General features: G+C 37.3%; 4 protein-coding genes and 5 non-coding genes across 12 annotated transcripts; 4 read left to right on the top strand and 5 right to left on the bottom strand.

Annotated features, from left to right (window-relative positions):
- Positions 1 to 46,935: 46,935 nt before the first annotated feature.
- Positions 46,936 to 47,008, bottom strand: Trnaa-agc (transfer RNA alanine (anticodon AGC)). Its single transcript has one exon. It is a non-coding gene; the product is annotated as a tRNA-Ala (tRNA).
- A 3,037-nt stretch (positions 47,009 to 50,045) lies between these two features.
- Trnaa-agc (transfer RNA alanine (anticodon AGC)) lies at positions 50,046 to 50,118 on the bottom strand. The gene has a single exon. It is a non-coding gene; the product is annotated as a tRNA-Ala (tRNA).
- Positions 50,119 to 51,822: 1,704 nt separating this feature from the next.
- Trnaa-agc (transfer RNA alanine (anticodon AGC)) lies at positions 51,823 to 51,895 on the top strand. Its single transcript has one exon. It is a non-coding gene; the product is annotated as a tRNA-Ala (tRNA).
- A 13,602-nt stretch (positions 51,896 to 65,497) lies between these two features.
- On the bottom strand, positions 65,498 to 65,570 carry Trnaa-agc (transfer RNA alanine (anticodon AGC)). The gene has a single exon. It is a non-coding gene; the product is annotated as a tRNA-Ala (tRNA).
- Positions 65,571 to 74,210: 8,640 nt separating this feature from the next.
- On the bottom strand, positions 74,211 to 75,210 carry LOC126767766 (uncharacterized). The gene is made up of 3 exons (XM_050485387.1): positions 74,880 to 75,210; positions 74,714 to 74,818; positions 74,211 to 74,647 (listed from the first exon to the last, which is right to left on the bottom strand). Exons 1-3 carry the CDS (start codon positions 75,166 to 75,168, stop codon positions 74,256 to 74,258), a joined length of 786 nt encoding a protein of 261 aa, XP_050341344.1. The 5' UTR covers positions 75,169 to 75,210; the 3' UTR covers positions 74,211 to 74,255.
- A 3,483-nt stretch (positions 75,211 to 78,693) lies between these two features.
- Positions 78,694 to 78,766, top strand: Trnaa-agc (transfer RNA alanine (anticodon AGC)). The gene has a single exon. It is a non-coding gene; the product is annotated as a tRNA-Ala (tRNA).
- Positions 78,767 to 82,267: 3,501 nt separating this feature from the next.
- LOC126767763 (la-related protein 1) lies at positions 82,268 to 130,789 on the bottom strand. 3 transcript variants are annotated; one of them, XM_050485380.1, is made up of 7 exons: positions 130,336 to 130,789; positions 128,309 to 129,342; positions 92,732 to 93,032; positions 91,576 to 91,640; positions 90,453 to 91,477; positions 87,985 to 90,353; positions 82,268 to 87,759 (listed from the first exon to the last, which is right to left on the bottom strand). In XM_050485380.1, exons 2-7 carry the CDS (start codon positions 129,179 to 129,181, stop codon positions 86,915 to 86,917), a joined length of 5,478 nt encoding a protein of 1,825 aa, XP_050341337.1. In that variant the 5' UTR covers positions 129,182 to 129,342; positions 130,336 to 130,789; the 3' UTR covers positions 82,268 to 86,914. The 3 variants fall into 3 exon arrangements, with proteins under 3 accessions (XP_050341337.1, XP_050341338.1, XP_050341339.1); XM_050485381.1 differs by lacking the exon at positions 130,336 to 130,789 and adding an exon at positions 129,408 to 129,638; XM_050485382.1 differs by lacking the exons at positions 128,309 to 129,342; positions 130,336 to 130,789 and adding an exon at positions 125,641 to 125,667.
- A 452-nt stretch (positions 130,790 to 131,241) lies between these two features.
- Positions 131,242 to 134,034, top strand: LOC126767765 (glutamine--fructose-6-phosphate aminotransferase [isomerizing] 2-like). The gene is made up of 2 exons (XM_050485386.1): positions 131,242 to 131,358; positions 131,416 to 134,034. Exon 2 carries the CDS (start codon positions 131,652 to 131,654, stop codon positions 133,704 to 133,706), a length of 2,055 nt encoding a protein of 684 aa, XP_050341343.1. The 5' UTR covers positions 131,242 to 131,358; positions 131,416 to 131,651; the 3' UTR covers positions 133,707 to 134,034.
- Positions 134,035 to 134,464: 430 nt separating this feature from the next.
- LOC126767764 (peptidyl-prolyl cis-trans isomerase G) lies at positions 134,465 to 139,253 on the top strand. 2 transcript variants are annotated; one of them, XM_050485383.1, is made up of 8 exons: positions 134,465 to 134,963; positions 135,504 to 135,591; positions 136,208 to 136,237; positions 136,304 to 136,443; positions 136,502 to 136,643; positions 136,703 to 136,814; positions 136,912 to 137,085; positions 137,157 to 139,253. In XM_050485383.1, exons 1-8 carry the CDS (start codon positions 134,639 to 134,641, stop codon positions 138,975 to 138,977), a joined length of 2,832 nt encoding a protein of 943 aa, XP_050341340.1. In that variant the 5' UTR covers positions 134,465 to 134,638; the 3' UTR covers positions 138,978 to 139,253. The 2 variants fall into 2 exon arrangements, with proteins under 2 accessions (XP_050341340.1, XP_050341341.1); XM_050485384.1 differs by lacking the exon at positions 134,465 to 134,963 and having other exon boundaries at positions 135,505 to 135,591; positions 135,765 to 136,237.
- Positions 139,254 to 144,179: the final 4,926 nt, after the last annotated feature.

The raw sequence follows: 144,179 nt of genomic DNA, 5'->3' as shown, positions 1-144,179 counted from the left end.
GTCCTTTTGGAACTAATATTGTCCAAGTCCATATCATTTAGTTTGAGCCAAAAATATTCTTTTATCATTGAGCGGTAGCGATTCCCATTCACAGTAACGCGCCGGTCTTGTTAATCACGGAAGTAACGACGCCGACGGGCCATAAACAGCACCAAACCGTAATTTTTTCGGGATGCAGTGGTGACTCATGGAGTACGTGAGGATGGCTGTCTAACCAATAACGCATATTTTGCCCATTAACAAAGCCATTCAGCCAGAATTGAGACTCATGACTGAAGATGATTTTTCAATGAAAATCCGGATAATAATCAAGTTGTTGCTCAGCCCAATTCACGAATATACGACGATGCTGGTGGTCAAGCGACTTCAGTCCTTTTGTTCCTTATGAAAAAGCTCTGTATTAATAATAACAAAGAAAAACCTTAATATCCTTTCTTATAAGAAGAATTCATCTTCAAAGTAGATGCGAGCCACTTCAGCAGTAAGCCGAATAAAAATTTAAATCAAACTTAGCGGTATATCAAACCGATTCTCGTTACCAACCCGATGAAAGGTAATTGGCAACGCTGTCTCTCACTCTAGTAAAGTAAGGGAAGATTTCTGCAGCTTTCAATTTAATTCAATTTGTGCGGTGAGCACAAGCAAATCATTTTGGAGGCCATTCCTTATTCCAAGAATAATAATGCAGTTCCGCTAAATGCATTCAAATGTGTACGAACACCACATATCACTTACAAAGCACACACACACACTCCAATACACCTTCCGTTACTGCAACAATAAGGCAACATTTGTGCATCAAATGATTTCGCTTCGTTGAACCAAACGAGTTGCAAGTTTCCAGCTTCACACGGCAACTTCCTTACACACTTGCCATTTTGCCTCTCAGCCAGTTAATGGCAACAACGAAACGACGACAGCAACAACAACCAATAAATGCAAAGCAAACTAAAAGCGTTGCATGCCACACTATGTTGCACGCGCATATCAATGCAAATGAATACAATGAAACTGTACACATTCATAAATCGCAAGTTATGGAAGTCATTCAGCGGAGTTCTACGTACGCTCGTGCAACATTCGTAATAAATGTTAAAATCTCATTGCTATGCAGGTGTGTGTGTGTGCCCAAGAAAAAGTTGCGTTTAAGATGCAGCGCTAGTTAAGCTTCAATGTGGAGGGTATGAGCGTTGCTTACAAGGATATCAGCTACGCGGTTCGCAATGCTTGAGTGAATGTGCGCTGCCAAGAATAATGAATAACTGCAGTATTATTACAATTACTTGCCAACATAATGAACATGAAATTGCACGTGGAAAAACAAACTGGAGTGCACGAAGATGCCTTTGTATTTAAGTAAATATTTGTGTTGCAAATAAAGCTGACTTTCAGCGCTTTTACTTGAGATATAAATATGTGGAGAATGTGTGTTGCCTAGATATAAGTACTTTTCGAAGTTGTTTTGATTTGTTAATTGTGAAATTGATTTCATAAAAAGTAACTTAAATAGGTATTTTAAAATAATCCTTGTAAATAAAATTATATATAGTATGTAGTCGGCCAGAAGTGTCTTGGGAAGCAGGGCAGCAATGGAAAGTGTTACCAGAAGCAAGCAAATTCACTTCTCCAGGGTGCCAGGCCACAAAGGCAAAGAGGGCAATGAAATAGTGGACGAAATTGCCAGGGATGATATACGGCTAACATCCAAAAAGTGAGCAATATTGGAAAACCATGCATAGTCTATACGACGATGTCTAGGGCAGAACAACAGGGTAAAAATGGACCATCTCTTGTGCACATTTCCCGCATTGGCAAGACTACGCTGTAAGCATCTGGGATTCCCACGATATGTCACACTGGAGGAGGAATCGATAGTGAGGGCGCATAGTCTATTAAATTCGCGTAAAGCGCAGGCAAACTAAAGGATAACTACTTCTCTTGGTCATTGCAAATTGTCTCCACCTGGTATCGCAAAGGACTAAATCTGGTCTATGCGTGGCTTATTGGCCTACCAGATCAACCTAACTCAACCTAACCTTAATTTATTTAACAGAATTGCTACTAAATATTTTTTGCTTATAATATTTGTTTTAGCATTTACAGTATCGGAAAATCAAAACCGTTCCATTTGCAAATAATTGATTGAAAAATGTTACGTATACGTCATGGATCAGCGAATACTTACCATCTTGCCTATTCAAACGATGTAGTTGTTATGGTCAAATACAAGTTCCTGAGTACCGTGCACGAGTTGATGCAAGGGTATCTCAGCGGCAGTCGAAAGTGGTCTCGCCATCAATATAAATAAAATCAAAATGGCTTTATTTATTAGAAGATGCAAGACCCACAAATGGGAGACAACCGTCTGCAACCGGCAAATACAGTGAAATATCTAGAGCTCATTCTGGATAGGAAGCCTTCATCGAAAGATATCCGGATATCGAAGAGAGAGCAAAAACGGCATAAATTGCCTTATACTGCTGTAGATAAGTCATTGGCAAAAGGTGGTGTCGCTCATCGTAAGTGATTCTCTGTAGCCTTTAAGTGGTGGAGGGCTTTAGAAGAGAGCACCCTTGCGTTCAACGAGTGGCGCTCATCAGCATGTCTTGTGCAATAAGGTTCACTCCAACCATGGCACTTAACTACTTAACGCCAACTTGCACATGGTGCCCATAGACATCGTTCGAAGGTGTATGGCTACGAAAGTTGCTATCAGACTCAGAAAATGTGGATTCTTAAAAGAACACGTGTCTGAACACTGGGAAATTCTCATACAATTTGACTTACTACTGACCGGACTCGTTATCAGCCCATATACGGATGAGGGAGTTGTGGATGGAAAAATAGCCGTTGGAGGAGAGGGGTAATGAGCTTATTTACGGGATGGGTCAAAGCTTGGGGGAAAGGTTGGTGGAGGGGTTTACTGTCAGAAGCTCTCTATCAACTTCAGCTTCAGACTTTCAGACTATTTGCAGAGATTTTCAAGCCACGGTTGCAGCCATTAAGGTACCTGACTTAAAATCAGTCGGCAATTTATACAAAACAAAAATAAAGAGTTAGCGGCACGAGTTTGGATATTTCAAACTGGCACTTCGAGTATCGAATATAACCTCAAATTAGAAAGACTAGTTCTAATAATGTTGTCATATGAAACAATAAATCGTTCAACTTTATTACGAAAATTCATATTAAATAATCTGTTCCACTATTCGCAACACCATCACCCAACAACAGGTTGGTTTCGGCGTCGTTTCCAGCCACTCGTACTGAAAACCTATCCGACGGAGCCAAAACGATGATGGCGCATTTTGGCTCAATGTGTATTTAAACGAAAAATTGTCGTATTTGGTTCGAAGAGCAACCTGAGGAAATTCAAGAGCTGCCACTTCTTTAAGAAAAAACAACGGTTTTCTGTGGTTTGTGGGTCGGTGTAATCATCGATTCAAATTTCTTCAAAAATGATGCCGGTGAGAATGTAGCCGTCAATGGCGACCGTTATCGTGCTTTGATAACCGACTATTCGACTACTGAAATGGAAGCTCATGAACTCGGCGTTATTTGGTTGTAACAAGACGGCGACACTTCCCACACATCCCATCAACCAATGTATTTATTGTGAGAACACTTCGGTGAGCAAATAATTTCACGTTTTTGGCCGGTCGATTGGCACCAAGAACGAGTGTAATCACACCGTTAAGCTTCTTCCTGTGGGAATATGTAAAGTCAAAAGACTTTGCGTACAATACTGCTTCGATTCAGGCCTTGGAGCAAAACATCACGTGTGCCATACGCCAGTTACCAGTCGAAATACGCGAGCGAGTCATAGAAAATTGGACTCAACGAATAGACCAACTGAGACGTAGTCGCGGTCAGCATATGAAAAATATAATCTTCAAAAAATAAGTTCGAAAGAATGTTCATTCGAATGATTTTGAACATCCCCCTTTAAATTTGAAGTTTCGGTGTATTTTTTTCTTTAAAAAAGTAGGGAACCTCAAATGGTTCATCCTTTATATTTGATATCACTTTATAAATTAAAAAAAAAATCTCAAAATCTCAAATGTTATTAGCATTTTTAAAAATCAATTTAAGGTTATTTTAAAAACATTCTCACTCCTGTCGGCTTAGTTCAATATTGGCAAGAAACTGATGTATTTTCGTATGTATACGCTACCGCTAAGTAACTGCACTTTGTAAGTGCACTTTTTTTGGCGAAAGAGGGGACCAAATCAAACGAATTAGACACTAAAGCGCAGTGACAACGCCGAGTTAATTCGAAATTCAGTTTTCTTTTTGCTCTGCGTTGAGAGCGTGGCGACGCAGCGGCATTTCAATTGCTGCCAAACAGCCACCACTTACACATTTCTAACTATTTGACGCCACTTGCACGTTTGCATTAGCATAAGCAAAGCAGATGATCAGGTAAACGCAGCGGTGTAACCCCAAAAAAAGACACACTTCAAAGCTTTCAGATGAGGGCAGAGTACTAGCAATCCAATATTAAGCGTTAGCGTACAATGTTCTTATCTGCTTCTTCTCATTTTTGTGTCTCGTACATTTGCATTGCCGTGAAGAGATAACGACGCTTTTGACAAGATTCCTCTTTCTTTTCAATCTGCGAGCTTTCAGTCGCTGCGAAAGTAGTGGAGAGCTTATACAAATGTGTTGAGTGCATAAGTATGAATGTGTGTGTGTGTGTACATATGAGTATGTGTGCGTGTGGCTCTTAATGCAGTGCTATATATGTCAGTTGCAACAATTCCAAATTCAGTTTGTGACTTCGTGTCTCTCTCACTGCATTACCACGCCACCAAGTGAAAGGTGCAACGCCAGTAACCTGAGTGTGTGAAGCTGGGCTGCAAGTGCGGCAGTTGTCAAAATATGCAACTTCATAAGAATTCATTTGCGCTCATTGCAAATGCACTTAGTTAAGAGTGTTCATATGAGCGAGGGTGGTCCGATAAGTACATATCCTGAAGATAAGAGTTAAATTCGCTCCGGAACTACTCTCTTCTCGTAAACGAAATTGGTAAAATGCAGCCACGTGTGGAAGGAAGAAAAGTATTCGTCTAACAAAACGTCAACGATTATTTCGAACTTTAAGGACGATTCCGATTCCGATTCTTCATCTTGTGCCGTGATGTCTTAGACGAGTTCCATAGAAGGCAGGGTGACGATACTAGCCTTGAACTCTTTAGTAGTTGCGTTCAGGGTTGGTCAAAGAGTGCCCAACCTCGTTATCAATAGCATCGAGTCTCTTTATGATAAGAGTACCAGGTCGGAAGCAATTATGCAGGGGATGAGCCAGCAAGGAAGCACCCTAGAACTGCTATCAGTAGAGTGGGAGCGGATCGGTGCTCCCGTATCCTTTTGTGTTCTACTACTAAATAGCTGGGCTTCGCGGGAGCGCTGGGCCAGCACCGGTAGTTGTGAGGGTTTTAACGGGCCAATGCCTTATTGACGTCCATTCTGTAAGGCTGGGTATCTTACCAAACGCCATCTGAAGAAATATGGAAGAAACGGGGTGGACACACTTCCGTCTCGACTGTTTTGGGAGGTCAAGGTTTAAACACTTGGCCGCTAAGCGTTTTGCTAACTATTAGTTCGAACATAGGAGTTCTTCTTTTCGATGGCTTCACAAAGGACTACTTATAGCAGTCCACGTGCGATCTCTCTAGATCAGCCATCTAACGTAACCTCACCTAACCTATCTAGATAAGGCTGAACAGAAGCATAAGAGGTGATCCTCTCCCATGGCTAATTCCCTGCCCTTTTTGCATGTATTGTCGCTACTTATGCCCATCCGGCTTGCATGTGATGTCAGTCCTGCAGTCCTTTCAAGACTGTATAAGTAAAACGCATGCATATTTTTCTTCGGAGCTCTTGCACATGATCTTGACAAACATTTTCCTCTCAGCCTGATCCGCCTGTCTGCCCTTTCAGAAATTGCATTGTGTGTCATTTATAGTGACTTAAGTATTTCCTGTACTAGTTCAGTAGCCAGTATTTTTGGCTCCTCTCCTCAGTTGTTTCGTATTCGGATTTCCTTTGTGACCTGGAACCCATGTTGTTTCCTGCGTTGTTAGCTATATCAGCCACTGTCGTGACAGCAAAGGCTCTAGAATATACTGCAGTTTTCCGGAAGCCTTAAGGGTCGCCTGAGATCCAGGCCTGGACAATCTATTTCGGCTCCCACTCCTTTAGACATTATTGTATAGATGAGTTGCAGGTTCCGCTGATGATTTGCATTCTCTTTTAGTGTAACTTGAAACTTTTTTTCTCAAATAAGTCGCACGGTTATGTGATCTATTTTATGAACCAACCCCTTGCTCATTGAGCTGTGCCCGAAGGTGCTTGTAGAGAGTTCACCTAACGCCGTCAATCCAGCAGCTGATTATTCGCTATATTCGCTCTAACGGTTTTTTGTATGAGATCCGGGGAGAACGGCACAAAATTTCATTATCTCGTATTGGCAGAAAGGCAATTTTAAATTCGCGTGAGATGTCGGCGAGAAAAGTCGAAACAATGGACCTACACAAGGAGCACGCAAAAGATTGTCCTATCGGCCAAGAATCACTTTTCTTTGCTTAGGCACAGCTTTTAATATGAAAAAGTCACTAGTCGGCCACTAATTTTAGCTAAATGAAGGACTAATTGCCCGCTTTTGTAGACCTATATAGATATAGCAACGTTGGATCCAGCGTATCGAGTTAAAAGTAGGCTATGATAAGACATAAATCGCCGGACCGCCCTCGTACGTACATACATATATACCTACCATATACGTGCAACTGGCGAATGTGAGCTGTCCATATGTATGTGAATAAACCAGGTGCTAAAGTGCAAAGGAAATTCCGGGGAGCGAAGCGTAGCGCGCACAAATTTAATGTCAGCGTCACTAAAGCAAAATTCGTTTCCTTCCGTTATGGCCTTCGTGTACGCTGCTGCGACAGTTGGTTAGCGTCCGGATGGTCGTTTGGTTGGCCGCTCGTTGTCTAACGGAAATGAGCTTGAGCGCGTGCTGTTAACCAAATTTCACAGTTGCCCTTTTTGCGGGGCGATTTTTTGTTGGCTTTTTTCTGTGTTGCGCTTTCTACTGCATTGCGTGCTTTCGGAAGGCGCTTTTTTCTCGTCACACTTGTTATTGCCGAGGCCACTGCTGTAAGTAACAGGTGTGAAAGACGGAATATTTTTTCGGCAACAAATGAAATTAACGCCACACTGCACTCGCACAGCGCGGCAAATGGTGAAAAATAGGGGGCACCAAACGAAAAATATATCGCAATTGCAAGGGGAAACGCAGCTCGTCAGCTCAACCATGGAAAATTGTAGAAATATCGCGCGTTCGCGTGGCGCTAAGTTAGCTAGCTATTTTATTTGCCGTCGTCTTCTGCCATTTACGCCATTTTTTTCTAGTCGTTTTCTTATCTTTACCCCATTTTATTTGCATAGAAACGTCATAAGCAGCGGAATGGCAAGATTCGGCGTTGCCATTATTATGCAACTGTAATTAATTCTTAATTAATTATGCGCCGTTTCCTTTCGACATTCGCCAAAAGTGGCGGTGTGGATTTGCAGCAATACTCAAATATAAATTTTTTTTCTACTTGCTCACCCACACACGCGCACACTTTGCGTAAAGTTGCCACTTTGAATTAGTCGCGTTTGTATGTATTTTCATTAAAAAATTTCCTTTTAGCCACTTCTCCTTCAAAGAAAGTTGCAAGAATGGGGTCTTAATAAGATTGCCGCCAGCGCGCAAAGATAATCGAATATGTTTGTATACAAGTAAAGGGTGATCTGTAGGCATTTTTCTTATTTATGTGTAAATTATTTGGATTTATTCTCTGAAACAGATTGAATTGTGGTGACAATGTTGGAAGTTAATTTCCTTTCAGCTATAATTACACGAAGCACCCAGAAACATGCCCATAAAGAGTGCATCAATTTACTATACAGGTCCGATTGACAGTTCCGATCTCTATCTTCGAATATACGAACATGCCTCGGGTACGTGTACAGCAAAATCCGATTCACTGGGTATCGAACTCAATGGTTTTTAATCCGGAGAAACAGACTATGTACATATTGTACAAAAAAGTTCCCGGAAATTGCAAAATATATAATTATTCATTAAAATATATTTTGTCAAAGTGGTATTCATTGAGTTTTTTCCAGTTTAAATACGGTCAGCATTTTTTTGGGATGGCCTTCGCTCCTTGCGAATTTGATGGTGCATTATCACCTTTGAAACCCATGAGATGTTTTTCATGATTCCGGCCGTTTTCGATGCATGCTCTCAGGAACATGCCTCAATAGAACTCCCTATTGACCGTCTACTCCTCTGCAACTAACTCATGATGCACCAAATCACGAATATGGAAAATAACAATGAGCATCACCTTGATTTTTAAGCGGCTTTGGCGTGGTTTTCGGTTTCGATCCTTTTTTTCCCTCCTATCGGATGATTGTTGACTTCTTTGTATAGTATATCAAACTCATAAACGTATGTCTCTTCGGCATTTATAATGCTCTCCATGAATGTGGGATCGGAATTCGCATGATCAAGCATGTCCAAAGAGACCTATTTACGGTCTTGGTGGTCAAAAATGAATCACAGTCCGTTATGAAGTGAACTATATCCCATTGAAAGTGTTCTGCATCGACCGGAACAAATGGTAGTTAGTAGGGCCAAAAACTGTCATGTCTAGTCGCCTATTCGGCCATCGCACGCTTCAATTAGTTGGTTTTAAAAAACCGATTATACAACACGCCGTCATGATCCCACCAAATTCGGAGCATTATCTTGACGCATTGATATATATTTAGCTAAGTGGCCAGATTTCACAAATGATTTTCTGCATTTAGGGTTGCCGTAATGGATCATTTTTTCAACATTATCATAACAAACAAATTTCCTTGCTTTTGAATATATACATACATATATCCGGCTGCTTTCAAACGTTTTGAAGAAACCATGTGAGTGACTCTCAAAGATTCTGCAACAATCTGCAGTAATCTCCATCTAGTAATGCTTCGAGTTGAGCCCCAAAGATATTCTTAGTCTTCCAAACCAAAATCAGCCAGCTTAAATCGTGTAAACTTTCACTCAGCTGGAACATACCCGCTATAAGCTACAACCAAAATGCGATTTGTTCTTCTTATTAAAGTTATGAAACTCCCTACAAAAACAATTCGAGATCAAATTTATTACATATAAATATATAAAGCAAGAACATCTGCGTAGATTTCTGATATACAAGAATTGTAAAAATGTATCTCAAAAAGTTCATCAGTCCGGTTAGGGTTAGGTTAGGTAAGAGGTTGATAACAGGAATCACAATTGGACAGCTCAGAACGCCAGTCCAGTGTGGTACCTACAACTCCTATATAATTGACCATAAGACCCTCACAAATCGACAAAGCGCTTTGAGCTTATCAAAAATATATTGAGATGGCCAATGTCTTCTAGTTCGCCTAAGATAATACTGCTGACATGTCTAGCGTTTTCGACCAGCACCTGCTAAGCGTAAAAGAGGTCTGGTGCCAGATGACAAGATGCCAATGGAGATCCAACTTATTCCAATTGAGATGAAGGGCTGCCATCGTATGCCAACTGCTTTTTAGCAATGAATTTCTAAACTTAGGAAACAATAATGTACTGCTGCAGGTTTGGTAAACGTTGCTTAATTCGACACAGCGTGCTCTTTAAATTGCTGAAAATTCATTCATATAGTATACGTACATATGTCAAAATGTTCTTCACCGCAAAATCAGATCAAAAAAGAGGGGAAATATATTTGGTTTTCTATCAGACTTTTAATTTATTAAAATTTGTAAAAGAATTAGGTCTCGTCATTCTTGTTGTAAAACAAAACCTTTTAAACGATATGAAGAGCGCTATCCACCTGCTAACCGTCAATCATCTAAGTCTATCTGTCAACTCCGATTATTGGATATATTTCTCCGCACTAGAAGTAGAGGGCTCTCCATGTTCTCGAGGGCCTATTATTATTTATTTAAAAATTCTATCTTACGGACTTACGGTGATTCAGTTTTATCAAAAACACAAGCATAAGAGTGGTAAAAACCCTTCAAAAACGATCGAGATATCGTTGAAGACATGCCTCTGTTGCTCATTGTTTTTTTCGATATTCGTAATACCATCGATCAACCACCGTATTCACCAGATTGGGCTCCGTGTGATTTTTTCTTGTTTCCCAAACTGAAAATGCAGCTCCATGGAATCCGTTTGCAGTCGAACGAAGAGATAAAGCAAAATTCGCTGAAGGAACTGAAGGTCACCCCAAAAAGTGCTTATGAAAAGTGTTTCAAAAACTGGTAAAATAGTTGGCGTAAGTGTATTATATCTGGTGGGCATTACTTTCAAGGTGACAAAATAAATACAAGTATTGGTGAAGAATTAAACATTTTACGTTTTCCGAATACTTTTTGTCACAATTTATTTCGAAATCCAAAGTTCTACAAATTCGAAAACAATTCTTGCATTCGGATCATGCATTACATTTGCATCTCACTCACTCATTCGCTCTGCCTCGTTGCGTTTGCTCACACATACGATCATCTTAAGGACAAAATGTCAAACTTCATTTTAGCAAGGTTTCAAGTTGTCTTTACTGCGTCTTTACAATTATTATTATTTGTCTTCTTTCATTTTGTTTTTTTTTTCAACACGCTTACAAAGCAAACGTCAGCGAGCTTTTTAGTTTCCATACGTAAGTGAGTAAGTGAGTTTTCTTCATTAGCTCTAGCTCGAGATTAAGTGTTTTACATGTGTGTGTGTGTGCGCGTGAGTGCATGTGTGTGTGAGGAAAAATTATGCATGCCACTGCAATGCACTTAAGTGCACATATTATTATAGCTCCTTGTTTTCAAACGTCCTAAATGCACATGTGTGTGCCTGCTCTTACCGTTAACGGTACATATGCAACGCATTTCCCAGCACCACAATTGAATTTCTGCTGCAAATTTATGCAAATACATTGCTCATCCAATGCCAAGAGCCCTGTGTTCGCTTCCTTTACGTAAACCACATATCGCACTCGCTTTTTACGAAAACGTAACCCCTCCATGCCCCGCTTAACACCGTCATACGCGCATCAGCGTGCCGTCACAGGCAGGTTAATGCGTTGCGAGTGCGTGGAAATGTAATTATTTTCGTAATGGGCAGACAGATAAGTTTGCTACTCAATTACTGAATTACGCCGCGTGTGTGGATGTAGAGGGGCACTTACAAGTGCATAAAGTGGATATGTTATTTGCTGTAATGAAAATTTTATTGTAAAATATTTGCAAAATGCAACTGAGGAGCTTTTTATTCTTGTTGGTGTGGTTTTAATAAGCATTTCAGTGAAAACTTGATGCGGCGAAGAGTAATAAGAAGAAGAGGGAGTACTCTAACTTACTATGTATATTAGGTATGTGCATAAATACAGAGGAGTAACACTTACTACGTTTGAAAAAAAAAACATATTTATCTTAATACATAATTTGGGCATGGCTGAAAAGTACGTTTTTTCAGGGCAAAATGTTCGCTGGAAGAAATCACCAAGATTTGAGAGTATTTGGGATAATATAAGTTTATGAAAAGGTAAATAAAAAATCAAATTTTATTAAAGAAATATGTTTTTCTACACTTCGGGCAAACTGATTTCGTGTTTATAACTGCATATAAGAGCTCTCTCTATTCGACTATTCGATTAATCGCTCATTTTCGACTATCCGGTTAACCATTCTTCGTCGACTATTCGAATAGCAAGCGTTCAGCTTCAGCAATTTTTTTAGAAACTTTGCACTATAAAGCCGCACGATTGACTTTTCATAAATTTAAAGCAAGGAAAAATCAACGTCTGCTGTATTGCAAACAATTTTACTTTACTCAAATACTCACAGCAGAACAACTACTCGAGCAGTCGCAATATCACAACTTTTAGAATTTTATTCTTCTTCTTCTTTATTGGAGTAGACAGTGGTAGTCATTCTGTTTTTTCGCTGTTTGGCGCCAGTTGAAGATTCTAAGTGTAGCCAGGTCTTTCTTCACCGGATCTTTCCAACGAAGTGCTTGATCTGCTTCTCTGGCGGGTACTGCGTCGAATCCTCTCAGAGCTGGATTACCAAGAGACAGCGGCTACTCTTGATTAGTCGAACTATGTCGAATGCGGTATTCGTCGTTGCCAATGCGCAAAGGACCAAAATCTTCAGCAGAACCTTTCTCTCGAAAACTCGTAACACCGACTCATCAGCTGTTGTCATCGTCCATGCCTCTGAACAATATAGCAGGACGGAGATGATGAGTGACTTGTAGAGTTTGATCTTTGTTCGTCGATAAAGGACTTTACTACTCAATTGCCTACTCATTCCGAAGTAGTACTTGTTGGCAAGAGTTATTCTGCGTTGGATTTCGAGATCGACGTTGTTGTTGGTGTTAGTCTGGTTCCAAGTTAGACGAAATTATCTACGACTTCAAAGTTATGACTGTCAGCAGGGCCGTGGGAGCGAAGTCGCAAGTGCGACGACTGTTTGTTTGATGACAGGAGATATTTCGTCTAGTCCTCATTCACTACCAGATCCATTTGCTTCACATCCTTATCCAGTCTGGAGAAAGCAGAACTAGCGACTCGGATTGTTGTGGCCAATGAAATCGATGTCGTTGGCGTACTCCAACAGTTGTACACTCTTATAGAAGTTTGTACCTGCTCCAATAAGCTCTGTGTCTCGAAGAGGTCTTTTCCGATCCTGACGAAACTTTAAATGGGCAATAAAGTAGTGTATGTCGATCCTCTTTGCACGTTGGGCATGCTTTCGTTCGACCAAATTTTACAAAGATGGTGATGCATGCTCCTTATCAGTTCTTAGCCAGCATATTAGAATAGCTCGGCCGGCAATGCATTGGCCCCGCCGCTTTGTTGTTTTTCAGACGGGTAATTGTTACTCGAACTTCTTCTTGGTCGGGCAACGGAACGTCCGCTTCATCGTCATCGATTGGGGAATTGGGTTCATAATTGTTCCTATTGTTATGCTTTCACTGCCATTCAGCAGGTCCCTCCATAATTTTAGTATGATCTGGGCATTAGTCACTAGATCACCTTAGCATTACCGTAGTCGGTCTCTCTCTTTTTTTGTCTGCGTATGTATGTGTCTCGCTTCCCTCTTCAACTTTCGGTATCTATCCCATCCCGCACGTGTTGTGGTCGGTTGGAACGTTGCGATGTAGGCAGTTTGTTTTCTCTCTACTGCGACACAGCATTTGTCATCGTACCAGCTGTTCTTTTGATTTTTCTGAAAATCAATGGTTGCGTTTGAATTTGTATCGCTCACAGTTCCCCTATACCGAGTTGCTGATGATTGGTCTCAGAGAGCAGGAGTGCAAGTCGAGTAGAAAATCGTTCGGCTGACTGTTGTGATTGCAGCTTCTCGGCGTCGAACCTTCCTTGTGTTTGTTGACGTACGAATCTTGGCTGCAACAAGGTAGTGGTCCAAGTCGATGTTAGGACCTCGGAGCGTACGCACGTCTAGAACACTGGAGACGTGTCTAACGTCTCTCACAACATGATCGTTCTGGTTTGTGGCTTTCCGATCCGGACACAAAATTGTTTAGGCAGCATAAATTGACAAATCATAATTAAAGCATTTGAAACGTTTTAAAGTGGTTTTAATGTATTCTAAGGATTCATAAAAATGCTATTACAATTTTAGACCGCGTAAATAGTACTTGGATATTAAATTGCTCACTGAGTAAAAAGTAGTTATTATAAACTCTAAAAGATGCTGTAGAATTTTGGACTGGAGAGCTAAGTCGGAAGAAAATTCGAGAGAACTCTTTCCGATTTTTCAAAAAATAACAAAATAATAATAAAAATATATACTCTAGATTTGAATTTACTGTCACTGAAAATATATTAAATAAAATATCTGGCAATCATCTACAGATATAAGTCTCATCTACCCGAACAAGGTTTGTGGTGTTACTCAGAGTAATTTTACGCAATCGCATAAGTCAATCCAACAACGACAGCAACGTTTTATGACAATAAATGCATATGTATTTGCTTAAAGCAATTAAAGTAATGCATTTGAAAGTGCATCCACCACTTAAGTGCAATGTGCGAATACACAAATCATCGCTTGACCGACCATTTTTCCCCATTTCGCAAGGCAATAAATGTCTCAATGCTCATACACACACACACATACGATCGCATAGACTAACGAAAGCCAAAAACTTGGCTAAAATTGCAGTTAGTCGAATGGAGTTACCAGAAAATAATAAAACTACTTCGGACTTGATGGAATTGTTTGTGTGTTCTGTGCATCATCAGCGCTGTGTGGAGTGATGAGCAAATGGGTCAGCTGAGTCAAACTGCTTGCCTGGAAAGCTTTTAGCCGTTTTAATGTTAATTTATCGTGTAAATTTCATGACTTTCATCAATGCAAAGTGCAATTAAATGCATACTGCAGCACTCAATTTAATGACAACAGTTACAACAACAGCACCAGCGAGAACGAGTGGCATGCAAGAAAATTCGAAAATTGACACTTTAATAAAACACGCACACATACACATATGCATGCGCGCTGTTCTTTATGATGCTGTCGTATGTCCTTGTAAAGACATCTTGTATATTTTAGAGTGAGAAAAAAAGAGATGTGCCGAAAGCGATAAAAATATTTATGGGCCTGCGTATATACATATTTATAGAAGACTTTTAAGAAGCACATGTATTATATCACACTTCCAATACTCTGCTACATTTTTTCAACTACTCGGTAGTAAGCCGCATGTCATTGCACAATTTCAATGTATTGATGTTGCAAAGAGTGATTATTGGTAATCCAACATTAAGTTTCGTTAAATGTCGTGGTAAAACTGAAAGATTAAATGATTTTAAAAACTTTGTATGAAATTTTTTGACATTGTTTTCCATCCACTTTGACTTTGTAGCAATATTGTAATGAAGTGGGGTTTCCGATTGGTATTTTATCATTATTAACTTTTTTCAAACTCTTTCAAAATATTACAAATATTTGCATTTGAGCAACTCACAACCTGTTGTAAAGCATTGTAAAATCGTAAAATTATAAAAAAACAAGTGTAAAAATTTATAATTTTACGATTTTACGATGCTTTACGACAGGTTGTGTATTGAACAATTATATATTTCTTATAATTTTTTCGTGTATCAATCTTCTTTTAGCATTAGCTTGATGCTAAGGCATGCAGTCTTCTAAAAAAAAGTCTTTTCGTATCTCTAATCAAACTTCAACTTATTTTTTTTATATTTATAATGAACTTTAATTAACCAAATATGTAGCATTTCGATCGACCACTTTTTGTCATTTTTCCGTTAGACACATTATTCCATCAGCGTAAAACCTTTCTGGTTTCTCGGCGAAAGACCGCGACAAGTCATTTTCACAGGTTTCTCTTGAAACCTACTTTCTCTAATAAGGACGTTCTGCATTGATCGAAATAAATGGTAGTCCGATGGTGCAAGGTCAGGGCTATATGATGGATGCATCAAAACTTCCTAGCCAAGCTCTCCCAGCTTTTGCCGAGTCATCAAAGATATGTGTGGTCTAGCGTTGTCCTGATGGAAGACGAAGCACTTTCTGTTGATCAGTCATCAGTCTCATCAGTTGTTGACAGTTAAATGTAGAATCAATAGTTTGACCAGGCTGGAGCAGCTCATAGTAGATGATTTCTTTCCAATCCCACCAAACACTCAGCATAACCTTTCGAGGTGTCAGTCCTGGCTTTGCGACCATACCCGCTGCCGAAATCTCTCAAATAGCTGAAGACTAAGCGAAGATGTATATTATGCTTGTCAAGGGACGTTCATGCAATACAAACGTCGACAAGGTACGGGAAGAAGAAGTATAGACCTCGAAAGGTCTATATGTCATAATGATACGATGAACCACCGATGTGTTAGTTGCTTTTACTTTTTAAGGATGTCGAAAAGGCGTTGTTGAAGAACTTTACCAAATAAGTATAACTGAATATTTTCTTCAGATCGAGTTTGCAGATTTTGAGTAATAGTAATGTAAGAAATTAAAATTCATCTCTGAGGTTGGGAAAACAAATTTCAAGGCGACACCTCCACTATTTTCAACTGAAGCACACAAGCAACAAAGTCTGCTCTGTGTAATGATTCGTCAAATTAAGTGTTCTTTTGACGCGAGGTAGCACTATGCATAACTTTCAACAAGTTGGTAATTATAAGTTTCTAATTATGTATAAAATCTGAAAAGACAACCCTTAGGGCGTTCCAATTTCTGGACAATGAACTCTATAGCCTTTACAAAGTAATCGGCATTGGTTGCCCGTAATTTCCCGAGTTGATTTTCTTTCGCAAACGCTTGCAGAAATTGCAGTTTTTTACTAAACAATAGAATCCAACGGAAACAAGCTTTGTCATAATTTTACTTTTCCCATATATTTTATATGGTATTTTTTTGATCTCTTGCAATGAATTTTTTATCGCCACGGCAAATACACCTACAACCTTGAAAAAGCGATATTCTAATACAACAATTTTAGCTCTACAAAAAATTTGAGTTTTCCCATAAAAATACCTCTTTAAAAGTTATATGCAGTTAAATATACACATGAAATGTAGGTACTGTATTTAACATATACAGTACACCATGTCGTATGAGCAACTTCGAATGTATAAATCACTTATATGACACTCAGTACACTTAATCCATAACTTCAACTGCGCATAAGTTTTAAAGTAATATTTTTATGAAAGACATCAATAACATCTTATTCTGCTTTAAGATAACAATCAATTGTGAAGACAACAGAGTAAGGAGTAGTGTATAATTACATACCGTATACGTTCATTGTTTGCACGTAACTGCCAAAGAGGTAATACTTTACAGCGCGGAGTTCACGCATTGATATTATAGAAGATTTTATTTAACGCACTTATTTTTCTTATTTTCTGTAGACTGCAATATACCGATGATAGATTACAGAATACATTCCCCACTAATCTTTCGCGTGCTGATCAGATTGGACAGAATGCGAAGCTGTCAATAAGAATGCCTTAAATATTTTTAAAATCAACCAAAACAGTTTCTCTGTGCCTTCGTGCCAATAGTTAGAAACATGTTCATTAGCAAGGATGAACTTAAAAGTCCATCTGTCCCTATTACAGCATCTTCCTTAGTCCATAATATATAACATATCTTCGTACGGATAACCTTTCGTATACTTTTTTCTCGTCAATAAAATGGTTAAAATGAAAAGTGAATCATCCGATAATAATCGAGCTTAGCCCGTACAAGAAGATCAACGTGCTCTTATTAGGATGGTTAAACAGGTAATAAGATAAGGAAATATAGCTTATTATAGAAGCAATATTAAACTCGGTGGTAGCAGAGATTGAAAAATCTCTGGAGGTAAAAGAACACAGCCTAAATCCTTTCTTGATATAAAAGATTTCAATAACCAAAGATCTGGCAATTTTAAAATCGCTTATGAAAATGATTGAATAGATGCTTCTGAGCAAGTTAATAGTTTCAACGCTGGGATCTGTGCAGATCTGTTCAAGGGGCTCCTTAAACCTTAAGGAAGCTTCTTATCCCTTCTTAATAATAAATAAAATCTTGTTAGATCTAGAAAAGAGGCGAGTAAATGTAAAAGTCTACTCGGATTAAACTTACATCCAAGTAAAACAGAGCTAGCATTATTCACCAGGTAACATGTAATTTCAGATTTCACAAAACTATTAATAAATGGTAATACGCCATCAATAGGAGAGAAAGTGTGCTACTTGAGGCTTATTTTAGATTGGAAGCTGTTATGGAGTAACTAATTAACCCTACATAGCAGTTGTAAGGCTTAATATAATATACGTTACATTTGTCTTGTGGCCAATAGTGGAAAAGAAATACGCAAGGAAAGCGCACAAAAGCATCCAATGCTAAATATTATTTTATCTTCACTTCCCGCCAATTTGTTCTCTAAGCAACTGACGGCGAAAACGGGTCTCAAACTGTAGGAATTATCCCTATTAGTCATCTATAGTAAGCGATATTCCAATAAACTAAACAAATTCCGTAGCTGAGAGTCGATTCGGTTCCTTGCAGCAAGCAATCAGACAGACGTATGGAACGACTTAGCGCATTTTACATTGAGATCATAAATTAAGAGTGTACAAAATCTAGCTAGTACAGGACCTGAAGCTGATTGACCTTCTCAGCGCTCTATTGGCTCTTGAAAAGTTACAAGAAGATCCTACGTCTTCGAGCCACATTTTGTTCAGCGATAAGGCCCATTCCTGGCTCAATGGATATGTTAACAAGCCAAATTGCTTGATGTATACCTGTATAAAGTGGAATTTCTATAGTTGTATATTTAACTATTTCCCTTCATTCCACACTACAACTAGTGGATTAAAATTCGACCGATCTACCGAAAGGTCCCCTTTACTCCAGTGCTCAAGAACTTATCAAATCTCATATATATATTCAAATCTAATTGAGCGTCGTGCGATTGCGGTACTCCCCTTTACAACAAATTTGGTATAACACTCCAGTAACTTCATAACCTTCGCTTGTATGTGCCTCTAGGCGCTTCCCAGCACACTCTATGTGCTGGATCATGTATTTAAAATCGCATTTCGGAAATTCACTGCCACACATGTCCCACTTCAATGCAATGGTCGTCCAATTTCGCACACACACACACTTATGCGCTCACACCATCAACACTCAGCTCTGCAATGCTTAATGTGACTTTATTTTATTAGCTCTTCGCCTGTCCATTTTTACACGCATCGCATTAAACATTAAAGCTCGTCGCAGCAAGCGCGTATGTGTGTGTGTATGTGTTCAAGCGCGTTTTATGCGCATAAAAGCAATTACAAATGGCAGACAAAGGCACACACACGCACATATAAATGGATGCAGGCACTCACCCATCGACAGATATAATGGCGTTTCTGCTCATAGATCGCCATTACCATCAACTTGATGGCTCGCATCATATCGGCGCCTATGCATTAAAAATACAGTTATATGCGTCATATAGACGCGCATTTACGCAGATATAACAAATACACTCTGCTGCTTCGACGCACAACCATAAGCCATTGGCAGCTACGCTTAAATGGCACTTTATGTAACTCTGCATTTTGGGGCTCGGTGTTTGTGTGTATGAGTGCGTGCATCGATCGTAAACTGCTTTTGCCGAAAATTTGACGCATTTTATGACACTCAACGAGCAAACGAATGTTTCCTTGGGGACTCGAAAACACGACAATCTCATGCGTGGACGGACACCAGCCGCGCCACCATCAAACACCAATAACCATATCTACGTCAATATACCAATATGGGCGTGTATGTGTATGTGCGTAAATGGCAGATTAGTTGACGGTTGCCGGCGGCTCAAATAGAAATGGCTGGATCAGTTAGAAGATGATGATGTGCGTAAATATAAGCTGCGTCATCTGATTTCCAACAGGCGGCTGCTGTCAACGCTGTTTTGGCCAGGACCGTCGAAGTCCGTGGAGGGGTCGCTGAGATAAAAGAATGTTAGATTATATAAGCAATGGACTATTAGTATTTTTATTGTTGATAGTCTGCGTTTGGCTTTTTTCTTTTGCTTGTTTTGATAAGCTTGAGCTTTAGTAGCTTCACTATCCGGCGCACAAATCTCGATAACAAAAACATTAAAAGACTGAGCGCCATAAAACTAATGCATTTTTTGTTTAATGCTGAACATTCTTGCAAGAAATTATCTTCAACATTTACCGTGTTAAAAAATTAGAATAGTTACATAAAATCGAGCTGAAGAGATAGCACGAAATACCGCTATGTAATACTAATACACCGCTTCCATGACTGAAATTAAGCTCGCACTAGTGCAAGATATGTCAATTCAAAAATAAGACTAGTTTTGCGACTGACGGATGTAAGAGTTAAAGCTCCAGCATTTACCAAAATGACAAAAATAACTGTACTTGATTGAACTTTTTCTTACTCCAATTCGTTATTAGGACACCTCAAATACCCTACAGACCTGTTCACACATCAAACACAAATTTATCCTTCAGATTTGTTGAATAGTGTAATCATTGTCACATCAAAGAGAGCCAAAGGTAATGTTCATATTAAACCTTTAGAGCCCTGTTATACTTTATTAGGTTGGGTTTAAAACGCGTTTTGAAAATATTAACTGAATGTCATTAATTATTCCATGAAAACTCAGTCAGAATGCCAAAATAATAGTTCTAAATATTGGACGTGGGATCTTAAAGAAAACAAAAAAACTTTAACGTTGGTATACCGAAGCTACAACACCCTTCAAAGAAACATACCAGGTAGTACAATCTCAAAAATTGGTTCGGAGATAGTATCCTTGCTTTCGACAATGATTTCTACCGAATTTCTTGAAAATATCTTATAAAAACATGGTTTCTTTACTAGAACTTAGTTTTGATCGATCTTTCTTTAGGTACCGACCATAGTACCTATAGTTGCCTTTTACAAAAAATAATTATGTACCTGAAAGTACTTTCCTGTCTTTAATCCTTGCATGTTGGAAGCGTATGAAATGTTCGGTCATACCTAAACTTAGCTCTTCCTTACTTGTTGTAGTATGACTTGTCCTTTGCTACAAAATAGGAGTCAGTTTCGTCGATCACCTCTTCATTCGACGAAAATATCTTCTCAGCGAGCATTCTTTTGAGATCTGAGAACAGAAAATAGTCGATGTGGGCATGATCTGGAGAATACGGTAGATACGAAAGCAATTGGAAGCCCAATTATAGATTTGTGCCATCGTTTTCAGTGATTTGTGACGCGGTGCATTGTTTTAGTGAAACAACACTTTCTTTTTCTTCAAATGCGGCCGTCTCTTGGCTGTTTCGTCCTGCAAACGGTCCAATAATGTATAAGTCGCTATTGATGGTCCTTCCTTTTTCAAAGTTGCCAATAAAAATTATTTCAAGCGTATTCTAAAATACAGGCGCCATTACCTTTACAGCCGACTGCGGAGGTTTTCCATGCTTTGGAGAGGGGTTATCGTGTGCTGTCCACTCGGATGTCTTCCAAGTGAAATGATGGAGGCATGCTTCATCCATTGTCACACATCGAAGCAAAAACTCGGTTTTATTACGCTTGAACACGGCGAACCGCCGCAAACAGTGGTTAAGCCATTATTGACAATGATGAAGGTTTTTCTATGCTTTTGGTGGCATTGGCAGGGTATCATCTTCCACCAGCTGCATCAGAACAACGCCAGACCACACATTGTTATTGACAAGCTAGAAGCTCCAAGAACTTGATTGAAAGGTTCTTATGCATTCAGCTTAGTATCCGGCCTTGGCACCAAGTAACTACCAGCCCTAGGCGAATGATTTTGTTTCTGAAAAAGCTTAAACGACGAGTTTTGATGGTTTCAAAATAGGTGGTCATATTGTCGAGCATCCTCAAAGTGATAATTGATATTTCACCGATGAACCCTATCTTCGTATCCTAAAACGAGAGTTCTCTTTTTATTAAACCTGACTTTCATAAATCTAGGCATTGCTTTTATTCTACTTTGGGCGCATTGGGCTCTGCTGAAGCAATTTTGATCTTGAGTCTCTGACAAACGACAATCAAATTCTCCAGCGAGTCCGAGAGCTTGTTCTTTCCAATGATGATAGCAATCACCTGGAGAGATCACGTTCCCGTAAGGTTTCACTGAATATACATAGGATATACATACAATTTTTTTAATCGTCGGCAAATTATCTTCGTTGGCAATAACCATGGCTGAGTAATGTCGAAACTCGATAGGTATTTACATAGATAAGAGGCGCGTTCAAAGATCATATTATTGTACTTATTGCCGATAAACTTTCGATAGATTATGGAAATTACACGCATTGCAGCATTCTTCAGTGATCCAATAAAATAAAAATTAAAATAAGAAATGCAATTAAAGCACACAGGCATACAAACGCAATCAGCAAACCGAAATCATTTGACATGGGAGAGCGTTGCTTCCATGTGGACTACAAGCAAGTCACATGACGCCTACACGCGCTCACTGCATCTCGCAATACAATGCAAAAGAGCATGTATATATATGTATGTATGTACATATAACTGTGTGGCAGCTATTGTCGGTGGCCGCAAGCGCCACCAGGGACTACGGCGACCACGACTCCGACGGCCATTCATTATGCCATCGGCCATTTGACGGCCAACACGCTGCGCATAATGAAGACAACAAACAAAAAAGTGTTGAAAAACAAATGAACGAACGGCGGCAGTGAAAAAAATTGCAACCGCATACACACACACATCAATATACGTAAAATTTTTATGCAACACACATACACACAAATGCATTTGCGTGCCGGAGTTAAACAATAAACTATTGATCACACGGCGCTCATCAATGCATCGAAGGAATGTGAATGTGTGGAGCAGCCATAAAAGCCACGGTGCGCCCTCTCCTGAAAACACGCCGCGTCATTGGTCCATTAATGCAGACAAAGTGTACGTTGTTGTGTGTGTGTGTGTGAAGAGTTGGTGCGGCGTTGTGCATTAAAGTTTGTTCACTGCAAGCGGCGGGTCTGTATGAATTAGTAATGCGTATGAGTGAGTGCTCTTATGGCAATGCATAAGTGTGTGTGAGTGTGTGGCAGTGTGCGCAAAAAGAACATTATAATAAATAATTAATAAATTGCAGATGAATTTTAATTTAAAACACACACAAATGCAATTCGCTGGCACATGAGCGAGTCGCGAGGGGTGTGTACGTGGTTTGTGTATAAAAATTATTTGTTAAACAATTCATAGGCATTGTGATGGATTTATGCCGTTTTTGTAGTGCATTACTGAGGGAATAGCATAATGTTATCGCTGGAAATGAAATATCATCTTCAACAGTGTATAGTGGTGGACTACATACGGTAGAATACTTGCCAACCTTTCTAAAGTGTTTAAAAGGTCAAACTCATTATAACCAGAGAAGATAAGAACTATTCCATGCTTTAAGTGTGATTCCTTACTACCAGTACATTCAAGGCTAGTTAAGAAATGATTAACCTCGCTATCAAGAGCTTCCAGTCACTTTGTGATGAGAGTAGTATGGGTGCCAAGGTACAGCGTAATCGCAAGTAATTGCAAGGCTGGCGAGCTGGCAAACAAAGTCACCTAAACCCCATTATCAATAAAAAGGGAACTTCCTCTCTTTGTGTGCTCTACTACAGGATATCTGGGCTTCAAAGGAGCTAAAATCAATTTTTGGCCTGTCGCAAGATCGATTTGGTCTAAATTGGAACGCAATAGATGCAATGAGCTCATCGCCCGCAGTTAAGCTAACTTTTTCCTAGTTTTAGAGGTGACATCTGATCATTGTCTCATCACTGCCCACGCGGTAAGGTTGATAATCTTTAACAGAACTCAGTTTTAAAAGCTATTTGGACAAAAAACGACATAAAAAGATCTCATTACTTGCTTTATCTTTGCTCCGCTTTTGCAAGAGCAAGGCTTAAATACTTGAGAGCTCACACTTTCAGACAACCCGCTAAGCTAGTGGGTACAGAAATAAAATACCTAACCAGTTTTGTATTGGGCTTGAAGGTGCTTTGGCGATTGATTACAGAAGTTCTGATACTTTTGATTCTTTCCTTGTAGTAGGGGGAAGTATGAAAAACGGAGTGCGAAATTTAAACCACTAAACTCTTCTCTTCTCTTGTAAGTATCTTATTTTCGTCATGATTAGAGCTGACACTGATCTCATGTCTGGTATCAATCTTACCGTGCTCTGGATGATAGATTTGAAGAAAATATGCTAATAGGAAAATGTTATTAAACTAACTTTTTAATTGTAGTTCACTGTCAACAACATTTATAATTCTATCTTGATCTAAGAGCCCGGAAACTATTCGGATACACACAAATTAGTGACATTATAAAATTTTACAAAATACTACATGTTTCAGTTAAATGAGATAGTATTTTTCTTTGAGATGACCTCCATATAGAGTAATTCATTTGTTGAGAGAGTACTGAAAATATTGCCTTTCTGAACTCAGTTGTGATTGTACTCTTGGTGCATCTTGGGGAATGCTAAATGATCTGCGGCCTTCACGGCCTTTTAACTCCTGGATGACTTTAGCTAGATTTTTGAGATTAGCTCTATAGGATTTGGTAGAACCCTGGACTGGTGGTTGCGGAATTCTGACATCTGAGTATGATGAGGTGACACTCATCAGAAATGGTAACAGGCTGGAGAGAACAGAGAAACCATATCGGCAAGCGCTGATTCTGCTAAAGGCGACGTCAGTCGGTCATCTCAGCAAAACCAAGTGAGCCATAAGCTATGAGTTCGAAAGGGTAGTTCTTGGTGTACTCTCGACAGATACCAAAGCTGATGGCGCTCAAGCTTCAGATGCGATGGGTACGACAGGTAGTAATGGTGATGGTCAAACGATCATGGAAAACAACCCGAGTCTTTGGACGTAGCGAGTTCGTCCTCACACTCGAACAGCTATTTGAGGATTTGCGGGTCGACTACGATATGAGTGCTGAAAAAACCTCAAACTGCGTATTGGAGATGGGATATTAAAGCAATTGGAGGCTAAAATATTGAAAAAGTAGAATATAATAATATGGGAAAGATGGCATCTAACTTTTCTCCGAAGATTCTCAAACTTTATTTTTTAGTACGGGTACTAACAGGTAATCAGAGATCATAAACCCACTAAATTCCGAAAGTGAGGTGTTATTGTGCTATTTTAGACATGATTCGAAGACTTGAAATTTCTTTTTGGTTCTTGCAGAATGACTCGCATAATTTCTTCCTTTATGAAATTGTTATAAGGTCGAACTTCCCAGTTTTTTTCCATTTTTGTGGCTTTCCGGGTCTTCAAATGTCTACTTGCAACTTTTTAAAATATTTCCTTAAGCTTTTTACTCTATCCATACACTGTTTGATAAATTTTCGGTACTCTTCAAGAGGCTACCGAATTCTTCCACAAACTTGAAAAGGTAACCAAGCACTTAGATCTCGGGCCTAGAACAATGGTTCCCACACAATAATATGAACAGCCTCCATTTAATGTGACGTTGATTATAACAGCGCTGCCATGGGAACATGTTCTTCCTGGTAATATACCAAAGAGCTTTTTAATTAATTCCAACGAAAATTACTCAAATTATGCTTATTATTGTTTATAATAACAGCCGAAGGCAAGTGGAATCTAAAAGCTTTTACTGTGCTTTGAAATAACAAAAACAACAAATTAGATGCTTAACAGCGCACTAAAGTCTAATAATAAATAAATTTGTGTTTAGCAATCATGACTAGATAAATATAAATGCTTTTATATTTTGCAAACAAACTTCGTAATAAGTTGGCATTGGGTTCTGAAATTGTGTGTGTAGTCCTTTATGCATCCTTAAGTGAGTATCTCACTTTCTTGCTTTGGAAAACAAGCTTACTTGCTGCCGCAAATACCAACTCATTAACAAATGAGCTGGAATAGAACAATAACTTCTTCTTTAATATCTCTACAAACGCATACGCCCGCGCCACCACAACGCAGCTTGATTAAATTTTCGCTAATTTAATAATTAAAATTAATTAATTAAAAGCAACGTCGAAAGTTAGCGTGCCACTACCAAGCTACTTACTAGATTTTGGTGAAACAGCGCATGTTAAAAGCTTGAAATGGCTTTATTGAAATTTTTTGGATTCTAATGAATAGTTTCATGGGTGAAAAAGTAAGAAACCGCAGAAGGATAAACTCAGGAAGAAGAACATCGAATTGTAGAAGCGGAAATACTAATTATTTCTCAACTTTAGTAGTATTTGTAGTTTGGAGAATATGAGTATAAGAATTGGTAAAAATATCGTGGAACACTACTACAATATACTATTCTATTATGAAAGTTGAGAAAGAGAATATGGGAAGCATAAGTCGAAATGTGGCTGAAAACATATACATATGTTATAACCTGAAATCAAGGTTTAATTTTAAGTTATTTATAACACAGGCCACGGGAGTAAAGTGATCGGAGTGCTTGAATGAGTAACTGACAACTACCTATGCGCCATTCTGTAGATAAAGTGCAATTTTTTAGACTGAAAAAGGCAATTTTTTTTGTGAAAAAATTAAATTCTTTTGCAGAAATCTTCTAAACCGACTCTGAAAACGAGTTTCCGGAGAAAGCCTTTAAAGTTTTGGGAGCCAATTACACTAAACCACCAATTGACTCCAACATGCCTACAAGTATACGAAACTTGGGTGGGAATTGGGCTCGTAGTAACGAGGAAAATGCTAATTGTTTTGCAAATCACCTAAAATAGGTATTTCAACCTAATTGCCCAACTTTAAGCTGTCAATCTTATCCAACACAGTTAACGAGTCACTCGAGTCTCTTAAGACTTCACCTTCTGAAATAATTAGAATCATAAAAGAACTAAATTATTCTTTATTTCAGACCAAAATTCACATTTCAAATGAGCTTTCCCTTTTATGCTTATTTTAAAACCACTGTGCCAAAATTTGTAAACTCAACGAATTATATATAATACAAAATCGGATCAAAAGGCAAATCTGAGCTATGACTTTCGTTTCGTATTTGGCCAGAAAGTCAGTCACCATCAAGCTAGAATGTGGCGCGTATTATCGTGGTCAAGTAGTAATATTGAATGTTTGAACCAATGGAACCAATTCGTTATGAACCCCAAATCAAACTATGAGCAGAACCTAATATTTGAACGACTTGGACATGGTTCTTTCGTTTTCAGCTTATTTTTCTTGTCACCAGTCACAATGTATTTAACGGAGGGTCCTCACCTACATACGTTGTCAACCATCTCTTTTGCTACTTTTTGGTATGAGTCTATTGCCACATTTTATAATCAAAATATTAGAAAAAAGTTTTGAGTGAGATGTTGAGATCTTGAGATCCTCTGATATCTTTCTGATGCCAACCTGTTCTCCCCAATACCAGGGATTTTCGTAACCCTATAGAATTGAACTTAAAATCGGACCCCAATATAGCAAAATAAAAGAGTATGGGATCCAGTTATAAGCATCCATACGGATAGTCCAAACTAGATAATCGAGTGGGAGGTGGTGCCTCTTCAGCAAAATTAAATACCAAAACCGCCTTCCGTCTACCAGATCACTGCAGAGTCTTCGAAGCGGCAATTACAGAAAGCTTTTTCGTACTGACAACAAGGAATATATTTATACAAACAGATAAGGGTTTATCAAAGATAGTGAAGCTTGATCTGTTAGTGGATATAAGATTCTTTTTTACTATAAACCAGCAGATCCTGATTTGCTTTGAAATCACCAAAGTCTCTTTGGGTTTTGTCAAAGATAGTGAAGAATGGCTTGATTTCTAAATAAATCTAACATCCTTTTTCATTATAAACCTGTTGAGTTTTGGTGGAGTCAACCCCTGACTTGCTTAACAAGCAGACAAACATGGCATGAATGGAATATGAACATTCCGACTACTAGAATTCAATAAGAATAATATAAGAACTACGGTAGGAGTGCTAACAGGTCACTGCCTAATTGGCAGAAATGTCTGCTGACTAGCAAAGCCATTTAAAGACTATTGTAGAAGCTGTCAGGTGGTAGAAGAAGAAGATACAATCAAAGCTCTATTAAACGGACGCTCTATTAGGTGGATATTTCCATTAACCGTGCACATTGGGCGATCTCAATTTTTTATGTTTACTAAGGACAATCTATTAACAGGGCAGAAAGGCTGGTCCCGCCAGTGTGCGATTATGACAGGTTTCACTATACTATCAAATATCCTTTGTGCGAATGCAAAGCGTTGAAGAGAAAAAATCGCAACTCTCGGGCGATGGTTGCTTGACAATATTTCGGACGTTGCCTGATAAAACTTTTTTGTACTGACACACTTCATTACAAGCAGGGGGTGGTTCAGAGAGGAGAGAATAGAGCGAAGAGATTTTAGTCCCGGTGGTTAAGATAATAGATGAATACTGCACCGGGACCTTAGGTCTATTGTATCCTCTTCCACCGGGTGGTTTCATAATGGGTCTACTAAAGCTCAAGGAGCATCAACAGACAGCCACCTACCTACTTCACACGAGCACAAAAACGGGTTGTATCGATCTAGGAAAAAATTAATGATTTGGTTTGCACGTGCAGTTTAAATTTACTAGTCCGAGTTAAATTGATCAAATACTATTATGTAAATATATCTATATGTACATTTTTCATCGAAAACTAGTCTGATCTCAACTAAAAATTAAACCAATTTACCAGGTTGATCAACCTCAAAGCCATAATATTGACATAAAACTGTCACTCACACGACCTATGCGACCTACGGTGCAAACGCCACATACCCACACATACATAAGCATATGTAGGTGCATCGATATTTTCAAACAGCCTGCTCTTTTGCAATGCAAATCAAACGCAAAACCGCCAATCATGCAAATCTAATGCTCCGAGAAATATGCGCATAATTAAGGAACGGCTATTACCAACGCGCCGCGCCACCACAACCGACGTTAGCATAATTATCAAAAACAAAAATAATAGCAACATCGATTTTTTCACCGCCATTATTTAATATTACCCAAAGCAGGAAAGCAAAACCGAACACGTAAATTCATTTGTGTTTTCCCCCCAACAACGTTTTTTGCTTGCCGTGAATAAATTTCTCAATGTAGTTGTTGTTGTTGTTATGAAAACGCCATCAATGCGCTTTCGCAAAACCACAACGGCATCAACGAAAGTGCGGCGCAGCAGCACCCGAGAGAGGTCATCAGCAAAACACAAAGCAGTTGGCATAACAAAAGCACCAAACTGCAACAACAACTAGAACAATGCACACATATTACCAATAATGCAACAATAACATATGTATGTACATACATATAACGGGATCGCACATCGAGCACACCGAGCACGTAGCGCCAGCGCTCGGCTCAAAAACGCTTGCCAGTTATTTCGTAATTAAATTTCGTTAGTTTGCGTATGTGCAACATATGAAATAGTTATTGTTGTTGCTGCTTTCATTGTTGCCTTTGTTGTTGTTGTTATTATTGATAATAATTTTGGTAAATTTCTTTTGTGCTCGCTTTTGGCAAGCCTGAAAATTCCTTAATTTTGCAACAAAACTAGGCGCTCAAAAGCCCAACGTCGCACTCCCCACTAACGGTAAACACAAAAGCTCCCCACACAAGCACACATACACATATAGCCAGCCAAATGAGCAAACCCAAAGCGCATTTGTGCCTTTGTCTGACATTGTGTGCGTATTATTAAATGCATTGGTGATGGCGAAGTGGCATATAACTGTTAATTACGCGCAGAAGGCATTTGTGCTTGTGTTTGTGTGTATGTGTTTGGTAACCATAAGCGTTCGACAGCCATTAGAAAATAGACAGGCCTGCAGCTAGCGACCGCAATGCACATTTACGCACAGTTTCGCTTACCATTTGCCACTTTCCGCTTGCCACTTGCCACAAGCAGCTTGCAACTCACATACTGTATTTTATACATCCACATATGTTTGGTATGTATGTGTGTGTTTAGTTGTCTAAAATTCGGTAAAAGGCCGTTATGTGCGTGCCAGTAAATATGTGGCGGTGAACAGCTGTTGCCATTTTTTGCCGCTTATTAGACATTTTGTTGTTGCACAGACATATTTTGATGTTATTACCATTGATAACGATAATATTTTATGGTGTGAACGCAAGTCCATATGGTGGAGTCAATACAGTGGACAAAAACCGATAAATATGTATGCAATTTTATGCTTCTTGTTATTGTTAAGTTCCCAGTAGAATTCTCTGATATTGCAATAACAAATCAATAATTACTAAAACTCATATACTGGTCTATAACTTCGATTCATTTTTTTACAACGAATGGCTTTAGTATTATGCCATAACTAAAACAAACATTTTTTTCTTCTTTGCTGTCTTATAGAGCCAAATGGCTGTAATCGGTATTGGAACTGAATTGTAGAGTTTAATAAGCTGAGCAAATGTGAAAGTTTATAAGTTCCACAATTAAATTCCCATCCAGCGAAGTACGAAAGTCTGAGTTTATACGAGTATGTAGTTCGAGAGATGATTTGGCTCTAAAAAGGAGGTCCTTCAAAAGAAGACGTTATGGCAAAGCTTTTCTTATTCGTCTAAAATATGTGCTCGTCGAGTGACTATTTCAAGTTTTGAAAAAAGAAGCACAGGTGAAGTTTCCACCTCAACCTCGTTCATACAACTTTGGCAACTAGCGTCCGGCAGGATTTTAAATCTTACCGCATAAATGACTACTGGATACTACATTGCTCAGGACAAGTCGTTAAGTATATTTGTTCAGAAGGATCTCGCATTGGCACAAGATCTGGTCCATGTGTGGTCCAGTGCTAGAACTCGAGACTCCAATAGAGATGCATTCCGGTCCCACGTGAGCGGGGCAAGGATGTCATCAATTTTGCCACTGCAGGCCTGATGTTGAAGTAGCGTGATACTATTGCTAGGACAGACGTTCCTTTACTAGCTTTGAACGCAAAGTTACCCCTTCTAAACGGAAGTATTGCCGCTCTACTGAGGGAGTAAAGACTCCTCCCACAATCTTCCTTCCTAGCTTCGACCCACCAGTGAAAAGCTCACTGTGCCTTTTCTCCAGCGGTTGCTCTTCATCCATATCTCCCTCGTCAGTATGTGAGTGTCCAGTGCTCAAGCTTTTGAGGTATTTAACAGCATCTAAACACTCAGGGCTAAATCTGGGGCATATGATGGTAATTCTACCAAATTTTCTTCGGTAAATGTAGTGCATTTTGGGCAAGTCACCAGTTGAATTATATCACAACTTGTGTATCTCAAACAACATTGGCAATCACTTTTTCGCCGATAGGAAAGTCTTCGCCTTCTTCGAAGTCAAGTACAATGTTATGGTCTTAAATGTATACCAGTAAATAGATGATTCATTATTTGTCTTGACCTGAAATGAAAACTCCTTAAGATTGCGGTTAAAAAGCCTCTGAAGTGGCCTCACGGCTACAAGCAACCACGTAACTCATCGCGTCGACGACTTTCTCGTGCCCAATATTTCAAGTTAAATATGATCCAGGAAGTTTTCTCACCCCCATCAACCCATACAAGAAGGTGAAGATGAGTCGGTGCATATAGAATCCGGCTTATATCTTTTTGATTTCACACCGATAACTCAACCAAAAAACCATAAATTACCGACCTACCTTACAATTTTTCTGTTTTTTTATTTACTTCGCAGGAATATTCGCTTCCACGCCCAATCAAAATAAAACTAACGGCCTCGTTTCTCGCTAATTTCTCCAGCAGCCGTCTATGAAAACAAACTACAGATAGTGAGGCTATCGAGCAGTGAGATTAAGAAGCTGTCTCGAAAGAGTGTCTGTTTCGTTGGCCTTTAGGATGGGAATGGAGGAATAACTCAAAGAGCGAAATATTTCTATTTTTATATATCTCTAAGCTTTTTAGGCCTTTACCTTTTTTTTTTGAATAACAGATATACCTTAAGATCAAATTTGACCCGGACTAACGAGAATAACTGGCAAAAAAAATTTAAACAAATCTTTATTATCACCTTCAAAATACGGTCTGTAGCCCATACAAGCATGCCAGTCGCTTGTTCAAGTTTTCGACACACTTGTTATATGTCTCGGCCTTCAGCGAGTTTTGGTTTTTGCTTCCGGCTTATATTTGAAGCGCCATTCACAAGATTGTTGGACAGTTTCGACGTTATATTCATAAACCCACGTCTCAGATACATGTAATACATGTTTGTAAGCGTATGGTATAGAATATCAATATTCACGCTGAAACAGAACATGGCGTTTCCACTCACCCGCCTTGGTTCAATTCCATTGCACTCTCTCTTCTTTAGAATCCCACATTTTTGTTTGCGTATTCTCTAGTTTATCAGCATTGTGCTCGTTACGTTCATTCTAATTCAAAATTGAAATTTCTAATGGCGGTTTTAAATAATATCAACTATACGTATAGCACCAGGCAACCGGTCTGCCACCATACGAGTGTTTGTATGGGTGTATGTGTGCGTCCTCATTTGTGCTGAAAATTTGCTTACGCATCTTTTGATTTAATAACAAAATTTCGTGCATATTAAGCATTGTTTTTCGCCTAACGGTAATTAGCGCATCGTAGAGTATTTTAGATGCAAATGGGCGAAGCGCAAAAAAACAAACACTTCGTGCATGCATAATAATGGCACAGTCGGGTTCGTTGCCATTTGATGTGGCTTTAATAGTTAAAATGAGAACGACATATACCTAAGTACCTACCAGGCGTATTTTCAATATGTATAATTATTAACATACAAGGCTTTCCATTACGTTCGTCAGATTATGTGACTAATCCAGCCGAAGAGAAGATCACACTTGGATTGATTATGGCATATGGTAAGATTTTTAACTTTACCTCTAATAGAATAAATGTAACCACAAGGATTAGGGAAAGTCTAACATTGCTGAGAGGGAAAAACTCGTTGGTTCTCTTATGATTTACTTAAGAGTGTTCTTGCGACCGCACGTAGAGCGTTCGACAAGTCCTGCGAGGTCTAGTTGTCTAATAACAAATAGAAATATATGTATATATGCACTCCCGAGCAGTAGATCAACTGCTACCTCGGCTTGAAAAACGTTCCAATAGTCACGAAGCCTGAAACTAAGATTGGTGGATAGTTGTCGACAATACTCCAATCCGTAATTAATGAAAGAATAGAATACCTTTAGACTATACTATTAGCCTAACGTTTAAACGGCAATTTTGAACTAACTTCACTTAAATGTAGTATGTTTGAAATATTTTTCTTTGCTGTGGAAGTGGGACTCATAGGAAACTAGAATTCAGGAGAATTCTAGACAATCAAAGTTAAAGATCATAATCAGCCCATGTCATCTAGCCTAGTGCTTTATGGAGAACCTTATTTTTTCCTTATAATAAATTTTTACTATTTTACTCCTCTTTCAAAAACCTTAATTTATTTAGCAATCATTAGACTTGACATGACTCAATATCGAATTTCAATATGACGGGAGTCTCATCTAGTGTGTACAGAGTTGGCCCGGAAAGTAATAGGACTGAGTCGATTTAAAAAATGTATTGAACCAATCGTTAAAATTCTTTAAAAACTTTCAAAATAGGCTCCTTCTGCGTCAATGCAGCGCTGCCAGGGCGATTTCCAGCCATTAAAAGCGTCACAGAAGGTATTCTCCGGAATAGCCATAAGAGCCAAGGTGCATGCTGCTTAGATACCCTCTGTCATCTCAAAATGCTTGCCTTTCAGCGTCCTTTTCAGGCAAAGAAGCAAAAACGAGTCCGGAGGTTCACGTCTGAAGAAGCGTTGGGATGCCGATCTATGTTAGGTAGCTGTTCACAATAAAGGCGGTGTGAGCAGGGACGTTGTCGTAGTACAACATCCAATTGTCTGCGGGTCTTGGCGGACCCGATTGACCCTTCGTTTGAGTCTCTTGAGGGCTTCCACGTAAAACTAATACTTAGTCGACGGTCTGAGTTCAAAACTTTGCGTACACTAGTCACATTGTCGGTGTTTGTCGAAGTCGCAGGTCTCCCAGCACGGTCTTCACCAGCGACCTCTTCCCGGCCCTCCAAAAAGGCGTGGCGCCACCGAAACACACCACTTCTTGCTAAAGCAACATTTGGGTAAGCCTTCTTGCTTATATCAAACGTCTCTGTCGCAGATTTACCGAGTTTCACACAAAATTTAATCGCGTGCCTCTGCTCTAGGAACGCCCTCTACCAAATCCAGTCCAAAAAGCACAGTCACGGCGGAAGAAAATCAGTTACATTACTTTCCGGACAAACCTTGTATGTTGTGATCATAAGAAAACTCAGGATCACTACCGCACTTATTTGGTAAATGTGATCTTGAAGTACCTGCTCATTGTCATTTAAGCTCTCCAAACCCCAGGGACAACATAGTTACAGGTACAGTAAGATTTTCGGCAATACACGTCTAATTAATAATCTAATGTAATAATTTGTATTAAATGGTTCAAAACAGACATTTTCTCCTTATACTTATACTATGTCCAGGCATTATTTTAGAGCATTAATTTGTGGTAAGATAGTGTGGCGGTGGTATTGTTGCTGATCTCTCCTTCTAAAAAATTGAAAGGATGGGATGATTTGTAATATGCATAAAGTGAGCTAACAACTCAACAACTCTACTCATCTGGCTATTCGTTCAGAAAAACAAACTCGAAATCAAAAAAAGCTAACAAATTGGTAATGACCGGAAAAACTCTTGATTATTTTGAACAGTTTCACTCGGAAATAAAATGATAAATTCGTCTTGAACTTAAACAGTGAACCTGGAACATACCTATTTCTCTGGTTGATAATGTACCAGTTTGTTTGGCAGCTATATGCTATAGTTAACCGATCTGAATAAAGTTTGTAACACTGCCTTGGACACTAGAGTTTTCATCATTCTGGACTTCAACGCTTTTTGCGAAATTTTATAGAAATTTGATATCCAATTATTTTATTCCATCTAGTCCTTTGAACTAAGAAGCTCCTACATATCTAAGGCGAGTTTTAAATAAAGGCGAACAGAAGCAGAGGAGATGTTCCAGCGTCTCACTCATGCCTACATCCCTGCACTTGGCACACCTGTCATTGTTAATAACGACGCTGGTATATGATACCAATAAGTTTAGACTTGAGACCACGACAACAACCGGATTGCAGTTTTTTCATGATCGTGTTTCAAAAAGCATGTGTATTTTCCTTTGGTGGCTTTGCACATGATCTCGACGATCCTACATATCTTTAAGGTTTTCCACCCTGCTATTCGTTTAACGACTTGTATATTTGCTGTAATGGTTCGGTTGCCAGACGGCTAACACCTTTGGCAATCTCATCAGCTTTTTCATTACCCAGAATGCTCTTTTGCCTGGAACTGGATTAAATGCAGCCAATTTTCGGCAGCCTCCACATCAACTGGCCCCCTAATTCTTGCCTTGGATAATAATCTTTACAAAATTTCATAAATATACCTAGTCAGTCAAATACAAAATTTTTTCTTACATGGACTTCAGTTAGATCGATCAGTTTGTATGGCAGCTATATTCTATTGGTTCAACATCGGTGGTTTCGACAAATGAACAGCTGTTTAGGGAGAAAATAACTTGTGCAAAATTTCAGATCGTTATCTCAAAAACTGAGGGACTAGTACATACGCGAAATACGGACAGACGATCATGGCTAAATGAAGTTATTAGAAATATTTGCCGATATACATATAATATGTATATAGTATAGTAGGATGTGCGAAAGGCTTTGTATTAAGTAAAGGGATTATCTCTGAATTTTTTTTTATTAAAAAGTTCGCAAATAGAACTTGATCCACAAAACCGGTATCTGGGAGCTTGATCATAACGTGGCATATTTATTGGTGTTTGGTTTGCATACTGGAAAGTAAAAGAATCAGATGGAATTTAAAATTTTTTTATATGGGAAGTAGGCTTAGTCTTAGTAGCAATGACAAGATAATATGAAATGTTAACTTTAATCGAGATCGGTTCACTAGGTGCTGAGATATGGATATTCACTGAAATTGGGCAGTGCCATGCCCATCGTGCATTTTTTTCTTCGATTCGTGATTTTCTTTTGTTTTCATGTGTGGCGCATTCAAATTTTTCATTACGCGGCAGGTCCCAAACCCATCGTACAAACCTGGGAAGAAATGGTACGCCTTCTCACTTTAGCTCGCCTTGAAACGGATGTTCTTTGTCTACTCAGAGGATACTTGGTCTAAAACCGGAAGTCTTGAGCTGCTTGAGACATACCTAAAAAATCGTTTCTGGCCACTTCCAAGCAAACAGCACTCAGAGAACTTTCCTCACTTGCATGAACTTCTACACATGACTCCATCCTCATTTAACTCGGCTATAACCGCGTAAGCAGTGTCGACGGCAATGAATATAATTTTTCGACCTACCGTTCTCTTTAATATCGGTATATACCTGTATATTTAGAGAAATTCTCAACACTATTCTTATCATAACTTTAACAGTTATCCTAAAAAAAAAACATCTAATAAAATTTGAAGAAAACTAAAGGCATAATCAAATGCAATAAAGTGCCATATTTTAACTCAATCAGTGTAATCGTAATCGAAATCTGCTCATAAAAGTCACCAATAGAAAATTTCAACAGCAACAACAACAGCAAAGGCGCAGCAAGAAAATGCTAAACAAGCAAACAAAATGATTTGCCGCAATTAAATTTGCAATTCATATTTTCAGGAGCGTTGACGTGGCGGAAAAAAGGTCAACGCGTCAAAAACTTCAACAATAGTTTACAGCCAGCCGAGTAGACGAGCGCCAGCAATAACAATACACAAACAATAACAAATACAACAAATAATGGAGTATAACAGCATGAAGCGCCAACAGACGTCAGCTCAAGTGTTTGCCCTTGTCAGTCGAGCGTTCGAGCGCCGGTCAAAGGAGTCAGCGCCGAGCTAAACAGTTGTTTGCTGGTGTATAAGAGTGGCCTTGCAGCAGGACCCGCTGCCTTATGGTTGCAAAACGACGGTCTGCAATAACTTGACTTGACTTGCTTTGCCTAACCGCTCGGCGACAGCTATCGCATTCAAATTTTTCATGGCGCTGCTCAATCGCGGCAACATGAAGTGGCAAGGAGTGCAGAAGTGTGGACAAAGTGTGGCAGAGAGAGGCGTGGCGGAAGCGGTTAGTGAAGATAACAAAACAAGCTATGTAAGGATAGCTCCGGTATTGAATGCACTACAGCTGTGTTGTTGTTTTTATTTTTATTGTTGTTGCTGCTATTTCTGCTGCAGTGCATTCGTCAAGTGACGCACAACGATGGCTATGTTGACGACTATGACAACGAGAGCGACAATAGCGTTGGCGTTGGTGATGGCGAAGGCAAAGTAGTGCAATAATATGCTAAAACAACAACAATAGCAGAAACATCAGCAACAACAATGTCAAAACGCCTGACAGCACAGAAGAGGCTAATTGTGTTGCATTTCTACTACTATCTGTTGTTGTTGTTGTTGTCAATGATGCTGTTAATAATGATGTGCCCGCTTTTTGCTGCCTTTACGTTCTCAACTTCTAGTGTCTGCTCGTAGCTGCTGCCGCTGCTTGCTTGCCCTGGCGAGGGATATGCGGCTGCCGGGGGTACAGAGTTGCATTGGCAGGCTGTAATAAAAGTGGTGCTCAGGCAAAATGGAAAATTTATGGCAATGACAGTTATGGGAAATAACAATAATGTGCAAAGGCAAAGGCTTCGCGGCAAAAGTGAAACGAGGAAAATTAAATACTTCAGTGCTGTGAAGCGGTTAGCGACGCAAATTCAATGGCAAAAGGCAAAATGTTGACGACCATCGATGTTGAGTGTGCTCATAAAGATATCGCAGCATGATAATTATAATCTCTGATGGTAATTATGTGTTAGCTAATATAGTTGCTGGTATTTTAACTCGATATGAAGTTTAAGGATTTTTCTATATATGACCTTCAGAATGCAATTATTTAAATGCGGAGTCTATGCTGGAATGTTAATCAATCGGGTGTACTTCCATTACTAATACCTTTTTTATTGTACCCCACTTTCCTCTGAGCCGCTTCATAACGGTTGTTTGTAAGTCCTAAAACTAAAAGAGTCAGATATAGGGTTATGTATACCAAAGTGATCAGGGTAACGAGTAGAGTTGAAGTCCGGATGTCTGTCTGTCCGTCCGTCCGTCCGTCCGTCCGTCTGTCCGTCCGCGCAAGCTGTAACCTAAGTAAAAATTGAGATATCATGATGAAACTTGGTACACGTATTTCTTGGCTAGAAATATCTGTTCAAAAAGAAAACCTATAAAGTGTCATAACCATTTAAATTCACTGCAAAAAGGATCGCAGAAACATATTTGGACGTAATTTTTGGGAAAAGTGGGCGTCGCTACTAAGTTTTTGACATATCTCGGAAACTACTAGTAAGAATGTAATGACTCTAAAGTCGTTTCCTTTAGACATTTCCATATACAGTTCAAATATGGAAGAAATCGGATAATAACCACGCCAACCTCCCATACAAAGGTTATGTTGAAAATCACTAAAAGTCCGTTAACCGACTAACAAAAAACGTCAGAAACACTAAATTTTACGGAAGAAATCGCAGAAGGATTTTACCAAAAACCATATCTCAGGAACTACTCAACCGATTTCAATGAAATTCCCGTACATAATATTTTCTTAACACCCTGATGACATGTTCGAAATATGGGTGAAATCGGTTCACAACCACGCCTTCTTCCACTATAACGCTATTTTGAATTCCATCTGATGCCTTCTCTGTATAATATATACTACATTAGGAACCAATGATGATAGCGGAATAAAACTTTACACAAATACGGTATTTGAAAAATATGTAAATGACGGATAATGAAATCTCGATTATCACTTTATCATGCGAGAGTATAAAATGTTCGGTGACACCTGAACTTAGCCCTTCCTTACTTGTTAAAAATGAAGTTCAATTTAAAAGCTATCCATCGGTTTAGCAGACCCAGCTTTTTTCAAAGTAAAGACAACGTTTTCATTTCCCAATAGATAAGAATTGAACAATAGTTCTGTGCTGAACAGTTCCAACGGCGAAATCTACATAATCACCGACCGATGGTAAGGGTTAAATAGGAACAGGAGCGGACTTTTGTAGTAATCCATACACAGCAGCTAGTTCCAAACTAAATGACTACAATTCAGTCTTTCATGACGAAATGGTGGTCATAACAAAAAGTGCCAAGTGGGCATCTCCTATAATAAGCAAGTCCATAAACATTTTAGTAGATAGCCAAACGGCAATTAACGCTATCCATAGCGCCAATACTGAGACAAACTGCGTTACGTAATAATAACATTGTAGGGGTCATCATAGGGCATCTAGTCTCTATATCCCACCTTCAGAATAAGGAAAAGTCTAGTTGGGGGAATGCAGAGCAATAGCAGTGAATGATGATACGATGAAACATTATTTATACCAAAGCCCAGCCTTATGAAACGAGACATATTTCGGCAACTGGATAGAAAAAATTTGTTTTTCACCAATTCCACTAAGTTCCTGGACAAGGTTTAAATTGGTTACCATCCGGGAGCCCAATGGGTCTAAGTACGACCGCCTGCGGTGCGGCTTTTTTAGGTGATTAATTCGAATTCAAAGTAATTCCGGTTTAATTTGCAGAACATTGGAAGATTACCGTTTTTATACCCAACTTAAAAACATTTATTTATTAATTTAGAGAGTTTAAAAAACTCATCCTTATGGCAGAAACGATATGAAACAAGCTTTCAGAGAAGGCGACTCCCTATCGTGCGACTTCTTCAATCTACTGTTGGAGGAAGCAGAGTAAGAGGAAGACCTTGGAAAGACCAGGTGGTGAAGGATCTGGCTACACTTGGAATCTCCAATGAATCTCCATGTTTTGGAGATACCGCAATAAAAACGGCAATATTGCTTCAATTGGTTCAAACGCATGCAAAAGTGTTTAGATTTTAATGGAGATTTTTGGAAATACAATAAAGCGATTTACGATAATTAGTAATTGTTTCTGTTCTCAAATGCAGAAACATAGAAGTCAACCCTCGTATCATAAGTTTATGTAGTAGTACATTGTAGCGATCTCTACGTCGAGGATTGCAAGCAATCTTTCACATGATGATCGCGTCGGAACGAATTTGAATTTATATCCGGATGTCGACTTAGCAGAATTTCTCAATTTTTATTTGAAGCTATTTTCTTTACCTACAACAACAAAAGGACTACGAGCTACATCGCACCGAATTCAAATAGCGCTCTTGCTCCACACACAGCTCTCTTTTTTTTGTGTGTGTGTGTGTGTGTGAAGCTTTTAACCTCAATGAGTCTATTTTATAGGGAAGACATATGAGGCAGACATTTCAAAATATTTCGCATATAATAAAAAATGAAAGGCTCCGTTAATTTATAAGGCTAACATAAAATTACAATTCCTTGGTTCGTGTTAAAGTTGAATAACGCGGCAGTTATATTTAACTAGCTCACACTTAATGAAAGCGTTTAGCATACTAAAAAGCCAACAACTTAACAATTGACTAATAAACCCAACTCACCGGCTCGGTTCGTCAAACATTTTTCCCGCACTACTCAACACCGGCCCACCCCTCCATGCCGCATACACAAGCCAAACACACTACAAAAGTACGCAATTAAACTACACGTAGTGAATGCATACAATAACAACAACAACAAAAGCAGGGAGAATAAACGTACTCGTACTCATGTAGTCATGTGTTGTTGCGGTTTATGAGCATACAAAAACATATGCCTCATGTCATTAGGTAGCAGTGACCACATTGCTGCCAACACCATTCGTCCATTTCAGCCATTCATTTCAGGCGAAAAACCTGCAGACCACTCATTAATGTCCATAAACACCAGGACGGCCAGCGGCGGGCGAAGAAACCTACGAGGGAAGCAGTTGAGAGCAAAATGTGAGACAAATATTTATGTACGAGTATGCGCCCATGTGTGTGTGTGTGAGTTTGCGCATGCGTGCATGTGTGTGTGTGCCGTGTAGAACACATTGCAGGTAAATTAATTAATTTCCAAGCAAGTAAACAACATGAAAACTGGCATTACGAGTACATTGCAGAAGCTAAAGCAGCAGCAGCAGCAGCAACAACAACAATTGTTGAGGCAACTACTGCATCTGGTTGCCTTGTAAATCGCACGGACCAGACGCACTTAGGCAAACAGAAGCAGTGAAGCATTCTTTGTTGGACATAACACACATTGTTAAACGTCTATTATGATCCCGGTGTGTTGTTGCCAGACAACAGCAAGCAAATTAATAAAGTTAGATGAAAAACGGAGGAAAAATTTAGAGTGGCAAGCACACAATTGTTGTATATACTCTATTATATATGCTTAGATATATAAATATTGTACTATATAGATAGCTATACGAGTGTGTGTTTTTATACAATTAACGGCGTGTAAGAAGTATATTAACCTAATTATGAAAACCTGGTAAAATAGACTACTTCAACTCTATAATAACTCTTTAATTTATTCGTGCAAGCAAAAACAAAATTGTTTGAGATAGAGAGAGTAACTGTTCACATTCAAAATTTAGTTGCGTTACCAGAGAATTTTCGAAAAAAAAAATCAAGGAATTATTAGACAACGTAACATGGTAAATTTGCATTCCAATATCAGCCGAAAAACTTGGCCAGGAGTTTATAGACCGATTTATAAAGCAGTTAAAAACGTAATTTCTGATTGGTTAGAATTTCGAACTATTGCAGCATTCAAAATGTATGCCAATCAAGATGATACTAGCAACAAATAATTTCCTTAGTCTCGGTGTAACCCTCCGAAAAATCATTGATTTTTCGCGATTTTTTTAAATGTTGAAATTAACTAATCGGTCCGCCTTTTTTTTAATAAATACGTTCAAGACGAATACAAAATAATTTTTTAATGTTTATTCATTGGGTTATAATAGTTAAAAAAATTGTTGAAATGACACGTAAAAAAAGGTCCTATACAATGGCCACGATTGCGGCCGCAAGTTTGATCTAAACCAAATTTTCAACAATATTAAATATTTTTGTTTTTGTGTAGGAAAGTTGCTATCGCGGTTGGACAGTTTTTTTTTTTTGAAATTTGACACGACGATTGCGGCGGTTTGAACAAAAAGTTTCGAATTTGGCTTTTTTTCGACAGTTTTTCGTAGAAAAAAATAGGAAGATTTCAAATCAGAAATGACGTTAAAAATGCTCTCACCAAATTGGAACTAAATATCTTCAACACTCTTCCTTTCAGAGTGGAAACCGATTTGAAAAACACCATTCTGAGAAAAACGGGTTTAAAGCAGTTGTCTCGCTCCATCCCCTTTCTACCAGAAACACTGTAGCGACCGTAATAATTTAAATTTCGATTTCAAAATTTGAGAGACTGTTTATTACAGTGTATACTTTTTCGAAAATTGCACGCTGCGACGATCCCTTAATATTCGTTAGAGAGAGACAGAAGGGTGTTCCAAATCGAAGTTGTGCGAAATAGGTTATTGATAAAGTCTAAGTACTCACATTGGAGATGCAGTCTAGCAACAAATATTGTACTCTGAACAGGGTTTACTAAATTTGCTTTGAAATTTGTAAAAAACTGAAGGGAATGTTAGCGACCCTAAAAAATATATTTAAATGTTGATCCATTTCTAGGTTCCCTACTTAAAAAAAACATAAGATTGTTGTTGTTGTTGAAAGTTGATTGTCATTCAAAAGAAAACTTTGACGTTTAGTTTTTGAAGATTATCTCCTTCAACTCTTTGCCATGATTTGTCCTTCGTGGCCAATCGACCGGCCAAAAACGAGAAATTATCTGCTCACCGAAGTGTTCCCTCAATAAATCCATTGATTGATGCGTTGTGTGGGAACTGGCGCCGTCTTGTTGAAATCAGATGTCGCCGGGATTTAGAACTTCAATTTTAGCCATCAAATAGTCGGGTATAGGTTACGTTCTCACCGGCATCATTTCTGAAGAAATATGAACCAATAATTCCACAGGCCCACAAACCACAACAAACCGTTCTTTTTCCTGAATGAAATGACAGCTTTTGAATCTCTCCAGGTTGCTCTTCGTCCCAAATGCGACAATTTTAGTTGCTTACATACCTATGAAGCCAGAAATGGGCCTCATGTAAACAAAATCTGGCTTGAAAAAGTCGATCTTCTTGAACTGAGAGTCCATAGAAGGAAGCGATGTCGCGTTATCAATCAAATTCAGTTCTTGAAAGCAGCATTTTTACGCTCTCAAAGTTAAGATCTCGGCGTAAAATGCGCCAAGTCGTTCCTTGTAAGTTGCTGTGAACGGCACCGAATCGAATCTCCACTGTTCTCGTGTACACTCTCAACTACGGCTGCTATATTTTCTTCACTGTGTGCTGGACGTGATCTATTCGGTCGAATATTAACCGAAATGAATGCTTCAAGATGGTTTCGAAATACGTTCAGTAGGCCGATTATCCCGGGCGGAGCAAACACACTCTTTTTTATTTCTTGCAACAAAGTTTGCGGAGGAAGTATTATAGTTTTGTTCACATAATTGTTTATAAGTTATAATGAGTCAGATATATATATTATATGCCCAAAATATAAGCAGCATAGAGTTGAAACTACGGATGTACGCTCTGTCCGTCCGTACGTAAGATCCTCATCCGTAACGCCAAGTCTGGAGCAAAATTGAGATTCGTAATGAAACATATAACGTATTAATTGGTTTCATAAAAGATTGTTTGAAGATAGAGAACGGCACACAAAATGGCGGAAACCGAAAACCTATAAATCGCCATAAATAAAGATCTAAAGTGAAATTTGTCGAAAAAAGGATCGCATTAGGAGAATTATTTGGGACTCTCAACTACTAAGTTTTGGCTGAAACTACCAATATCAACCAAATTTTCAGAGTTTCTTCAGGCATTGCATATACAGTTTAAAATGTAAAAAACGCAATTTAACCTGGACAAAGGTTTGTGTTGAAAATCACTATTCGGTCGAATACGGAAGAAATTAACCAGGCTTTTTTTTTTAAATGAAAATGCTGGGTCTCACGATGGTTTGCAGAATATGGGTGAAAGTACGTTCAGTAGGCCAATGATGATTATGTATTTGCAAAAATATTAAATGACATAATGAAATCGATTATCACTTTATAATGCGAGAGTATAAAATGTTCGGTGACACCCGAACTTAGCCCTTCCTTACTTGTTTTCTAATTGATTTCAGTCACTTGATCGACAATTTCAAGTGAAACGATCCCTTTCGATGAACTTAATCACTTAGGCTTGAATCAGGGAAATTCCCGTAAAGCTCTTTATCAACCCTTTATATTACAAGGGGCGTCCCAAAGTAAACAGGACTTTTTGAATCTAGCGCCCTCTGGTGCCGCCATCTATATGTCGACTGGTGCGTTAGAATCTGCTATATTTATCGATTGTCCAGTGAGAATTTCATGACATTTCATTGATTGGAAGTGAAGTTATTGCGTTTTAAGTGTCAGTATGTTTGTGTTATCGGTGCGAAAATGAGCTTCGAACAAAGAGCCAACATTAAATTTTGTTTTAAAATTGGTAAAACTTTTACCGAAACCTTTCAAATGATGAAACAAGTTTATGGCGATGATTGCCTATCCCGTTGCAGAGTGCACGAGTGGTTTCAACGTTGTCAAAGTGGTCGTGAGGACATAAATGACGATCAACATGTGGACCAATCAAAATCCGTGATCACCGGAAATTCCATCGAAACTATGCATGAATTCATCAAAAATCAGCCGAAATCATCATTCAAATTCATGGAAATGGAATTGAACATCTCCAAAACATCGATTTATCGTATTTTGACCGAACATCTGGGCTTACGAAAGGTGTGTGCACGGTTTGTTCCGCACAAATTGACTGACGACCAAAAATTGCTCAGAATCCAACATTCGAGGGACGATTATTTGACCAAAAATCACATTTTAACCATTAACCGCTCTCGGTATTCACCCGATATGGCACCGTGCGTCTTCTTCCTTTTCGGAAAAATGCATTTGCCCATGAGAGGAAAGCGTTATGCAGACGTAGAGGCCATTCAAATGGCTTGCACCGGCATACTGGCGGTCATACCGGCCAACGAGCCGTTCGACATGCTTTTGGACCGTGCAAAAAGCTGTATTGAAGCAGAAAGAGAATATTTTGAATAAAATAAATTGATTTTGCCAAAAAAAATCACTTGTTCTGTTGTTTTTTTTTTAAGTCCTCTTTACTTTGGAAAGCTCCCTGTAACCTGTGCAGATAGATAACAAGTAAGGAAGGGCTAAGTTCGGGTGTCACCGAACATTATATACTCTCGCATGATAAAGTGATAATCGAGATTTCATTATACGTCGTTTACATATTTTTCAAATACCGTATTTTTGTAAAGTTTTATTCCGCTATCATCATTGGTTCCTAATGTATGTATATATATTATACAGAGAAGGCATCAGATGGAATTCAAAATAGCGTTATATTGGAAGAAGGCGTGGTTGTGAACCGATTTCACCTATATTTCGTACATGTCATCAGGGTGTTAAGAAAATATTATATACCGAATTTCATTGAAATCGGTTGAGTAGTTCCTGAGATATGGTTTTTGGTATATAAGTGGGCGAGGCCATGCCCATTTTCAATTTTTAAAAAAAGCCTAGGTGCAGCTTCCTTCTGCAATTTCTTCCGTAAAATTTAGTGTTTCTGACGCTTTTTGTTTTTGTTTGATTTTCAACATAACCTTTGTATGGGAGGTGGGCGTGGTTATTATCCGATTTCTTCCACTTTTGAACTGTATATGTAAATGCCTGAAGGAAACGACTCTATAGAGTTTGGTTGACATAGCTATAGTAGTTTCGGAGATATGTACAGAAAACTTAGTAGAGGGCGGGGCCACGCCCACTTTTCCAAAAAAAAATTACGTCCAAATATGCCCCTCCCTAATGCGATCCTTTGTACCAAATTTCACTTTAATATCTTTATTTATGGCTTAGTTATGACACTTTATAGGTTTTCGGTTTCCGCCATTTTGTGGGCGTGGCAGTTGGCCGATTTTGCCCATCTTCGAACTTAGCCTTCTTATGGAGCCAAGGAATACGTGTACCAAGTTTCATCATGATATCTCAATTTTTACTCAAGTTACAGCTTGCACGGACGGACAGATGGACGGACGGACAGACAGACATCCGGATTTCGGCTCTACTCGTCACCCTGATCACTTTGGTATATATGTATAACCCTATATCTGACTCTTTTAGTTTTAGGACTTACAAACAACCGTTATGTGAACAAAACTATAATACTCTCCTTAGCAACATTGTTGCGAGAGTATAAAAACGAAATAATTAATTTAAATAAGCGATTTTGAACTCAAACCTGCCCCTCATATCTTTTCTACGTATTTCTATAATAATTTTTATTATTACCACCTTTTGGTTACAGTTAAATTTAGTATTTGGTTGCCTAGTTGGCATTAAAGGTATTAAGCGAACGTATTACTAATACCCAAACACACACACACACACACGTGCAATTCATAGAAAGACTATTTTATGTTCGGTCCAAACCAACTTCAAAGTCAACTAATTAATTTGAATATTTCATAAATATTTCGAGGCAAATATTTTTTCGGTAATATTTTGTAATAAAACTAATTACGAAAACGCCACAAACTATTGCAGGCAACAAACTGAAGCACACACACACGCGCACATGAGCTGGGCTTAAGCTTACAAAAATATTAAATTTGCGCATGCAATAGTACTTGCATGTGTATGGGTGTGTTTGTGAGTGCGTGTTCATCGGAACATTTGATTATTAACCAGCTGAGCGCACCGAGTTTGTTCAATGGCAATGTTTGCTTGATTAGTTGGTGCGTGAATTGCACTTGATTTGTGTATATATACATATATATGCACTCGTTCGAACACACACACGCGCACATAAATTCACATGAGTGTGAGTGTGTGCTCCCATATTTTGCTAGCGCAAATATTTTAGTTTCGGCATTGCATTTGTATTTGCCGCCACTTCAAATTAGCAGCTTACAGATATGGCAGCGGCTGTTTGTTGCTGTTTTTGTTAAATTATGAATTTCCGAAAATAAATACAGGCATCGTTGGCTTTATTTTTGCACCTTTTGGCGCTTCAATATTTGTGCATAACACACCCCCTGCCACCCACCAATCGAGTGCATATTAGCCCGGTTAAATATTATTGGTTTCAATTTGGAAATCTCGTGGCGCTGTAAATGTTGGGGAAATCAGCAAAACAACAAAAAACTTGTAAATTTTGGAGATGCGGGGCATCGATCCCCGTACCTCTCACATGCTAAGCGAGCGCTCTACCATCTGAGCTACATCCCCATGTTGGTATACCACTGTTACCGTTATTTTAAATTGGTCATTACCAGCGCATAACTTTACTTAATTCGACCCGCAAATGCATCATTTCGATTGGTTTTTGTTACTTTTGTAATTAAAATGCAGACGACGTGTGATTTTCAATCTAAATACTTAATATAACGGTCGCAAAGCTGTACTTGAACAGCTCACAATGGCTGGCTATATACCAAAAAGCAATACTTACTTTTAAAATTATAATTGTGGACCTTCTATTTTATTACAAGTGTGACTAAATAGTTGACCCTATTTATGGGTCATGAGAAGCCCATAGGTTCATAAATTGTTGGAGAAATTTTTTCTCTGCAACTTCAGCTTCAAGACTCGTGTAACTTTTCAAATCAATGACTAGAAAATATGTTAACTTCGATTGCACGGAAGCTATAATACCCTTCACAAATACTAAAAGTTCCATACAAGAACTTGTGACCGATGGTTCAGTTTGTATGGCAGCTACATATATTCTATATTGGCATTATTGAGATCAGCATACGTTCAATATTGCATTATTACATATCTGAGTGTAAAAATAATTTGTTCACATTGGATCCCACACAGTTTATCAGTTCGTGTCGATTGATCGAGCGAAATGTTAACAAATTACGATAGCGGTGCTTCGAAACACGTCTACGACATCGCGACAGCTGATGATTCATGGATTTACGAGTATAAGCCCGATAGTAAAAAGCATGCAGTCGATGAATGTTTCCAGTTGAGCCAAATCCAACAAATTCAGAGTAGTACATAACCATTTGTTTGTTGTCTTTCTAAGAAATCATGAAAACTAACCGCTGAAGACAAATCACTTTTCACCACAAAAATGCAAACTCTCACACAACTCAACGTTTTTCGACACTTGAAAAGGCAATCAACGCATGTTTTGTTCAAACGCAAGCAAATCTGTTTAGATCTTCTTCTTCTTTATTGGTGTAGATACCGCTTACGCGGTTATAGCTGAGTTTACAACAGCGCATTCTTCTGCCAGGTCCTCTCCGTATGGTCTTTCCCACGAAGTGGAGGTCTTCCTCTTCTGCTGCTTCTCCCGGTGGGTACTGCGTCAAATACTGAGAGCTGGAGTTTTTTCGTTAATTTGGACGACATGAACTACCCAGCGTAGCCGCGGTCTCTTAATTCGCTGAACTATGTCAATGTAGTCACATACCTCGCAAAGGTCATCATTCCAGCGACTACGGTAATCGCCGTTCCCAATACACAAAGGACCATAAATCTTCCGCAGAACCTTTCTCTCGAAAACTCATTACGCCAACTCATCAGATATTGTCATCGTCCATGTCTCTGCACCATACAGCAGGACGGGGATGATGAGTGACTTGTAGAATTAAATTTTTATTCGTCTAGAGAGGACTTTACTTCTCAATTGCCTACTCAGTCCGAAATAGCACCTGTTGCAAGAATTATTATGCGTTGGATTTCAAGGCAGACGTTCTTGTTGTTATTAATACTGGTGCCAAGATAGACGAAATTATCTACGACTTCGAAGTTATGACTGTCAACAGGTGCTGGAAGCCAAGACACGAATGAGATGACTGTTTGTTTGATGACAAGAAATATTTCGTCTTGACCTCGTTCACTATCAGACCCATTTGCTTCGCTTCTTTGTCTAGCCTAGAGAAAGCAGAAATATAAAATGCAGCCATAGTATTACACATTCTTGTGCACAACGATTGAGTTCCGAAGTACGTCCATGTAAGAAATTATATCAATATGATTTTTATGCACCTTATAATTTGATACGAAAACAAAATAACGTAAAATGAATGAAGTTGGTCTAAATTTTTCCTTAACTTAATGCACCAAATCCGTCCATTTGACTTTACGGAACACAAATCACAATTGTTATTTGCCTTTTATTTAAGTAAAATATGGGTTTCGGCTGAAAACGTATGAAATCAGTAAGGGTTTGTCCAGAAAGTAATAGGACTGATACTTCGGAGCGTGCGTGCACCGACGGGATTGAGTAGAGATAATTCCTAGCTAACGACCGAACGACTGGTGAGTTGTCTCCGATCACCTGGAAAGTCAGGACAAACATTTCGAGTGAGTGGTGCAAGCCGAAAATGCAGCGTTCGTTAGAGCAGATGTACGCGATTAAATTCTGTGTGAAACTGGGTAAATCTGTGGCAGAGACGTTGGATATGATCAAGCAGACTTATCCCACCTTTTTTGGAGAGCCGAGAAGAGCCATGAATTTGTTCCTCCTATACAAACCGTGAACGCCAAGTTTTACGTGGAAGTCCTCAAGAGACTCAAACGAAGGGTCAATCGAGTTCAACAAGACATCGCAGCCGATTGGAAGTTGCACCACAACAACGCCCCCACTCACACCGCCTTATTAACATCTACCTTACCAAGGCCGGCATCCCAACGCTTCCGCCGCCGTCCTACAGCCCAGATGTGGCCCCCCGACTTTTCTTGTTTCCTTGCCTGAAAAGATCGATGAAAGGGGATCCAAGCGTCATGCATCTCGGCTCTCAAGACTATTCCGGAGAGTGGCTTCCGTGACGCTTGCAGTACTTGGAAATGGCGCTGCATCGACGCAGAAGGAGCCTATTTTGAAAGTTTTTAAAGAATTGTAAGGTTCCATAACACTGTGTATACGCAAACAAAAACCTTTAGTTTTGATAATATTTGGCTAATTTTGGGCAATAAATCTGAACACTGATTCAATGGGTTCAATGGTTCCGCATGGACGATTTTAAACGCACATATGTAAATGGTTTTCGATACTTTTTCGTGGCAGATACTAATGAGCAGAATGTGTCCATTTGGTGGATCACCGATCAAGAGTCACCAGGCATGTGCGATTACGCTACAGTACTTTGTGCTATGTACACCAATCACTCTTTGGGCCCACTGGCGATGAGGGTCATTTCATATTCTTCCATCTTCCTTAGTCAAGATTAAAAATTACATGAGGTGTATGCCACGAAATCGACTGTCTTCTGACAAATAATTCTCAAAAGCTAAAAAATCATTCAACTGGAGATGCGGGGTATCGATCCCCGTACCTCTCACATGCTAAGCGAGCGCTCTACCATCTGAGCTACATCCCCATGTTGGAACAAATAAGTTTATCGGAAAAAATTTTATTTTCTACTTTAACGGTATTAAATACATTAAAGCATGCATTTAACTTAGCCATCAAAATAATTAGTATGCAAGCGACATGCAGAGTTAAAGTTAATATCCATGCAGAGCATGTGTCTCTTTTAGTCAAGTGTCGAATCTTCTATTATATTTGTATATCGCTCCATACACGAAAATTGTTTTTTCACTGATATATCGAACAATCTCTGTCAAGTTTTCCAGAAAGTGATTTCTTCTGGTTTTCTTACCACGGTTGTTTGTTAAACTAAAACTAATCGAAATAGATATGAAATTATATTATATATATGTACATATAAATGATCAGGTTGACGAGAGTTGAATTTCGGGTCACCTGTCTGTTCATTAGTCCGTTTAAGCGATAACTTCAGTAAAAATTTTGATATTCTAATAAAAGTTGATATGCCTGTTCCTTGGCAAAAAAGTGCAAACGAGTTCCTTGATGGGCGCAATCGGACTAAAACGACGCCCACTTCCAGTACAGAAAGCAATAACCCATCAAACTGTGCACAAATAACGCCAGTTAGAGTCTAAAAATTGTCAAAATCGGAAGTTCAACTCCTCATATTCTCAATACGTACATATGACTGAATTTTTGCCGAACATATCGGTGTATGTGCGAGATATGTTATTGAAGTTTCGGGAAAATATTTCTTTAATAATAATGTACCCTTGTTTCCAGAATTGATTGAAACGGGCCAATACTTCCTCCTATATGTAAATGGGGATTTTCAAAATTCCAGTTGACTTAATACCACATACATATGTATGCTCATCAGCCAAAAATCGTATCGTATTTTTCTATTTAATAACAGTGTACGTATATTTGAGCCCAAAGTGGATAAGAGCGGATGAAAACTTGCCTTAGACCCCCATATAATATAACAAACTCTCAAGCTCTAATAAATGGAGGTCTGTCTTACAACTGATAGGGTCCATCTATCTTCATACTTTTTTTCTTCCCACGGAAATTCGATAATGCAAACCGAGAGAGACAGTTTATATATCATTTTTAGTCAGAACCGGCAATTGAACCCATGACCCTTCAATTGTGAGGCGGGTAGTTAACGCATTATCTATGGCAATTCCTTGACTTTAGATGTTTTGTTCTTAAATAATAATCAGATGCATCGATACAATTTTGACTCTCTTCGATTTGCAGTGAAGAGTGACGAATCGAACAAACAAATGGCATAAAAAAATAGACAGCTATATAAAATAAGAGATTAGAAAAAGGTTATGAAAACTAATAGGATCAGAGTAGGATAAGTGGTCGCAGCCCGATTATTTTACCTTCATACACACATATCAGATATTAAAATTATCTTCATAAAATTTATGAGACCCTCAAACCATGTCGCAAGCAGAAATTAGTCCAAAACCTTGCAAAGGTGAGGGCCCAAAAATATAATCGTAAGAGTTAACCTTGTTTTTGACTTAGCTAGTAAGTTTTGCCTATGTACAGTTAGACGACCGTTATATAGATGGTATAACGTGCAACACATTTTAAATCAATCGCCGTCTGCATTTTAATTACAAAACTAACAAAAACCAATCGAATTGATGCATTTACGGGTCGAATTAACTAAAGTTATGCACTGGCTTACGGTAATGACCAATTTCAAATAACGGTAACAGTGGTGTACCAACAGGGGGATGTAGCTCAGATGGTAGAGCGCTCGCTTAGCATGTGAGAGGTACGGGGATCGATACCCCGCATCTCCAACTAAACAATTATTTTACTAATAAAGAAAAGTATTCTCATCAACACTTAGCAATAATTTAAATGGATATGATGATAAATATTCTTCTTTACTGGCGTAGATACTGCTTACGAGGTTATAGCCTCTTCTCTGCTTACACCGGCGGGTACTGAATCGAAAACCTTCAAAGCTGGAGTGTTCTCTTCCATTCGGACAGCATAACCTAGCCAATGCAGCCGCTGTCTCTTTTAATTCGCTGAACTCTGTCAATGTCGCCGTATATTTCGTACATTTCAACGTTCCATCGACTGCTGTACTCGCCGTTGCCAATGCGCAAAGCAACATAAATCTTCCATAAAATTTTTCTCTCAATCACTCCTAAGGCCAGTTCTTCAGTTGATATCATTGTACATGCCTCCCCACCATATATCAGGAAGGGAATTTTGAGGGACTTGTAAAGTGACATCTCAAAAATTGAGGGTCTAGTTTGCTTATATAAAGACACACATGGCTAAATGGACTCAACTAATTACTCTAACCATTGATTTATACTGTAGGCTCTCCGAAGTTTCCTTTTGGGTGTTACAAATAACCCGAACAGGATATATTATGTTTGCCGCGGAATCCAGAAAGAGAAATCAGAAACGTTATGGAGTATGCATAAAATGATCAGCATGTCCGTCTGTATATACGTGAACTAGCCCTTCAGGGTTGAGGTTCTGAAATTTTGCGCACGTCTTTTTCTCCCACAAAAGCTGGTCATTTATCGGAGGATTATTTGAATATTATAGTACACAAATGTCAAAACCAAGCTAAAGGAGTCTTTAAGCATATCCTTTTGCTATAAGAAAGGCTTCTGTGAGGAATATTATAGATTCAATAGAGCCAAACTCAACGCTTGTTCTTGTTCTTGTCCAGAAAAAAGAACGGTTTGATCTGATTTGTGGTCTGGTGGAATCATCGGTCCATATTTCTTCAAAAATAGTGCCGGCGATCGTTATCGTTGATGCCTAAAATTGAAGCTCGTGATCTCGGCGACATTAGGTTTCAACAAAATGGCGCTACTTCTCACACATGCATCAATCAATCGATTTATTGAGAGAACACTTCGGTGATCAGACAATTTCACGATTTGTGCCGGTCGGTAGGCCACCAAGATCGAGTAATGTCACACCATTAGACTTCTTCCTGTGGGAGTTTGTAAAGTCTAAAGTTTATGCGGACAATCCCGCTTCGATTCAAGCCTTGAAACAAATCATCACGCGTGTCATTCGCCAGTTACCAGTCGAAATGCTCGAACGAGGCATCGAAAATTGGACTCAAAGGATGGACCATCTGAGACGGAGGCGCGGCCAACATTTGAAGGAGAAAATCTTCAAAAAATAAATGTCAAGGAATGTTCGTTCAAATGATAATAACATTCCCCATTAAATTTAAATTTTTCTGTCTTTTCATTAAAAAGGTGAGAACCTCGAAATGCATCACCCTTTAGTACTAGCTCACCAGACAGTCTCTGCAACCTTACAACAGATCCTAGGTGAAGTGCTTTATAATTGATTCTGATAGCTAATTTTTTTAAATATTTGAGCCATATAATGCCCCAAAAAATTACTTGTTAAATCAATATTAAATTTTATTGCTAAGTAGATCAACAATAAACGTCCTTTTCCAATGCTTTAATTGCAATGCTTATGCCACACATATACACAGCTAACACGTGTCATACCAAAACAAACGCACACAAACAAAGCCATAAAAGAATTACTACTACAAATGGGAAAAAATTTCAAGAGGATTAAATAAATCCCAAATCTGATAAGGATTTATTGCAATTACAGCCCACTTCAGCGAACGCAAATGCCGGCAATGCCATGCCACTGTACCATATGTGTATGCATGTATGTATGTAATACATTTAAGAGTAAATACATATATACACCAATGAAACCGCACAACAAAAGCAGTGAGATGTGAGTGAGATACTAATGTATATGGAGTAGAATGTATGTATGTGTGTATGTCATTTTTTATAAACCAACAAACGCCATTGTCACCAACCAAGCGAACTAATGTGACTAAACATATTTTTTTATACCAAACCAAGCTGCTGGATTAGTATATATGTATGGGAGTATGCGCAGATATTCAGATACATATAATATATATATATATATATATATATACGTATACATATATGTATTAACATCTACGTAAGCAACATTTGCGGTCTCTCTTGTCATTAATATTATCTATATTCCAAGGCTAAACCAACCGCTCCCCCCAATAGACAGGTCATCTTTATATTGAGGACAAACTCTAGTTGGCATCTGACTATATAAAAATAACGGCAAGGAATTTTTATTTAAGTAACTGTATCAGCACAATATCTTCAAGTCAAAATAAAACTACAATTACAATAACATTGCGAAAAGATAAACGAAAAATACCCACGAACCAGACATTAAATAGTTGGACGCAAGTCGGAAGAAGGCGAAAGAAAATTATAGGCACTCTAACATACGTATCCGCACTCATTAATATTGTATTTGCACTGAGAATTTATTAAACGTCAAATGACCGGATCAATTGCGCTAAGACGAAGCACTAACAAACAGGCGGCCGGGCGTCGAAATTAATGCGCAAGAATCTTGTGTGTTTAATGGTTTCGTAAATATGTCCATACATATAATGATGTGTACATACTTAGACGTAGTTAGAAAGCTTCGATTTAGGTCAAATATACAGCGTTTTGTTCGATAACTTGTTGCCCTTTGGAAGGTAATTGCATAATTTTCGCTTTCAGTCGTTTCAAAAATCATTCCACTTAAATAGAGGCAGGTAAAAATCAGGTGCCAGGGCCACTTCTGGGCGATAACTTCATTCAAATAATCCAGTTGTTAACCACCAGAGGCGATCTAGTGACTGATACCCAGAGCATACTGAAATTATGGAGGGAACACTTCTCCAGCCTACAAAATGGCAGTGAACACATAACACCAAAAGATGGTGAACCCGATTCTCCAATCAATGACGATGGAGCAAACGTTCCATTTCCCGACCATGAAGAAGTTCGAATAGCAATTACCCGTCTGAAGAACAACAAAGCGGCGGAATCCGATGGGTTGCCGGCCGAGTTATTCAAATAAGGCGGCGAAGAACTAATGAAGCATTATCAGCTTCTTTTAGAATATGGACCCTGTCCAATGATCTGCATCAACTATAATATTCCACACACACCACAAACTCTTCAGCAGGGATTGGAAAATCAACAACTGACTATGTTCCAAATCTAGGAAAAGACCCGTGAATGGACACACACCACCTCTTAGTCGATTTCAAAGTTGCTTTTGACAACTGGCGATGTCTGAATGTGTTATACTCGCAAAACAAATACGGCTGTGTAAACTGACGTTGAATACAAAAAGCTCCGTCAGAATCGGGAACGAGGTGTCAGGCAAGGCGACTCCCTATTGTGTGACTTCTTCAATCTACTGTTGGAAAAAATAAATATTCTATAAGAGTGTACAGCTGCTCGCATACGCCGATGATATTGATATCATTGGCCTCAACAACCGCGCCGTTAGTTCTGCTTTCTCCAGACCGGATAAGAAAGCGAAGCAAATGGGCCTAGTAGTGAACGAAGTCTAAACGAAATATGGCTTGTCATCAAACAAACGGTCGTCACACTCGCGACTTGACTCCCACGTCACTGTTGATAGTCATATCTTCGAAGTCGTAGATGATTTCATCTATTTCGGAACCGGCATTAACACCAACAACAACGTTAGCATCGAATTCCAACGCAGAATAACGCTTTCGAACATGTGCTACTTCGGACTGAGTAAACAAGAAGTAAAGGCCTCTATCGACGAAAAAAGATTAAACTCTACAAGTCATTCAGAAAGTCCTGCTACATATATGGATAAGAGGAAGGGACTATGCCAACATCTTATGAGACGATTTTACGAGTTTTCGAGAGAAAGGATCTGCGGAAGATGTATGGTCCTTTGCACATTGGCGAATACCGCAGTCGATGGAACGAGCTGTACGAGATACATACTATGTATACGACGACATGGATATACATAGTTTAGCGAATCAAAAAACAGGATGAAAACACTCCAGCTCTGAAAGATTTTGACGGAATAGCCGCCGGGAGAAACCGAGGAAGAGGAAAACTTCTACTCCTTTGGAAAGACCAGGTGAAGAAGGACCTGGCTACACTTGGAATCTTCTCATTGCCGCCAAGCAGCGAAAAGGAAAAATAACCGGCGGCTATAACCGCGTTCGCGGTGCCTACGCCAGACTCTATATTAGCTTAAAACTGGTATGGATTTTGTCAAGTGCCTGTCCAAATTCCTTCTCAAGCCAAGTCAACAAAACTCTAAGAGGTATCTTCATAAAGTCTGCTTACTATGGTAGCTTTGTTTTTAGCTTTATACGATTCGCCCAGCATTAAGGAGTATCATACTCCCTAGATTGCATCTGTAGGAACCAGGGAACATAATATAATTTGTTCTCCTTTGTTATTTTCAACTCGCTTCAAGAGCATTTGCTTTCTACTTTATTTTTATTGCCAAAAAATAGAATTTTTCTTTCAGTAATAACCTCTATGGCTGCACGATCTCTTCCAAATATGTTGTCCTTCATCGCCTAAATATCAAAATGATCCGTAAACTTTAAGTTTTATTGAAACGAATTATTCACTCTATTGTTGTTGCTGTTTTGTGGTGACTCTTTATAGGGGAATGAAAACACAATTGTTACCACAATTATATAATAGTAGCTCTATAATTAACCCTGTTTGAATCGGTGGTAATAAATTTGTTATATGCAGCAAATAGTTAAAAAGCTCAAGGATATTCCGTTGTGTGTGCATAATAATGAATTCCAAAGCCGTTAAACATAATTATTGAAGGATTTGGTCCTAATATCAGGAGCACCACAGAATATGGATTCGGAATAGCATTGAGAACTTTTATATATCGACTGTGTCAATATCATTCCAAGTAATGCTCATACAAACTCTTTGACTGATGAGCTTATCAAACATAATACTCTGGGGCCTGCCACTGATAAAGAACCGATCTTAATTCAAGGCGACTAAGTTCACCGGAAAAGTCTGAGGATTTAGGAACGGGCACATTATGGATTTTACCACCAACGATACAAACAGAATTATATTTAGACTTAAGGAACCGAGGAAAAGCCGCTTGAAGAACCGAAAAAAATACACAATACCAAAAATAATACAACCCAACTTTATTCTCAAATTACGTCTGAAGACTTCGGAACTAGAGATGATAATTAGGAAGAAATTGATCTTGACAAAATCAGGTTTCACCAAGACGTCGGCTACGTGCCACACAGCACGGCAACAACCGAATTATTGCGAGAAAAGTTTGGCGATTCGAGTATTTCAAGAAATTGTGACATTGAATAGCTTCCAAGAAGTTATGATTTAACACCATTACACTAATTTTATGGGCTTACTTGAAGTCACTGTTCTTTAGCAATACACCAAACTCTCTTCAAGCTTTGGAAGAAATATTGAACGTGCTATTCATAACATAGGACTTCATTTAGTGGAAAAAGTACTCGATAATTGGGTTCATCCAATTCGTTACTGCAAAAGAAGTCGTGGAAGCCATTGGAATGATGTTATATTCACATTAAATAAAAAACATTTGAATTTTGTTAATACTTAGTTGGGTTTTCTTTTTAAGAAATCATATCAACCTTATTCGAAAACCCTTTATAAGTAGTATTAGCTTCTGCTGCAGATACTCTTGCATTTTTATATATATTTATGTATATGTACATACATATAATACCTAAGTCCTGACCTATTAATTATTTCGCAGCCAACCGTATGCAGCTTAGAGCAATCCTCTAGGGTTTTTGTACAGCGGAACAAATGGTTCTGCGCCTACAACAAAGGTAAAATCACACACTCAATATATTATCAGTTCTCCACCAACGATTGTGTATCTTGTATATACATCGGTATTCCATTCATGAAATGCCTCAGCAATTGTATTTATTTATTAGTTTGTCTTCAGCGAGCCATCGCAAATACCGTGACTTGCATTGCTAGCTCTCCGATTGCTTTTTAGGCTACCTTGCCGTTGTGGTGCCGCGTGCGGTTTGCCAATTTCTTTTCTCTCAAATTGAGCTGTCAACTCGGGCGTACATTATTGCGAGTCGCTTCTAAAAGCTAGTGGTTCGGGAGCATGTCAATATTGTTGTTCTGTTTTGGTTTCTGCTCCGCCGGTTCTTTTTATTGTTCTTGTTGTTGGTCATTGTGTGTTCTATTGTTAGGCGGCATTCCCATTTAGTGTTTGTCACTTGTAGCGCTTGTAATTGTTAAACTACAGTCGTGTGACAAATTAACACTCAACGATTTATTGCCCATCTCTCGTACGTGTCGTATTACCAGTCTTACCAATCCACTGATGAAGATCTATGTGGGATTTTTGAAGATAAACGAGTATTTTTGCACAAATGTGACAATCGGTTTCCGCTTAATTTCATTCGATTAACTTACAAGCTGTTGCTTCGGTATTACCTTAGGGTAGTCTTTGGGCTTGTAAGTTTACTTACTAATCAGAAATGCTTGTAATGTGTGTGAATATCCAGAGTATTAAATGACAATGAAATTGAATCATTAATATTTCTAGAGAGATTCAGTACAAGACCGAGTGGCATAAAAATAACCAGTCTGATTTTAATCTGAACTTTTGTAATAACCTCAAAGCTTCTAACTCCAAACAATTGGTTGGATACATTTCAGGGATGGAAAGAAACTGATAGGTCGATATTACAAGGGGTAATGAAATGTTTCATATAATTCAATACGTATTGCCTGAAAAATATAAGAATATAGAATTAGTGGAAAATATGCGTTTAAGATGCACACACAGAGACTGGCCACATTGCCTAAAAAAATAGTTCTTGGCAAAAAAATTAAATACTTGCATATTAACGGGGTTTTTCAAAGCGATGCTACAAAAGTATACCATATTTTTCGTGCTGTTTTGACATTTCTCTTTAGTAAGGTTTGCCATCATGGAAAGACAAAAGATCCAGCAACGAGTCGAAAATATAAAAAGTTACTTCCGAAATTCGGAGTCAGTGGCCTCAATTTTAAGAGCGCTATATTCAATTTATGGTCATCATAATCGTCCTGTCAGATCAACAACAAGGACAGTGCAAAAGACAGTAAAACTAAGAAATACCCGTAGTGTCGAGAATATTGCTGTTTGTCGTTCTCAAGCGTTGAGCATCTCTGTGACGTCGTTGTGGCCAATTTGGCGAAAAGATCTTGGCCTACATCCTTATAAGATCAAATTGACGCAAGAACTGAAGTGCTTGATCACCAGAATAGTCAAATGTTCGTCAATTCAGCTGAGCAACACCTTGACAATGATCCGGATTTTCATCGATAAATCATCTTCAGTGATGGGGCTCAATTCTGGCTGATTGGCTTCGTATCAAAATATGCGTTAATGGTCATTGCATCCCGAACTAATTATGGTTTGGTGCGATTTATGAGCCGGTGGCGTCATTGGGCCGTACTTCTTCCGTGATGATCAAGACCGGCACACTACTGTGAAAAGGACTCGCTACCTCTCAATGGATCGGATGATATGGACTTGGACTTGGACATTATGTCACAATCGATTTGTTGATAGTTTTAAACGTGTTATCTAACACGAAATGCCTCAATTGTCGTGTAATTTGACGCCGTTAGACTATTTACTGTGGGGCAACGTCTAGTCTATAGTCTATGCCAACAAGCCAGCGACGATTGATGAACTTCGTACGAACAATGAAAACCGTCGACTGGGTTCAGCGTCTGGATTTCTGCAAGCGTGCCCGTGGTGCCCATGCAAAAGTAATCAAGTTCCGTACATAATGGCATTGAATATTTGTTTAATTGAAAAAACTTTTGTATTCTTTGCAATTCTTATTGAAACACCCGTTATATTCTTAATTTTAGCTTGAACAAATAACTCGGCCGGATGCATAATTGTGATATGTAGAACTTATCTTAAGCTGAAAGGCTTTCTGACAACCTTATTTCCTTCCAACGAGCTCGGTAATCGCAATGAGTTGTACTAAGAAGTCTGTTGAAAAACGTCATACAGACGAACCCTTCTAGTAGAAAGTAGATCAATGGGACCGATTTGACGACAACGAAGTAATAAGCGAGAAAAAGTTTAATAAGGTCAAATACAGTATATTTTTAGAGTACCACCGATATCCAAACTAAATTCAATTTCTTTAGAAATACCTTAGTTGAAATTAGTGATACCAGTGGTTGGAGAAAATTACTACACGTTTCTGCACGCTTGGTTTGCTAAGTCTTCTTCTAATTTTAAGCGTAGCATGGCCAAATGAATGCTTAGAGCCTAGAATATGGTCTATGTGCCCAGCGTAAAGCAGAGTATTATATTTACCAGACAGACTCTTTCAACATGTCATTGTTTCGATGTTAAAACACCAGTTCTGGATTGGCCTTAGCGAAAAGGATATGTCCGGAATTATGTGCTGCCAGCAAACTATCTTTAATCTTCACCCACAGAATCTTTGTTAGTTGTGATATAAAGTTTTTTTTTCAAACTGCATCCCTTATTTCCGCTTTATACCGCAGTTTCAATTCATACAAGGACTTGAAGTAATTTTTACCGATGTCAGACACTATAAGTTGAAAAAAATTAAGTCTGTACGACTAAGATGAGTCAATACACAATCCTAAGAGCTGCAGGTCGTCTGTTACTCAAAGAAGATTTCAATGATTTTGTGTTGGCAAGAACACTGGTGGCTAAGGACTACTAGCCTTAATTTGTGACTGAAACTTTGAAATTAAATAGCTATTGGTTTATCAAAATTTATAAAAAAAAAAATCCAGCAATTACAAGCTTTTCTGGAATAAATATCGTTCCTAGGAAAGCATTAAAAAATAGTTATCCCCATACGAGTAAATAAATATAAGTACTCTGAAACTTTTAGGTCCACAACCGCCCAAATTACATACTTAAACATTTTTGGTATAATTCACTTGTGATGCCACGTAGTTCGTAAAAAAAACTCACTCCAACCTCAAAAGGAGACAATTTAATTTCCGTCACTTAGTTTATACGCCCAGAACCAACAAAAAAAAACATATCTAACACATAAAAAAATCAAAAAACTATATGTGATTTAGCAATCTAACATTTTACCACACATTCATGCTTCACTTGACTTTTGACCAACACGGAATCATGACTGCCACACACACACACTAACTTTTGAATGCGTATGAATAGCATGCTGTTCTCAGATTAGCGCCTGCTGTTGCCGCCTCAAAGGGCAGCGGCTCAGAAAGTGTTGGGCCAATATGAGGCAAGAGCAAAGTGTTTCGATTGAGGAAATCGAGCGAACAAGTGGCAAATTTGTAAGCAAGTATGTGTGTGTTTATGAAGGTGGATCTTAAATGTGGGAAGAATATTTAAATTTTAGTTTTCCAAACCCCAAAACCTCACTACTGTAACACTAATGCAGACGAAAAGAGTTCTTATAAATTGGTCATTCTAAGGCGTCGCTGTTTAAACGGTATCCGAAGGATCTTCGCTCTATGACCGCCAATGAAGCATGTATCTGGTACATACCATAGACTAAGGAACAGAGATTCATATATATATATATAATTATTGTTAGGATCCATTTAACTCCGAATCGCATAAAACATGGTCTTATTTGACTGAGAAAAAAGTACTTTCACACCTTAAGAATGCTACCGGATCTAACGTATCCTTCAGATTTGGCCTCTGCGACTTCGTCTGGTTTCCAAACTTGAAAATATCACTCTTCGAACAGAAAATTTAAACAAATGCACAAGTGCACTCTCCCAAGCAGTTTCTGCTGAGATGTTTTCACAGAAGCTATCCTGCAGTCGTACGCTTGAAGCGGATCCGCCTCTTAGAAGTATCAAGAGACTATTCCTTGATGAGGACATCGAACAGTACACCGACCAAGCTACAGACGCGATAAACTTGAAACAGATACTGACCGACATGGCAGTTGAGCCATCAACACCCCCACCAACTCACTCCGTTGCTCCGAGAATCTAGATTGACCCTTGCGCAACTTTGTTCTGGTTACTGTAGCAGGTTAAAGTCCTACTTATCTAGAATCCACTCCGACATACCAAATATATGTATGTCCTACGTGCAATGAGTGCCATTTAAAAGCCTTCACTCTATGGTCCGACCTAGTCGAAACAGCATGTTTCCTGGGCCTAACGTTGGATGACTTCGATGACAGCCAACCGGAACCTTACCACCCCAGTAGGGATCAGATAACCGCTACATCAACAACAACTTAGAAGATCACCAGAAACCTGAATGAGCTGGATCGCCGCTGGATGAAGTGTGTCTAGTCAATCTTAAGAAATAAATCACCATTTTCCAACATTTTCGATTTTCTATTGTCGATTTTAGACTTGTTTAACTATTTTTGGAGTTCAACAGAGAGATTGGAAATTAAGTTTGAATAATGGATGATAGAAAAAATTTTATTTTAATATTTTTGATCATTATTAGTTGTTAGAGGTTTAGACTAGAACTCGGTGACAAGCCTTCTTCAATTCATCAATACTTTCAAACATTCATGTTTGACGTCCCAGAACTTCTACATTTTGCTTTTTTAAGAACAACCCCGATGTAAATGTATGTGGAAATATTGGAAAACACTACAAACTACTACTTGATCTACTTTTGCCAAGGGTATGTGTGTGCGTTGTATATAGAAATGCAGTAGCCAGTCAGGCACTTCAAAGAGCGTGTAGCGCCGAGCGTTGTGTGGAATTAAAAAATGACTGCTTTTCAAAGTTTTCAACTGCCTTAAAGCGTGTTAAATGCCACACACAAATGCACCACCGAGTGCGGTTGAGTATGGGAATTTAACTGTGCGTGTGAATTCTCGCACACACACACGTACACACCTACAAACACTTCTAGAAGCGCCTAGGCAAGTGACTTGCTTGCGGTTTAGCTCCGTATCGGCCGAGTTGTGTCGGCAATATTTATGACCCGCCTGGGTACAGCAACACGCCTGCCATCACACACCAATTTAAAGCCAACACTGAAGTAGGCGAAACGCTGGTGAACGTACGTGCGAGCGTGTGTGTGTGCGTGCGAGTGTGCGGGGCAGCGACAGTTGTATTTGCTAGTGGCGTGACCTGATATCGAATTACTTCAGTTTTAGTTTCCTTTCGAATTGGAAATTGACTACATGACTGCGCTATTAGCCGCAATACAAAATTCTAAAGGCACACACACACATACATACACACGTCGATGTGCTTTTGTGCCTGTGTGCGTGATTGGGTAGCAAAATCAGAGGGCGTTTCTGGCCTATCGCCTCGCAACGCAAGTATTTTAGCGGCCGCACGCATACAAACCAACTGATAGGCGCGCATAAACACATGCTCACATATGTACATATACATAAGCAGTATACTTGTATATTCACTGATGATTTCTAATATTGTATGGCTCACGGAATCGGTTATGTTTATTTTATCAAGTAAGTAAATTGATTTGATTTCCGCCTAACAGGTGATTTCCGTAACACATTTTCGAAGTGATTGGCTTGGGTGTTGATGCGTGCATACATACATTTGTACATATGTGAGTGTTAGTATGTTAGTGTTTGTGTAAATATTGACCTACTATAAATATGCCTAACTTTATATGTTTGAGCGCTTCTGAGTGCGGCGTTGAGATTGAATTTTTTATGCGGTGCTGAATTACTTATTGCCTCGCATTATTAATATCTTAGTAGGCAGGGATTTGTTTTTGTTTTTTTAGATTATGTTCTGTTGATTATAAAATGAGTGCAATGCATCGACACTCTGCTAGAAATAGACAAATTCATTACATAAATTGGTCTTACGTACCATGACAGTGAAATATATACTTTCTCTACTTCGTTAGAGTAAAGGCTGACATCAATGCGTTGGACGGGACAAGGACTAAGGCGAGTAGGTTCTTATGGCATTTACTAGAGTCGCCATATAAAGGATCGCAAATTCAGTGTGGGATTCGTGGTGGGAGAGAGTCTCCGTCGCCGAGTACTGCCATTCACCCCGGTGGATGAACGTCTAACCACAATCCGCATCAAAGAGAAGCTTTCAACATATCGCTGATTTGCCTCCACGCCCCGACGGAAGAGAAGGACGCTGTGACCAAAGATGTCTTCTATGTGCGCTTGGAGCACACCTAAGAGAACTGTCCCGCCACAGTGTCAAAATCGTGCTTGGTAACTTTAACGCCAGGGTGGTCAAAGAAGGTATCTTTGGCACAACGGTCGGTAAATTCAGCCCCCAAGATGAAACATCCACAAATGGGTTGAGGCTGATCGACTTCGCCGGGGCCCGAAATATGGTTATTTGTAGTACTAGATTCCAGCATAGAAAATTAATCAAGCTACCTGGCTGTCTTCGGATCGAAAAGCCACCACCAGATCGATCGTGTTGTGATAGATTGAACACACGTCTTCAGTATTTTAGACGTACGTACGCTCCGAGGTCCCAGCATTGACTCGGACCACTATCTTGTTGCAGCGAAGATATGTACACGCCTCTGTGCGTCAAAAAACACATATCAACAAGCTCAAGGTAGGTTCGACGTCAAGAAGCTGCAAATCACAACAGACGACCGAAAAATTTTCTACTTGACTTGCACTCCTGCTCTCTGAGAGCACTCATCAGCAGCTCAGTATAAGGCAACTTAGGGACGGAAAAAGCAAAGAACAGCTGGTACCATGAGGAGTGACTCACCTCTCATAGGTGATTTAATGACTGATGACTATTATGGAGTGAACACTTCTTCCAAATCTTGGAAAAGAACCGGGAAAGGAAGATCGATACACACCACCTCTTCGTCGATTTTAAAACCGCCTTCGTTCTTGCTCGACTCGCCAACTCGATAAAGCTGGCAATATAAGTCAAATTTCATACAAATTTCTTTTTTTTCTAAATTTTTAAAAGAGTGGACAACTGTCAGCCAGCTTTGTCTTCTCATGAATTATCAAGAGTTTCGAAATATAACAAAACATCAAACATGATTCCGATCCCATATTCATGGAGTTTATGAGTTTGATATGCAAACAAGTCAACAATCATCGGAATAAAGGGGAAAAAAGAGCCAAAACCAAAAACCTACGCCAAAGAGGTTCAAAAACAAAGGTGATGCTCATTTTTTTCTTAGATATTCGCGAATTGATGCATCATGAATTTGTTTCGAAGGGGCAGTCGGTCAATAAGGATTCTATTTAGCCTTATTGAAGCATTTTCGTGAGAACATCCTTCAAAACCGGCTGTAATCATTGAAGAACAATTCATGGATAATTAAATATATGTATATCACAATGTATTCTGAAGGTAGACTTCTTATAATATAATCCTCAATTAAGACAAGGCGATAAGAAAATGACGTTAAGGAAATCAAATAACGGTCTCCTTATTATTATGATCAATAGGATAAGATTATCTGCTGGCTTATAACATAGAGCAAGGCCTATGGAAGAAATCTTTACTCAGGTCTAAAGGAAACAAAATATTTTTTCACCTAATTGGAGATGCGGGGCATCGATCCCCGTACCTCTCACATGCTAAGCGAGCGCTCTACCATCTGAGCTACATCCCCTGGTTCAAGACTTTAGTTTTTAATAAACTATTTGTTTGTTCCCTTTTTATGGGTCAATAAATGCATTTTTTGCTTTTTTTACGAGTCTTGTTTTTAGCCAATATTCACGTTTTGGCTATGTGTTAATTAAAATGCAGTTACCGTTGCTGTAATCGAAGCGGATACAAGTATAACTGAAAGAGTACAGCGACATTTACCGATATTTTGGTTTAAATATTTTGATCACGAAGCATTTTTACGGACTAATGGTAAACCAATGAAAGCAGTACAATGAACACATTCTAACTATCTGTGATAAGACCACTCGTTTCGTTGAAACTACGAAAGGTAAAAATCATTTAAACAATTCCGAAAATTACTTTTGTTAACAGATGCAACTCTGCGCACTCGCAACACTCAATTCAAAGAAATGCGCACTTTAAATCATCTAACCTTTCGGCTCCATTATCAACCAATGAATTCTGTAGTTAAAGCTCAAATTTATTTGAAGGAAAACTGCTTAGCCTATTTAAACTAATTCTCAATTTTTATGAAATATTCGTTAATTAATAATCTTCATGATCTAGTATTACTTTCTTTCAGATTTCCTCATTTCACCACTTTCTTATCCGTTTTTAAAAGATCACCGCCATTTGGGTCGATATCATCGTAATCTTCCCATATATATTCGATAGTTGGTACACCAATCTCATTTATAGGATTCAGGAAATAATTGCAATCACAGTTATAAGGATGTTGCAAGTTGAAACTGTTATATGCAGGCGAATGCGGTGGCCAAGAGAAATGAGGATATCTGCGAAAAGGCGGCAGCATTTTCATTCGATTACGGCGTGACTTTAGCAATTTCCTCCTCAACTCTGGTAAATCTTCAATACTGACAGCTGATGCATCAGGTTTTGTTAGACTTTGTGCCACCTCCTTTAAAATTGCCGAATTCAATAATGCTTCACTGTGTGGAATGTCTTCACAGTCAAGTGTCTTAAGATTCGCTGAAGGACGTTGATGATTTTTGGGCTGCTGAGCTTTTAGACCACCGTTTGGCATTCCATTGGCTCGCTCTGATACCGATTCGAATTCTATGCCGGAGTTAGAGAGCGGTAACGTTGGGTGAAGCTCTGTAATATAATAAAAAACAATATTTTGTACAACAAATAATCGTATACTGCAAAGGAACTTTAAAGAACTGAATAAGTTTTGTTATGTTTTGCCGTAATCAAATTTGCCGCAAAGAACGTAAAAAAATGTTTTGCACGAAAAATAAATTTTATGTAAATTTGGCATGGAATGACCGATATTCATATATAAATGATCCGCGTTATGAACTAAGTCAATTTAGCCATGTCCGTCTGTCAGCCCGTTCATCCGCACAAGTCCCTCAGTTTTTGAGATATCGATTTGTTGGAACGACCGATATAGAACCTCTATAGCATATAACTGTCAAACAAACCGATCGAAATCAAGAACTTGTATGGAAAGCCTTTTCATTTGACAAAATATCTTTACGAAATTTGGCGTGGGTTACTGCCTAAGGCAATGATCTTCCGGGCTTAGACCAAGTATTCTGTAGATAGCCAAAGAACGCCCGTTTGACCAAATACCAAAAGCTCCGTGAGGGTCGGGAAGGACCTTCCCGAACCGTTCGATGCCATACGAGGTTTCAGATAAGGCGACTCCCTATCGTGCAACATCTTCAATCTACTGCTGGAGAAAACAATTAGAGCTGCAGAGCTTAAGTGAGCTAAAAGATTGTATAACTGCTGACGTACGCCGATGACATCGATATCATTGGCCATAACAACCGCGCCATTACTTCTTCTTTCTCCAGGTTGGACAAAAAAGCGATGTAAATGGATCTGCTAGTGAATGAGAAATGAGACGAAATATCTCCTGTCTTCAATTAAACAGTCGACGCACTCACGACTTGACTCCCACGTCCCACTGTTGACAGTCGTAACTTCGAAGTCGTAGATAATTTTGTCTATCTTGAACCCAGTATTAACACCAACAGCAATGTCAGCCTCGAAATCCAACGAAGAATAACTCTTGCCAACAGGTGTAACTTCAGATTGTGTAGGTAATTGAGAAGTAAAGTCGTCTTTCGACGAACAAAGTCTAAACTCGATAAGTCCCTCATATCACATAAAGCGCTTAATGTACGAAATATCAATTATCAGATAGGTGGGGCTGTGGTCAAATGTTTCCATAAATCTATTTGAACTTAAACTAAGCTTTTATATACTATTATATTTGTATATGCATGTTAGCTTACTCGATAATAGATCCTTTAATCCCTCCTTAAAACGTTTTCGCGCTTCCGGATCATCATTTCTTGCAGGAGTAATTTTCGATTCTAAAAAATTAATTAATAACGGGTTTCAAAACAAAGTTAGCGTTTCACTCACTTTCTTGCTGCTTAACTCCATCACGCACTTTCACATCCGACTGTACCGCCAACAACATGCGATGCTTATGATCGTAAACTTTTCCGTTATGTTCGCTTTCCGATTCATGCACAACCTCGGTGTTATTAGGCAAAGACGGCAATAATGGCAAAACGAAATTTGTTTCATTGGACTGCGAATCTGATTGGGGACTTCTCTTTACTGGTCTTGCGAGATTCTTCACTGCTGGTGCGACGGTAGTAGCAGCAACGGGCTGCCACTTGGCTGGCTGTTGTAATCTTGGAACACCAAAATTCGTGCGCACACAAAGGCAACACAAAACGAAGACAAATTGAATCACTTTCATGCTGATGATTTATATCGCGAAGACTTCTTATATTTTCTAACAACAATTCACACACGAATTAACAATTACAGTTAGCTGCTGGCGCTTTGCTGACAATGTGACAATTGGCGTCTTGACTCTGCTATTTATGACGAACTATGAAAATTGTATACGTGATATGTTGGCGATTTTCTAAACTAAAGTTTTTCTTATGCAAAATGAGATGCTGATTAACAGTTAAGTCAATGGCCGGAATGGGTTTCTTTACTGCTTGCAGATAGTTCTTTCTATCTTTGCTCTTATGTAAAAACCGAAATTATAATTGAAAGCTTATCATAATGTCTTCTAACCACCTACAAGTTGGGCAAACGCTTGACAGAGAGAAGTTAACTGTTGAAGAACACTGTTAACTCATGTACTCACCTTGGAAATGAGTAATCTCAAGTTTTCCCTTTTATTTACTTCCTTATATTTTTGGTACGTTTATAATATATATTTTATATAATTTTTTGTAGACATAAGAATAATATATATATAATAATGTATGTATTTATGTATTATTTATATATTTGTGTGTAATATCATATATATTTTTATATATGAGTGGTATATCTAACTTTAAAATGCGCTGCACTGTTGGCACTATTTTAAAGAAAAAACTTCAAATTTAATGAAGAATTATTGTCATTCGAAATAACATTCTTTGACATTTATTCTTTGAAGATTTTCTCTTTCAAATGTAAGCCGCGGCTACGTCTCAGTTGGTCCATACGATGAGTTCAATTTTCGATTACTCTTTCGAAAGTTTCGACTGGTAACTGGCGAATGGCACGCGTGATGTTTTGCTCCCAGGTCTGAATCGAAGCGGGATTGTCCGTGTAGACTTTAGACATAACATATCCCCACAGAAAAAAGTCTAACGGTGCAATATCATACGATGTTGGTGGCTAATTGACCGTTCCAAAGCGTGAAATTATCAGCCCACCTAACTGTTTTCTCAATAAATCCATTGATTTATGCAAAGTGTTGGAAGTCACCTCGTCTTGTTGAAACCAAATGTCGCCGAAATCACGAACCTTAATTTAATTTATTTAAGAATAATGGACCGATTATTCCAGCGGTCCACAAACCACACCAAACCGTTTTTTTCTGGATGAGATAGCAGATTTTGAATCTCTCCAGGTTGCTCTTAGTGCCAAATGCGGCAATTTTGTTTGTTGTCATACCCAATGAACCAGAAATTCGCCTCATCGCTGAACAAAATTTGGCTCGAAAACGTCGGATCTTCTTGGAACTTTGCAAGAGCCCATAGAGCGAAGCGGTGTCGCTTGGGAAGGCCGAGCGGCTTCAGTTCTTGCACAAGCTGTATTTTGACGCCTTAATTTAAGATCTCGTCATAAAATGCGCCAAGTCGTTCCATACGTCAGTCCGAGTTACTGTGAATAGCGCCGGTGAAGGTGTTGCGAATAGTACCCTTAATAGGCCGAGAAGCGCGAGAAACACATTCTTTACAAAATGTGAATTTTCGTTATGAAGTTGAACGACTTGTAAACGTTGTTCAGGCGTAAGTCTTTCCATGATGAAATGCTAAACAATGCTGAACAAAAATAGCATGGCAGCGTGACACGAAAAATTGAAAAAGGACCTCTACTAGGATCACTCCTGACATAGCCGAGTAGTTTCTTTTATTTGATTGGATCCATCAAAGAGACAAAGTTTGTATTATTGATAAACGAAACTGCTGGGAAGACATACTATCCATTTCGATTCAATACTTTTTGCCATCTGACGGTAAAGAGATTGATTCCAGGCTCATAAAAATTTTAATCTTTGAAAGCAAAAATTAGTCCAAGTGGTTTTTGACGTCCTGATTTGGGGCCAAGGTTCTCCCATTCAAAAAATGTTTCATATACCGAAGCATGAAATAGTCCGAGTGTGCCAAATCTGGAGTTTATGGTGGGTGTGGTACCATATCCCATTTAAGCTGCAAAAGCTTTTGGCGATCAGGTCTCGCATTATCCTAGTGGAACCTTACACCTTTTCTATGGATCAATTTTAGCCTCTTCTGTTTTAGTGTCAATTTGTCCAGCTGACCACAATACACTTGAGAATTAATTGTGGTGTTGTCAGGCATAAGCTTTAAATAAAGCCTTTCAAACAGACAACATAATCATTTTTTCGTGAAATTGCCGAAACGAAAGTTTTCAAACCAACTTTGGCATTAGCGTTCAGTCAAGACACGGTCTTCTCCGTACGCAATACATAATTTTCGCCTTGCTTGAACTGCATTTTTCTCATTTTGGTAGTAAAACAGTAAAATATGGCGAAAGTGCTGTTTTCGATCTTCCATCTTCGGTAAGAAAATTAAAAAAACAAGTCTTATCAATCAGCTAATATCAGCTGTTCAGATTAAAACTTTGAAGTGTGAAATTGACTGCGAAAAAATTCAATAAACTCAGCTGCTGACATCACACTAAATTACTTAGCGAACGACCCAATACATTCGAAGATTAAAAATAATTTCAGAAATATTTGTTTTTTGCATTGATAATCAGCAGGTTTTCAGCCGACTTTTACTAACTATATACTATGTTGATAATCATTTCCTCAAGTTTTTAGTCGTAGCGTTCCACTCTCCAAATTACGCCAAGCTTTTCTTCGGATTAAAATTATTTTACATTTTTACAAAATTTTGATTGATGTATTAGAACTTCATTCTCTTATTTTATTTACTTACTAATTTTTTTTAAACCCTGGAAAATAAGTATTATTCTATACTCGATGTCGAATAATGAGAAGACATTCCAAGACAATCGTGGTATTATAAGACTTCAATACAAAAGTTCCCGGTTAGTAAAAGACATTTTTATGGCAAAATTATTTTTTTATATTCAACATAGTTCCATTCAAGAGTTATACACGGATTATAACCACCGTCCAACTTTTCGATATCATTTTTGTAGTGCGATTTGTCCTTTGCTTCAAAATACGCCTCAGTTTTGACGATAACCCCTTCTTTCGACGAAAATTTCTTCCCATCAAGCATTTTTTTGAGATTGGAGAAAAATAAATAGTCGCTGGGGGCCAGATCTGGAGTATACATTAGATGCGGAAGCAATTCCAAGCCAATTCATGGACTTTTGCCAACGTTTTCATTGACCTGTGTCAAGATGCATTGTCTTGGTAAAACAGCACTTTCTTCTTCTTGAAATGCGGTCGTTTTTAGCGATTTTGTCCTTTAAACAGTCAAATAATGCTATATAATAATCGCTGTTGATGGCCCTTCCTTTTTGAAGATAATAAAAAACTAATCCATTCGCATACCAAAATACAGACCCCATAACCTTGCCAACCGATGTTGCGTTTTTCTACGCTTGGGAGCGGGTTCATCGTGTGCAGTCCACTCGGATGATAGTCGATTGTACATTGGAGTGTAATCATGGAGCCATGTTTTATCCGGCTTTACATATCGACGCAAAAACTCGGGCTTAACATCTCCAAACGCTGCTCCGAATCATCAACACGTCGTTGTTTCTAATCAAAAGTGAGCTCGCGCGGCACCCACTTTGCACAGAGCTTTCTCATACCCAAATATTCGAGAATGATATGATGTACCAATACTGTTGAGTGCCTAATATCTCGAACAACTTCACTTAACGGTCATCGAAAATGATTTTGTGGACATTTTTGATGTTTTAGTCAGTAATAACCTCCTTTGGGCATCCACTGCGTCTAACGTCTTCGGTACTCATTTTACCACGTAAAAACTTAGCATACCAATCTTTGATGACAGTGTCCGCAAACTCATCCGATGCATCGAAACTAAGCAAATCTGTATAGTATATATAAATGATCAGCATGATGAGGGGAGTCGCTTTAGCTGCTATACTTATATATGAACTAGCGCCTCAGTTTTTTAGATATCGATCTGAAAGCGAGCTATCTTTTCTCCCCAAGAAGTTGCTCATTTGTCGGAACCGCCAATATCGGAATACTATAGCGTATGGCTGCCATACAAACTGAACAATCGTAATCAAATTCTAGTATTCTTTTGGAATATGTGGATTTGTGAAAGGTTTTATAACTTTATACATATTTATCTACATATATATGTATATTAGAGTGATTAAAAAAAAAAAAATTTTTTTTTCGTTTGGTACTCGGAAAAATAGGTTCCTAGACAACTCTAAGAAAGCCACTCCAAACATGAGTTTTTAATTGTAAAGGGAAGGTCCTCCTAAATACAGCTTTCTATTTTTTCTTATTATCTTGTTCCTTAGATTTTGTAGGAAATTGAATGCTCTACAAAAAAGGTCTATTATGATTTTTTCGTAAACCCAAACGTTTAAAAGATATTAACAGTTAAACTTTGATTATTTTTGGGAAATTTTTTATTTCTTATGAATTTTATAACTCATTGAAAAAAAATTATTATAAATTGCAAGTAAGTCACCAAAGGATGCAACATGGTGGTTATTGGTCTTGAACGATACGGTCGAACTGCAATAAAGCGCTTTGTAGGATATTTACTTTTGCAATTCATGAACGTTTTCCGACTGTTGTGCGTCTCGCAGTTAATTTGGAGAATGGCCAAAGAGTGTACTTCAACCCAGAGAATATAGTGCAGCCAGTGGAAACACCGCCAGCAACAAAATTACGCAGACAGGAAGGCCAACCAGTAGATTGACATCCAGGTGTGTGTGTGAAAAACTACCTTCGGTTCCTATTGGATAATGTAGGCATTTCAACTTCATTTGAGTCCTTGCGTACTGTAATTGGTACGGTGTGTACAATTTTTTCAGAAGCAAGCCAGCAAAATATGTACGATGCGGTGCAAATGAAGTTTGCACACTTTTCGGGAAGATCATTTCGACATATCAACCTTCAAATCCGCTTCAATTATGGTATACGAACCAAAATTACATGATCGAAGACATTTTATATCGTATTCGCTAAGAATTGGAAATGTGTCAATTCTGGTTGATACTTCCGGTGGTTTAATATCAATTCCATCTGCCGTTTATCAATTCAAGAAAGATGAACTCATAAAGAATATTCGGACATTGGCCAAATTATCGTGACTACGATTTCTTGAGTGCATGCACAATTTTAGCTGCCAAAAATACCGATGTTGTTGACTTAAACTGGAAGATTTAAAGTCAAATTCCGGGAGACTGCGCTCATAAAAATCGATCGATCGTCTTGATAATGAGACGAAGCAGCGAATTATCAAGTGGAATTTCTAAGTGCTTTGGAGAGGCTTGGTATGACACCGCATTATTTGCGTCTCAAAGTTGGATCTGTCGTTATTATGTTTGCAATCTTCAAGCACCGAAACTGAGTAATGCAACCCGACTGATTGTAACGTAGCTATCTTATAGAATGGAGCAGAATGCTTGACTCTACGGATTCCTCTGAGCTCCAACGATTTGCCATTTCAGTTCAAACCTTTTCAGTTTTCAAAGAGTTCTACAATTTTCCATATCAGTTCCAACGCATTCCGTTTCCAGTGAAAATTGCATTTGAGATGAGAATCAATAGGACACAAGGATAGTCGCTAGAAGTGTGTGGCATAAATTTGGAAATGCTATGTTTTTTACACGGCCGGATATAGTACGTGGCGTGCTCACGAGTTGGAAAACCATCTTCTCTGTACATTTACGCACCGAAACAGAAACCAAAAAATATTGTTTATCAAGCTTCGTTACATTGAAAAAATTTGGAAAAATCGAAAATAAATGATTTTCAACACAATATAAATTCAACTTTCTTTTCATTTCAAAACATAATTTCAGGCAGGACAACGGCTGCCGGGTCAGCTAGTTTAAAATAATTAAAAACAATTATATAAAATTTTTATATGTACATTCTATATCTATTATATCTATTTTTATATGATACTCGTACATACAATTAAAAGGTATCAAACTAGAATAAATATTATACAATTTATAACAATTAATTCTCTTCGGAGCTAAAATTTGTCCAATCATTATCAAATTCAGAATCATGCTCATAGTTTAAATGCCGAAAATGACTCAAAGAAAACGGCAACTGCTGAGATTTTTTAGCCGAACCTGTTCTCTGCTTCGATCGTTGATGCTTTCGTTTATTTTTTGACGAACGCGTTCGTGAATACCTCATATTACTTTTAATTGATTCGGTAAGTTGCCGCTTTTGGTTGTCAGGTAAAGTTTCCATTAAAACTATGCGTTCATCTTCGATGTCCTCGCATAAAATCGGTTCGATATAAGTAATCGGCTTACGCTGCTCCTTGCGTATGAGCCATGGAAATGTGGGTGGCACAAATTGAGGCACAATATTCACACATTTTTTAGTGGGTTGGAGCTCTGTTGGGATTTCGGAAATATTTAAACTCAGAATTGTTTCAAAATGAATCGGTTAGAAGTACTTACTCTTCAAAATTTCCTTGAGCATCGTTGCATCAATCGTTAATGTGCCGTTTGAAGACTTATTATCCGCATTATTTGAAATAGTTGAGGATTGCTCTATATCAAAAGCTTTTTCAAAAAGTTTTAAGATTTTTGTTTTTATAATTTAGAAAAAATAACAACCACTTACCTTGTTGTGGATCTTTAACATGGCGTACATTCACATCCGAAAGAACCACCAAAAGTATCTTATGCTTCTGATCATAGATGCTGGTGATATTGCTTTTGGAGGCGGTGTTGTTTACTGTTGCATTGTTGACCACTGCCACTGAGGACGTTGTGATCACAGTTGGCGCTAATGTTGTTGTAGATGTACTTGTGCCACCCTCATCTGTGGAAGGTCCAAGCCTCTTCCTACTTGCAACAACAAAGCTCCCGTAGAGACAAAAACAGCCAAATAAAACAAAAATTGCTTTCATGTCGGTTCAAAAAAATGAATGGTGGTTATAAAATATGGGAATAGAATTAGAAACGCCTCACTTTAATGTTGCAACAAATGATTCTTTCAATTAAATTGCAATTTGTTGTTCACACTTTGGCTATTTATAATTTATTTTCGGTTTCTAATACGTGATTTGTTTGTGATTTGAGAAAATGTGCTATTATGTAAACCAGCGTCTTGATAATTGCGCTGTCAATGGCCTGCATGGTGTGGGTAAGAGCTCGTTTTTGTTGCAAACTTTTACTTTTTTTACTTTTATTATTTTTATATTATGAAACAAAGTGGTAAAAAAAATCTTTATACACATATGTATATGTATAGAAATATAGTCAATTGCACTCATATCATGTAATATGTATAAACAGTGGTACTCACACTGTGCCATAAGGTTTCTGTCACACACTGTCTTTCAAACTGTTGGCTGGGAAGCTTTGAAAGCTTTTATAAAGAGCGAAACAAAGCTTTCAAAATTTTTCAACCCAACAAACAATTAAATGAAACGATAGTTAATCGGTTAAAATGTAGCAAAGTGCTATATAATCAAAATATACATACATATGTAATACCGTAAGAGGTTTTCAATATGTATGTATATTTGAGAATAAATAATCATAACATAAGTTACTTTCTAGAAGACTGCCAATTTACTTGTTCATTTGGGTTTCACAGAAATTACAATTAAAAGAAACAAGTAAGGAAGAGCTAAGTGTCACCGAACATTTTATACTCTCGCATGATAAAGTGATAATCGAGATTTCATTATCCGTCATTTACATATTTTTTTATTTTGCTGCAAAATTAATTAGATTAGTAGTTCCTGAGATATGGTTTTTGGTCCATAAGTGGGCGAGGCCACGCCCATTTTCAATTTTGAAAAAAAGCCTGAGTGCAGCTTCCTTCTGCCATTTCTTCCGTAAAATTTAGTGTTTCTGACGTTTTTTGTTAGTCAGTTAACGCACTTTTAGTATGGGAGGTGGGCGGAGTTATTATCCGATTTCTTCCATTTTTGAACTGTATATGGAAATGCCTGAAGGAAACGACTCTATGAGTTTGGTTGACATAGCTATAGTAGTTTCCGAGATATGTACAAAAAACGAGTAGGGGGCGGGGCCACGCCCACTTTTCCAACACAATTGCGTCCAAATATTCCCCTCCCTAATGCGATCCTTTGTGCCAAATTTCACTTTAATATGGGCCTAATGACACTTTATAGGTTTTCGGTTTTCGCCATTTTGTGAGCAAATCGCCATTTTGCCCATCTTCGAACTTAACCTTCTTATGGAGCCAAGGAATACGTGTACCAAGTTTCATCATGATATCTCAATTTTTACTCAAGTTACAGCTTGTATATATAACCCTATATCTGACTTTTTTAGTTTTAGGACTTACAAACAACCGTTATGTGAACAAAACTATAATACTCTCCTTAGCAACTTTGTTGCGAGAGTATAAAAAATGTTTATAAATATTGTTAACAACTCATTGGTTCACAAAATATAGGTCTAAATTTGGTTCTTTAGAAACTGAACTGGCATTTTTCAAACAACATTAGTCAGACTTTTTTCATAATTTTAAAATTCTCAATTTATTCGTCAAAATCTATGTCGTTCCCCTCAAACAAATCTCCCTTGGCCCCATAGCGATTCACGTTTAATGTTTTCAATTGACTCAAAACGGTTTCCCCGGACTGGTCATTTGAGTTTCCTGAATAGCCAGAAGTCACACGGAGCTAAATCAGGCAAATACGAAATAACCCATATAACGGTACTATTCAAAACTACTAAAAGCGCAAAAAATCAGTAACTAAAATTACGCCAGAGGCATTCAACTTTACTTCCGAGACGGTATCAGAAGCCTTTATAGGAGCCGGCTTGGAAATTGGACGATGGTCGTGGCACCGTCCACTTTATGACGAAATGACATATCTCAGGACCCGACCGACCAATTTCGACTAAACTTAGTACGTGGAATTTTTATCAAATTTTATATCACAGTATGAAAAAGGGTGCAATCGGACAGAATCCTTTCCTGACAATAGTATTTCTGTTTATCAAAAATGGGTTCAGTACTTTCCTGTGACCCCATATACCTAATATAAAGATTTTCGAACTTTCAGGTGACTTTATACCGCATATATTGGCCAATAGTCCTTTCTTACTTGTTACGAATAGCTTCGCGCCAATGATGCATAACATTCAAATAGGTTTCCTTATTGACAGTTTGGTCAGTCGAAAGGCATTCGGAGGATACCGCCTGGATTATGAATTTTCTTGCTTTGACGTGGTTTTTCGGCTTCAGCTAACTTTTGCCATGATATTCGGCCGTTTAATCGACCTTTTAGGGCTCTTAGGCATAGATCCAAGATTCATCGGCAGAAATAATACGTTTCATAACATCCTATTAGTCGGAAAGCATTGTTTCACAGACATTAACGCGACGCTGTTTTTCGAAACAATTGAGTGATTTTGAAACGAATTGTCCTTTCAATATTTTTAGGCCCAAATAATCTTTCGAAATATTTTTCACTGATCCACTGATTCCAACGATGCCAGTAAGATCTTTGACTGTTAATCGTCGATTCTGAAGCACCAATTTTTTTTTATTTTGTTGATTCCCCAAGATGAGGATCACGCTTGCACTGTTACAGAATACTTCAAGATACTAAGCTCATCTCATCTGGCTTTGATATCGTAAAGATCGCAAAGATTTTTAACCATATCGCCGGAATGATGAAATAACATATAAAAGAAGAACGTGAGGTCCAGCCATCAATTAATAACTGCTTTAATTTGCAAATTCATCAGCTTTTCATTGACCGGCAGTTCCGCTGTAAGCAAGCACCATCCAGTAACCTTTTGCAATTAAAGATGAGACTCGACATGATGACCAAGAAAGTTAGTGAGCTCAAACTAATATCACCGAACTGCCGCATCTAATTCCTATTTGCGAAAAATGCGACCGTGTGACAGGCGTTAGTAGAATGATTACACATTAACCGTAGGAGTTTGTGGGATTATCTTTTGGTTAATTGGACAGAGTACACCTACATAAGTTCCAATCGGCAGGTATGCTGTCTGTATAAGAGCTGATAATTTTTTGACCCAATCGTCACCATATTTTATATCACATACAGATATTACTCGTATATACTCGTATCGTATCAGCAATATTATATACTCGTATATAGATACTCACCTTTTTGATTTGCCACCTATAAGTAATTCATCAATTCAAATATTACCGCGTGTAAAATACATATAGAGTAATGTATGTATGTATTAGTGTATTTGGCCAATTTTTTTACGAATAGACTTATCAAAACAAATCACTCTAATCAATTGTTGTCAGCATTAAAAACTCGAACATGTCGCGCATAAATAATCAGTTTCGCATTCCGTCAACAATATTTGGCCCAAACAAATCCCTACATACACACTTACACATACGTATTTTACAAAGGTGATATGGTCAAACAATAACCATAAAAAGTGTGTTTTTGTATGGGGATGTAGCTCAGATGGTAGAGCGCTCGCTTAGCATGTGAGAGGTACGGGGATCGATGCCCCGCATCTCCAATTATAACTAAATAATTTTATAGTTTTGTTATAATATTTAGATGTTTTAGATCCAAAAATCCTTTAAAGGATAAAGGATATGCTTTTGTGTGTTCGTGACCTTCGATATATAAAAGGTTGAATTTTCATAGATATTAAATATGTTTTAAGCACAATAACCCTCATTATATCTAAGATTTTTAACATATATATATTTTTTTTATTTTTAATATACTTTAGAGCCCTTAAAATAGGACAACAATTTTAGGGTTGGTTGTACAGAAATTTTACTTCTTCATGATTATCTCTGTAATTACTGATGCGAAGCTAATTGAAGCCAACTTAACGTGGATCTTCCAAAAGAGCCAAGGCCTACCTTTGCACTCGATAACTCTATAACAATAGACACTTTTGTTATGGATTTAACGTAATTTGCGCACGCAAAACACGGGGCTACAAAAGGCAGTTGTAAAACACACAGGTAAAACAACGATATGGTTTTTGGTCCATAAGTGGGCGACGCCACGCCCATTTTCAATTTTTAAAAAAAGCCTGGGTGCAGCTTCCTTCTGCCATTTCTTCCGTAAAATTTAGTGTTTCTAACGTTTTTTGTTAGTCGGTTAACGCACTTTTAGTGATTTTCAACATAACCTTTGTATGGGAGGTGGGCGAGGTTATTATCCGATTTCTTCCATTTTTGAACTGTATATGGAAATGCCTCAAGGAAACGACTCTATCGAATTTGGTTGACATAGCTATAGTAGTTTCCGAGATATATACAAACAACTTAGTAGGGGCGGGGCCACGCCCACTTTTCCAAAAAAATTACGTCCAAATATGCCCCTTCCTAATGCAATCCCCTGTGCCAAATTTCACTTTAATATCTTTATTTATGGCTTAGTTATGACACTTTATAGGTTTTCGGTTTCCGCCATTTTGTGGGCGTGGCAGTGGGCCGATTTTGCCCATCTTCGAACTTAACCTTCTTATGGAGCCAAGAAATACGTGTACCAAGTTTCATCATGATATCTCAATTTTTACTCAAGTTACAGCTTGCACGGACGGACGGACGGACAGACAGACAGACAGATATCCGGATTTCAACTCTACTCGTCACTCTGATCACTTTGGTATATAACCCTATATCTGACTCTTTTAGTTTTAGGACTTACAAACAACCGTTATGTGAACAAAACTATAATACTCTCCTTAGCAACTTTGTTGCGAGAGTGTAAACACGTTAACTACGGCTGCACCGAAGCTAAAATATCCTCCACAGGTTCAAATTTTCCTAATAAGAACTTGATTTTGATCGATAATTTTGTATGGCAGCGTTATGGTACGTTATAGAGTTTCGATCTAAAAGCTTTTTTTGGATATTGTAGCGCTGCCTTAGATAATAATCTCTAAATCTCTTGAGAAATAATAAAGTTTTCCACACAAATACTTGAGTTTGATCCGTCAGTTTATATGGATGCTATATGTTACAGTTATTCGATCGGAACAATTTGTACGGATATTGTAATGCCATCTAATATTCTCTGGCAAGTTTTATAAAGATACCTTCACAAATGAAAAAGGTTTCCTTACAAGCACTTGATTCCGCTCGTTCAGTTTATATAACAGCTATATGCTATAGTGGTCCGATATGGGTTGTTCCGACAAATGAGCAGCTTCTTGGGGAGAAAAGGATGTGTGCAAAATTCAAGATCGGTTTCTCAAAAGCTGAAGGACTAGTTCGCGTATTCACAGACGGAAACATCAGAAAGATAGGTATGTCCAAACCGACTCAGCTGATCACGCTGGTCATATATGTACATATAAATTATATATAGGGCCCCGACCTTTCCTTCTGGCTGTTACAAACTTCGTGGCAAACTTCATATATATTATTGAAATAAAATCCCATGAGCATTTCGTCACGATCGGGAAGGACCACTCCGAGCCGACCACCAAAAGAGGTTTCAGACAAGGCTACTCCCTACCGTGCGACTTCTTCAGTTCACTGCTGAAGAAAATAGTTCGAACTGCAGAGCTGAATCGAGAAGGCACAATCTTTTATAATAGCTGTTAGTTCTGCTTTCTCCAGGTTGGACAAAGAAACAAAGCAAATGGGTTTGGTTCGAGGGCAAGACGCAATATCCCCTGTCATCAAAGAAATAGTCGTCGCATTCGCTACTTAGTTGCCATGTAACTGTTGACGGTCATAACTTCGAAGTCCTATATAATTTTGTCTGTCTTAGAACTAGCATTAACCCCAACAACAACGTCAGCCTCGGAGTCCAACGCAGAATAACTCTAGCCAACAGGTGCTACTTCGGACTGAGTAGCCAATTGAGAAGTAAAGTTCTCTCTCGACGAAAAAAGACCAACTCAAGTCACTCATCATCCCGGCCTGCTGTATGGTGTAGAGAAATGGACGATGACAACATCTGATGAGTCGGCGTTACGAGTTTTCGAGAAAAAGGTTCTGCGGAACATTTAATATCAATGACATATTTCAGCGAATGAAGAGGCAGCGGCTACGCTTTCGATCTGGATACTGTAGCAGGTTACCACCTCTTTGCATGCCCTGCCAGCCCTACTCACCGAACACCCCTTTCCCTTTGGTCCGATCACGTCGAAACAGCACGTTTCCTGGGCCACCCGCTAGATGACGTCGACGACAACCTGGATAACGCTTACCATCCAAACGGGGATTGATAACCGTTAAAACAACAAGAACAACAGCGGCTACGTTGGCTAGGTCACGTCGACCGAATGGATGAAAACAATCCAGCTTCGCGAGTACTCGACGCAGTACCCGCCAAGCGAGGCAGGCGAAGGGGAAATCCCCCACTCCGTTGGAAAGACCAGGTGGAGAAGGACCTGGCTACACTCGGGTATAACCGTGTAAGCGGTGTCTACGCCAATAAAGAAAAAGAAGATAATCTACAAAAGTGTTGGCGCGTTTTTATTGACCCCAAGTGTATGTAGTGTTCAAAAAACCGTGGAATAACTAAAAATCTCTTAAACTGGAATATAAGAGAAAGCATAATGTTAAATAAAACAAATGAGTTTTGAGTTTTTCATGTTTTTTATTGCATTTTTTATAGATTTTTTACGTTTTTTTACACTTTTAATTTTTAACATTTTTTTGTGTAGTTTTTTTAGTTAGTTTGATTTTTTTTTACTGAATTAAGCCTTTATAAGAATTTGTATTTGTTTGGTTTTTTGTTTTTTTTTCGTTTAAATTAATTTATAATTAGAACTATCACTTTTAGGTAAACTTACATACAATAATATTAAAAAAAATATATATATATGTTTATCTACTATATATATATGTATGTATATATGAATATAGTACAACATAAGAAGTTATATAAGTTTCCATTTAAACGCAATAAGAATAAAAAGTGTGTATTAAACATTTAAAGAAAAATATATGTGTGTGTATGTAACTAAGGAAGCAAAATACATAATATATTATATATTAATGTACGCTACAACAATATCTAACTGTTAGTTAGTATGTGTGTGTTTTTAGCTTTGCATTTATTTATGTTTTCAACTTTTTGGTTTAATAAATTTTTCTTTTTCGTTCTTTTTCGCTAAGTTTTGATAGGAAAACAAACGGTACCTGCTGCTGGGTGTGCTCAAATATGTGCGATTCCTTTGTATATGTATGCTATAATTAATTTGCATCGCCAAACTGCGCACATATAGCCAACTGTATGGGTGGGCGTGGCAGCGGGCAGCCAAAAGACCGAGGCAACAAGTGCTGCGCGGCGCCACAACTCTACCAACAGCGAGACCGCGCTGTGCGACAATGTTGGCTGGCTGTTTTTTTATTTAATTTGTAATATTTTTTATTTAGAAATTTATTAGTTATTCACGCATATTATTTCGTATATCTTGTTATTCTGTTAATTTTGTGTGGGTCTGAATTTTTTTGAGATTTTACTTTAGAATTTGTTTTTTTTTTTGCTAATTTTTCTTGTGTTTTTGCACACAAATTGCAGCTATAATAGTTAATATCTTTTTCACTTCATTTCTACGCACCGTAAAATTATTTACAAGAAGAAAAATATTTTTATGTAAATTTATAGCCAAGAAAAATAAAATTATTCTAAAAAACGCATTAAAATTGTTATAATTTAAGTATAGGTATTTAAATAATAAAAAAAAAACGATAATATTCAAATTACAGCGCTAAACTTGTTGTTGTATATATGTATGTACACAAAAAGTGATTTTTCGTTAATTACAAACAAACGTATTGCAAATATTTGTTGGTTTGTTGCAAACTATAATAAATTATGCCATTTTCATTTGTTTTTGGTTTAACGAAAAACGATTGCTTCTTTGTTTCAAATAATTATGCATTTTCTCAGTTTCAGTTTTAGTTTACATAGTTAATTCGTTTTGGTAAAAAGTCTCTATATAAGTATATATTTATATTTTTTTATATGGTTGTATGTGCTTCAACTTTTTGTTACTTGCTTCATTAGTTTAACTTCTGCTTTTTTGTTTTGTTTTTGCACTTAAACATACATAAAAAATTAATTATTTCTTTTTAAATTATATTTTTTACTTGATTAATTAGTTATCGTTTAGTGTAAACAACTACATATTCTCAGCTCATGACGGTTCATTGATTTAATGGTTTAATTCGTAATTTTGTTTGGCTACATGTAACGGCTTGTTGCAGAGTTGCATTTAGTTATTTCAGCATTTTATAGTTAATAATATTTAAATTCAGTAGTTTTTTTTTAGTTTTTAGCGCATCAAAACGCTTTCAAATTTTTATTTATTTATATAATTTTTTTTTTACTTTTATTTTTTAATTACTTAATTTTTTTTTATATTTATATGTATTCGTTAATTCAAAGTTGTAATCAAAAACCAAATGAAAACTTAACATTAATTAACATATATATGTATATAGTTTGAAATCGCTTACACAACTAATTAATAAAAAAAGTTAATTATGAAATCATTTGAGGAAAAAAAAAAACAAATCGAGAAAAAACAGACGCTCAACCGTTATATGGCCGGCAGAACAAGTGTTATACAGAAGTTGATTTAATTGCAATAATGTATGGATTTTCTTACGGCAACACAGTGCATTTGGAATTCGCGCATGCAGCGTTATTTGCAACATGACGTTTTTGTTATTTTTATAAATTTCTATTTGGTGATTTTGGTGTGTGTGTATGTGTGTGAAAATGCTATTGTTGGGGCATACACTGTGTAGTAGTAGACGGCAGTGTGGGTGTTTGTGTCAATATATATGTAAGTATATATAAATGTTATGTGGCATGTGGCAACATGTGTATGCAATATTTTTGCTTGAGTGGCATAGTTTAAATTAAAAGAATGTGTCAAAAAAAATTCACAACGTAATCGTAAGGAATTTTGCAATTTGTTGCATTGATGAGTACATTAACATTACTTTACTGGTTAGTGGTAACTTATGTATTACACACAATATCAATATTTAAGAAGAAGAGCTCTACATTCTTTTTAACGGTTAGGAAATTTGTTGCTGCTTTTTGGGTGCTTTATATGACACATAATTACAACATTTTGAAACTGCAACATTTTGGAGTTGCAACATTTTGGAGTTGCAACATTTTGCAGTTGCATACATTTTACAGCTGCAATATTTGGAAGTTGCAAAACTTTGGAACTGCAACATTTTGAAGTTGCAACATTTTGGAGTTGCAACATTATGCAGTTGCAACATTTTGCAGTTGCAAACATTTTACAGCTGCAATATTTGGAAGTTGCAAAACTTTGGAACTGCAACATTTTGAAGTTGCAACATTTTGGAGTTGCAACATTATGCAGTTGCAACGTTTTGCAGTTCCAAAGATTTTACAGCTGCAACATTTGGAAGTTGCAAAACTTTGGAACTGCAACACTTCAAAGAGGCAACATTCTAAAGTTGCAATATTATGCAGTTGCAACATTTTGCAGTTGCAAAAAATTTACAGCTGCAACATTTTACAGTTACAACATTTTAGAGCTGCAACATTCTACAGTGCAACATTTTGCAGTTGCAAGATGTTTGAAACTTTTTTCGCATGTTGCATGTTATGCTCTGCGACTTTTTGTTGTTATAATGTTTTCTTGCTTTTTAAATGCTTATGACTCTACAGCTGTCTTGCTTTAGGTTTACTTAGTTGTTTGTTGCAGCTTTAATCAAACGTTTACATAATTATTGCGTGTTAACGCTTACAATATTTTAATATTTCATAAATTTATATTTAATTTACCATACAAATATATTGTTGTTATTGTTTTCGTTTACTGCGCATTGCATTTAAATATCAAGTATCAATCTATATATACTATATAACTGTACTTTACATATAAGCATACATATTTATATATGTGGTTAGTAGTAGTAGTGTTTGTTGTCGAACAGTTGTCAACGTCATAACGCACTCACTATATAATACATACTTATACAATATAAATATATAAATTTTATTGGCTTAGCAATGCTTGTATACATTTGTTATGTCTGCCTTTGTCATTTATTGCATTAATTTACTTTTGTTGTGGCTTTAGACTAACACATAATTGTTGTAGTTGTAGTTGTATTTTTTAAATAACTTCATTTAATTAAATTTTTTTTTTTTTTTTTCAAATTACTTAGCATAAATATTTTTGCATATTATGCGTTTTTTTTTCAATATCTTAGCTATTTGCCTTCTCCACTCTGAATTGTTTTCTAATGACCTACTACTTCATATGTAAGCGATTCCCTTTCTAAAAAAAAATGTATATTAATTTCCGCTATGCAACGCAGTGCAGCAGCATGTGTGTCTTCCACGCGTATTTCTTTAACTTTTAACTAATTTACCTTTGCTGCTAGCTAGTTTGGTTGGCACTGTACACACACACATGCACGCAGTTGGCTGCACTGTGTCGGCTACTCGCTACGCTCTTGATTTGCCGCTACTCTTACTTTAAAAAAATGTGTTTACCCAAAAGTTGTAGTCCAGCACAATATATGTATGTGTATCCATACTATATATGTAAATATAGTACATATATATATTTAGCAAATAGAAATATTTATGTGAAATTGTTTGCAATTTGTATCTAACTCTGCTTGCAGTAGTAAACCTTAAATGTTATGCATCAACAATGCATTATTGCTCAATAGTTTCCCCCCATTGGCTTGGCGCAACAGTCTCATGTTGGCTATATATTTTTTTATGTGAGTGTAAACCTCGTTTGCTTCGTATTCGTTGTGTTTTGGTGAACATCTGTTGAGCTAAAAGGAGCTGCTCATTACAACCGTTACAGTTAAACCTACTCACTCACACTACACTCAACCAACCATTCACTTATGGAAGTTTGTATGTATGTATATATTGTGGTGTCAAACTCCTTCCCTTTGATTGCCTTTTGAAAATATCAATGCATATTTGTTTGTGTTTGCGCTTTTTTCGCATTTTTATACAAAAGTCACTTTAGCAAATATATTTCTTTAACGTTATATGTTCGGTTGTTTTATATATGTAGATATATCTATGTATGTAAAGTCGTAAAGCGACGCTTTGAACGTCTATGAAATTAGATTTACAATTAATAGTAACATGCATGACAATATCGTAGTAATAGTATATAAATGTATGTGTGTGTGGGTTTTTCATAAAGTTTTGCAGTATTTTGAGCATCTTCATAATTTATTTTTTTTAAATTAAGTTAAAAAGAAAATAAAAACAAAATTCAGGTGTTTGTAACATGTTTTAACATGATTTTCAATCATTTACACGTTGCGCTTCAACTTGACCTTGCGGGTATTTGTATTTATTAAGAGTGCCAGAGAGCAAATGTCAATTTTTGCGCAACCGTCTTGCTAAGGGTTTACTAATTTTCATTGTTATAATTTGATTTGACTTGATATTTCGCTATCAATTGAACTTTTTGCATTCACTTGCATTATTTATTCCGTTGTCTGCATATTAGTTCACCGTTATGTGTGTTGTATACTAATTTTGTATGTGTGTGTCGCTTTTAGTCATGAAAATACTCAAAAACTAGCAGAAAACACATACGTTATGCAAAAAAATATAGTAATTATAATAAGATAAACTAACAGTAGCAAATAAGTGTGTGTGTGTGTTTTTTGTTTTTGTATTCAAGGAAAATCATGCTAATAAACAATTATTTCTCCGCTGATGTTGCATTCACGCCCGACGCCGCCACGCTTGCCGTTGCGGCTGGCGCAGTGACTTTTGTTGCTGTATTGTTGTTGACTATCGATTTATTACTTGATTTTGCTGCTGCCGCCGCCGCATAGTTCTGATGATGTTCTTTTTTCGCCGCTGTTGAGTTTGCGCCCAGCGCATTATTGGAATCCTTTATTTGTACTTGTTGCTGCTGCTGCTGTTTAGGCTTTTGCGCCTGTTGTTGGTGTTGTTGCTGCTGATGCTGCTGCTGTTGTTGGCGATTTTGCTGTTTGTGCGGTGCCAAACCGGAATTGCTGCCGCCACGGCGCAGCTCGTGCGGTGAACTGCCGTAATGGTGATGATGATAATTATTGTTGCGTGTCACCACTTGCGGCTTATTGCCCAACGAACCGCTACGTACACGCACATTACCACTGCCGAAGGAGCCGGTGCGGCGTCGGTTGCTGCTGAAGTTGGCATAATTGCCGGCCGGTTGATTATTGTGTTGCTGCTGCTGTTGGTGTTGTTGCTGATATTGTGGCCGATTGCCGACATAGTCGCTGCGATTGCTGATTGTCGTATTCGGCTTGCGTCCACCGACGCCGACTACCGTTGTGCCATCACTCTCGGAGACGCTGCGTAACCGGTTCAAGTTGCGACCGCGACCGAGACTGCCAACACCTTGCAGCATTTCATTGATTTCGGGCTCGACGACACGGAAGTCTTCGATAGTTTTGAATTTTTTCAAGTACTCGGCCAATTTTGGCTTTACCGTAAGTTTGTCGGCATTTTTGTAGTATTTGAGGAAAGCCCAGAATTTCTCTAGACCATAGAGTTGACCTGCAGGGCGCAAAGGGTGAGCATAGTTAGTATTGTAAAAGCAAAAAATTAACTAAATCTACTAATATGCCTATTGATTTTTCAAACACCGCCTTAATTGAGGCAATTAGCTATTCGACTAAGATAGCTAAACTTGACTAATTGAAACAATTAGCTAATTGACTAAACTAAGGCGCTGTCAGCCAGAAAAGCCAATAGCAAATTTTCGTCGCTCTCATTACTCACCAATTTCATAGTCGGCGATTGTCTCATCCTGGAAGTCCTCATAGACATTTGGTCGGAATTTCTTCTCTAAACCGTACGAAAAGAAACGGAACAGACACTCCAATCCATAGCGGAAGCCGTGGCTGGCATCGTCCAGCGCCAAAGAACGGAACTCATTGTACATTGTTTTGTTGAAATTTTCACGCAAAAAGAATGACCAGAAACGATACAGTGTGTTCATCTCCTGTGATTGGCCATAGCCTAGACGACGGCGCTCCTTCAGGCAGCGTGAATGATATTTGTGGTAAGCTTGTTGTGTAAAATTGTTCTCCTTTAGCAACGAGTGCGAAGGATGTTGGAAGACCGGCAAAGATTGTGGCACAGATGAACCATAGGATGAGGTTGTTGGTGAAGTGCCCGCCGACGAACCCATAGAAGTGGTACGTGGACGATGCTCGACCGAGTCGAGCAACCAACCGACGTGCGCCTCCACTGGTGGATTCGATGAATGGCGGGTCTTACGTTTACGTGGCGTACGCGGATCAATTGAATGTGAACTGGGTGCGGCATAGAAACGTGCACGACGTGATTTCAATGTCGAATTGAGTGTACTATTCAGTGTGGAATCCTCATCCTCATAAGCTGGCGGCGGTGGTGGCGGTGCTTGTTGTGCGTAGATGCGTTGACCGCGACCACCACTCATTTTCTCAAAATCTTCTTGGGATATTACATTTACCGTACGATAAGCTGTGCCCACATTCGATGTGGTCCAGAGATCTTCCTCATAGTTGGCCAAACCATCGTTTATGACATTCTCGAGATCTTGTGTGATTTTCGTGCGTGAATGGTAGTCGGCAGTGCGATCGTAGCCTTCGTGTTTCGGTGCACGTTGAACTTGTGAGACAATCAGCAGTTTATTAATGTCGCGATCAGCAAATTCGTAGTCGGATTCGTCGTCGTCGGAGAAATTTTCGGTGAAATTATTTATACGTCCAGATGCTGGGATGGGATCCATAAGTTCTTCGTCGAATTGGAAATCTAATTCTTCCTTTTCAGTGGCATTTGTGGTGGCGCCAACTGAAGCTGCTGCTGATTGCGGGGTGGGCGGAGAAGCTGTTTTGTTGTTGATAATGGTTGTTGTGGTAGTGGCATTCGTAATGTTGTTCGTGTTAATTACATTTTTGGCATTCGATGTGGCGGAGGAGGCGTTCGAAGTGATCAATGTGGTTGTTGCCGTGTTTGTTTTTGTAGCGATTTTGTTTACATTATTATTGTTATTTGGCGTGATCGATGATGATTTCGTTTCAGAGGTAGCATTTGTGTTGGATGTTTTAATGTTTTGTTGTAGTTGTTGTTGTTGTGTAGATAGCGATTGTGTGGAGTGTTGTTGATTGGGAGATTTAGTATCTTTTAAAGCATTTGATTTTGAGCGTCTCTTTACCTCTTTCCACATGCCCTCAGCGGCATCGCCCGCCGTCTCGTCGGCAACCACCGCCGCTGTATTTCCAGTGTTGCCTTGCTCCTCCCTCCTCTTACCAACACTCTGTTGCACTTTCTGTGGCGTCGACGACGTCAATTGCGGTTGTGTAGGCACTGTTGGCATCTTCACGCATTCGGCCAGACCACTCAAGTGATCGGCCAACTGAGCCACAGCACCACTGCCAGTCTCCACTTCAGCCACTTTTTGTGTGAGCGCGCTTATGGCCTTCTCTGCATTCACAGCTGGTGTCGGTACTTGCTTCACCTGCTGCAACAAGAGCGAGGAGACCAAATTTTGAGAGTTGCGTGGCACTGGCGGTGGCGGGATGCTAGTCAATGGTTTCGTTGCCATAGCTGAGGTAAGTATGGGCGGTAAGGGCACTTCGCTGGGGTACGCCACACCAGCAATGGGCGTTACCGTAGGCGTGGCAGCCACAATGGGACTTGCCGCATTCTTATTGTCATCAGCTACAGTTTGAGTGGCCGCAACGTTAACACCATCGCCACCACTGCCGGGCGCAACATTGTTATCGTTGCCAGCGCTGGCTGTAGCATTCGCTGGTTGGTTAGTCTTTTGTATATCATTATTTACACTTTCTGGTGTTTGGCCAATTGCAGTGTTCACTGCTGCATTTGAAACAGCCACCTGTGCGGCTGGATTAAATGTAGTCTCGATCACGTCGCGAATAGGCCATATTGTGGGATTTGTCTTTGTGCGTACTTTGTAGCCTTCGAGAAACTCCAGCTTCTCGGACTCCTTGATGGCGTTAATGAGCAATGCCACGTCGGTAGTCAGAGCTAAGACGCGATGAAAAGAAGCAATCAATGTGACTGGAATACAACCTTCTGGGTCCATTTTGCGACGCAGAAAGAAATCGCCAGTTAAATTCTCTTCACTGAAGTAGTATTCACTGCAAGTAGAACGTTCAGGAAGTTAATTAATATCGGAGTTTTTTCTTATACATTTTATTTTAATTTTCTAAAATTAATATGGTTTGAGAAATACTTACACTTGTTTCTTGATCGCCTCCTTAACCGCTTGTGCGTCCATTTCAATATAGGCCGCCGGCACTGGGCCGTAATAGTGCGTGCCCATGAGCACAAACGAGGACTGTTCGACACCGGCTGCATCCGCCGGCAAATAGCTTGCGTATTCGCCACTGGTTAACAGATGGCGTGGTATGCGATTTGACGTACGACCTGGTCCCGGTCTTGTGAATCCACCGCGCCCTTGCCGCCCACCCCGATAGGACGTCCGGAAGCGCCGTTGCGTGCGCGCTGGCCGCTCGTAGTCGCGTTCTGCGACGCTGCCGCCACCGACGGCACTACTGCGCTCGGTGCCGCTGCCGCTACGCCAGGAATCAATGCGCTCAGTAGGGCGGGAAGTGGGCCGCGCTGGGCGTTCACCGCCGCGTACTGTTTCACCACCGCCGGCACTTGGCGGTGCATGTTGACGCCAATCGCTGCGCTGTTGTTGTTCTGTTGCGCCTCCGACATTGTTGTGATCACCGCCGCTGCTGCGTTGCTCTTGATTGTGGTACTGCTGTTGCTGCTGGTGATAGCGAGACGTAGTGTTTGGTAAACGTCTAGCGGGGCGTCCAATCGGTTTCGGGCGGCTGGATTTGGCAAGGTCGATTTGCAGAGGTCGCCACTTGTGTTTGGGAATCTTCTTATTGATGCCATTTGATCCTGAGCTTGTGTTGGCTGCTGCTGTTGTGGCATTTGCGGCACTAGATCCACTGCTGCCTTCACCGCTGCCTGATTGCGTACCAGACTTACTGGACTCATTTGCCGTTTGACTTGTTGTCGCAGCTTTGTCGCCTGCTGTGGCAGTAGTGCTTGTTGTTGCTGTTGCTTGATCAGCGTTGCTTTGTGCTGTTGCTGCTGCCGCTGTACTAGCGTTATCCTCTTTATTATTGTTATTTGTTGCGTTTGCAGAACGCTGCTTATGTTTCGTGGAACGTTTAGATTCGTTATTTGTGGGCTTGCCACCTATTAGCATAGGCCAATCGCCGGCGTTAGTGAAATCACTTGCCTGCATAAGTTGAAAAGAGAAAGGAATTGGCGTTTGTTAATTGATTGTAATTTTTGTGGTTATGGGAGGTGGCAGAGAGTATAATGTTTTTGACTTACCTTTTGATTGACTTTCTTGCCTTTATTCACAACCGCAGTCGGTGCTACGTCTGTGGGGGGTACAACTGAAAATGGCAACAAGAAAGTGGATATAACTATTTTAAATAATTACAACTATAGTAAAGGTCGATATAATAAAAAAGAAAAACAAATGTAAGAGTTGTCGACGCAATTATTTTGAGGTTAGAAGGTTAGATTGAGTTTGATATCTTCTGGGTTCAATTAGAAAGGCCTACTTTTTGGAAATGTGTGCTGGTGAAAGTATTTAGAATTATTCATTATAAACAATAGCCAAGTTTTACGCAATCCATCTAACAGTGTCTGAGATATATTTTTAGGGAATTTTAGAGAATTTTTCGGATTATCAGAGCAAATGTGCGCTTGCAATAGTGGCTTGATATCAAAGTGGGTTCAAAAAAACTCAATTTTATAGGGCTCAGCTACTTATAAAAACAATGTGCTTAGTATACATAACCTCACATATGGAAATCTTTCTCTAACATGAAAAAATCCATATGCTGTTTATACTTCTTCTTCACATTTTCGACAAATTTTGTTTACGCCATACGCATATTCGCTACGTGATTAATTTTTAAATTATTTTTTTTATTAACAATTTTCTAAAAAGCAAATGGACTAAATTTGAATAGGCAAAATATTGTACATGTATGTATGTATGTATGACTATGTATTAAAAAATTATATTAAAAAAACAACAAATTATACAAAAAAATATATATATGAATCTATATATGTATGTAAATACGATATGCCAACGAGAAGTCGGTAATTTCAAAGCAGGTTTGGCACAGCGGTGCGAATTTATTGAAACGCAATTCAAAGCCGAAAATTGTGAAAGGAAAAACAAAGAGAGAAAAATGTTGTTTTGGCAGCACGATAAAATAAGGTGTATATAAACGTGGCTGGAACAGGTGTAATGAAAAAACGAGTAAAGCAATTGAAAAAAGGAGAAGTTAAAAACAACACGCCACTCCTCATCGCTACCAGCTTCGTGTTGGACTCGCTTTATATTCTAGCCATCAGCACACCAACAAAAAAACACATTTCTACCTCAACACTTTTATCGACAAAAACAAGTTGGTACAAAAACAAACAAAAAAAAAAACAATAACAACTGCACCTTACACACACTCACCAATAGTTGTTGCTGCTGGTGCTGCTGCCGCCGGGGCTGCTGCTGTTGAGCTTAACGCTGTTGTTGCGTTTACCTCGTGCTGAGTGGCTGCTGCTGCTTTACTGCTGTCGGTGCTTGGATTGTTGCTTTTATTGCTATCAGCAACTGGATTAGTATGCGCCGGAGCAGTTTCTGAATTGTTGGCAACTTTTTGGGGTTGTTGCTGCGTTTGCTGCGGCTGCTGTTGTTTAGGTTGTAAAACACGCTTGTTTTCTAATGGCGACGAACCGGTTGTTTTGGGGCTGGAAGACTGTTTTGATATCTGAAAGAAGCAGGAAAAATACGTTGATAAAAACGAGGTTAAATTTTTACGTTTGCCAAAATTCTTTTTCAACATTTTCAATTTTGTTTTTATATCAAGTATATATTCAAATGTTAATTAAATGAAAATAATAAAAAAGTAGGAGAAATGTGACAAACCAGTATTGTCGAAAAGCGGTTGACAGGTTTTTCGTTTGCATTTATGTTGTAGTAGTAGCACAGGGAGCTCTTGAGTAATGTAAATATTTATGGGGGAAAGAAAAAGTTACAAAAAAAAATTAAACATTTTCGAAAATGAAAAAAATTCCCATAAAGGAAAATTATTAATTATTTTATACTTTTCTTCGTAATATCAACCAATGAAAGTCTAATTTTGTACATGTCAGTATTAATTTGTATCAAATCAATTGAAAGGCCTACATAAGTATTATCTAAGAGGACACTTGGTTAATTGACATCAATTGTTGCCTGCTTTTATTGGCTTCAATTATGAATATTGATGGTAGTTTCCATTACAAAAACAAACAAACTTACATAAACGGGTACCGGTATTTTTTTCATTGATTTTGTTTTGCTTTTTTTATTATTTTTTTTTTGCTTGATTTTTTTATATTTTTTTTTTTGCTTATTTTTTTTTTTATTATTATTTTTTTGCTTGATTTTTTTTTGATTGTTTTATTTTTTACATTTTTAAATTTTTTGATTTTAAAACTTTCTTACTTATTTATTTTTATTATTGTTTTAGATTTTTTTGTTATTATTATTATATTTATATTATTATCATATGATTTTTTTATTATTTTTATTTATTTATTAACGAATTTAATTGTATAAATTCAAAATTCATAATTCTACATATTTGATTTATATTTGAAAGTTATAGTTATAGTTTTCAAGTTCATCATAACCAATTTCTTGAATTTGATCACTTACCCCCCTTAATTTTGCGACTGTGCTTAATTGAGTGACAATTAACTGCCAAATTTCTCTAATATCACATGATATGCTAAACATACAATTAAAAAAAAAAACTTAAAATCCATATTGATTCGTAAAAAATGTGTTTACGTGACTTTTGGAACATCGTCACTTTAATTTTTCAATTTACTTGGCATATATGCGTCTCGCTCACACACACTCTTCACTCGGGCACAAGAGGTGCAATCTGCAGAGCAAGCACATTTTTCAAAATACGCTTTTCCAACTCAATCGAGTACCCCCTCTATGCTTTAACATCAATTTCTGCCTACGCCCAACCGCCAGCACACTAGAATACCGGGAGCATAGCGCAAAAGCATTACATTTCAAACTACAAAGTACGTGTATTTGTGTATATTGGAACTCTCTGCTGTGGCGCTGCTCCAAGATAATGCGCATAAACGCTGTGTTCCACCAACAAAAGAGAGCCGAACGCCCAATTTGCGGTATGTAGGCAGCTGACATAACCTCAATATGTGTAGAAAATGCCTGTACCACAACACATAAATATACTATATGTTTGCATATTGGTAGTGTATGCTTGTGTGTTTATTAATTATCGATATGAATTTTACACAATTTTCTGCTGGAAAAGTACTCGTACATTGGGCACATAGATGCCGCAGCCAAACGAAGTTGGTGCGTATGGAAGACACGAAGAAAGAGCTTCGATTTGCCGCATTGACGTAATTTCAATTGCGGAAAGCATGTTAAAGCACAGTGCATAAAACTAAAAATAAGTATAACAAAGACGCATGGTATTAAGTGAAATTAATTAAGAATTATTTTCAGTGAAATTTTTGTAAAATGGCATAAGTTGATTTAAACTTTTTGACTTTATTAAACTATTGAAAAAATGGCATAAGTCAGTTTAAAATGTTTGAGTTTATTTAGCTTTTCAAAAAAATTGAAAAAAGGCAAAATTAAAATTTTATTATTTAATTAAAATTTAAATTTTCGACTTTTTTAGCAGCAAAGCAGAACTTTTTAGGAAATATTTTAATTTTATAAAATTCAAAAAACAACACTTAGGTATATGCTTTTAGTATCTACAATAAAAACTGAAATCTTTTTTACTATATTTGTAATCCCCATAAGCTTTTTGTGCATATATATGTAAGTGTACGCACATCGGTATGTTTTTGTATATCGCACTAGATTCGTGGTGGTTCCACGGCATTCATATTGAAATTTACCTCTTCTATATGATTTTGCTTTGCGCTGCTTCTTTCCGCTACCGACTCGCTATTGATTTATGCAAAAGTCGCAGTTTTTCTTCAGAAGCACTTCAAATTTTATATTCACAATATATTTTATTTTAATATGGAATTTAGCACCTCAATAACAGTACAGTTATAATAATTTTAAGCTTTTATTGCGCTTTCGGGTTTCCAGTTCACAATCTGTTATCACTTTTCGTTAGCAATGGCATAAAGCAATAACTAACACTTTGTGTTATTTTTTTTTTTGTTGTTTGCTTTAAACACAGCTATCTAATCACTAGAGTAGCGCTAGATTGCAATAAGTTTAACAGTTTATGCGATTTGAGCACTTTTATGAGTTCACTGCAGAATCCTCACAAGGATGTTACAAAGTTTCTGCTTTATGTTTGTATGTGTGTCTCACTTTCAAATGAAATCAAAGTTCACTTTGGTTGTTGAAGGAAAAAGTTTTGCACTTTTTAGATATTTTTAGATTTAAGATTTCTTGGTTTGCTCTACTGAGACGTCTGACTTGTTCAGTGGTTGAAGAAGTTCTGACTTGTTGGCGAGTCGCGCGATCGCTGAAATCGACTTCACCGAGCGGCGTCTACGTGAGCGACGAGCGATAGCCCGAGATAGCGTGTACAGAAGAGCAAACATGCAACCGCACAAAACAGCGATGGCAGCAATAAAACAACAAAGAGCAAAACAATGCACACACACATACATACATATGTATTTATATAGGTAAGTTATTTGGTGACTAAACAGTTGGCTGCCTGCCTGACTTCATATTGCTGTTGCCGCTGGACTGGTGCATGCTGACAGTGCATGTGCAGGGCCACAATAACACCAACAATAATTACAATAACGCCAGCTCCACTTGGAGCGATAAATATTTTTGTAGCATTTTTGTTTTGCTCTGCCCGTACACAATGTAGTTATTTGTTTCACACGAGTGCCAATATTAAGAACAACTCACGTAGGCCAAGTGTGGAGCGCGGCGGGGAAAGCGGACATTTGCGAGTTGCCTGATGAAACAAATATTTACTTGGCTATCCCCTCTACTGGGCTTATATGAGTTTCCCCTGATGGATATTTTGTTAAGCCAAGGACGCCGAACTTATAGGTTAAGCAAATTCAGAGAAATTTTGAAGAAAATATAAACAATTATTATGATTCAAACAGAAAAAGTAAATAAGCTGTGTTTTTTTAAAGTTCAACACCTTTTATTTGATGTTTTGGGATTAGATATTTCTCTTATCAGACTCTACAACTGTTACTCATTTTGCGATAAGCACAAAAACATCGCCGGTTGCCATTATCGTAAAGATGATTAAGCAGGAGCTTAAAAATTTCGTATTTGGTTCGACCTCTGATGGAAACCGTTAATATTTCGAGCTATCTAGTCCAATATAGTAAATATTTTCAATTTTTTGGACGGATTACGCTGCTTCCGTACAAATTAGGTCTGGAATTGCTCGTTACCACGATATTTTGGTCTATGTGACCCGTTCTCATTTCAAATATGTCTTGTGTGCGGATTTTTTAACGACAAGGTATGGTCAAAGCGGCAGTATTCCATAAAATTATTTGAGAAAACGTCAACAACATGGCACATGCGGTTGGAAGAGGTTGGAAGAGATTGGAATTTATTTTTGATCACAGTAGGAAAATAAGATCAGTATTTCTATTTCTATTAAAAAAATTCTGTCACTAGAATTTCACTCTAGAAGAACAGAATATTTCCTAGTTAAACTCAGACCGAAAGCGCCGTAAGCTGTCTTTTAAATTGATAGCTTAAACTGAATTGGTTCAAGCCACGTAATGCTTCATTGGAAACCAAATGTACACACGTTGGAATCCAATCAGACTGACATTAACGGCGCGCTGGTCCCAGAGAAACTGAACATTTTTTTAATAAAAACTGGGGGATTTAGTTGGAGATTAAATTAAACAGCTGGTTGAAAGTTTGGACCTAAAACTAAAAAAATGCTATATTTCAACCACCAACTAAGCTATTTTAACGGAATCTAATCTTGGAGAAAATTACTAAACGAAATTATTTATAGATACTATTAATATCTCCGAAAGTTCCAGAATGATTTAAGTGCATTTGGTGCAGTCCAAAAACAAATTACTGCAATCACTTATATTTAGGCGCAGCATGAAGTCATCAGACAAGTTATAAGTGAAAAACACTTCGAAAAATTGATGTTTGTTGAGAACTGTATGTGTATAAAGCGTGTAGAGTTGGAGTTGAAGAATTGTTTGTGCTACTTCACCAATAAAATGAGTAATCTGAGCAAAAGTGTGGAGACTCGGAGCGACAGATTTCAAAACAATGCGCATTATTCATACCTGAATTCGAGTCGAACGACCTGGTGGTTGCTGGCGACTCCATACATATCTGGTGATTGAGCAACCACCCGGCGCGCGCGCATAACGAAATATAAGCCAAAAACAAACAGCTGTAAACAGAAAAGCGAGACAAAAACAAGTAAGACGAAAAAACAACAATGGTGACTGACTGGGGAAAGCGGATACACACATAATGAGAAGGTACAACATGGAAACATTGTTGTAAAACCGTACGAAGCAACCAAGCACAACATAAATAACAAAAAACAAACACGATGTATGCGCGAGTTGGCACGTACACCACCAGCTAGCGGTGCGCCTTGAGAGATGCAGTGCGTCGGGTGTAACGCACAGGCAGCGCCTGTGAAAAACTGGCGCACGAGTGAAGGTAAACGGTGGAAATCTAAAGCAAATACATCTAATGAAGAACACTCTTTTATATAAAACGCTACACGAAAGTATAGAGCAAAATAAACCGCGCACACCAAACGACCATAAGCTCTTAAAGACCTAAATGTTTACAAAAAAAAACAAAAAATAAATCAATTACGAAAACAAGATAAGCTGGCAGCGATGCCAGTACGCGTCCTTCGAAGCTGCTTATCAGCCGAACAAGCCACGAGGTTCGAGTTCGAGTACGCCTTCTGGAGGCGCAACATGACACGTGTAGCTGCTGTTGTTGGCACGTAACCGAGTAAGAGTGCAATTCGAAAGTGCATTTCGGAAGCCGTAGCAATGCAATGCAAGAAAAAGCTTACAAGCTGCGTAACCAATATTTACAAGCGGCGACCACGTAATATTCGTATGTAATTGCACTTAGTGGAGCTGGTCAAACGAGGTCGGTCATTAAACTTTACGCCAAATGGCGACAATATATGCATATATGAGTAGTTAAGAAGGCGTAAATGTTAAAATTTAGTTGCATAAAATCTACAAAACAGTTAATAAGATTAGTTAGAGGTAGACAAGTATATGCAAAAGTAGGTGTGTACATACTTAAGCATGTAAGCCGAGGAATGGCAGACGTGCCACGCGGCCAGTCCTCCTTCGAAGTTAGCATACGAGTTAGAATATTGTTCTCAGTAGCAATACATATGTACATACATATGTATGTGTGTATGTTCTGCTAAACTTGTTCAATTGTAAACAAGGTCACTGTATTATTTATAATTTTTTCGAGGCGATAAGATAGACAAACTCACTTGAGTATTCTAAGCCGCAGAATTTATTGATTTTTTTAGTTTATTGACTGTTATTGTTGTTGTATATGTACTAAAGTGACATAAAGCTCTTAATTACTCATGACAATATTTTAAAATTGAGTATATTTGATAGAAAGCGAGAGAGCGAGAGGGAGAGTGTGGAAAAATCATATCGAATTTCAAATGCAGTTAAAAATAGTCGTAACTTTTGTAGTAAACAAACCTTGAAGTTGTTTATTACTCCACAAAATGGCGCATGTTCATTTATATGAATAAAGAAAAAATGCTAGAAAACTGGTTTTAGCATTAGAGCTATGAGCAAATTGCACATGTTCCGTGCTAGCAATAAACAATATATTTTTATTACAGATTTAAAGGAGATTATGTGTATAAACATGCATGTTAAACGTTAAGTCGAATTATAAAATTGCAACACATACATATGTACATAGAAACATTTGTGTAGATATGTACTACAGCCGTAGGTATGTAAGTGTGTAGTATATAATTTTGCTGTACAATGTTGTGTTTTATTGTAGAATTCGTAGGCACGTCTCTAGCATATTTGCACACACTGTATTTAGTATAGAATTTTTGAGTATGTAACCATATTTATATTTAGGGCACAACAACAAATAGTCAAAAGAACGTAAAAAAAATACTGTGCCATAAGATTACTAGCTGTAACTTAAGAAATGAAAAATAAAATAAAAACAACAATAGCAAAAATAAAATAAAAATCCATAATAAAAAAAAAAATAATTAAAAAAAATAATTAAAAAAAATAAAAAGCAACAAAAATTAATCAAAAATAAAACGATTCAAAGGGATCGTACGATCGCTTACTATTTACAGATAAGTAACACTAAACAAGCGCTATATTTAGCTCGACGCCTTATCTTGCTGGAAAACAGTGTAGCGCTTTGCAAGCTGATTAATTCCCGAAGCCCTTATAAATGTACTACAATCAAACTATATACATGACATGTACAAATCCAGTTATAGAAATTTATATAAATCACAATCAGAATTGTTTTGTAAATTGCAATTGTGGGCGAGGCGAACGTGTGCAGGCTTAATCGAGCTAAAAATAGCTCGCGATTGAAAATTTTCCACTATTTGCAGTAGAATAGACAAGTATTTAAATAATATTGCATATACATACATATGTATGTACATATATATGCATTAGTTTATATAAGATAACAGTTAAGTTGAAATTATGAAAGCTTGAGCGCTTGCTTCAAGCATCATTCATTAATCGGATCGAATGCATTGTTTACGCTTTATGGCGCTTGCTGAGGAAGTTGCGGGCGGAAATGCGGTATTATTTAAATATTTTAATCAGTTTTAATTAACAATAAACTTGAGAGACTCTAAAAATATATAGGGAGCATGTGCGCTTTAATTGTAGTTGTTGTATGATTGATAAGGTAGGAAGCAGGGGCCGGCAGTCGCTGCTGCAACTGAAGGCATAAGGCAAACTCATCAAGCAAAAAATAAATATATAAAGTAATTTAAAGGAAATATTAAAAATACAACACATATAAAATATTAAAAAAAAAAAAATAAAAAAAATAAATATAAAAAATAAATGAAAGATAAATAATAATAACGATATAAAAACTAAACGCAAATAAACAAATAAAATTTTACAATATGAAATTAAAAGTAAAGCTAAAAAAGAAAGAAAAATAAACAATAAATAAAAAATACATTAAATAAAATAACAAAAAAAGTAAATACAATAAAAGAAATAAAAATAAATAAATAAAAAAATGTTTTAATAAAATAAAAAAATAAATACAATAAAAAAATTAAACATAAATAAAAAATATCAATAAATATTAAAAAATACTTAAAAATGAATAACAAATGCGAATTAAAAATAAAAAATAATAACATTAATATTAAAAATACAATGAAATAATACAAATATAATACAAAAAAAATATTTTTTTATTTTATTTTCTATATTTAAATAAAAAATAATAAGCACAAATAATGATAAGATATAATATGAAATTTTAAATAATAATAAAAGTTATAAAAAAAATGTATGATAATTATAAAATAAAATAAATAAAGCACACACCAAACTAAATTGACAAATAAATAATAAATTTTAATAATAAAAATAAGATTTGTAAATTTTATAATACCTTCGGTACTTTTGTTTTTGGTTTTTTTTTTGATATCAGCGAGCTTAGTAACAAAAAATACTCAAAAAAAAAATTAGAAACTCAGATATTCTGAACTAGCATTGCTATATACCTATGTATATAACGCAACACAGATATTTGTGATATATATTATACAATCGTTCCAGAAAGACGATCGAAAAAGCTCACAGATAGAAACGAATATTTGACGACTATGATTAAAAGGCAAAGATCAGCCCTTAAAAAGGCTTAACTTTGGCAATATATTCTGGGCCGATAATTTGGTGGAAAAAGTAAAAGAATTTCTCTGGTACCATCTACTAAAACATCTGCTAATGAGATTCAAGCAAGTTTCAGTTCTGAGGCTGACTGACCCAACCACAGTTTGTACAGTTGAAGAATTCCTAATTTAGTATTCTATCGATTAAATAATGTTTACAATAACTAAAGTGCATCTAAGCCAAAATAAGAGGACTCTTTGAAAAAAAAACTACATTGGCCTTATCTCTTAAGGGAAGGTTGGAGGATATAAGTAGACCCGACAATTTACAGAAAGCTAATAAAACTTATGTCAAAAATAATATTTGACGTGTATGTATTTTCTTCCTCAAAAATTTCTTGGCACCTGCTATTTATTGAAAATTATGATTTACTAATTTTTTTGATTTTTTTCTATGAAAAATATTTAACACAAAATATGTGGAGTTGGCGGCATACAATTTGATTTCCTAACTTTAAATGATATCTTCTACTTAGCTATTATTTACCAAACTTTTTCTGTACACCAGCAACTAAGTACCAAGCAACTTTATCTTCATTTATGTTATACACATATTTCATATTTGTTTGCTTTTGTGATAAGATAAGGGAGATAAAACTTATCATAAGAAAAACAATAGTTTGAAGTGCGTGTAAAAATAGTGTCCAAGCAATTTGTGACACTTCACGTAACCGACGAAAATTTGGCTCAAATTAATGACAATTTGAAGTGACCACATGTGGGCGAGAATAAAATAATATCGGTATGCATTGTTTGGTGCTTATCTGGCATATCAGGATATGCACACAAACATACATACTTGCGAGTATTTACAAATTTGGATCATGCGATGCTGATTGTCGTTAGTCAGTCTAATTTGATTGTTTCAATTTAAATAAATCGTACACTCGAATTACTCTACGATTCGCTTAAGCGGCCATGGTGTCGTTGCTGTTCACGTGCCCAGAACGTGACAGTTGACGCAAATGAATTAACACGCACCAACTAACTAATAGATAGATTACAAAGAGTGGGAACATATGGGATGAACAAATATGTACATTTATATAAGTGGGAATTATAGCACTTTTTTTAGCGAAATATTAGCACTTGCCCTATTCACCCCACTCGAGAGCATGATAACGGGTGTTGAAGCGAAATATTGCATGTACATTAAGACAAAAAAGCAGCCGTAAATTGTAATTAAATTCCACCTGTAAATGATTCTTCAAAAAAATGTATTTTGCTAAGTAGCGCGCTGCGATTTTTACAATGAATAAAAATATCGAACAAAGAATTTTTCTCAAATTTCGTATTTCTAACCAAATTTCGTGTGCGAAATCGTTGCGAATGTTGGAAAAGGCTTACGGTGATTCAAAAACACGAGCCTGCGAGTAGTACAAAGCCTTCAAAGATGGTCGAGAGATCGTTGAAGACATGACTCGTTCTTTAACTGATGAAAATATAAAAAAAATAAAGTATATGGTGTTTGAAAATCGCCAGGCAAGTAGTATTAGAGAGATGACAAGAGAGCTCGACATTTCTCGCGAGTTCGTTCGAATGATTTCGGTGGATATTTTGAGTGTGAAACGAGTTCTTACTCGACTCGTCTTGATAAAGCTGAGTTTTTTTTTTCAAAAATAGTACGGTTGTGATTTAAAGCCAAGAACGCAATGAATACAATCGATCAACCACCGAATTCACCAGTTTTGATTCCGTGTGGGTTTTCCTTGTTCCCCAAATTGAAATTGCTGCTCCGTGGAATCCGTTTTTTGTCGATCGTAGTGACAAAACAAAAATCGCTGAAGGAGCTGAAGGCAATCCCAAAAACTAATGAAAAGTGTTTGGAGGACTAGAAAAATCATTGTCATAAGTGTATTACATCTGGTGGGGATTAAAATAAATATTGATGAATAATCAAATTTTTTGCGTTTTCCGGGCAATTTTTCGTCACAATATATAAATATTTTCAACCGATTTTCGTATGGAACAAAATGATAAGAAATCAACAAATATTATAATACAATTATGGCAATAAAATTAATCATTAAATTTTGTTGATTATGGCAGCGCCAATGACGCACAGAATATTCAAATGAAGGCAAAGAATAAAAACAAAAAAATTTAAGAAGGAATCGCATGCTACACACCGCCGAATAACTACCAAAACGAGAAGATTAAATCTAGAAAATTAATATACTAAAATTTCGTTTCGCGTCGAACGCGTGGCATTTCGCGTTTGCGATGATCTCAACAAAATTCGCCAACAACACACTGACCTCAATTGTTAGGTAAAAATGCGACATTCTAAGGAAAATCAATAGCCAAGCCGGCTGCCAAGTGCTCTGCATTCAAATGCACATAGATACATATATACATATGTATGTGTATATAAGTAAGCATGTGTCAGCACCATATTAGCTGTGGTCACAGCCCACATTATATAAGCGCTGCGGCCCCCCTGATGAAGGTGATACTATTGTTGTGGCTTGTGGCATGTAGAAGGAGAAGAAGAAAAGAAAAGAAAAGTAAAAGTGAATCGCTCTATTTAGCATGCTTAATTGTTGTTGTAGCGCACTGTGTTGTTGCAGATATTTTCATTGGCCCCAAAAGAGTTTCTTGGCATAGGTTATGGGGCTTTTCATTGCAGGCATTATGTGCATCTAGTATTTGTTGTTAAGGTGTTCGAAATCAGCGATGATACATATGTAGGTAATGTTGAGGTGCTTATGACTAATTTCAGGATAATTTCAGGTTTGACGTTAATAGTTGAGTAGACGAAGCTGTTGCAAAGAAAAGTATGATTCATACGAAATTGTATCGAGTTTTCAGCTATATTTCCGTCTAAGCCTTTTATCAAGAATAAGCTTTTAAAAGTTATTGGCTGTTTTGAAAAACCGTTATTAATTTAATTTGTATTTACTAAAACTAAATTCTACATGTATTAGGTTATATAAACTTTAAGTTTTTTATAGCAATTGAGCTGAATATTAAACCTCAAGCCAATACAATGGGCTAAGTGAGCTTACGCGTTTTTCTCGAAACGGTGTTTTTGAAGTCGGTTAGCAAGATTTCTCAAGAACTACTCAACCGATCTTCAAGAAATTTTACACAGGTCACCGGTCAAATATACCTTCCATAAAGACTTGGGCTAAGGATTTTTTTCGATAACAACTATTTGAATAAAAAAAATTTCTCGAAATTTTAATTTTTGTGTAAAAATATCTCCCAAAAATCTTTTTTTTTTCATTTTTTTTCTTTCATCCAAGTTCTAAGGGAAGGTTTTAACTAAAACATGTATTTTTTCATTTTAGATGATCGTGTAAGGAGTTATCCTGCCAACGCGAGCGCATATTTTTCCCGAAGGGTCACTGAAAATGTTGTCGCAATGGCCAAGTTTAATATATTTTTTTCCAAAACTTTCAGAATTTCTTTGTTAATAGGGTATGTTTGTAACAGCAAAAAAAACTCTAAAAAATATTTCATTTATTATATGAGAAAAAATGTTTGAAGAAATGCTGTCTTTTACCCGAGGAAAACCATGTAACCCCTAAATAATAACGAGTTCGGCTAGTTGTGAAGCACTTGGTGGAAGAGAATGAAACATAAGCTACAAAATAAAAGCTTGGACACTGTCTCATAAAAGATTGCCTACCGAAAACTTTGAAGAAATGCGTTAAGCAACTCTCCAAGCGAAAGTTTTATTTATTGTTTTTTTAACTTGTAATAAAAGGTTCTTAACGAAACGTTCAATATATTAACGGCTTTACTGGAGTGCAAATAGCGCTTAAAATTTTAATTACGAAGCTTCAGAAAAGTCGCAGAATCTCAATAAAATGTCGAAATCAAGGTCCGGTCATCCCAAAAACAAAAACAGTCAGATGAAAAAGTGCCAAGAAAATGTCAATTTTGATGAAATAGGATTTTTAGCTCAATACCGTCTTCAATTAAGGTGACATTTTGCTGCTGTTGCCAGAAGGTCTGTCGGTCAACATGAAATGCCATATTGACGTCTATCGTCCTTTGCTTAAAGATAAACAAAGAAAATAACCAAATATTGTTAAATGTTCGAGATTATTTTGGTTAAAAAAGGCAATGTAACTCAGCAGCATAGAAAGAAAACCAGGGCACGGGAGGATACAGGATGTGGGCCCACAGTTCCATTAAAATAATGATATTATACACATTACAAATTGTTGCAAAGAACCGAAAACCCTTCTGAGAACTCCGGGACGGCGTCCCCGATCTACCCACCTTTTACAGTGATATGACTATGTACAAGATCTCACATATATCGAACTTAGCGTTAAAACATATTTGCTGTTGTTAAAACTGAAAATATTTGCTAATAAAGCATGTTTTGGCATAATTAGAGAGAAAAAGAATAATGGAGCCACGAAAAAGATGCAAAAAATCTTAAAGAATGGCTATCAGCAGTGGCATGAATAAATCTTATTAAACCTACTGGTATAGCAAATTTTAATAAAAATATTCGAGGATCTATCCAATGATAGGTTGGTCTATCGTAGGTAATCGGAACGAAACTGGAATTATATACAGGCAAGAAACGTCAACTCGTTACCAATCCTCAAAAATATTTGGGGAATATTTTACGCCGCTACAACAATACTAAAACAGCATTAAGGTCCTGTCGGGAGATATAACCACACAATTCATTTTGAAAGTTAAAAAGCTGTTCAGTTAATTCGAAAGCAAGGCAGTTCAGTCTAAATCATGATATAATTTTTTATATAGTTTCCAACTTTTTTAAGAACTACAATTATTTATTTATAATAAACAAACTAAAAATTAATATATGGTAAAGGTAAATGCTTGCCTTCTTGTTCGCTCCTTATTCATTAGCACAATACAGTCGGGTCTCAAGCAGAATTCACAGCACGTTTCACTGATATTTGAGATTCCACGTGCGTGCGCTTTTAAATTATTTATGCAAATACTTGTCGTGGTTGAATTGTTTTGAATAAAATTGAACAGTTCAATAGCAAAAGCTTTGCACAATTTCTTATTGTCAATTCAATTGGGTCAAGGGTCTTTTATTTTTGTAAGAAAATTACAATTTTTAAGCTTTCAATTGTGAAAGATTCTTTTGCACTTTATGCTTCGAGTTTAATTCTCTTTAACTTTTGGAAGTTGTTAACTTGTTGCACTTGTTTAGCTTTCGAATGCTAGTAAGATACTGAGCCTAACACGTTGCAGGGCTAGAATTTAAAAACGATTCGCCTATGGGAAGCGAACTATACACGCATACTCATATGCACATAGAAATGCGCAGGTTGCAAATATGTAAATGAAACAATAAAAAAGAGAAATGCGAATGCGCTCATATAAGCAGATTGTACAGTATTGGCAAAAACACAGATACACAACAGAACAGAAAAGTTGAAATTTGTAAAAGTAAAATGAAAAAAAAACAAGAAAAAACGTTAACTTCGGCTGCACCGAAGCTAAATACCCTTCACAGGTGCATTTCTTTTAGTAACTACATATGTGTTCAGTTTCTATGGAAGCTATATGCTATAGTAATCTGATCTGAACAATTTTTTTTGGGAGATTATATTTTTAACTTAAGCAGTAATCCATGTAAAATTTTGTGAAGATACCACGTCAAATGTGAAAGTTTTCCATACAAGAACTTGATTCCGATCATTGAGTTTGTATGCCAGCTATATGCTATAGTGAGCCGATCTAAACAATTTCTTCGGAGATTACATTGTTGCCTTAGAAAATAACCTGTGCCAACTTTTGTGAATATATCTTGTCAAATGTGAAAGTTTTCCATACAAGAACTTGATTCCGATCGTTCAGTTTGTATGGCAGCTATATGCTATAGTGAGCCGATCTGAACAATTTCTTCGGAGATTATATTGTTGCCTTAGAAAATAATCTATACCAAATTTGGTGAAGATACATTGTCAAATGTGAAAGTTTTCCATACAAGAACTTGATTCCGATCGTTCGGTTTGTATGACAGCTATATGCTATAGTGAGCCGATCTGAACAATTTCTTCGGAGATTACATTGTTGCCTTAGAAAACAATCTCTACCAAATTTTGTGAATATATCTTGTCAAATTCAAAAGTTTTCCATACAAGAACTTCATTCCGATTGTTCAGTTTGGCAGTTCCGACAAATGAGCAGCTTATTGAAGAGAAAAGGGCGTTTGCAAAACTTCAAAACGATATCTTAAAAACTGAGGGACTAGTTCGTACATATATATACAGACGGACAGACGGACAGACAGACAGACAGACAAACGGACATGGCTAAATCGACTCAGCTCGACATACTGATCATTTATATATATACTTTATAAGATCTCCGAGGCTTAATTCTCGGTGATACAAACTTCGTGACAAACTTAATATACCCTGTTCAGGGTATAAAAACAAAATTTACACTACCAATAGAAATAAAAACAATAATTTTAAAAATGTCGACGCAGAAAACATTAAAAAAGAAAATAAAACAAAAGTAAGGAAGAGCTAAGTTCGGGTGTAACCGAACATTTTATGCTCTTGCAACTTGCAAGGATTAAAGCTCTCAATCTCAAGTACATGTGGCCTGTTAGTTTTACGGGGTCTAGTCTTTCTTCATTTTATGAAAATTACTCACATATTAGCCGATATATGACCGATATTTTCGGTACAAAGTCAACTATATGCACTGGGCACCACATATTCAGTGCTTAGGGGTTTGAGCAGCTTTGATTCGATTCAGGCAATTTTGACCCCGGCTCTATTAAAAGCCTCTCATACCATATCGGGGGTAAAACTTCATGTATCTGGAGTATTTAGTTATTCATTTATCGCGTTTCTAGTAATTTTTAACATTACCGTTTAATGGAGTCAGTCTGGACACCTAGATTTCAACTTGTCTCACCATTCTCATCATTTATATATACTGAACCCTATATCTTTATCGTAACGATACCCTTAAGTCAATAAAACTATTATACTCTCTGGCAGCATGTTGCTAGAGTATAACATCATAAGAAATTCTTTCAGAACGTAAACAATGCGGTTTTGTAAACGAATGTGGTAGTATGAAAACCATGAAAAAATAAGAGAAAAACTAAAGGATAAAATAAAAAAGCTCAGAAAAATATAAGAACCTATACACAATGCAAAAAACGTGCTTTTTAATTGCTCATATAACCAGCGGGGAGCGCGCTGCCTACTGCTGCTGCGCAGTCAAGCGAGCGCCGGCCTCAAAGTGATGCCAACACCACAATACACGCTCTCAAATGTAGTTGTATAACAACTAAATTAATGTATGTACAAATGTACATGTATATAAATATGTATGGTTAATATTTGCACATACTGTACCTGTTTACATCTCACAGCACTAGAGTGAAAGGCAAGATTGTTAATTGTAATTCAATGGATGGTTGATGTAGATACTTAGGAATTCAGAACATATTTTATGTACATATGTGTGCATACGCTTACATATAATATATTTGAAATGAATAGTAAACACATAAAAATTCATGTTTTTCCATATACACTATGTACAGAGTAGTACAGTATCAAACGAAATATTCTTACGACGAAATTTTCTCTGGGCATTGGTCACCAGATCACCTCTGGGTGATCTTGAGAACTTGTGCTAGTGCTAAGTGCGCCGTCGAAGCCGAAGTCGGTTGGCAAGATTTCTCGAGAACTCCTGAACCGATCTTCATTAAGTTTTACACAGGTCTTTAAGATACAATTCTTAAAGACTTGGACGAGGAATTTTCTTTCGATTACAATTACATATTTGATTGGTCACTAGATCACCTCTGGGGGTTCTACAAGAGTATGCTCTGGTCTTGAAACCTTCTGTTAAGGCGCCGCACCTTTTCGTAGAATTTTACAGCATTACCCCTGTCGGCCAGCTTGTCAAGCTCTTCAACACAATTCGGCCTCTCACTTTTTTGTCTGCAAATGCGTCTCTAGTAAGAAGCTTGAAAGGCCGTCTCACAGTTCCCTTAAACCGAGTTGCTGATGAGTACTCTCACAGAGCAGGAGTGCAAGTCGAATGGAAAATCATTCGACTGCCATTTGTGCTTGCAGCATCTCGACGTCGAACCTTCCTTGTGTTTGTTGACGTTTGTTTTTGCTGCACAGAGGCGTATGCGTATCTTGGCTACAACAAAATAGTGGTCCTAGTCGATGTTAGGACCTCGGAGCCAACTCACGTCTAAAACACTGGAGACGTCTTCCGTCCATCACAACATGATCGATCTGGTTGGTGGCTTTTCGATCTATGCAGGAATCTAGTACTACAGATAACCATATTTCGGGCCTCGGCGAAGTCGATCAGCCTTAACCGATTTGGGGATGTTTCATCATGGCGGCTGAATTTACCGACAGTTGTGCCAAAGATACCCCTTAATGATTTCGACATCGTTGCGGTTGCAGCTGTCATACATATGTGCGCACCAAGCGCCCATAGAAAATATATTTGGTCACATCGTCCTTCTCTTCCGTAGGGGCGTGGACGCAAATCAGCGATATGTTGAAGAACCTCGCTTTGATGCGGACTGTGGTTATACGTTCATCCCCCAGGGTGAATGCCAAGACTCGGCGACGGTGACTCTCTCCCACCACGAATCCCACACCGGATTTACGCTCATTTATCCATCCATCCATCGTATTTCTTCGACCGCAGTTATGTCAGCCTTCACTCTAACCAACCAACTTGGCAGCGACACGTTCCCAATTAAGGGACCGAACATTCCAGACGCTTGCCCTTAAATCGTAATCCTTAACACGTTTGCAGGGATCAAAAATATATTTTTCTAATTTTCTTAAAATAGATTTATACGCGCTTTCGTACCACCCATTACACATACATTGTATTGTACTTGTAGTATCTATCTATGCAGATTGCTGATAGGCATTTGCGTTTTAGCAAAAATGTGCACCGGCAAATTCTCACATTATATAAAACTTGAAACGAAAACACGTTCGGTGTAAACAAGCCGGCTGACTGGCGATTGTGTGGCCTCTCAATGTTCATAGTTTTTCACATACGTGTGAGTCGGTATGTATGTATAGTAGAAGTGGGTCTACTTAAGCCCACTAAAAGCTGGCAGCTGTCAACACAAGCACACACTAAGGAACATGTGAATGTATGCGTGCAAAACGCCGGCTTTGAAGCTAAACAGAGAGCACCAAGACAAGATTGATGAGATATTGCATATGTGTTTGTGTAAAACAACTTTTAATTGTTATTTTGATTCAAAAAAGTCAACACTGAAAAACTGCAAATATCTTTAATAAACAAAAACAAAAAAGCGCATAAATTGAAAATGTAAATTAAGAATTAGCAGTCACTAGCTCCATTATTATGTTTGTATGTATGTATGAATTTTTGTATGAGCCATTAATTAGCGTGCTTGCGAAAAAAACGTCAGCAAGCTGAAATTAATTGTAAAAATAACTCTAATCCGGCAGATGCACGCCAAATGCAAATAATTTGCGTTACGCAATTAAATAGAAAATCTGATTTCATTAATAAATTATAATAAATGTTGAAAAGATGTTTTAACTTCAAGTTGTTGTACAACACTAAGCAAACAAATATTATATTAAAAGGCTGGTGAGATCAGCAAAGCATTCATTTTATTATATTTACTTTGAGCTAACACGAAAATTTTCTTTCTAGGAGGTAGCGGTACAGTACGGATCAAAAGAAACTTCGGTGAAAATCAGACGATAATGCGAAACGTGCCAAAAGCACACAGAAATACATATGTAAATAATAAATAAAAAGAAAAAGGAAAAGAAAAAACACAAATACTAAAGATAAAAGCATAGAAATTAGATAAACATATTAAATTAACGTCCATTATACTAAAATGTATGCGTGTGAGAATTAGATAAAATTTACCTAAAGGGTAATCTTTCAAATAATTCGTAAAAAGTTATATTTTTAAGAAAGTAAGAACAGTATTTTCTAGAATCTCACTACAAAAACAGTCTAAGATCACAAGTTCATTTTAATCGGAATAAACGAATCGTTCCCACGACAGTCGGGTCTAAGTAATCGAAACGGACCCAGATTTTTATCCGGACAAGGACTGTCAACTCGGCGCCATGCCTCGAAATTACTTCAGGAATGTTTTCTATCGCTACAACAACAACAACAAACACAACAAAGAATTTTTATCTTCCTGCAAGGGATTTTGGTTCGTGAATTTTGAGTGATTTATCAAAGCCTACACCTCTTCGAAGGTAAATGAGCTACAAACCCAAACAAAACCTATTAAGATTCTATGGTTACTGTTCTATTCTGGTTTTTAATTGCATAAGCAGTGAAACTGAATATATTTCTTACTGGTCTTTAAATATTTTATCAAGATTTTTAAATTAGACTACTTACAACAGTCTACGTCATATGTATATGTAGATTCACTAATCACTTGATAACTCAGCTTTCGCAGAAATCTTCACTGCAGTCACCTGCTTGGAGCGAAATCGCCTCCTAGGAGTATCTAGAGGTCCTTCGCAGGTGCGCCGATCAGACTTCGGACGCAATAAACTTCCTATATGCACTGACCGTCATTCACAGTGACGCCATTAACACCTTCACCGATTCGCTCTCAGTGAATAGCATACTTGGAGACAAACCACCACCCATTACAGATGAAGATCTCGAGTTGCCGCGAGAATCGAGAGTGACCCTTCGTTCTGGATACTTTAGCAGCTTAAACTCCTACTTATCCAGAATGAACCCTGACATATTAAATATTGACTGCCATTGAAAACTTAACAAGATCAACTGCAACTTTAATGAAATTTAAAATACTAAAAATTGCTTTTTCGAATCGAGTTTACAGCTCAGCTGATTCGGTGCTGGTAAGATCTTCCATTTCTCCGAGATATTAGAATGATAGCAGTTTAAATAAGACAAATAAGACTTGAAGATCAGATTCAAAATAAAATTTGACTAAGACTAAATAAGTTTCCGAATAACCTAAAAAGAAATATTTAATAAAAATTAAAATTCCCGATAACTAATTGAGTCAGCAGTAGACCCCTGTATTTCACTCAGGCACAACTCACTTAAAAAAAACAAAGTTTTTTAAACGAAACATATCGAAAAAATTAATATAGGAGAAACGAAAGTGTATAATACACTGAAGTGTGCAGATAACGCACAAGTTGGTTCAAAAATATCTCGAACAACGGCCGTGACGCGCGCCAAATCGCCCACGCTCGTCAATATCGCATATTTAAAAATTTATATTTTCTAATTTAAGTAAGACATTCTTGTTTTTCTGTAGTCAAATTTATTTTTAAAATAATTTACGAGACTGTTTGTTGGTATTCGTCTCAATGAGATAATCTAAATAGATACAATGTGTATATGTATGTATGCATTTTATGGACTTGATTAAACCTCAACGGATGCAGATGATATTAGCAGAATAAAGACTCGTGCATGCGTACAAAGCATGTAAAACTGTTTATGCGAGCCGAACGAAAACGAGAGACGTTTGGGCAGTGTAACGTTAGCTGGAATGGAGCCAACGCATGTGGCAGAAATGACAGCGAAAATTAAAGCTACAAATATCAAAAAAAAGGAAAAATACAATAAACAGCACAAATACAAACGTTTACACGAGTATGTCGATGACAAAGTGGAAAATTAAGTGAATTCGACAGGAGGCCAACCCACAGCGACGGACAGCAGACAGCAGCAGCCGTGTGGGAGTAGCCGATGGGGGAATATCTCGCATCGCAACAGACCCCTGTACGGCTGGCATGCGCGATTTTTGTGTCGTGGGAACGTACTTGTACAGTAATGCCCCGGCATGACGGAAATGTCAGGTGCTGAAGCACTCATAGATTTTGCAAATGTTTTTTCATTGTATTTTGTTTTTGTTTATGGGCACAATTTCGTCCACTCTCAGTGCCATAAAACAATATTTATGAAACAATTAATCGCCAGTCATGTTCTTTCATGGAAAAAGGCTATAAAAAGCTTGTATTGTCTAGGAAGAAAGAAATTATTTAATCGTGAGATAAAGAACAATGAAAATCCCGTCATTTTTGTGCAAGTAATGATAATGAAATAATTGGCTGAAACAATTACATTATTAGGTGGCAACAAAAATATTTGCATTTAGTCATCGGCGGTGTTCATGTAAATCAATTTTATAAGCAATTTTGGTTCACCGAAGTGACAAAATGTTGTGAAATTTCGTGTTTCTAGTTACATAATTAAATAAGGTATCGGTCGACATCTGGGAGATCGGTTATTTACAAGTTGCGGACTATGGTCAGACGATTGAAATCATTCGTAGCCCTTATTTCACTGCCTCAAATTATACAAAACGGTAATAACTGTACTGTCAGCGGGTAAGCGATAAAATCATCTAGGTAAACAGAATAGAAGGAATACTGACCTACTCACCTAAATTGACCTACACTCCACCTCAGAAACACCTCAAGTTTTGGAACACTAGTAACACAAGGCATATCGCAAAGGTACTTTGGTGTAATATTAATTTGGTTTCGTGTGATTTCGTGTTATCGTAGGACACATAACCAAGAGGTCCCACCTTCAAAAACTTGATAAATTGGAATTGGCAGAATGCAGATCATTCGCGGATCTATATATAATATATCTATAATAATGAGAGTTCTGCTTTCTGCTGGAACACGAGGGTAAGACGAAATATCTTTGCGAATGTCTAGACTTCTTCAGCGCCGGTTGATAATTTCGAACCAGCATAACGCCACCAACAATGTCACTTTCATTGCTCTTTGCTCTTCGGACTTATGTTCCAACTTAAAATACTTCTGGACTTGGCTAAAGCACAATGGTCCCGTCCGCTTTCCGTTGAATTCTTAAGATAAGAAAATGTTAACGCGAGTAAAATTTTGGATTATATCTCCAACTAGTTTGCCCTAAAACATACAGATGGACCGTGGTAATTACTAGATCGACTTGGTTCTCTTTTCTTTACAATGTTTTGACTATTTAAGTAATAATGCTTGAATAATGGGAAACAGAAAAAATACGGTAGTAAAGGATGATCCATTTCGAGGTTCCGTAAATTTTTTAAAGAAGAACACATAAACTTTGGTGCTTGAGAATCGGCGATTAATAGTCGGAGATCTTACTGGTATCGTTAGAATATCGGAAGGATCAGTGAAAACCATTTTGAAAGATCATTTGGGCCTAAGAAAAGTGAAAGCACGATTGGTTTCAAAATCACTAAATTTTTTCGAAAAACAGCGTCGCGTTAACGTCTATGAAACAATGCTTTCCGACTACCAGGATGACATAAAATTTATTATTGCTGGCGATGAGTCTTGGATCTATGCATACCAACCAGAAACAGACGAAAATCGCATCAAAACAGGTCAAGAATCACGGTTATGTTGAGTTTTCTCCGATTATAGAGCTGTGGTGCATTCCAAAATCCTTCGGGCGGCCAAACTGTCAACAAGGTATACTATTTGAGTGTTATGCGTCGTTTGCGCGAAGCTATTCGTAAAAAGAAGTCGGAGTAATGGGCCGACAACTCTTGGTTTTTGCACCACGATAATGCAGCGTCGCATATTAAATTGATTCTACGTAAGTTTTTCGCCGAATTTTCCACCAATAACGTCCCACCACCCCGTATTCGACTGATTTAGCGCCGTGTGAATTCTGGCCATTCAGCAAACTCAAACGGCTCAGGGGAAAACGTTTGAAGTCAATTGAAGACATTAGATGTAAATCGCTACAAGCAGTGAAGGCTATTCCGGAAATTTAATTTAGCAACTGTTTAGAAGATTGACAAAAACGTTGGCACAAGTGTATTGGGGCCAAGGAGGTTAACTTTAAAGGGGAGCACATAGATTTTGAAGAATAAATTAAGAATTTTTAAATGATGAAAAAATTCTTACTATTGTTTGCTCATAGTAGTATGTGAAAAATAAATTTTATTTTAAGTTTTGTATTTTATAGCAAGCATTCTAGAACTAATGGACAGAAAAGAAAAACAGTATCCATTTATTCCCAAAAAAAAGGAAATGCATAAAAATATTTATATCTGGAGTTTTAAAATAATATTTATATAATTCTTTTATTATCAAAAAAAATTTACATAAAAAATAGTTTACTTTCTATAATAAAAAAAAGGTCAAAGTAAAGAAAAATCAGCATTGATTGACAGAATTTATGGAAGAAAAAATGTGTAAACAAGAATTTTTGCATAAATTTGCCATGTTTACAAACTAAAATGCAAATTCGATAGTAAATAATTATGCGATAAACAGCGAAATGTTCAACAATATTTACAATGCCAAAAAAAATTAGTCAAAATTTGGTATACAAATAAAGGCTTGTGCACTAAAATTTATTTATAATTACAACCAAATGCTTTTTTGGCGCGGCAGCCATAAAAAACAAATGCAAATGGCAAGTTGTTTACCATTAGCTGGCAGGAGGGCTGACAACCAAAACAGAAGTGACTAACATAAAGAGCGATTGATTGTGATTCAAATTAATAATAAATAAAAAAATTTTAATTTTTTCGATTTTATTTTTGTTTTTTATAATACTTTTTTAAGACATCAGGAGCTTATCAGCGAAATTCCGAAACTACGCAGTTCAGTTTATCATAAAAAGAAATTATAATTTCAAAATACACGCACACATACAAACACATATAAGCGTACAAACACACTCACAAATATTTACTGCTAATATTGTTGCAACTGATATTTTAATGCAACTTTAAAGGCGGCCATGTTGACTTAATTTAACACACGATAAATATGTTTGTGCTTACTTTAGATAATTTCAATATAAAAATAAATAAAAACATACACACGCACAAGCGTTTTGATTTTTATTTTTATAATTTTTGCCGGCCGGGGAATTGTGGTTAGAACGCCTGCGGTGAGCTTGATAAAATCGCCCACTGAATGCACTCAGGCATGCGAACAACAACAAGAATGCCCACACTAGAATATTAGCGGCGTATTTTTAATTTCTAAAGACCACAGATAAGCTATGGAAAAAAAGAAAGTGAAAGTTGCGAAAAAATGTGTGTGTGGAAATAATACTGATCAACCCATATAACATTGTTTTCCACTTCTTTCCCCACCTGATATGGCCAATATGTTCTACAAGCCCTGTCTGATAGGAGTTGAGTTGCAAAAAAAAGTAATATTTACGACATGCGAGCGAAACAGCCAATTTGCCGTGTTTTCGTTATCGAAATGGTATGACAATCTTTCAAGAGTGATTTTTGCAACAGTGGAACACAAATCAATTTCTGACAACAATAAAAAAAGTACATTGTTTTACATATAACACGTATATTTCACAAAATGAAAAGTATACTACATGGTCAGATACGAGATTTTTTTAACCAAAATATGGTGTTTATCTTTGATGAAGTCTCTCTCTCTCTCTAGAGTTATGCATTATAATGGTCTTCCAACATTTCGATCCCGATTTGAGTGTGTGAAGCTTTAAGAACTTCAAAACAAGCGTTATATTTCCAACTGCACCTCCTGATTTTCGTGAAATATTTCTGTAGCGTGCTACTTTCTTAGCATTGGATAGAACAAATAGTCCCTGTGGTTTACGGGTTACAAAAAAATCGATTTTTTTATTGTCGTCTTATTTAATTCTGCAACACCTCTAGAATAATAAAGACTTGAGAACAATGCGCTCGAGGCTAGCTAGGGCTTTAAACGCGTTTCTCTCGAAACTGTGTTTTTGATATCGGTTGGCAAGATTCCACGAGAACTATTCAACCGATCTCCATGAAATTTTACACAGGTCTTTAAGATGCGATTCTTAGAGACTTGGACGAAGGATTTTTTTCGATTAAAAATTTTAATTTTTGTGTAAAAATATCTCCCAAAAATCCAATTATTCATTTTTTTTCTTTTTTTCAAGGTTCTAAGTTAAAGTTTTAACTAAAACACGTACACAAATTCTTATAAAATATTTCATTTTTTAGATGTATGTATGAGAAAAAAATTGTTGAAAAAAGGCTCTTTTTTACCCGAGGAAATCCATGTAACTTCTTAAAATTAGTTCTTTTTATTTTCGAAACGATCTCCCGATTAGGACAATGACTTTTCAGTCCATGTATTACTAGACGAAGTAGTGGTCTATATTGAAAAATAAATGTATGTGACATATTAAACGTTTTTTGTCGAAAGTTCCACAATAAAACGCTTGTGATGAAAATTGGCCCAAAATTAATACAAAACACTGCTTTTCTGATTTTTGTTTGCTCGTTTCATAAAATACAACAATCTTTTAAATATAAGTTATTATCCTTATTATCGATGTAATTAACTTGATTATTTATTAAACCGCTTGGTTTATATTGCATAATACATTATCTCGTAGATGAGAACATTGGAATATAGCAAATGCAAGGTTTCCCAACGCCGAAAGCGTTGCTAGGCGCAGTAATGTCTTCATATTTATTAAATTTTATGCTGTTAATCACATGGACTCTTTTGTTGTTGTTGTTTTTTAAATTTTGTTGAAGTTATTGAAAAGCGAAGTATCAAGAAAAATACAGGGGGATCATTAGTGGTGCTAGGCATATTAATTTCTTCATAATTATTGTACTTGATGTTGTGTCATATTGAGATTTTAGTCATTGCTTTTTGCGGCTTTGGTTGTGGATATTGATAAATTTATCGTCCTTGAGTTTTATGAGCGATTATGAGCAAATTAAAAATAAGTTAAAATAAATAGTAGAACGCATTGGCAACAGCGAATACCGCAGTCGATGGAACGATGAGATGTACGAGATATACGACGACATTGGCATAGTTCAGCAAATTAAGAGACAGCGGCTAGGTTAAGTCGTCCTATTGGATGAAAACACTCCAGCTATGAAAGTGTTCGACACAGTTCCCGCGTGGAAAGCAGAGTAAAACCTCCACTTCGGAAAGACCAGGTGAAGAAGAACCTGGCTATACTTCGAAACTCCAAGTATAGCCAAGCAGCGAAAAGGAAGAACGACTGGCGCGCTATTGTAAACTCGGCTATAACCACGTAAGCGGTGTCTACGCCAATAAAGAATAAGAAGATATTAGAACGAAGTAAAACAGCCTCAAACTGTGAAGATTGTTAAGCCAGTTTTTTTTTTAACTAAGATCCCTTAATTTTACAGCGTGACTTAAGGGTCAGTATAGTATATTTATTGTAATATTTAACGAAAATCTTATTTTATGCCGTAAAATTGTACAGATGATTGCACAAATGACACGGTTTAACTTATAAATGACTTATGACACATGATTTTTTCAATTTACGTCGCTCATTCTAAAATATGTCAGATTATATTATGAGAAATGCTTGAGTTATCTGACAATAATTTAAGAAGACAACGTCAAGAAGTGTTTCCATTTTATTTTCGAAAAGTAAAGAGACAGTGAGAGTAGCTTTAAAGCAATTTATTTCAAATGTTTTGAAGGATTAGAACATTCAAAAGCGCTCAGAAATCACATAATCTTGAAAACTTATTGTGAAACTAAGGAAAAATAAATCGAATATCTCTCCAAACTTTATTAAACAGGGATTTTGAATAACTATTTCCAAGAAAGCCACGACGGACGACGTGCGATTCTTGGAACTCTTACTAACCGAAGCGACTCAGCTCGTAACGATGATCATTTGTATACATACTATATACTTTTTAGTCTGCGTCGCTTCCTTATGGGTTTCGCAAACTTTGTGGGAGAACCTAATTTATTCTATTCAAGACATAAAATTTGCAGTAATTTATTTTTATATTGTTGTTAGTAACTACAAAAGAAGACGTGCAATAGATAAGATAGAGTTTTTGAAAAACTATACTGGCTTAATACCTTAAAAGACGAATTTAAAGTGGGATAAATACGAAAGTCTTCGGATCGAGTATCAGTACATTGACTAAGTTCTAAGGCTTAATATGATGCTTCGGAGAGAAAAAGGAGCAATTTATGTTGGTGAAAGGAGAGTGACTTTGATTCATAATAATTTAATAAAGCTGATTTAAACGACCTAAATCGAACGATTGGGAGTCTGCTCCAAAAATTAAGGCTTCAGAGCTAAAACTCGAATAACTACTGAAAAATTTTCTAGCTATTACATATAAATATGTATTTTTAAGCAATTAAAGCACCTCAGAGTACATGGAAAACAGAATTTTCCTTTTCAAGCATACTTAAAATATACAAAAAAACACTCAACAAATTTAATAATAAATCTACTTGTACTACAAAAACACCTTTGTACATAGATACATATAGAATTTGTTTTGTTTACCTTTCGACATCTTACGATTGCGGGCGACATAAAAGGCGTCGTCTAACGACCTTCACTTTCTAGCATTCAAAATAAACAACAAATTTATCACAGCCGATACAAATGCACTCGAAAGTGAATTTGAATGCAAAACACACACACACACACGTCGGCAATTGCTCACGCGACCAATAGACACTTCTAGCATATGGTTTCACAGAGTTAAAAATATATTTTCACAATTTCAGCGCTTTTTTAAGATATCTATGTGTATGTGTTTGCTATTTGCAATTTGTAATTTGTAAAAAATTGCCAAGGCGAAAAACTGCACTTCAATTGCGTTCACCGATCACGGGTCACGTTAGCAAATGAATTCAATTCAATTGTGCGCAAGTAACATATCTGTCTCGCTGTCTCGCAGCAATAATCATAAGTTGCAGCCACACACTTATGCAAAAACATGTTTGAATGTGTCTGTGTGTGCGTCTATGCCGTGCGTTGCACCCAGCTGCTTTGCATTGCAACTGGACGGACAAAGCTGCGCACAATGCGTTCCAATTACAGAAATAAATGCAACTACAACAACTATAAAAATATGTATATCTGCAGATTAAACAAAGTACAACAAATAAAAACTGCAATAACAACAATAACAATAATAACATGTCTAGAATATCAATAATATAAGTAATAAGAAAATTCATAAAGACACAAAGAGATCTCAGGCTGCATTTGTACAGTGGTGGATCATAAAATAAGTACATACAAGTCAGAAAAATTACATTTTGTTTTTGTTTGTTATATCATGGTCATACCGCGACGATTGGAGAAAGTTTGACGCTGCATCCTATTCCCCTTGCTTTGGGTCGCCTTGATCAATGAAGAACTTTAAGGCCGTACGATCCCGCTATTCTCTGGACCTTAATCGCATATCACTGTCCATATAAAGTAGCCTTTAGATTTCCGTCATGGTCTCACTGTCAATTCAGAGTAAACAGAAATCTGTCTTCTCACAAGTAGAACAAGAATTTCGAAATTTAACTTCCCCTCTTTAAGGAGTATACCTACTGCACTGTCGAGCTCCGTCAAATATCTCGGAGTTATCCTAGATTAGGAACTAAGCAGGAAAGAACACATTGAGAAGCAACGGCTTTCGAATCTGTAAGTCCTGCAGAAGAGATATGGCCCTAAAGTGGGACTTACGACTCCTCATGGTCTCTTGGTTCCATGCAAATGTCTTCCTTGACATATGCATGTGGTCCGGCAATATATATGTGACGCATTAAGTCTCTAGAACGGGATTGAACCTGCTTACTGGGAATTACGAGCGCAATGAAGCCTAAGTCAACTAAGACTCTGAATGTTATCCTTGACATCTGAGTAATACATACACAAACTTTGACGGATCTAAAGCTAAAATAGAAATCAGAGCAAGCTTCTTCTGTAGTAACCCTAACGGTGGCTTCAAACAAAATGACTCCAAATCATTCCTTGCGACCGAAATTATGGGCATAACAGAAGATCTTAAACCTTCTAGCCAAGCGGCAAATAAGGCTATCTCCGCAGCGCCAACACTAATTCGCATTGCATTAGCTTATGCAAGCAGGCTATAACTAAACTCTCAGTAGGTAACTCTGGTAACAACATCAGGGGTCTGGGTACGAATATAAGTCATATAAGAATAGACGAAAATGAAATGGCAGATGAGTTGCCTCGCTTGGGGGCAGTTGAAGACATAATTTCCCAAGCTGCCCCAGGCCATTCAGCTCCTTCAAGGATTGTTTGAAGCATTGACGGTGAATGGATGGGATCATAACAGGGTCTACTCTTAAGATATCAACCTTACAAAATAAAGTATATTTGATGGAATGTGAACGCGTGGTATGATAAGTTGGAATATTATCTTTGCAAATGCCCAGCCTTCAGCCGGATGATACGGGATTCTACGGTGCCCAACGCACCAACTAAAGAGACTTTAGGCAGCTTGGGCGGAAAAGATTCGCGACTTTTCCAAATCCACGGTGTCGCTGGATATTTTGGGTTTCCAATGGAATGATGACTACGGAATCCTTGACACTTTTGCAGAAGTGTTTTGAGTACTCTATTTCATCACGAACACAAGTGAGAAAGATATAGAAAGTGCTTGTTGTATTGACATCAGAGAGATAGAGGGGTCTCAACATTTCTTATTGATCGACTCAACATATTTTAGTTAATGTTTTAGGTATAAAGCGTGACTTCTTCTTCTTTATTGGGGTAGACACCGCTTACGCGATTATAGCCGAGTTAACAACAGCGCGCCATTCGTTTCTTCTTTTGGCTACGTGGCGCCAATTGGAAGTTCCAAGCGATGCCAGGTCCTTCCCAACTTGGTCCTTCTAACGGAGTGGAGGTCTTCCTCTTCTTCTTGGAGTGTTTTCGTCCATCCGGACAACATGATCTAGCCAGCGTAGCCGCTGTCTTTTAATTCGCTGAACTATGTCAATGTCGTCGTACATCTCGTACAGCTCATCGTTCCATCGAATGCGATATTCACCGTGGCCAACGCGCAAAGGACCATAAAGATCGCAGATCTTTTCTCTCGAAAACTCGCAACGTCGACTCCTCAATTGTTGTCATCGTCCAGGCCTCTGCACCATATAGCAGGACGGGAATTATGAGTGACTGATAGAGTTTGGTTTTTGATCGTCGAGAGAGGACTTTGCTTCTTAATTGCCTATTCAGTCCGAAGTAGCATCTATTGGCAAGAGTTATCCTGCGTTGGATTTCTAGGCATGTTTTGTATCGAACGGCTCGGAAAGGTCCTTCCCGATCCTGACGGAGCTTTTCGTGTTGCTCAACGTCAGTTTACAGCCGTATTAGTTTTGCGGGGATACCAAATTCATAAAGCGTGACTAAAAGACCTTAATCTTTCGCAAAAGTGACCTCGAATAGAAGTAACAACAAATACAAATGACAACGTAATTTAGAATTCTACTTGCATCAAACGCAAGCATTCTTTAACAATTTTGCAGACCGTTGAGAACTATATAACGAAACAAGATCGGAAAGATTTAGATCGTTGTAACTGAGACCGGATCGGCGGATTTTGCCGCTGGCCAACGGACTGTCATAAATATGACAGCGAAACGGTCCAACAATCAAGCCAATGGCGCGCCAAAAATGAAGTAAACAAGTGTATGGAAAAATCGTTAAGACTTTGGCATAATTGTATTGGCTCAGGAGCCTATTTGGGAGATGCTAATAAAGATTTGTAATAAAATACGAGAACATGCTCTGGGTCAAATTTGATCAGATGGTATTATGTTTAACTATTCAATTACAAAAACAAAACCACAATTTTTGATTTCTAAAAATATTGCAAATTAATAGCTTTAGCAAAAATATGCAAGAAAGATTTATATATTAAATAGAAACAAGAAACGATTGAAGGCTGAAATCTGCAATAATTTTATAAAAAAAAAATAAATCAACAGAGCAGCGAGCAAACCAAATATAAACCGTAAATCTCTTGCAATGTGAGCCCAGTCATGTGTACATATTTATCAAAGTATAATACCACCTACATATGTATGTAGTATATATGTATGTATGCACATATATGCATACGCATGTGCTTTGTACAAGGACTTTAAGCCTCGTTGAGAAAGTGAGCACTGTCACGTCGGCAAATTAGCGAGAAGAAATTTAACTACAATACAATAAAATAAGCGTAAATTAGTGCAAAGCATGGAAGGCAGGCAGATGCGGTAGACGCTGCAGCTAATTCGCTAATTGTGTTCAAGTACGACGCGGCGATGAGTTAGCGCGCCGAGTGCCGAGGGTGTGACTTTCGGAGGCACGTAGTCGAAATGGAAACCTTGGCTTGGCGCTCGACGTATAGCGGTATTTATAATTATGGTTATGCCGGAAATTGCAATTTAAAGGACGGAAAGAAGCAAGTAAAAGACATTAGAAAAAACATCAAGAACAATTTGACGAATGACATACAATGTCACACTATTATGGTTGCTTAACAATTCTTATACGTTTTCTACATACTTGAAGATCACACATTTATTTTTTTAGACTGCATAAAAAAATTTCTCCAACTAATTATGCATTTAATAATAAAGTATCAATTTATCATCAGCGATCGTCCACATATGGGTCTAACGGCAAATAGACTTTTATTTGAAAGGGAATAGAAACAACCCAATTATGAGTCTTGCTATCAGAAGCAAAGAGGGAAATCGATTCGAAAATATTAGTTGAGCTTATATTCGAAAGGATGAAGATCCAAAAAGATTCAGTAACACCAACGCAAATAAGTATTGTTAGTTATTGTTGTAGCTTTTAACTAAAATTTAGTCTGCATTTCCGAAAAATCAGTAAATCTCGCTTTGTAACACGTTAAGTAAGGTTACAAACGAACTGATCCCAGCATTTACAATCAAAGACTGCTTCCTCAGAAATACTCTCTATAATTATTATATCTAAGAAATATTTCATAATGTGATAGCAATAAACGATCTTTTAAGAACAGTTCACAGGACAGTCGGGTCTGTGTAACCGGAACGGAGCCGGATTTTTATCCGGCCAAGAATGGTAAACTTGACAGCATTCTTTATTTTTCATTATTATTTCAAGAATGTTTTCTGCCACTACAACAACAACATCCTCTAATAACAGTGCAATCTCAGTAAACTCAAAACTCAAAAAATCGTACATTTTGCAGATATTTCATAGTTTGACAAATAAGTAATTCTTGTATAAATCTTTTGCCGTAACTCTATAAAATGACCGCCCGCGTTTTTTCAACACTTTTTCAACACCACATGCATTCTGCCACGCACAAATTAAACAGCACTGCAGATAAGCATAGAAAACAAGAGATAACAGTAAGTGCAAAGTAAATAAACAACCTGGAGGTAAGAGACTCGTAAGAATGTAATAAAGTATGCGTACCTATATAGTATAATGTAAAATATGTACATGCATACATATGTACTTATATTCATATACTTCATACACCCATTGTATTAATTGGGCGACAAGGCGAAGTTCTGAACATTCCAACACACGAATAACCGCAAGAAAGAGACTAAATATACAAAGCAATTTCAGTTTTTATGCTCTCCAGAAGAAGATAAGCAGTATCAGTAAATACATATTTAATCAGTACATTAAATACATAGTGGTCGATACTGTGGAAGAGCTGATGCTAACACACTATTCAATATAAAGAGTGATCCATTTGGTGGTTCCTACTTTTTTTTAGAGAAAAAACAGAGAAATTATCATTCGAAAGAACATTCGAAGAGGGATTGTGCGCATAGACTTTAGACTTTACACATCCCCACAGGAAAAAGTTTAAAGGTGTGATATCAAACGATGGAACGGTGGTCAATCGACCGGCCCAAAGCGTGAAATTATCGGTTATCATGGCGCGACTTCATTTTTGAAGAAATACAGACCATTTCCCCGGCCCACAAACCACACCAAACCGTTGTTTTTTCTGGATGAAATGGCAGCTCTTGAATCTCTTCAGGTTACTCTTCGTCCCAAATGTGGTAATTTTGCTTGTTTACATATCCACTAAGCCAGTAATGGGCCTCATCGCAGAACAAAATTTGGTTCGAAAACATCGGATCTTCTTGATTCAGCTACGGCTGCTATATTTTCTTCACTGCGTGCTGGGCGTGGTCTATTCGGTCGAAAATTATACAAAAATAAATGCTGGGTCTTAAGATGGGTGAATGGTGTTGCGAATAAAGTTAAGCGGAGCGCGCGAAACATATTCTTTTCATTTACATTGTTCAAATTATGAAAAAAAAAATACCAGTTTTTGCTCATATTAGTATTAGAGGGTTGGAGAGAGTTGATTAAGGAATAAAATGCTGCCAATTAGTAAGGAAGATTGATGTTGTTGCAGTTTAAATAAAAATCCAAAGCACAGAGCCAAGAGATTCAGTAAAATTCGCTACCTTTTGACAATTATAACCAATCTCAATTGGTTGAATTACATTAACAGCAAAAAAAGGGGAAAGTGACTAATTACGGCTAAACTATTTGCATTAATATGTTTAAATGAAGCACACACAAAAATACAATCGAATTTAGAAACATAATAAAATAAATATTAAAAGTTCTTTGTGAATTTATATAGTATATGTATAAGTATATTTACTTTGGTTTGCATATTGTTGTTGCATATACCCGCCTTTCTTGCTTTTCGCTGATAAAGTGAAAAATGTATTTAAGGAATTATATGCATAAAACAATATAAATATAAAATAACGCAGATTATAGCCTCGGCATACAGCGTGAGTGTGACGGTTGTTGGAAATTACAGTTGCTGCCACCAACACCTAGCCATTTAATTAAGTTCAGGCGCATTTAGAAAAAGGTATGCCTACACACACATGTATTTTTACGATTAATTTCCATTTTATAGCATTCGTGTTTATTTATAAAATTCACACATAATTCTAAACACAGAAAGCTTTGAGAGCTTTTAGAGCGAGACGACCAAATGTTTTATAGCAATTCTATAAACAACAGCCACGAATACAGAAGCAGCTATCAGCGATCGCCAAACCGCTTGAGGATCGTGCGCAATGTGGTGAGTTTTTATTTTTGTTTTGTTTTGGTCTCGTGTGGAGACTTTACCAGTATTCACGAGACGTGTGTTGTTAGAGACACATGCGCATCAGTTCTAAGGCAATAAACAACACTGTTATTTGAGTGTCACAAAAACACAAACAATATTTAAACCTACAACAAATATGTTTGATTATAGTTTAGTTGTATTTTTTTAATATTTTATTATTCAAATTTCAATATTCAAATAGATCTACACACAACCGTTTTCGCTGTACACCGTTTCAATACTGCTTGGCAAACTGGCAAACTTGGCACTGGTTAAAAAAAAAAGAAACGAAAAGACATAAAAATATAGTAATTATCTACGCGCGTGCAGAAATACTCGCTTTTGTATGTAAATAGGTGTCAACTTTGTTTGCTTTTATGCATGAACTTCCTTATTAGCTAGTCTTTGGCCTTTTTTAACGCCAGATAATTTGTTTAATTATTAACTTTAATGAATTTTCGCAAAAAGTAACATTTACGTAAATTAAAATGCTATCTTTATTATTGAAAGAATTATTAAACCAAAATTCGTGGTGTAGAAATAAAAAATATATTTGTTTTTCAAAAAAAAAAAATAAATAAATTTTGAAATTTTAGTACACAATGCCGCATTACATACATTCAACGTTGTAAATAACATTATTTTAAAATAATTATGACTTCTCTATTGGTGTATAAGTATTGAGAAAAGTTTGCGTACGGAAAATATTGTGTGGCCAATAAATTATTGAATATGTTGAAGGTGAACTATTATCACCTATGTATATATATATAACTATACTATACTATTTAAAGGTGAAAGTTGATATTTAAAAAATATGAATTTTTACTTTTTCCATGTTTAATATTTCTTTTTGTTCTGTAAGCCCCAAAAAAAACGTCAACTTAGCCACTATTTTAGTTTCAAGTCATAAACTGAATAGAATCCATCTGTTCTATATATACCTACACATATGCACATATGTACATGTATACATATGCATGTATGTTTGTAAGAATGTACCAATGGCTGTTTTTGCATCTTCTTTGATATACATTTTTTATTTGCTTTTGTTTCCGTACACTCTATACAGTTTATCGTTTCTGTTTTGTACTCAATCCGCCGTACTAACAAATGTTGACCTTGACATTTATTAGTGCTGATTCAAATTACAATTTCACAATGATAATTAATATTGAACTTCGTTTCACTTTTACGCTTTCGGAATTTAAATTCTTATATAAAGAAAAGAGAGTGCTTAGATAAATTGCCATTGTAAAAGCAAAATCGTTTCGATTTCAATAAGAATTCACAAAAATAGCTGGGTGGGAAGAAAAAAAAAGAAAAATCACCAGCTGTGTGGCAATCAACCGTCGCAACTGCCAACACAACTGTCCATGCACTTATACACATATCACTATAGCGCTCAGAATACACGGTTGGCGAGTTTAGCCGCATCATTAATCAAGTATTGCATAATATTTCGTTGCTTTTAATTTAATTCAATTTAGCTTGTTCTTATATTATTTTGTATGAATGTTCAGGTTGTATAAGTTCATTTATCTTTATACATTTCAAATGTGCATTAACCAGTTCTAGTAAGTAAAAAAGTTGTTTGTATGTGAATAATCACCGCATTTCTCAAATATTTACTCTAGTACAGCTGTTTTTTTCTAATATATTTTTCGACAAACAATTGAATTTCGTACACGATTAAATAGGAGGAGATAATTTGAAAGCAGCTTGACCTACCCTAAGTTTAGATTATAATGAAGAAAGCGATGCAATATATTTGAAAGCACTTAAAATAAAATTAACGAGAATTATTTAAAACATATTTACAACAATACTAAAAGTGTGTTAAGAAAAAGTTCTTTTAAAAACGAGGTTTGAGAACTTTCATTTCCTTAACGTACTAGCAATGCAGAGAATAAAAAATTGTACCGAAGCTCAAAGCCGCTTGCCAGCTCCATCGTTTTCCAACTTCTTGTTATGAAAATTGTTTTTGTACCTTTTGCATATTGTCTCATTCCACGCACATTTGTTTACTAGTTTTTATGTATTTTTTATTAGTTTTTTTCCTAGTTCATAAAGATACAAAAAAATATAATGCGCAGTACCAAAATATTCACAAAAGCGAATAAAAGTTATACCTTTCCTACACTATTTTAACAATATTTAATTAATTTCATTGTTTAATAGAAAGAAACAAATAAAATTCACTTACCTTCCAAGCGTTTACTTTTGGTGGGGGTGCCGCAACGTATTTCTTAGGTTGAGGAGGAGCAGCTGGGGCACCGTTTGCTCCAGCCGCTGGAGTTTCATCGCTACTTTTTGCCTCATTTCCACTGCTTGTGTTCTCGACACTAGCACTTGGCGAAGTATCTTTGCGTTCCTTAGGAGACTTTGGTGCGCCGCCAGCAGCACCCTTACGTGGGCTACCACCGCGTTGGCGTGGACGGCTAGTATATTTTTTATCTCCATCTTTATCAACAGCACCACCGCCACCTGCTCTTCCTACTCGTTTATTTTGTCCACCTTCACCACCACCGCCATTACCATTGCCATTGCCATTGCCGCCACCGGAACGCTGCCCACCTCCTCCGCTAGTTAGCTTTTCATTGCCATTGTTTCCGTTGCCACTTTGTCGTTCACGTCCAAAAGGTTTCTCCTTACGTGGCTTTTTACGATCACGGCGGTGGTGCGAAACCACTGGTACGAAGTCAGTATTGTCATCGATTTCCGAAGAATTTTCAGCCCCAGCATCCGTATTTGCAGCCCGTTTCTCACCGGTCACTGAAGGACTAGCTTCAACGACGGTATTGGATAAATTTTCAGTAGCTGCTTCAGCAGCAGCGGCCTCCTCACTCCATGACTTAATTGTCTTCAAATTGGGCTGGTTTTCTTTATTGTCGGAATCAGCAACGGCGACTTCAGCGGTTTCACTTTTGGCTATGGCACCTTTTTTGGCCTCCAAGTTTTGCAATACATTAGCGTATGAAGTAGAAGCTGCGGTAGACGTTTGACCAGAGGGAGCGACCACCGTTGGAGTGGCAGTGGTGGCGCTCGTTTTTGAAGTTTCTTCTTTAGCTGCTGACATGTTAGTTTAAGTTCGTATATCGTGTGACTCCGGAGTATCGGTAACGTCAGTTACGTTACTTACTCCAGAAAATGCTGAAACGTTGTGGAAACTCTTTGTTGCTTCCTTGCCCAATAAATATGACAAAAACGTTCAAACAAATCAATATCTAGACGTTGACACTGAAAAAGAAAAAAAAAACATTTCTTAGTTTGGAATCTAAATATGATTCTCAAATTCAACATACACTCTTATGAAGTTAAAAATGGTAGCTAGTTCTCGAGGAATACTACCAACTAGGATCACTTCAACACAATCAACGATATTTGTTTAGCTGACAGAACTTATCAAGGCGACATTTTTATCACTTTAACGTCTTCAAAAAATGTCCGTTGAAGTTTTAGATGTAATTTAGATTAAGTTGAAATATATATTAAGTCAAATATTCATTCACTACAATCGCAAATGACATCATGTCCTTTGAACCACAGCGATAAGTTTCAAACAGAAAATAATTGTTTTTTTCAAAGCAAAGCAAAATTTTAACAACGGATCAACGACATTGAAATATTAATTACCGATAATAACAAATCAAACGTCTAATGACTTTTTACAATTTTTCATCCGAAAAATAATACCAAATTTTATGAAATTTCGCGTAATATTTCAACGGATGTCAAATTGTAAGAAAATATGGTCAAAAGTGAGGTTAAGTAATTTGTACACACTGTCAAATTTCAAATGAAAAGAAAGCGAAAGGAGGATAATACACCACCAATTGACATTTCGATTTTTCCTTTCACAGAGTTGCATTTACTAGTAAAATTTTACAGTATAACTAATGGGATATAATCGATGCTATAGGGCAACGAACTGTAATGTAAATATTATGGTAAACATATATATTTATATATTATATATTTGAAAACGTATTCGATCTCTGTTTAGTTAGCAGATAACACGATATACTCTTTTAAGTACCATAACCTAGATATATCTCATATTATGCAACATTGAAATTAAATGCATCTCTGTTTCTGTCAGCTGACCGGAATGCACAAAACATAAAACAAAAATTTACTATTTTACATTAATTCACAATTTTTAACATTTTAGCACATGACTTGATGCCTCTATACTCTACTATATAAGCTGCACTGTTAACAAATACTCACAACGTCGATTCGCTGAGATTCACACAGTTCAAAATCCGATTCACTATAAACGCACGTTTTGTGTTTTCTTCTTAACACCTCTTTATTGCGGTCTTTGCTTTGTGTACAATTTTCTACACATACGATTCTATTCGTTCAAAACCGAAATTCACACACGAAGCTGTCTCGAACCGAACGCAAAGTACGACGAAATTTGACAATTCGACGACGAAGAATAATGTTATAAAGAGAGACGAAAAAAACGTAGTCTTTTTGCGTATTTGAAAAAATCTTTTTATTGAGTTTACGTGCAAACTATTGCAAATTTCCACTTCAATTCAATTGTACAATGTCACTGTCAAGTTTATTCAGCACCTTCTTATGATTTCACAGCACTTTTGACCATAATTCAATGGTATTTCGCGAAAAATCTCGTCTCACGAGCAAACATGTGGCCGACGCCGTTGATAGAAACTTCGAAAAGAACGAGGGCATTACTGGCAATCGCCCTGATTGGGGGATAAACGGTATGGTTCTGCCCAACATGTGCAACGAATTGACAGTGTTGTTTTGTTTTATTGCAGTTTTTATGTACAATACAATATTCAAATTTGATGCAATTAAAAATGCAGTTATAATTAGAAATTTTCAACTGCAAATGTTTTTTAATGGCGCTAAAGATTTTTAAATTTTTTGTCTTTTTATGCTTATGATAATTTTGATATAACTATTGCCAAAGATGACGGCAATAAAATTTTATGAATAAAAATTATAATATTTTTAAAATAACTTGTTTTGAAGTTTTATATATTTAAACCTTTTACTGAATTAGAGCTTATTGCATCATATATTTTATTTTCGTTATAATTTGGTGTAGCGGCAACACTATTTAAATATTAATCTCTACGAAGAACAGTGCATAGCGGAATGCAATATAAACAAATATGTAAAAGTATCAGCGACTTTTGTTCTTTAATTCATATTCATCGAAGATTATTCAAAGATAGCAAGGCGGAAATTAAGAAATATCTTATCTCGCAGCAAGTATTTCCCTTATAAGTATCTTGCAAAAGTTACAATTTGTCATATTTTTGCAGTAAGTCGATAAGGAAACTTGCAGTAATCAAACCTTTTCACACTTAACATATTCATCAAAGCGCTGGATATAGAATAAACAAAATACATAATCAGAATAGACGATAAATGCCGACGTCGGTACTATTCCGCTTATAAAAGTCTCAGAACAGTGTGGTGTACGTGGCAATCAGCAATTTGTTTATACAAAGTTTTGGATACATTTGAATTCACACCAAATTCTCATTAGAACTTTTTTTAAAATGTGTGGTATCTTCGCTTATCTCAATTACCTCACACCACGCTCAAGGCAGGAAGTACTCGAATTGCTATTAAATGGCCTTAAAAGATTGGAGTATCGTGGTTATGACTCAACTGGTCTAGCAATTGACGATCCGGATGTGGGCGTTGAAAGTCATAACATTATAATTATACGCCGCACAGGAAAAGTTAAGATTCTGGAGGATGCGGTCGCTGAAATATGCAGTACGGAGGCTTATAAGGAATCTATTACTACTCATATTGGTATAGCACACACTCGTTGGGCTACCCACGGCCCCCCTTCTGAGACTAACTCTCACCCTCAGAGTTCAGATATTGATAACAGCTTTGTTGTTGTACATAATGGTATTATAACGAATTACAAAGACATAAAAAAACTGCTTGAGAAACGTGGCTATGTATTCGAATCCGAAACCGATACTGAAGTAATTGCGAAATTAATTCACCACTTGTGGCGCCAACATCCTACTTATTCATTCCGTGAGCTTGTCGAGCAAGCTATTCTACAACTAGAAGGTGCATTTGCTATTGCTTGTAAGTCAAAACATTTTCCCGGTGAATGTGTAGCTTCACGACGTGGTACACCGCTATTGGTTGGCATTAAGTCGAAAACACGCCTGTCCATTGACCAGATTCCTATATTTTACGCGAAGAAACAGCGTGCTCATGGAAAAACACTGCCTGCTGAAGTGTCATTGCCACCGCGTTTCGACGACACACCAGCCGAGTATCAACCATTGGAGGGTAAAGAAGTTGAGTACTTTTTTGCTTCGGACGCTAGTGCAATTATTGAGCACACCGATCGTGTTATATACCTTGAAGATGACGATGTAGCAGCAGTTAGAGATGGCGCATTAAGTATTCATCGCCTAAAAAAATGCTTGGATGATCCGCATGCGCGTGAAATTACTACATTGAAAATGGAAATTCAGCAAATTATGAAGGGCAACTATGATTCGTTCATGTTAAAGGAAATATTCGAGCAACCCGAATCGGTAGTTAATACAATGCGTGGGCGCATGTTCTTCGAAACACGTACTGTAGTATTAGGTGGAATAAAGGAGTTCATACCGGAGATAAAACGTTGCCGCCGCTTAATACTTATAGCTTGTGGCACATCATATCACAGTGCGATAGCTACCCGTCAACTGCTGGAAGAACTTACGGAGTTGCCAGTCGTAGTAGAGCTTGCTTCGGATTTCATGGACCGTCACACTCCCATTTTCCGTGATGATGTGTGCTTCTTTATATCACAGTCTGGAGAGACAGCTGACTCGCTGATTGCTTTGCGTTATTGCAAACAACGTGGTGCGCTTATTGTGGGTATAACCAACACTGTGGGCAGCAGCATTTGTCGCGAGTCGCACTGTGGCGTGCACATAAACGCCGGTCCTGAAATAGGTGTTGCCTCAACGAAAGCATATACATCGCAATTTATTTCACTAGTTATGTTTGCACTAGTTATGTCAGAAGATAGACTTTCGCTGCAACCACGACGTCTTGAAATTATACACGGTCTAGAGATACTTGCCGATCAGATCCGCAAAGTACTACAACTGAATTCTAAAGTTCAAGAGCTTGCTAAGGACTTGTATCTGCACAAGTCACTTTTAATTATGGGACGCGGCTATAATTTTGCTACATGCCTAGAAGGCGCACTAAAAGTGAAGGAATTGACGTATATGCACAGCGAAGGTATATTAGCGGGCGAGTTAAAACATGGGCCTATTGCATTAGTGGATGATGAGATGCCAGTATTGATGGTTGTCATGCGAGATCCAGTATATATGAAGTGTATGAATGCTTTGCAGCAGGTAACTGCACGCAATGGGCGCCCAATCATTTTGTGCGAAGAGGGCGATGAGGATACGAAATCATTCTCATCGCGCTCTTTGGAAATTCCACGTACTGTGGACTGCTTGCAGGGTATACTCACAGTCATTCCCTTGCAACTGCTGTCCTATCACATAGCGGTGCTACGAGGTTGTGATGTGGACTGCCCGCGTAACTTAGCCAAATCAGTAACAGTGGAGTAGTGGAGCAGTGAAGTCGTGAGTGCATTAGAAAGCGTTAACCAAATTCAATCTACAATGTGTACATACGAGTATGTATGTATTTTAGTATATATAAAAGTTCTTATTCCTATATTCTAAAAAGCATTTTAAAGTATATACATACTTCGAATTTTTATTTTTATGATAAATGCTTAATACACGTATTGAGTCAGAGGTATTATGTATTTTATTTAATCTAAATTATCCTAACAAAGCACACAACTATATACACAAAATATTATGTTTGTTAATCGCATCCTGTTATACACCAATATAAACAAAAAAAATAAAGAAACTAAAAAAGTCTTCATTACATATTTTTCTATTTTGATGTTGGAGCGAACCTGGAATTAATAGTTTCCTGCCGAATAAAATGTTTTACTTGGTAAGTGCTTTTTTTAGGTTCGTGGAATTGTGTATTGGAGAGTATCCTTATCGAACGGGACTGGATCCAAAGGAAAGATTAGGAACTGTTGATTTTAGTGTTATTAGTTGTATAGCGTCGAGCAGAGTAACGACTCCAAGAAAATTATTTCTAAGACGTTGAAAGGAATTAATTATGCTTTTTTAAAACTAACATTATTGTAATTTTATAGTTATCTTCGATATTATAAAGAAAATAATGAACAGATAGATAAATTTTGGGTTACTAATCGAAAAAAGTGATTAATTATTACAACCTGGCAACACTTAAAAACAATCCACATTCCACAAATGTCATAACATTTGCAAAAGAAATTTTCTTCAGAATCTGCCAACGTTTTACCATTGTGTAGATAGAACCGCTTTTTTCATGAAACTAACGGGAAAATAGAAAAATTATTAAATAAAACTTATATAAGAGGAAGTGTTAAATGTAATTGAATAAATATCTTTTAGCAGAAATATATTAAAGAAGTAAAAAAGTGCTGAAAATGACTGTGGCCGAGGGATTGGCATCAACGTCCGCCGCAGCAAATGCTGCAGCGAGACCGCGTTGTTTTTTCGATATTTCGATTGGTGGCTTAAATGTTGGTCGCATAGTTTTTGAATTATTTAAAGATGTTGCACCGAAAACAGTGGACAATTTTCGTGCACTTTGTACTGGCGAGAAAGGCATCGGTTTGGTTACAGGCAAGCCGCTGCATTACAAAAATGTAATATTCCACCGTGTTGTCAAGGATTTTATGATACAAGCTGGAGATTTTTCGGCTGGAAACGGTACGGGTGGCGAGTCGATATACGGTGGCACTTTTGAAGGTATGTTTTAATTTGTAAATATCATTTAATATCAAGTCCCTAGTGAAATATTTTAAAAATTGGAAGGTGGAGATTGAAAAATTCTTGGCAAAAAAACTAAGAAATAAATCATAACAAATAATTAGTTTAACTCATCCAATTACATTTGTAAATTTTCTTGTTAAAATCCTTTTCATAGTAAATTTTATAGCAGTGTAATAATAAAAAATTATATGGTTTTTTAAGGATTTTTGAAATAAGCTAATATTCAGATATTCCATATTTTTCCTTGTTATTATTTAATTTATATTCATTTATAATTTAATTAGTTGAAAATTAGGGTAGAATATAATTTTTCTGTACCTGCTGGAATACAATAAAAATTAATTTTATAGGTAAAATTTTAAAAACGTTTATTCCAAATTTTGTATGTTCATTTATATTGTTGCCAATTTTTCTTATTCTTGTTATTTCCGAAATTATGATAAATAAAAATTGTTATACAATAATTACATACATACATATTTTTCCCAACTAATGTTTGTTCCTCGATATCTTCAGATGAAAGTTTCGATTTCAAACACGATCGTCCCTTTTTGCTCTCAATGGCAAATCGTGGAAAAAACACTAATGGATCGCAGTTTTTCATGTAAGTTGAATGCAATTAAGAATTAATTGTGTGAATCTATAAAGCAAGTAGAATTTTAGTATTCATATCTAACGTCTCTTTGCAGCATCACATTAAATCGAAATGTTTTGTTTACAGATATATTTATATTGATTTATTGTTGTTATTATTATCATTGATTTGTCATCATCTAGCTAGCCACTAATCGTAGGTCGTCACAAAGTAGAGTGTATTAGAATCGATCTGGTCGATAAAGCTAACTTACGCAGTATTGATGATAAATTTAGTGAACAGCTGACGGGCCTACACATTGGTATCGCAATCGTCACATTGGACGTTGCCCTAGCTTGCGGTTGCTAGTTTTTATGGCATCCGTGCCGCACCAGCTGGACTTATTTTAATAAATTTGTTGGGGTCTCGACAACTGCCCTGCTACACTACTCCGCTACTGTGCATGCTGCTTTCTTTCTGGGGAGTGAGTGCAGTAGTAGGAAGCGAGACGACAGCAGGATTTTCGCGCTACGTCCTACGTAGAAAAATTCAATTGCTTTGTTGCACCAAATCAAAACCAAATGAAATCGAACTCAATGTGTACACTGTGTAAAGCATATTTTTCTTCTTCTGTTTTTCATTGTAGTACTACACAACCCGCGCCTCACTTGGACAAGTAAGTATATTTAGCTATTACATTTAACGTTTATTTATTAAATGAATTCTTTATTTTATTTTTTAGCGTCCACGTGGTATTCGGTCAAGTAATATCGGGTCAAGATTTAGTACGCCAGTTGGAGGAATTGCCAGTCGATAAAAATTCACGTCCATTGCAGGATGTTACCATATCAAATTGTGGTGAACTCGTACGCCAGGTCAAAGGTGTGTTAACTAACAATAACAATAGAAAGTGATACTTAATAGTTATGCAAAATTACAGTTAAAAAAGACAAAAAGAAAAAGAAGCGTGCCGCATCTTCAGCTGAAGAAGACTCAGATGCCCCATCAGAAACTGAGAAGCGCACCAAACGTAAGGAGAAAAAAAAGAAAAAAGATCGCAAACGGGAAAAATCATATGAGCGGTTAGTAATTAAAATTAAATTATAATAACAAAGATGAATAAATTTTTGAATATTCAAAGATCTGATACGGAGCAGAGTCAAGAAGACGAGAGAGAAAATGAAGAAGCTGACGAGGGTGAATTACATCCGCTTGTGACTGTTACCAAGATTGATCCTAACGAAATACCGGAGGTATGTTCCTTTTAATTAAACAATGCAGTTTGCTCAATCTTTTAATGACATGTCTTAAAATAGTATTTTAAAAATAAAACCAATCTATTTGTGATAGGTCTCCAATAAATTTTTGCTACGTGGTGACCGTTTGGATCGTTCTCAAGAGCGCGAACAAAAACGCGAATTGCGTAACGAACGATCTAGTGAGAACCGGCCGGCATTTGGTTGGTCCAAAAAGCGTGTACCTGTCTCGCGCAGTGGACGTATTATCAAAGGACGTGGAGTGTTCGTAAGTTGAAATTTAATGACTGCCCTAAATAGGTATAATAGGAACTGTACTAATTCATTGTATCAATTTAGCGTTTTCGAACACCGTCCCGCAGTCGATCTCGCAGCACAACGCCTCCACATTGGAAACGTGCGCAGAATCGCACAATTAAACTGTCTGATTTGGAGCGACTCGAAGAAGAAAAGAAATTACGCGATGAGGAGATTAAAAGACGTGAGATAGAGCGCAAAAAGCGACACGAAGAGATGAGGAGAGATCCCAAGAAGTCCTTCTTCGAGTTGTCGCATGCTAGCTCATACGGTGGTCGATACAGTGAATCGCCTGATCGCAAGAATCGTGGCAAAGACAATTTAAATAATGCCCGCAAGGACCGACCAGATGAACGACGTGCGGAGAAAGATAGACCACGTGAAAGAGAAAGAGAAAAGGAGAATGATAAAGAAAAGGATAAGACAAAAGAACGCCGCTCTGAGAATAGCTCCGAGTTGAAGTCTTTACCGAAGCGCAAGAAATCTATGGACATGAATGCACTGGATTATGAGCATCAACCGGACAGTGAAAATGAAGAAGGCTCGGCCGAGAAGGAAACTCCAAAAAAGCAAAATTCACATAAAAAAATTGAAGGAAATATTTCAGAAAAAGATCGACACAAGGAAAGAGATGCTGATCCCGACAAGAATCGAGCTAAGGAAAAAGAAAGAGGTAGAGAGAAGGCGGCAGATAATGATAAAGATCGTAGGAGAGAAAGGAAAGACAGCGCAATTAAAAAAGATGAAACTAAAGAATTAAAGTCTAACGCTGAAAAAGAACACAAGGAAAAAAATAAAAATGACGAAAAAGAGAAAGCAAAAGACAAGGATCGTGATGTGGACAAAGAAAAAGACAATTCTCGTCGCAATCGCAATCGATCTAAGAGCGGATCGCGCTCAAAGCAACGTTCCCGTTCACGCTCTCATCCTTCACGTTCACGTTCTCGCTCTTTTCGCCGTCGTTCTCCCATAAGAGATCGCCGCGACCGATTTCCCAATCGTAGAGGTGGTTTTCGTTCACCGCTACGGCGAGATTTTCGCGGAAGACGTGGTGGCAATCCATTCATGGACCGTCGCCGCCGCTCTGCCGAACGTTATCGCAATCGCTTACCACTTTCACCGATACGTACACGTCGGCCAACACCGCCACGTGATCGACGGTCTCGTGATCGTTCTATATCACGAAGCCGATCTCCACATTCACGATCTCGATCAACACGTCGCGATCGTATACGTAAACGTTCGGTTGATTCACGAGATCGCAGTCGTAATAATCGCTCCCGTTCAAAGTCTCGTGAACCGCGTGTCAATTCAAAGTCCAAAGAGCAGGCGGGTTCACGAAATCCGAAATCACGTTCACCAAACCGTGAAACGCGCAACAAACGTTCGGGTACTCGTTCGCCAAGGCGTTCCAAATCGGCAGATTATCGCCGCAAATCGCATGATCGACGGTCCGACACAAGAAAAGAGAGTACAGGGGAGGCCAACGTAAATTTTGCTGAAGGGAGTGCTGATAAAATGCGCGAAAAGATGTTGAAACGTGCAGAGGCCGCACAAATGCTGAAGGATCATATGCGTAAAGAAATCGCAAGGGAGGAAGAAAAACGTGCTGAAAAACAACGTCTGGATGACTTAGAGAAGGAAAAAACTGCTCGTGAGCTAGAAGAATTAGAACGCCTCAAATTAGAGACGCTACAAAAGTTGGAAGAACATGAAAATTTGAAAAAGTTGACAGTTATAGCAGCGGTAGCCGAGGCCATCAGTTCAAAGGATCGCGGCAAAGATGAGAAATCAAAGGAAAAGAAAAAGAAGCGCAAGAAGTCGAAGAAACACACACGGACTTCGGGCACTGACTCAAATTGAGAATTATTAGTTCAATACACTAAAATACGTATAATCAAAGGAGACTTACTCAATTACTTGAAAATATTTTTATTCTGAAATATTACATACATATTTATACGCATAAATATATACCAATTGGAAAGAAGTTGTACACGAGTACGTGTAAATCGCCATTGGCAAACACACTCACAAATACAAGACATGAAACAATGTAAATTAAAATTAACTCTTACCTTCGTTTTTGAATGTTTACTATAAATGAAAATTAAATAAAAGGTCTGAAAAATAATGTGATTTAAGTGTGTATTGTTGGTGTTGCATTAGTTTATTGTTGTCATGGTGAAGAGTTTGTGTTTGATTGGTTTAAAGGTTCAATAAGTTTACAAGTTTTGTGTGTTTTCTGTTACAATAACTACAACAAAAGCAATAACAGTCGAATCTACATAACTGAAGCGAAACCGTGTTTATATCCGTTCAAAAACTGTTCACACGGCAGCATTGCTCACTATTGGAAAATTATTTTCTGCCAATGCAACAACAACAACTCTGATATAAACATAATCTCGAGGCCATTAAGGGTTTATATCCAATTTCGAATTTCAACGAATCGGTTTCCAACTTTACTCTCATTGGACAAACAAGCTTCCAGACTCGTTTGCGTAAAATGAAAATTCAGATGTTGTGAAAATGTTATGTAGAGTAGTTTGCCAAATAATGTAATATCCATGTCTATGGCAAGCTTCTAAGAACACCGTACATAAGTTCTCATTACATAACCTATGATAATTTTTTGATAAGGTCTTTCCTTTTTTAAATTATTTTGTCACATAGTCTCATAAAGTTATAACGAACCGAATGCATAGCGTTCAGAGTTGTATTTGCGTAAACTTATTTTAGTATGCAATCCAACAACAAATTTTTGAAACTAGTATAAAAATTTATGATTTTACGATGCTTTATGACACGTTGTGAGTACCTCATATGTGTTAGATTTAATATTATGATAAACGCACCTAGGCACTCTTATCCCAAGGTCGTCAAAAATTTTCGTTTGAAACTCTTGGGTCCTAGTTCGTTTTTTCGTCTTCTGTAAAGCTAAATTGAAAACCCATTCACTAGTCTTATTAATTCTAATTGGAAGTTATTGCTAATGAGAAAAAACGCTTTTGGAAGAGGCTTTACATGCATATCCGACTTCGCGTTTTACAAATGTCCACGAAATATGTTTCTCAAACAAGTTTGACGGAAGTAATAACAATAAAGGATGACACCAACACAGGTTTGCATTTTCATTACATAGTATGCGCACTAAATATATCACTGTTGTCTACACTTTTTTCAGAATTTATTTATTTTATTTTATTTTAGTTCGGCTATATTAAACTCATTTTTATAATAATTTTAAAGATAATAATTTGTCTTATTTATTGAATGGGCTTGTAAAGACGGTACTGAGCTTTTAATAAATTAAACATTTTTTGACTCTTCCCAAGTGGATAAAAATCCATAAAATTATTTTTAGTACAATTAAAAATTATTATCAAATCTAAATTATATTTTTTAACAAAAAAAAAACATTAAAAAACTAAATTTTTCTAGTGCTTTTAGTGCTTATCGTCAATGCTTTAGTCACTATATAATCTCGCGTTCATTCATACTTTGCAATGACATAATACACATTTTTATCACAGCGTTTGCTTTGACTTCAATTTTCCACCGAAACTTTGTGCTCTCCAGATATTTTAATATAAGTACCTGTATTTGTATCCGCTCACACTTTGAAGCTGCTATAGCTTTTAGCTCTCAATTGAGTTGCGCACGGGAGATACACACTTGCACAAGCATACATCTGGTAAACGCTATGTGGAGCTGCCGGCAATGTAAACAGCCACTTGCTATGCGATGCAGCATTAGTGGCGCCCCACCGTTGTCTCTTGCTTTTGGTTTGTAGCTTTTCGCTCCTTTTTTATCACGCAATACTCTAACGCTGCCGATACATTTATACGCAAGAGGCAAGTGTGTATTTGAACTTGTGTATTGCTGAGCACACGAAATTGAATTATGTGCGGCGTTGAGAGCACAAAGCCGTGGATAAGGCAATAATAAATGTAGTGTGCATGTTCGGGGTAAGGGAAAATGGCAAGGTAATAATGGTTTATACAGTGGGATGGAATGTTATTTCGCTATAGTTAAGACGTTATTTATATTCGATATAATATCTGAAATTGTACCTCGGTATATTGAAGTAAAGTCGGAACCGGAAATCAAACCGTCTCTTTTGCACGAAGCATCAGCGATTTGTTCGTAGTCAAACACTGAGCTACATCGAAGCTGCGTTCAATCCTGCTCCGATTAACATTGAAGTATTTTTTCTGCTATCTGTCGAAAGTTGAATGCTGCAAGTTCATTTCTGTCATGAGAAAGCTACTGCGAAAACACATATGTATGTATGTACATAAACGATATTCCTCATAACCGGATATTCACCAACGCAGCATTTTTGTCCAGCTAAGGGAGCTGTCTATATATGGGGGCTCCAACTCAGAGATATATTTCTATTGAACTAATAAATGCGAGCTAATGTCAGCCAGGAGTGAATGAATGTCACTAATCCCATTGGTTTCCGTTGAGCCACCGCGAACCAGACGCCACCAACACCGCGCAATTTGTTTGTTGTGACCATTTTACGTATTGTTCTTAAAAAAATTGTTTCAAAACTCCAAAAATTAATAAAAATTTAAAAAAGCGGCAACCATAAACTGTACATAAATAAAATTGTAAATAATATCAAAATAGTATCCGGTTCCAGTCGTAGGAATCTACTCATGTCCGTCTTATTTTGTATGAAAATAATAGTAAAAACATTGCGCTCAGGAAATTGATCCAGTAATGGGAGATGTCTGGCTATGAGGACTGTCCTTAAAGGGGAATTTCAGAGTAGTCGATTTCTTAAGCTACTTTGAAGTACATTTTTGTTTTTCCAAAAAAACGCCATTTTGTTAGAAATTATTGCCTGCATTTTACTAATTTAATATTATATGTTAATCTAAGAGCAAGAAAACGTCTCGTTATAAAGTTTATTTTACATTTTTTTAATAAACTATTAATAACCAGATAGTATAGTCCAATTTATAACGAATAGATTCTAGTAAATCTTGGTATTTTCAAAAATGAAAAAGACAACACTTATTCCTACTTCTAATATGTACCCGCACATTATTTTTCATTATGAGTAAATATGTACTTATATTTTAATATAACATGCATACATACATATGTATGTACAACACATTTACAACCACTTCAACCCACTGTACGCAATGCGTACATATTTGATGAAGCGGCTTTTCGCCGGCTCCACTAATAAAAACAAATACACATATCAACAATCCTGTCAAACACAAGCTTGTGTCATGCGCCTCCCTGCTCCGCCACCCAATTGTTGCAGCAACAGCAGCGCCAGCGGCAAGAGCAGCGAGAGCAATTGCGTGCTCACCATCATATGCAGAGCGCACCAAGCGAGCGCTTCGAATTTGTCTGTAAAGTTTTATGCTTCCGTCAGCTTTTGCCACATTCAGTTCTACAAACGCTCAGAACGTGTTCGGATGTAATAACGATTTAGCGGAAGGTACGCGACAACTCGGTAATAGCATAACGAGTGTGTGCGGTGGCAAAGCCAACCGGCCGGTGAAATGTTTTAACGAAATTATTATTATTAATCAATTGGTGTTTTCGGTGTAAACAAAAGAATGTGTTGTTATTCAAACGGTATGTTAATGAAGTGAAATAAGTTGAGAGTTTCAAAAAGAATGCAGAAAATGCCAGCGTTTACCGGCTTAACAGAAGCCACATTAGTTGACGCAGCGGCAAACAATGGCAATACAAAAGTAATTTCGCGTCTTTGAAGTGAGCTTCCAATAAGAAAATCGGTGCGCATACACTTCTTGTGCAATATCCGAAGTAAGTGGAATATGACGATATTTGTGCAAATTATCAAAGATTTCTAGGGCATCCAATTTTGTGGTAGGCCTAAGTTATGTAGAGAAAATGCAAAAATACATACATATGTGCATGTGTGTGTACGAGTAGAAACGGAAAGTAAATTACGAATACAATATTCGTCAAAGCGTCGCTGTCGCTATACAAGCAGCGCTGCAGCCACTTCGCCGCAGTTGGCTTCACTTTTCAATTTATTGTATTTGCGCTGCAGAATCGCATTAACAGTGAACATAACAACAACAAAACGGGGAAAAGCATGCAAAAAAGCATTGTAGGGAAAGTATGAAATGCAAAAGTAGAAACTAATGCCGCGAAAAGCAAGAGAAAGGAATGTGTATACAAACATATTTATGTATGTATGTATTCGCATGTGTGCGAATGTTTGTAGTTGCAACTTTAGTGAAGCGGAAATAAAGAAAATAATAAAGTAGAAGGCGGCGACACAGCTGAAAAGCCGGTACTAACGTGTTTACGTCGCATAGTGCCGAACGGTGTAGAGTGGGTGGGTGGCGCGATTGTAAGTCATTGATTGATATGCGTGCACAAACATGCACATATTTGCATACGACGTATGTATGTACAATATAATATATTATTTACACATTTAGTTATTTAAAAATGCATAGAAATAGGCGTGGTCGCATTATAGAAGACAACTTGACAATTCTTGCGGTTGCGGTATATTCTAACTTTGCAGGGTGTTTTGTTGCCAAGTTTAATTCAATAAACGTAAAGCGTAAAAGCATCCATCAAAATATGACATAATTTTGACAGCTCCAGCAAAAATAACAAAGTAACCTTGAATAATGCCGAAAATAAAATAAAGACAAACACACCTACATACATACATAACGACGAAAGCAATGCGAAAAGTCGGCTCAAAAAAAATCAGCTTAGTGTCCAAACACAGAAACGGTAAGGTTTGAGCAACAACAACACAATGGCCGGCATGTACACAAAACAACGCAGTTGTCATTTTGCCGGCAACAATGAAATTTTAATATTTTGTCGCTTTAAATTATCAATTGTTATTACGGCAGCGCAGTGGCAGCTTTCAATTGACTGCGCTGTCGTTGGCCGAGAAAAAGGATGTGCGTGCTCAAAATAAAGTAAAACGCAATAACAGTGAATCGCTCAAGCAACACGGTTAAAACGTAGAGGAAATGCCAAACGTTAACTGCACAAAAGCACGAAGTCGAAGCACTGTATGTAAATAAATTG

Source organism: Bactrocera neohumeralis, chromosome 2 (assembly GCF_024586455.1).
Source record: "Bactrocera neohumeralis isolate Rockhampton chromosome 2, APGP_CSIRO_Bneo_wtdbg2-racon-allhic-juicebox.fasta_v2, whole genome shotgun sequence".
Lineage (NCBI taxonomy): Eukaryota > Metazoa > Arthropoda > Insecta > Diptera > Tephritidae > Bactrocera > Bactrocera neohumeralis.
This window is presented reverse-complemented; position numbering and strand designations above follow the sequence as displayed.

Excerpts from the sequence above, each read along its gene's own strand:
- LOC126767764 (XM_050485383.1), top strand. The coding sequence starts at position 134,639 with ATGACTGTGGCCGAGGGATTGGCATCAACGTCCGCCGCAGCAAATGCT. Across the intron at positions 136,238-136,303 it reads CCCGCGCCTCACTTGGACAA|CGTCCACGTGGTATTCGGTC; the intron begins GTAAGTATATTT and ends TTTATTTTTTAG. Across the intron at positions 137,086-137,156 it reads TCAAAGGACGTGGAGTGTTC|CGTTTTCGAACACCGTCCCG; the intron begins GTAAGTTGAAAT and ends GTATCAATTTAG.
- LOC126767763 (XM_050485380.1), bottom strand. The coding sequence starts at position 129,181 with ATGTCAGCAGCTAAAGAAGAAACTTCAAAAACGAGCGCCACCACTGCC. Across the intron at positions 91,478-91,575 it reads GCAAGAAAGTCAATCAAAAG|GCAAGTGATTTCACTAACGC; the intron begins GTAAGTCAAAAA and ends CAACTTATGCAG. Across the intron at positions 90,354-90,452 it reads GAGGCGATCAAGAAACAAGT|TGAATACTACTTCAGTGAAG; the intron begins GTAAGTATTTCT and ends TTCTACTTGCAG.
- LOC126767766 (XM_050485387.1), bottom strand. The coding sequence starts at position 75,168 with ATGAAAGCAATTTTTGTTTTATTTGGCTGTTTTTGTCTCTACGGGAGC. Across the intron at positions 74,819-74,879 it reads TGTTAAAGATCCACAACAAG|CTTTTGATATAGAGCAATCC; the intron begins GTAAGTGGTTGT and ends TTTTTGAAAAAG. Across the intron at positions 74,648-74,713 it reads GCTCAAGGAAATTTTGAAGA|AGCTCCAACCCACTAAAAAA; the intron begins GTAAGTACTTCT and ends AAATCCCAACAG.
- LOC126767765 (XM_050485386.1), top strand. The coding sequence starts at position 131,652 with ATGTGTGGTATCTTCGCTTATCTCAATTACCTCACACCACGCTCAAGG.